At 34.4% G+C, this 144,179-nt stretch overlaps 6 protein-coding genes and 3 long non-coding RNA genes across 26 annotated transcripts; 7 read left to right on the forward strand and 2 right to left on the reverse strand.

Annotated features, from left to right (window-relative positions):
- Window positions 1-334: 334 nt before the first annotated feature.
- LOC138304663 (tripartite motif-containing protein 3-like) lies at window positions 335-5,461 on the forward strand. The gene is made up of 2 exons (XM_069244852.1): window positions 335-450; window positions 4,206-5,461. Exons 1-2 carry the CDS (start codon window positions 438-440, stop codon window positions 5,384-5,386), a joined length of 1,194 nt encoding a protein of 397 aa, XP_069100953.1. The 5' UTR covers window positions 335-437; the 3' UTR covers window positions 5,387-5,461.
- Window positions 5,462-12,582: 7,121 nt separating this feature from the next.
- On the forward strand, window positions 12,583-48,049 carry LOC138304664 (probable imidazolonepropionase). Its single transcript, XM_069244853.1, has 9 exons — window positions 12,583-12,598; window positions 44,152-44,432; window positions 44,786-44,892; window positions 45,088-45,152; window positions 45,858-46,135; window positions 46,366-46,591; window positions 47,037-47,255; window positions 47,402-47,562; window positions 47,835-48,049. Exons 2-9 carry the CDS (start codon window positions 44,284-44,286, stop codon window positions 47,920-47,922), a joined length of 1,293 nt encoding a protein of 430 aa, XP_069100954.1. The 5' UTR covers window positions 12,583-12,598; window positions 44,152-44,283; the 3' UTR covers window positions 47,923-48,049.
- On the forward strand, window positions 13,421-19,809 carry LOC138304665 (tripartite motif-containing protein 2-like). 3 transcript variants are annotated; one of them, XR_011205616.1, is made up of 4 exons: window positions 13,421-13,569; window positions 14,969-15,059; window positions 16,892-18,477; window positions 18,511-19,809. XR_011205616.1 is itself a non-coding variant. In XM_069244855.1 (3 exons), exons 1-3 carry the CDS (start codon window positions 13,522-13,524, stop codon window positions 18,040-18,042), a joined length of 1,290 nt encoding a protein of 429 aa, XP_069100956.1. In that variant the 5' UTR covers window positions 13,421-13,521; the 3' UTR covers window positions 18,043-18,495. The 3 variants fall into 3 exon arrangements, 2 of the variants coding, with proteins under 2 accessions (XP_069100956.1, XP_069100957.1); XM_069244855.1 differs by lacking the exon at window positions 18,511-19,809 and having other exon boundaries at window positions 16,892-18,495; XM_069244856.1 differs by lacking the exons at window positions 13,421-13,569; window positions 18,511-19,809 and adding an exon at window positions 14,338-14,488 and having other exon boundaries at window positions 16,892-18,495.
- Window positions 48,050-53,692: 5,643 nt separating the features above from the next.
- On the forward strand, window positions 53,693-57,145 carry LOC138304668 (uncharacterized). The gene is made up of 3 exons (XR_011205617.1): window positions 53,693-53,879; window positions 54,926-55,288; window positions 55,937-57,145. It is a non-coding gene; the product is annotated as an uncharacterized lncRNA (long non-coding RNA).
- Window positions 57,146-61,609: 4,464 nt separating this feature from the next.
- Window positions 61,610-85,450, reverse strand: LOC138304669 (uncharacterized). The gene is made up of 6 exons (XM_069244859.1): window positions 85,242-85,450; window positions 71,734-71,962; window positions 69,873-70,081; window positions 69,278-69,442; window positions 65,707-65,809; window positions 61,610-65,316 (listed from the first exon to the last, which is right to left on the reverse strand). Exons 1-6 carry the CDS (start codon window positions 85,288-85,290, stop codon window positions 64,611-64,613), a joined length of 1,461 nt encoding a protein of 486 aa, XP_069100960.1. The 5' UTR covers window positions 85,291-85,450; the 3' UTR covers window positions 61,610-64,610.
- A 5,933-nt stretch (window positions 85,451-91,383) lies between these two features.
- LOC138304672 (uncharacterized) lies at window positions 91,384-101,016 on the forward strand. Of its 6 annotated transcripts, none has more exons than XM_069244871.1 (8): window positions 91,406-91,455; window positions 92,469-92,490; window positions 94,533-94,606; window positions 95,016-95,184; window positions 96,373-96,405; window positions 96,851-97,124; window positions 97,755-97,810; window positions 99,387-101,016. In XM_069244871.1, exons 3-8 carry the CDS (start codon window positions 94,535-94,537, stop codon window positions 99,476-99,478), a joined length of 696 nt encoding a protein of 231 aa, XP_069100972.1. In that variant the 5' UTR covers window positions 91,406-91,455; window positions 92,469-92,490; window positions 94,533-94,534; the 3' UTR covers window positions 99,479-101,016. The 6 variants fall into 6 exon arrangements, with proteins under 6 accessions (XP_069100969.1, XP_069100974.1, XP_069100970.1 ...); XM_069244872.1 differs by having other exon boundaries at window positions 91,416-91,451; XM_069244868.1 differs by lacking the exon at window positions 92,469-92,490 and having other exon boundaries at window positions 91,384-91,451.
- Window positions 93,190-119,739, reverse strand: LOC138304674 (uncharacterized). Its single transcript, XR_011205618.1, has 2 exons — window positions 117,550-119,739; window positions 93,190-96,088 (listed from the first exon to the last, which is right to left on the reverse strand). It is a non-coding gene; the product is annotated as an uncharacterized lncRNA (long non-coding RNA).
- Window positions 104,055-116,982, forward strand: LOC138304670 (uncharacterized). 7 transcript variants are annotated; one of them, XM_069244864.1, is made up of 6 exons: window positions 104,055-104,076; window positions 109,120-109,213; window positions 112,703-112,872; window positions 113,182-113,398; window positions 113,765-113,832; window positions 114,161-116,982. In XM_069244864.1, the coding sequence occupies exons 3-6, from the start codon at window positions 112,710-112,712 to the stop codon at window positions 114,319-114,321; spliced, it is 609 nt and encodes a 202-aa protein (XP_069100965.1). In that variant the 5' UTR covers window positions 104,055-104,076; window positions 109,120-109,213; window positions 112,703-112,709; the 3' UTR covers window positions 114,322-116,982. The 7 variants fall into 7 exon arrangements, with proteins under 7 accessions (XP_069100965.1, XP_069100966.1, XP_069100967.1 ...); XM_069244861.1 differs by lacking the exons at window positions 104,055-104,076; window positions 109,120-109,213 and adding an exon at window positions 109,729-109,983 and having other exon boundaries at window positions 114,161-114,337; window positions 115,291-116,982; XM_069244865.1 differs by lacking the exon at window positions 109,120-109,213 and having other exon boundaries at window positions 104,057-104,076.
- A 6,794-nt stretch (window positions 119,740-126,533) lies between the features above and the next one.
- On the forward strand, window positions 126,534-133,858 carry LOC138304675 (uncharacterized). 5 transcript variants are annotated; one of them, XR_011205623.1, is made up of 6 exons: window positions 126,534-126,913; window positions 127,841-127,880; window positions 130,257-130,308; window positions 130,941-131,088; window positions 131,742-131,782; window positions 132,340-133,858. It is a non-coding gene; the product is annotated as an uncharacterized lncRNA (long non-coding RNA). The 5 variants fall into 5 exon arrangements; XR_011205621.1 differs by having other exon boundaries at window positions 126,536-126,913; window positions 127,841-127,876; XR_011205619.1 differs by lacking the exon at window positions 127,841-127,880 and having other exon boundaries at window positions 126,546-126,913.
- The last annotated feature ends 10,321 nt before the right edge of the window (window positions 133,859-144,179 follow it).

The raw sequence follows: 144,179 nt of genomic DNA on the forward strand, positions 1-144,179 counted from the left end.
TTGATGACGTAATTGTCATATCAAAATATCGGTTGTCATTGTCATGAACATTTCTAGTCAGCATTATAACCCCAGCAAATTGGGGTAAAAATCTCGCCACAGATGGCATGGGCCCGCTGAGATCTTTGCCACCCACCCCCATCCTAAAAAAACAAATTATGCAATGGAATGACGTTGTGCCATAACTTAACAGTTTATCGAATATCAAGGTTAACGGAGATAAAAATGAGGTTTGTTTACAACTATACTATATCGACAAGAGCATTCCTATACAGATAATATTCCCAAATATAGCTGTAAATAAAGGTGGCATCAGATAAAGCTTTATATTATCGCCTGTTTTTCATTGTAGATACCACCTGGACGTTACTCAACAGCCACAAACAACGTCCACAACACAATCTTCTAAACGACTTGATGATACTGTCGGCTTCACAATGTCTGTACCAAGTAAGTATGAACAATCAATTTCACCTTTTACTTTTCAATTTGTAAGAGGTCAAAGTCATTTTTGTTTTTTAACTACGGCCATCTTTTTTATATTTTGTGCGAAATTGTATTTTTGTACAATTTAATCAGCCTAAATTAAGTTTTCAAGAGGTGGGGAAATGTTTTAAATTTCCAATTATAATAAAAACAATAATTGAAAATTAGAAAATGACAATCTTGGACTTATCCAGAGGCTTTCAACATAAATAAAGAAAAGACAAAAATTAAAAATTAATGTTTTTATTAGTTTTTTAAATTTTTCTAGCAGAATTCGTGAGAGAAGATGTGGGAAACAAATTTAATACCTAAATATGAAAAGAAGTTTTTCTAATACCTTGACATGAAACTAATTTCCTTTATGCGTTTACTAAGTACTTTCTTTTTGTTGATATTAAGATGGTAAGATACTTTAAACTTATTCTTATCATTTATCACAGTAATGGATTGCTTTCATTTGGCAGGTTTTGGAGTATGAATGCCAAATGAGTGCATGCCATTTTTAATGGAATTTTTAATAACACACAGAAGGTGTCGCGCCTAAACGAATATGCACATCATAATCGTCTATTTAAAAGTGGTATGGCAACTACGGGCGGTCATGCACCGAACTATACGTTGAATAAATGTTAGATAACGCGGTTTCAACGGAAACTTTATTTTCAACCAATATAACAGTTATTTTTGTGGATCAAACTGGTCAAAATTTTCGCGATTCGGACTAAACACTATGACAATACAATATCAGCGAATCAAAACTTCGCGATTTATCTTCAAGGGAAAATATACACGTAATTTTCCTAATGCTTAATATTTAACCGATAAAAAAACACGATCACGTCAGCGAAAATATCGTCCCCGCAAAAATAACAGGCTATACGGTTATTAAAAAGTGATCAAACAATAGGCAAGTCATATGCACGTCTTTTCCAGATAACAGAATGTAACTATGTACAAATGAAGTTAGCATAATAAACGATATTTATCCTCCTGATATTCGGGGATTTCGCTCGAGTTATATTTTTGCATATGTCGCTAGTGTAATTTAACCTGGATCGATTTTCATTGGCTGGATATTCATAAGTGACGTCAGACAGAAACAATAAAATGCCGTCAGGAAAAATGACGTGACGTCAGGATTACGAGAATGGTGGGATAAAATAGCGGGCTCCGCTTGAATTTTTGAATGCATTTTGACGTGAAATTCTTTGTAAAGTAGGTTTTTGTATATATGTGATAAAATGTATCTTACATTTGTGTTCATTTCATATGAGATTTCATGAATCTCATCTCGAAGTTAGAATTTTTGCTCGTAAAATACTCGCAAAAATAGAAAAATAGCAAGATTTTACCCAGCAGCTGTGAATGATTTACTTTCACTTACAGGATACATTTCACCCTGTCAATATATTTATTTTCCCTTTTTGTTTTGCTGTATCGAATTTAATATTCAGTAGAAAATTGAGGAACACATCAATACATGAACATAAAAAAAAAAAATGTTCAGTGCGTTTTTATTTCCAAAAATATTGTTTCTATTTGTTTTTTTTTTCTTCGGTGAAAAATTTTCAAATGTGAGCGTGAGTTTGTTTCTACTAAAGTGTTTTCCAAAAATTAAAAAAATTAAAAACAGAGCTAATCAATAAACGAAATGTGTGCGTTAATCGATGATTTATGGAATACATTGCATTTTTGATTTGTTTTATCATAGCGGAAACCTTATGTTCGCGCTTTTCGCGTTAGAAATGTTGCACAAAAACATGATTATACAACCGTTAAGATGATAACGCAAATTTATCATATTTCTAATCTGTTTCAGATAAAATCTATTTGCATTATAATTTAATTGCACCTTTACATTACATTGACTTTTCATGTTGTTATACTGTGGTACATCATATCGTTAAACCTTGATACCTTCATAGCACGTGTTCATATCATAAATAATACAATCTTTTGAAGGTTACATATCATTGTGGTTTAATCACTCGATTCTAAATGTTTAATGTACTAAATGACAATAAAAACATAAACGAAGTTTTGATTTGTATGCAGGGACGACGAATGGTCCGTGAACTGGATAAGGTTTCAGCAATTTGTTTACAAATAATGAATCGTTCAATAATATTTATTACATAAATAAGTCATTCTATCAAAATAATAGAAATCAATTCGTAGGAATTATGTTTCACTGTATTGAAATTCCGCAGCATGGAAAATTAATATTCTAGCCACAAAAAATATTCATTTACGTATGTGTCTATAATTATAGTCAACAAGCAAATGCACTACATTATATATGTTTGTATCCATACGCTCACACCACCGTTAACGCAAACATAAAAAGTCAATTTTCAGTCCCTATATAAACAGTACACCAAATAATGCATAATTACAAATTAAATTAAAAGCAATATCATACGCTAATTAACTTTAATTAATTCTAAATACGCCAAAACAATTTACGTATATTTTTAAAAGATTAAACATACGATACAAGTTTCCAAAAATATAACCTTATGTATATTTTTGGCGATGGAATTAGGAAAAGACATGCATTTGATGTTAAACCTGTGGGAAATAGAGCATGCAAATCAAAGTGTCAATTCCTAGAGCATTGCTTAATGCCACATTTCACATAAATTAAAGTTAATTAAAATGCAAATTAAGAAAGTAAAACCATTTAATGTACCTGCAAACAACTTGTGTAGCATTACAATTTCTTTGAAGTTTTAAGATTTGACATATGATGGCAAAATTGTCAAAACTAAAACGGGTATAATAATTTCTAATTGAGAATAGTGTGATGACAATCTCTTTTGTCATTAATGCGTGACTTATATAAACCATACCGTGATAAACTTAAATCAGTTGTCGAACTAATTTGTACATAGACAGATGGACTACTATCGATAGCAATTCAAGTCATTTGAATGTCACGGGGGAATTAAGTTATCACTGTTTTCTGATATACATGTATGTGTAAAATGTTATATACTGGTATTTAAATTGTATGTGCTTTAACTGGGCACGTTATTTTTTTCTTCATTAAGGTATTGAAAACCATACGTTTTTATGAATCAAGATTTATAAAACCATTCACGGATCAGCATTATGAAGCTTTGTAAGCAATCAATATGTATTAGATGAACACATATCTAAATAAATCTCATTTTAATTAATGTAAAATTCTTGAGTGAAATTGAAAATCACAAATTGGCTTCTTAGTATGACCTTGTACATGTAATTATGTCACTGCACTATAGACGCCGATGTCATGATTTTTGGCATTGGAGCCGAAATTCATTATGATCTCTTACTTGACTTATCAGAATTAAAACTATCCATTGTAAAAATTGTTCTTCTATAACTATTGGTAACTGTAGATGGGTAGTAACTCCCCACGAGTATGGAATAATAATTAACAACATATTTCTTAAGTCCAACTAATGAAGACTATTGGAACGATTATGGTCGACTTTCTAGTCTATTGCGGGAATATGTATTCCTTTTTTTTTCGAAATATGATTCGTTTTATTGAAATTTTATATACAATTCGATAGAATGAAACATAGCTTCGATAAAGAGCAATATGATTTCCATTAAACTAAATAAAAGAAGTGTGAGGTTCAGTATATTCCACAACTCTTGAAACTTGAATTTTTTTACTGACAATGACATATAACTAATGTGGGTTTTTCACATTTTGCTTGTTTCAGAGAGTTGTTCGATGCCTTCGATAGAATTATTGAGGTCACAAGTTGAGGTAATCAACAACGTTGAAGAGAAATTACCAAAGAAAAGACGATTTTCCGCGGGGCTAGATAGACTGTTCAGAAAGAGATTTCCTATAGGTTCCTCTTCATTAGATATCACGAACGAAGTCCCTCTACAACCCATTGATGATGACGAGTCACTTACTGATAGCTGTGGGTCATACAGTGACTCGGATGGCGAGAAAATGTCATGGACGGGCGAGGAAGGATACACAAATCATCAATTCATTTTCGATGATCCGTGTTATGGACACAGTGTGCAACCGGAAGTCGTTATGACATTTTCTTGTAAACGAAGATTCGGTTACCTTCGTGACGCAAGTGACGTAATGTACCTTGGCGACGGGAGGAGTCTCGTCGTCGATTTGACCAATAATCGTGTCCTACACTACAACAAACGCGGGAAGACATCTATGTCATATAGCGCAGGTCATATGATCGAGCCATGGGCTGTGGCAGTCGGCAAAAATGACGTCATACATGTAGCCTCTAGGAAAACAAGATGTGTTGCTAGATTTTCTGAAAGTGGAGAAATCATGGATCCAATCACAAACCAGAATTTCATGGCTCCTTCCGGTGTTGCGATAGGAAAGAATGGATATGTTTTTGTGTCGGATATAAAATCCAACTTGCTTACTGCCCATGACACAGACGGCTCCTTACTTGCTTACATAGGTGGCAACAACAGCGACACCAATCGGTATCTAGAGCGACCGAGATACGTCATCACAGATCCTAAAAACAACATTATTGTGAGTGATTCAGGTAATCATTCTCTCAAAGTGTTTGATTCAGAAGGAAACTTTGTACAACAAATCGGTGAGCGTGGAAAAGCTAAGGGACAGCTGAAATTCCCCTATGGGGTATGTACGGACCAATCAGGAAACATTATTGTTGCTGACCATTACAACGATCGCGTGTCTTTATTTTCAAAGTCTGGACAATTCATACGTCATCTGGTGATGTCACTGGACGGTTTAAATCATCCTCAGGGCGTAGACTTAACACCCAATCACAGACTTCTGGTGACGCACGGAGGACTGAAGGCGCACGAGGTTCTTGTGTACGATCTGAGAAATGATAAGATAGATACAATGTCTTCAGACAGAGTAATATTCGTCTGACTGCCCTATGACCCTTTCGTTAATGTATATTGTTGTTTCTTCAGATTCTCTTCACATTAAAAGAGTTGTTACGGGTCTTGTTGTTTGCCATTCACTATTGAATTGTTCCTTCTTCGTGGTGCCGTGCACTACAGGATTGCATTATATAAAGCATCATTTCATTTGGAAGGTCCTAGTTGATTTAATTAAGCATTGATTGCATGATAATGTTTTCATCTAACTCTGGAAAAAACGAAACATAAGCTGCGTTTTGCATAAATGTTGTGAGGAAAGTATCACCTGTTTTCCTTCTTGTCTATCACTTTTTCTTTAGTTGAAATGAATGTTCCCGTGAGGGTTACCATTTCATTGGGGAGGGGGGGTGGTATTAAAACTTACCATTGAAAGAATTCCCATTAGGTAGATCACAGACCCTATCAAAACAATCCTCTAGTTTCAGAGTAGCATCTTATGGCAATGATGTTTTTGCAGGTTTTGTTAAATCAATCAATTTTATACATTGTTTTAGTTTTCCTCATTTTCTTAAAACAAACAAGCTCTTATCCCTAACAGAGCGTGTTGGTAGTACAGATTATACAGGTTTAAGTAGAACAACCCACTGTTTGTATTAGTGATGCGTGTCACCAACACCTTGGCGTCGGCAAACAATGCCAGCAAAGACAACAATAACAACTATCGAAATTATTGATTCAATGGCCGTTTGGATTACTATCATTAAGCCTGTTTACCGAAGTGTTTTATGGTATTTTTCACTTTTGATACAAGACTGCTACAAAACATTTTATTCTGTTTTTGATAAAGATACCATTAGTCAGGCAAGGAGACGAGAGTTACATTATGGCACATTGCTTGATAAAATATTTTTTCTCTCCATTATTTGAGTGTTTGAAATATCATTGCTGATTACATATATACTATTTGACGGTGTTTTTTTCACTTTTTACATCAGACAAACATTTTTATTACGTTTCAAGATATTGATCAGGAGAAGGGGCGATGTGATATTGCGGCAAATTGATTAATAAAACAAATAGTTTTTTCCATCTTCCTTTTTTTGTGGTGTTTATTAGATAGTGTATTGTCTTTATTATCTATAAAATGTATATATATACATCATTACCGATCATTTTGATGTGTATGGATTTGTTATAGTCGAATAAATGTTTATTTTGGAACTAAATATTTGTTTATACACAAAACTTGTTTTACTCTTATGATATCACGCACTGTTAACAAAATACATCCTATATTTGGGAAGTCTATTAATAACTCGCTCCTATTATAGCATCACCTGACTTAACTGACCAATGGTCATTTATGCCTAGAGGGGTCAGCCCCTATGCTATCAGTCTCAGCAGTCAGAATGATAGAGCAGTCAGTCGACTGAGGCAGAAGTTCAGCTATTTATTCTTTTCATAGCTTAGACAATCGTATACAACTTCCGAGTTCGATAACCACTTCGTGAGAGACTGTTCTTCACCTTACGTCAAATCCAGGTATCCACGTGTACTCATTCGCACACGTGTGTGTGTTTACTTTCATCAACCAGTGACGCCATTGTGTGACATTTCCTTTGTTTACATTTACGAGCTTCGAAGTTTATCATGGATATGTTGGTGTTGTGTGATAAAAACTGTAACACTTTTCTCGTAATCGGCATGTGACACGTTTTGTTTACCGCAATTACGTTTGGATCGTTATTTGTGTACGGAAACTTTATTTTGTGTTTGTCAACAAAATGGCACCGAAGAGAAAGGGAACAAACAGACCAAGGCCTACTCCGTATAACCCCGAACTTTTGGAAAATTGGACCATAGCTCGTCTCAAGGCCGCTTGTAGAGACAGGGGAATTACCTTTGCAAATAACATTCGTCGTCTTGCTTTGATACGATTGTTAAATAATCAAGGTGACAATCATAATGATCGTTCCATTTCGAACGAGGACGGGGCCATTGATACAGATGAAAGTAGGTCACGACCGCGTCATCTCCGTCATCAAACGGAAGAGAGAAGTGCGCGATCCCATGATGCTACGCAAAACCAAGATGGCGGCCACCTTAGGTCTGACAATATGACAGAAGTGTTGACTTCACTTACACATTCTGTGGCAGTTCTCGCGTCAAAGGTGGACAATTTGGAGAAAAAATTCCAAGAGTCGATCGCTTCATGTTCCGTTGAACGTACCAGTAACAATCTAAATGCTCCTATACGACCGGACAGCAATCAGAATTCAGGAAACGTTCAGGAATTTTCGCTAGAGTCCGCGTATGCGAATTTCAACGGAGGAAATATAAGGATCCATGCCATTTCTTCGTCTGCAGCGGGTAGTCCTAGCCAACGTCCACTCCAAACGACGACAGCTACGAGGACTACGTTTGGATACGCAGCCCACACACTCCCGCTAGTTGAGACTGTTTCGCAGCAGCTCAGGACGACCATTATACAAGGTAGGGATGTTAATTTAGCTGCCCTTCTCATTCCCTACTTTCGTGGCTCGGGAGATAATAACGCCCAAGATATGAAGCCTGACCATCGGTTGAACAAATCACTCACAATTGGTGAATTTATCCAAGCGTTTGGAACTTACAAAAAGTTATGTGCACAGCTTTTCCCCACCGTAGGGTTGAATTAGACCTCTATGAGAGAGACATTGTGGATATGGCTACGCGTTTCCCTGGTAATGGTTTTTATGAATATCATTGCCAGTTTTCCATGCGGTCTGCGGCCTATTTACGTTATAATAACGTGTGTGTAGACTGGTGTGTCAGGGACAACAATTTGTTCAGTAATTTTTTACAAACAGACCGGCTAACTTTTGCAGCCACTGTGGTAGTACGCTACATTCAACAAATTTCTGCCCTTCCTCACCGCCTCAAAAGAGTATGACTGTGTCTACATATTCTACAAATAACACTCATTCAAAGAATTCTACAAAGGACTCTACCGTAGACTCTCATGGCCGCACCAGAGTTTTCTTTGCAAACAGAGAAATTCGTAACAATTTCAACGGCGACAGAGGGTGCTCAGTTCCTGTGTGTAATAAACTTCATGCATGTATCGCTTGCAAGAGCTCGGACCATCCTAAGCTAAACTGCCCTTTAGGGAAGAGTGGGCCTCAAACCAAAAAGAAGTGACAGCGCTTGTCGCGACCACACCTATTCATATAGATCCTTTAGAGTATGAACTACGTTTACATCCTGACAAGCAGTTTGATGATATCCTAATAAACGGTTTAAGGCAAGGTTTTGATACCGGTTTCTCCTATTTACCTGAAGAAACTTTTTTGTGTCGCAATTTGAGATCAGCGCTAAATGTTTCCGATACTGTGTCAAGGCTAATTACACAGGAACTTAATAAAGGTTTTCTAATAGGGCATTTCTCATCAATTCCTTTCAACCATAGTAGGATTAATCCGATTGGGATCGCGGAGCACAAATACTCTAAAAAGAAACGCTTAATAGTGGATATGTCAGCACCACATAATGATCCAGAGAATCCAAGTTTGAAAAGCCTTATCGACAAGGAAAGCCATTCGCTTAAGTACGTTAAAATCGACGATGCAATAAGTTTGATTAAAAATTTAGGAAAAGGAACTTTGCTAATCAAAACTGATATCTCGGATGCTTTCAAACTATTTCCAATCAAGCCATCGTTGTGGCCCCTGCATGGAATTTCTTGGGAAGGAAAGTTTTATTTCTTTGTAAGACTTGTGTTCGGAAGTAGATCTAGTCCTACAATCTGTCTCAAGCGATTTGCTGGATAGCTTAACACATGTATGGTATAGGTAACGTTCTACATTTATTGGATGATTTTCTAGTCTTGGAACCAAGAAACTCTGATGCTTCATCTACAAAGGAAAAGTTCCTCGACATTATGTTAGAACAGAGCTCCATGGCACTGTAAGAATTTTACCCAATTGTAATGGCGTGTGTGCTGTGGAGTCACTTGTGGTCGCGCAAAAGAATTCTTTTCTATTGTGACAATATGGTTACAGTTGAGATCATCACCAAAGGGAGATCAAAAATAAACAGTATCATGAAGTTAATGAGACGGTTGACCTTTCACTCTGCCAAACATAACTTTGTTATTCATGCTAAACATATTATAGGTACAAAAAACTCCATAGCTGATGCTCTTTCTCGTTGGCAGATGAAAAGATTCCGAGAGCTGGCACCTCGCGCGGATCAACATGCCACACCATGCCTTCCTGTCCAAGAGATTCTGATGGAATGAACTTTGACCTTGACAAGTGGTGGAACCTCTCCCTCAGCAAAAGTACTTTGAGTACTTACAAGTCAGCTTTGTCGTGTTTTCTGTCCTTTTTGACTTTACAAACTCTGGTAGCCCCGTGGCTTCCTGGTACTCTACCACATATCTCTGAAGACAATTTACTTACTTATGTAATATTCTGCCAGGAATCTTTACATTTGCGATATGACACTATTAAACTTTACCTGGCAGGTATTCGTTTTCATTACATTAAACATGGCCTCGGTGACCCAGTTACCTCGTCATTACGTCTACCTTATATTATGCGTGCTGTTAAAAAAATCTCAGTGTAATTTGCCTGTTCGCAATAGGCTGCCAATTACTTTTCCAATTTTGCAGTATTTATGTGTTTTTCTAGAAAAGGGTATGTTTATCCCTTTCATAGATCTTATGTTGTTGTGTGCCTTTAAAACTGCCTGTTACGGTTTTTTAAGATGTGGAGAATTTACCTGTAAATCTGTAATGAAAGTTTTGTTACAGTCAAAGATGTTGTAGTTGAAAATGACAATTCTAGGTTTTAATTGTTATTACGGTCATCGAAGACTGACCCTTATGGTTGTGGAGTCACTGTATTTATTTTTGAGAACAATCAGTTAAGTCCAGTCACAACCATGATCAAGTACCTCGATGTTAGATTTCAGCAAGGAGCATTTGCTGACTCCCCACTTTTCATTGAAAATGAAAACAATTTTCAGCCACTTACTAGGACTTAATTTTTGTCTTATTTGAAAGAAGCTTTAAGCAGATTGGGTTATGATGACCAGTCTTTTAATGGCCATTCATTTAGAATCGGAGCTTGTACCTCAGGTGCAGCTGCCGGTGTGGAAAGACATGTCCTCCAGATGTTTGGTAGATGGAAATCTGACTGTTTTACTAGATACATTCGAACACATCCGTCAACCTTTCAAAAGACACAAAATGCTATGAATCTTGAATTTACAATCTAGTATTTCCTTTAATTGCTAGATCTTTCCTATTTGGTAATTCTCTTCCTGTATCACATTCGTTGGGGCTCTCATTCAGTTACCTTTGATAGGTAACTGATTCGATTTGGCTTTTAATTCGGGGAATTTTTGTACCCCCAATCATTTATGTATGTGTTTGTTTATATTTAAGATTTATGCTAAGTATTTAGATTTTCATTTATATGTATGGTATATAGGTAGATATGAGACTTGGGGTGCAAGTCCAGTTGTTCAGATTCTAGTCTTGTGAGTGCCTGTTGGGGGTCGCCCCGTAATTAACGTTCACTTACCTAGATACTCTGATTTGTCCATGTGGGGTCGCCTGCTACCAGCTGCTTACTCCGTGGCTTGAGATCTCAAGTTTTAGGGGATCGCCCCTTTCACTTTCCAAGTCTCTTAGGTTTGGTTTGGGATCGCCCAAACTTGGGGATCGCCCCACTCTAATCTTTGTAGTTGTAGTGTATAGTTTAACCTTCTGCTATTTTTCTTGTTAATTTCTATTAACTTTGTAGTCAGTGATCTATTATGTAAGTTTAGGATGAGCAGCCCCTGAGAATGCTAAACTATATATATATATAGAATGCCTGAACAAGTTGACTTCTCTTTAATAAATTTTAAACTCTCTTATCTGTTTTGTGTTGTGTATAAATTCCACTTTAATATGATAATTTAATTTATACAAGCAAAAGATATATTAGTAAAATGAAAATAAAGGAACAATTTTACTTTCTTCTATGTGGTGTTTTTATATCAAAGCCGACAATGCAAGTTAAAACCATTTGTGTTTAGATAAATACAAATCTTTCAAATAGTTTACAGATGACCCCTAAATATCACTCATCGAACGTTTGTTAGGAAGTCTGTTGGCTATTTTGATAATATAGGGAACAACCAACTAAATGAAAAATAGACCTTCGAAATGGCCCCTGTGTATGGATTAATTATGAAATTCAAAAGTAAAATTGTTTTCTGACAGGTAATTATTCATATATTACAACGAAATGAAGTTGGAAACCAACATTGAAATTTAGGTAAATTGTGATAATGAATGGGTAAAAACATGAGATTTTCAGGATTTGTCAGTGTAAAATGGACCTTATTTCAAAATGGCGACCCTGTTTGGAGTTTTAGCTGAATGATCTAATTTTTCTATCTACTGTGTTACACGAGAAGCTATACTAAAAATATATAACACAATAGCGTACTAATGTTCAGCTGTTTTACTAATACATTACAATACATTACACATTTCTTACACTGTGGTCTATGCAAAAGCATTCAGTTGGTTTGTCTTAACAAGAATAAAAAAGGACATTATTACTGTCTTCTCAGCTGATATATGGTTTTCTTGTATCATATAAGAAACGAATATGTGAACATGTAAATGTAAAATTGAATCGCCGGGTGTCTGTTGGCTAACCCTGTGTTACATAATTAATTTGCGAGTAAAAGTGTTAGCGTATCTATAAATCAACTACCCACCGCAAGATATATATAACATATAGAACAAGTGGACATAAAAAAGATCAGACAGAGCTCAAAATGGAATCTCATCAAGTTAGTTTTCGTTAGTTATCTATATAAAAAAATGAAATATGATAAATAAAAATTAGACATATTTGGTTAATTTTCCATTTGTAGCTGTGAAAATTGTAATATATTACAGATAACTGAACACAGAATTCCATTAGTAATTTAAAAAAAAAGTGAAACGATAAATAAAAAGAGGATAACATGAAGACATATGAATACTTTTCATGGTGAAGACATATATCATTTCCATTGTTTATTAGTTGCTCAGAAAATTAAAATGATAGATCAAGAAAACATGTAAAAGTTAACATGGAGATTAAGACGACAGGGTATCACACGGTTGGTTGCGTTCGGGGTAATTCTACATATATTGCCACTCGATACCTGTGCGAAACAGATCGAGTCCAGGACTGGAGATAGGAAGCTATGGCCATGTCGCGAAATAGTAAGTACACATGTCATTTTTATATTGCCGTCTTTACTTCTTAGATATAACTTTCAAACACTTGGTTTGTAGTTCTTCTGTTTTTGGAAGCTATTTCATCTATGAGCTGGGCAATCTACTGGAAAGCCTTTACTTTAGAGTAGAGCGCAATTTGAGCTTATAGTTTCTTTAGCAAGCTTATCACTGGTGTAAATTAACACAGAAATGCGCCTGCTCCATTATTGTATAGAATTAAAATATAATTCCTAGCTAAGACATGTAAGCATTGTTTAAATCACATTGACATCTTAGAACCATTTTTGTACGCTGTTTCAAATTGGCATTGAAACTTGCTTTAATTCATGATGAATACCCGAACCCCTACCTACTCCTTACATGATGCCAATACTGCCCAATAGTGCATCTTACCTTCGAAACAGAATATAATAAAAATTTAAAAGAAAATCAATCATGAACATAGAAATCATCACACAAACAAATAATTTCTAAACATCATAGCATCTGTTTGTTCAAACTGTTTAAAATCCCAAGTTTAAACTCAATGATATCTTGTTAAGTCGTCGACGTAGCTAGGGTTGAAACTTATTTCCATATTCATAGTCAGTGTATACGTGACTGAACATAATGTTCTAAGAGGATGGTTTAAAAATTGTAGATTTCTTAGTGTGTGTTTTTGTTTTTGTCTTTTTACGTGAATTTGTTACTAAGTATTTTCATAAGTTTCCATTTTGCTTCCTGATAGGCCAATGTAGTTGTCTTATTTTCTATTCTGAGTGAAATTTAGAACTGCTTTTATTTGTTTTAATGCACGCTGTTGAAATCCCCGAAGTCTATCGTGACTAGACTCCATCATTGGGTTTGGATTGGCAATGAATCAGATGTTTACGTAAATTTTTTTCACGTATTATCGTAACGGACACACAATGATAACCTACAAAGAGTGCACTGACATCATGGTGATTTTACGTCAGGTACGTAATAGTATTTGGTGGAGATCAATTCATTTAGTATACAACGTATTTTAGAAGAACATAGAAAGAAAGCGTGACAATGAACCGATGTTTAGGTCAGAATGACCTTGCGATAATTTTTGTTTACTTTAAAAGCGTATGAGTGGATTGTAGTGGACCGCACAACAGATGTGTACATAAATAAACCAGACTTAGATAAATAACTACAAATCCGTGTGCCGAGCTCTCAAATTAACAAGTGTTCAAACAATATAATTTTAGTGGAATTTTTTGCGTCGTAGAAATTTTCGCATTCATTAAATTTCTGCGTAGATTTATACCTCAGCGCTCGAATACATTTATTTTTTTTATATTTATTTATATCAATTAAATATATTACCAAGTTTTTTGTCGATAGGAACCTACATTATATATGCACTCACTTTTCCCCCTAAATTTTGATATGCAGTTAATTATTAAAAGACTATATAGTTACATAGCGCGAATTAACACAACAAAAGTTTGAAAAATGGCGTACGTAGCAAAAGATATCCACGCACGAAAATACCCATGTTAATAATGTGACAAGAAGACAGTAATCATAATAATTTCAATTTAAACAACTTGGTCAAGAACTTTAGGCTGGCCTTATCCCGCCGTCCGTTACCTACGGAATCACGTTAACCAACTTTAAGTCTCATCACGTCCGTCAAATGGCGAATGATAAAACATTATGACGTACTGCAACAATAACATGGATGCAGGGGCTATCGATAGTTTCTTGTTATTTTCTCACACACATCTTCAGTGATATTGTAATTTTACTCAAGCATAATAATTCGATATTAAGATTCAGCTGCACGTCTGAAACGAATTAGAGAAGCAAATCATTTAGCCCTGATCAGACAATGCGAGGCCGCTAGTCTCTGTAGCTCGGAGAGTGAGTATAACGAAAGCATGATTATTTTTCAATGATTATCTATTTTGATTTGAAAACATTGAACTACGAATAAATAGAAATATCTGAATGGGTGCATTGTATTAGTAGCTGTAATTATATTTTCTGAAGAATATTAACTATATGACTATATTTTTTTTATTTCCGTACGCACGATATTGAGCATTTTATGCATTAAAAAGCAAATATTAATTTCAATTTTTGTTTTTTGAAAAGTGATAACGTTGGCAATAATTGTTTTACTTTGCACACCGAATCTGTAGATGATTTTGTTAATGACAATATCGATATTAATTTTGGATCACATGTTTGGTTAAGATAAGTTTTAAAAAGCTTTATAAATTGCTAGAAATCCGACAGACAACAACATATTTTTAATCAATAGAATCTGAATTGCTGTTTCACTCAAGATAGGAATACACTTAATTATAGGTCTAAACTTTAACTTAACCTTTCAAACAGTTTTTGCTCATGGAAGCCGGACTAGGTTGGAATGGCGGGGAGTACATCTATTCGTATGCTTACATCGGCAAGTGGATTCCCGTACGAGCAGGTGGACTATTTTTTCCATCATATAATATATCTACCATCCATTGATTTAGTGATATTTCAATAATTAGTCTTACGCTTCATAAATAAGAGTAGTAAATGGGGTTGGATTACTGTAAACTACCTTATCTCGGTATGATTAAATTTAGCGTTTTTGAAGTAATCGCAGAAATTAAAATTCGCAAAAACGTCTCAAGCATATTAAAATAAATTAATCTAAATTGCGAAATTAAAGCCAACACCATACGTAACTATCATCAATAAGTGATGTTCATTTCGACTCCGACCAAATAGTACAATCACAGAAACTAATCCCAACTTTTTATTCAACGGCCTCATTATGATATATACTGAAATCTAGCCATTAGTCGTGAGGGAACAGTAGTCGTGATTGTGTGCGTATTCTACTGTGTGTCCAGATAACCGAAAGTCTGGAACTTTACGCATACGGATATGTACGTACTGGGTGGGGAGCGCCTATTATTCATAAAATATTCCATATTGTATATTTTGCATCTATTTTAATAGATGTTATATAACATGTTGTAATTCTCCCCTCTTCTGGTCTCCAAATATTAATCAAACGTTCTATAATGAAACAAACTTTAACGTAAACCGTATAATCCTACTCGTTACCAAGGTATCACACAGAACACACTGTGACACGGCAGTCAGGCAATGATCGTGCGTATTCGATTGAGCGGGTAGCCTTCCAGAGATCCTGATATGTGTATTGATAGTTCAAAGAATATTGTGCTTCTAGCATGCAAAATAACGATAGTATGAGTTTATTTTAAATTCAATATTAAAAACACGAAAATTAAAAAAAATAAGACTAATGATCGCTTCCCTTCTAATATGTACATATACGTATACCGCTTATTGTAAATATCCCTATAAACAGCTTTAAACATCTATGATAACCACATATGGTTATCGTATTTACACCTGTGTACGTGATCAGACTATCGCGACCGAGATCCTCCTGTATCCTCTTGTTACTGGTACTCTGATCGTATCAAATTCAATAATGACCTTGGAGCAGAATATAAGAGAAGACATATTCATGGCAACGTTTCAGACTCGTAAATTCAATTTACTTTGTCATACTGTATGACATAAAATATTCGTGCGTACTTCCTTGCGTGGTTTCGAACTATTTCGTGGGTAACAGAAATATTCGTCGTTAGCTGAAGGAGCAATAGTAATAATATAATTACAAAAGTCGATTTTTACGCGTGTGTTCGTGGTCTCATAACAAACTTGATTTCATTGTATATAATATACTGATACATGTTTCATAGATATCGTCCAGGTATTCGCCGCTAAACTACAAACAAATACAGTCTGAAGTGACCCAGTGCATAAAGGTCATGTACAGGGTAAACAGAGATATTTTAGATGGTGCAATTGAAAGGATATGATTTGATAAACTCAATTATTAATATGGATCATGGCCAACCCATTGTTTTTACTGATGGATAGTATTTTGCTGAGTTGTTTGTATGTCGGTAAATAAACGAGCGAAAGTAGATGCAAACCCTCTTGAGAGTTCATTAGGAAATTGTTATGGAAGGTAAATATAAGTATTGAACAGCGTTCAGTTGGCAGTTATGGAATTATGAATGCCAATTGGACAGCGGCAAATTCAACATGAAGCGTTAGCACACTTCGTTTCATCTGCTCGTAATTGCCAAATGAATGCGTTTAAATGCTCAAACGTAGGAAAAAATACAACGTATAAAAACCTTGCTATGACACAATCAATATCTTATTATAATATCTAAACATTATTATGGATATAACAGTCATTCCTTTTCGTTTTGCCTATTTCAGATAGCTCACCGAATATTGCTACAATAGAGGAGGCAACACCAAACAGACGACGGTTTTCATTTACTTTAGATAGCATATTCAAACGAAAATCCCCGTCGGGATCCCGTTCCAATTTAAGCATGGCAATGGTGAATATGCGCGAAGAAAACGCGGAAGAAATGTCTTACTCTGATGACAGTGCTGAATCGAACGGTCCTGTTGATAACGAGGCAATGACTCCATGGACGAGCATGGAAGGTCATACAAATCACCAATTCATATTTGATAACCAGTGCCAACTAGACAATTTGGAACCGGAAGTAGTCTTATCATTCCCGAGAAATAAGAATGGTGGTTGCCTTAGTGATGCTAGCGATGTTCTCTATATTGGTGATGGAAGGAGCCTAGTAGTCGATATGATCAGTAATCGTGTTCTGCATTTCAACAAACGTGGAGTCTCGTCTATTGCGTACAGAACGGATCACATGAACGAACCATGGGCAGTGACTGTTAGCGCTGACGATGTAATACACGTTACTTCTAGGAAATCTAAGTGTGTAACTAGGTTTTTACGAAATGGAGAAATCCAAACGCCGATCAAAAACGTCAACTTCTTAACGCCATCTGGGATTGCTATTGGTAAAAATAACCAAATTTTAGTGTCGGATGTGTCGTCAAATTTGCTAACGGTCCATGAGGGTGATGGAACATTTATCGCGACAATAGGTGACAGTATGTCTCCTATTCAATACCTGGACCGGCCAAGGTACGTCATCACAGATCCAAGCAAAAACATCGTTGTGAGTGACTCGGGAAATCATTGTCTCAAGGTGTTTGATTCAGAAGGAAACTTTGTACAAAAAATCGGTGAGCGCGGAAAAGCTGAAGGACAGCTGAAATTCCCCTATGGGGTATGTACGGACCAATCAGGAAACATTATTGTTGCTGACCATTATAACGATCGTGTGTCTTTATTTTCAAAGTCTGGACAATTCATACGTCATCTGGTGATGTCACTGGACGGTGTGAATCATCCTCAGGGCGTAGACTTAACACCCAATCACAGACTTCTGGTGACGCACGGAGGATTGAAGGCGCACGAGGTTCTGGTGTACGATCTGAGAAACAACAAATCAAAAGTCACGTCAGCAGAAACACCAATACTAGTGTGACGTCACGATATTCGTTCTGTTCATGTATCTTCCCTGGTGTTTTCCCCACTAGGCACAGTCTGACCTGCGTACCACTTATGCTAGGTTTACACTATGTTCCCGGCAGCCACGGCAGCCCCGTTTCAGACCACCGTGGACAAAACGTAGTGACCGCGAGACAACGTGAGACAGCCCAGAAGGACGTGATAGACAAACGTAAGCGGTCTTGAATACCGTGGATGCCGTGCCAGATTTTTAAACTGTCAAAAAATTGCCACGGCTGTCACGTTACAGATGGCAAACGCCACAGTACGTAATAAAACGGGATTGACGTAACAAAACGTAACAGTGCGTACAAGGCCGTAACAAAACTTCCAGGCGGTCCGTGGTGGAACGGGCAGCAAGCACGTTCCCCGGAATCTCACGGTGATTTCAAGTTTTTGGACGTACTGTTGAGTTTTTTTCCACGTTTTTGGACGTACTGTTGAGTTTTTTTCCACGTTTTCCCACGTTTGATGCAGATTGGCTGCACGTTTTGATGGCAAACCAAGGTGGATGATAGCCGTTACGATGTGTTCTGTCAAAGCACATCACGGCTAGTAGCGGTTGAAAGCCCGACGTGATACGGCGTGTTACGTCTTATTTCGGTCTTACGTTGTAAGTAATATATGTTGGAGTATCATTTTCTGGCCTGGTACATATTTGCTACTTCATGGAGTTATTTGTATTAATAAATAGAAATAGTCATTATCAAACACAATTAAACCATCAAATTATACCAAAGCTATATTTGCAAAAGGCATATTAATTGAGAACCATTACAGAAAAAAAAATATTTGCGTAGAAACACTTGGCTATAATTATTATAATTATGTAATTAAAACATGTTTGAAATGACATTTTCGACAATAAATATTGTTTCATTTGCTCCAAAAAAGCCCTGCATCAGACTTTCATCCCTAGTAAGCCTTGGTGGACCGTGAAAAACGTATCAGAGCTTGATTAAAACGTGTAAAACGTAGCAGACCTCATCAGATCGTAACAGGCCTAGAGAAAACGTAGTGGTATCCTTGATAGACCTTGCGAAAGCGGTAGTGTACCTTTAACCTCCGGGAACAACACGGTCCACCACGTAATCCGCAAAAGACCGTGGCAAAACTTCACAAGACCTAGCTCAACTTGAATACAGAGACAAAAATAGCCAAAATTCCACAACGCACCATGTTTTCGGGCAAACGGGGCTACCGTGGTCGCCGGGAACATAGTGTAAATCTGGCATAAGTAGCTGACGCTGTAGTCAATAGCGGTGATATGAACCTAAGCTGTTGACAAAGTTGAACGGGACTCTTTCAATTCCTTGGTGTTGACATATCATCTTACCATATCAGCTACCAGGTATTATATTGATAATAATGTTGTTGAGTTATTTTTATTAATGATTTTTTGGAAATTTGTTTCGGATATGTAGTGTTATGTAAATTTATAGAAAGACTAACATGAATATCATATGAAAAATAATTTTATTCCAAGCATTTAGAAATGTTACAAATATTGTTATTTTACCTATTTTCTAAAAAGTTATGAATGTAATCGCACATACTGTGTCTGTGGCATCCTGAAGGGTTGGTAATTCAAAACTTTACAAATAATTGAGCTAATTTCCTGAGGGCTTGAGGGACAGATTTAATTTAGCAAGATTTCTTCTTTGAACGATAGGAATGGATATTCATGAAAATCATATGTATATCAACTTGATATGCTTTCAAATAAATTGTCTTTTAAATGAGACTGCTTCATGTACATTGAATCCATAAATGCATTATATAACACTGTTGTGTTAGATTCCAGATAGTCTTTGTTATTACTGAAACAGATCAGGGGAGCGATACAGGCCCTCTGTTCCTCTTGTCTCAACAAAATCATTTATCTTCTTTTAGAATCTAGATAGTGTTTGTTATTACTGAAACAAACCAGGGGAGCGATACAGGCTCTCTGTGCCTTTTGTATCAACAATTGCACTTGTTTTTTTTTACACATAAACCAATATAAGGAGATAACGATGGTACGTTATAAAAATTTAGGGGAAAATAGTTCCTAAAGACTTTAAGCTTAAGAAAAACACTTAAAAGAAGTAAACCAAGGAAACATGCCTGGCTTTACAAATTTTCAAATTTCTCTAATATTTTTTTAATTTTTGTTTCTGATTTCAGTCAATTATATTTATGAATTTATAAAAGTATGTTTTAACATCAATGCATGATTCAAAATTATGATATCTTTTGTTTAAATATTTGCATATCTTTTTGTTAAAATAGAAAATCATGTAAACCAGGGATAGGAAGAGAAAAAAAAACCCAAAAAACTAGAAATTGTCACCAGGACAATTTGCCGGGCCTTTCACCGAAAATGTATTCCGGTCAAGGTCTTTAATATTAACAAACTTGGTAGCGCTTTGTGTCGACGACCTATACGTCCAGTTCCAGGGTCTGTGCAATTTCAGAACTTCACAAGAAGTAATTTGAAGATTTTAAGATTGTTAGTGACAGTGACCTTGAATGAAGGTCACGGTCTTTTATATTTACAAACTTGGTAATGAGTCAATGATCAACTGGAAGTTGACATTTTAGAGAAAAATGTACAATTACAAAGTTTCTCAGTATGATATTCTACATAACATATGAAAAAAAATGAAAGGAATTGGATCAGTGGTTAACGAGTTCTGGCTGTCAAGGTTAAACAGGAAGTGATGTCATTGCGGGTATAAACAGGAATTGGTTACGGTGTTAAGTAGAAGATCTTGTATGAGTATGGGCTTGATCGGACAGGTGGAATCAGAGGGGATGTTTAAAATATAATTGTCGAAATTTGCAAAACAATTCTTAGTTAAATACTGATTATGCCATAAAATAATTATTAATGGACCAATTTTAAGTTTGAAGACATCAAAGTCTTCAAAATGGCATACTGCATTGACGTAATAAAAAAAATGACGAAAACTGAATAATGAAAAAAAAAATTAAAAATAGTAACATTAGGTAAACTTTTGACCTCTAGCAAGCTTTTTAACGAGACATATTTTGTATCTAAATGTAACCCAAAAAGGTAGATACGTCCATTTCCTACAATAACATACCTTCAGATTTGAAACAGCTTTCATACTGTTTGAGTTATAGCAGTTTTTGTGTTTTAAGGTTTTCTGTCATGAATGGCGGCCATATTGGATTTTTTGACCTTCTTAATTTTGTTCATGGAACACCTTCAGTTACATGGCTTAAGCTTACTGAAATAGTTTTTATCCTATGTCCTACCGTTTGTCCGATAAAGCGTTCACAAAAACAAGAAGAAGAATAATTAACTTATGTCGCTGTGTTTGAATTCACTGTGTACATAAAATGTATTATACAGGTCTTAAAACTACATGCGCTGTTTATTGTCTGAATTTACATGTCCTTGTGTCATGAAATGTCTTGTACATGTAAATGTGTGTGTATGTAAGTTGTTATGATGACGTATGAGAGGTGAGTGAATGGATTGGTTGAGTGTGTCACATTGACCCTGTCCTTGCACGTGCACGCCCACCGTGGTGGAAGCGTGACCGCACATTACGTGGAAAATAGGCACCGGACAGATACCACCTATAGCTGGAAGCCTGTTTGCTTTACGGCCACAGTGTTGAAAGGTATGCTTATTTAATATATAACTAGAAATAAAGTAATTAACTTATTCTTCATTATGCAATATAATCAATATACTTAATAGTTTTCTGTTATAACGTCTTTAAATGACTTGTCCATAAACCTTAATAATATGTATATTTATAACAAAGGACCGCACGTGGTCCGTTAGTTTAGGGTAATGTATAGGGTAAAGTGATTTTAAACTAAATGTAATAACCATGAAATTAGAATAGAATTTACTATAAATATATAATAAATAAATACCTGTATATTATATTTATTACTTTACAGTATATGCATGGAATATTATAGCTGGTACATTTATGTGTCCCTATGTATTGTCAGGTATTGTTCTTTTTATTTCAGGTTATCTGTCTCCGTTTGTTGTGTATAAATAAACTATAAGCTGTTTATAGTTGTCGTAGCAGTTTTTATACGAAGAGAACATATCCACGTTAATCACTCTCGTGACACTTACATTATATATAATAATAATAATAGAGACCGCAGCGAACTCTTGTGATACAGGTGTCTCGGTAACGTTATTCTATGTAAATCATCCAAATATGTAGAGTTAGAAAACTTTCTCAAAAACCGAAAACAGGAGGTCAACACAAGGTCCAGCATCGCGCAAGACAGTATCCAAAGTCACACTCTCGCGGGATTACAAAATCACACTCTCGTGTGATTACAAACAAGTAACGCTTGGAAATATTCAAAACGAAAACATAAGTGAAAGATAAACCTTCCAATTTATTCTTACCTGAATCTAACAATTACACTTTGCCCTGAATCTTAATTTAAAAGCCGTTTTACGTTAGAAGTTGCTTCGGAATTTTCCGCCTGGCAACGGAGAATGACAATGAGATATAATTTGTAGCCGCAGTCACGTATTTTTGCAGAAAGTGAAAGTAGAAGTATTCTGTGTTCAATATTGTTTTTCTTGTTATAAACTCAATACCAGTAATTCAGCAAAGCTATGATTCTAATAATTAATAATTCTGTAAATGGTTTCTAGCAGTACAGTTATTCAGCGAACCCTATAAGCTATATAGTAAAAACAAAACAGCTGCGCTCTCAGATAGGCTTTGCCTAAAATTATATGAGAAATACTGTAAGAGGTATCTTCATAGAAGCTCTACTAACCATAACACGTGTGTGAGCATTTAGATTCCAATACATTCCAGTACCCCTTGGACTTTGAAATCGTGCCCCGCGGGAAAAGTCTCGCGCCTCCATGCAGGCAGCCATGTTTTAATTCTCGTTATCAGCACAACGAGATTTTAAATTTTCTCTGTAGGCAAAACGCGTACGTATCACCAGGATACACTTTGAAATTACTGTAAGTAGTTTTAGATAACTACACAAGGATAAGAACGACACAATAAATGTACTTGTCAAAATGATATACTGTCTGTGTGTTGTCAAGCGCACGGCACCGTCAGCCGTGACGTCAGGAAGCTTGGTGCTAAATTTAAGATGACGCCACATATTCCCGCGCATTTTTGATACAGGGCATGTTGCCAAGTTTTCCGTTTTGGAGAAAAACAAGATCGGAGAAATGAAATAATCCAGTTGAATATTTCTTTCTGACCTGTGTATGACGACTGCTAGACGCAAATATCGAAGAATAGCATTTACTAAAAATCAATAATTGGACTACAAGTTAAAACAGTTTAAATCTCATTCTCACCGTGTCCAACCGTACTTTGGAGGTTGCGGTTGAGGTAACGCAGAGATTGCGGTTAACTCCGGAAGAATGCAGGAATTTCAGAGGGTAGGTCACAAAATTGTCAAAATACAAATACGGAATTCTGCTGAATTAATCAACAAATGAGGTAGCCACTTGGTGGAACAGACATTGTAGATTTAAAATTTACATTGGACTTTAATTGAAAGTTTTCATACAGTCACTACACTTCGTGAATATTTTGGTCACCGAGGAATTGTTGTAATTAAATCAAATTCAGTAAGTTTCTAGTTGAATTCCTGATTTTAACACTTTCCAATTACATTGCTATATACTAAAAACAAACCAGCCGAATGTCATACATTTCTGTCTTGAAGTTTGCACATAAAAGCAAATTGAAATTTCGGTAAATGAAGTTGCGGTTGCATAAAGTAAAATCTTTAAAGTAAAATCTATCACGGTTGTGGTTTTTGGTCACTCAAAACCTATAATGTTTTGGATAATGGTAAACTTATCTATGAACTTGGGATGTTTTAGCGGTGTTTTCGATCATTTTTGCTAGTGTAAAACATTAAATTAAAACATGGTGTAGTTTCAGACATGTATTAATATGTTTTTGAACACCATCGTCCAGTGGGTATGTGGACGAATATTATGTCAGCTTGGACATTACTTTTGGAATGATAAGATCAGTTTGAATCGGCCAAATATTTATACAGAAGTGACCTAAGGTAAAACACTACAATCCTATTTTTTTTTGTACGTTGAGAAGCAAATGGGTACCTGGCACGGGAACATTTCGTTGAATGAGAAAGCAGGGTACCCCAAATTGCACCATTACTTGTATACTACTGACGTCTCTGGAATGTCATAGTATTTCAAGGGGTTAAAATTACAAGGTCGTGTGAATCTGTACTTGTACGGAGAATAAGACTATTTAATATCAAACTGATCTTTTAACACACATGTATTAAATCAAATAATGTTCGTTAAAATGGAAAGAAAAAAATATAAGTTTTCCTTTTTTAATCCGCGACCTTGTCCGTGACATTTAATATATCTGTGTACAAACTATATACCATGCATTATTTCACATTTGAAAAGTAAAATTTGTAGCATTGTTGTGATATCACCATCGTTAAAATACCTGAGTGAAGTAATGGGAGTACGCATTTATTTCGTGTATTCAAAACTGTCATAAACAATCAAACAAACTTACTTTATCCCAACCGCAACAATACTTTATCCCAACCGCAACAATTGACTGACCTTACTTTTGAGGTTATAATCCTAACTAGATATTCTATATTTACATTTTTTATAAGTAGCTGCACTCTTCTGAGGCATTGCCTAAAATTCATATTAATTCCAATTGTTCTGAAATCAGAACTTTTTTTAAGTGTTCCAGCAAAATTAATGTAGTATAACTTACTTACTTTTGGAGAAAATCGACATTTTGTGTCCCTATTTCCCTGATGCAAATATTTACTGTTGCCATACTTGGAAGGTCTTTATCACTACGGTATTTGTTCCCGTTGAAAACTAGCGCTCTGACGCCCTTCATGGGTTAAGTTCATTTTACGAATTTAAAGTCAACAAAGGAAGCGGAACAATATCAGAAACAATGCATTTTCACTAATATCGACATTAGTCTGGCACAGACCTCGATACTGGACAATAAGAATTTCCTGTAATAGTTGCAATAGGAAAATATTACGATGTCAGTAAATATATGCTTAATTTCTTTCGTTTAATTCAATTTCTTTTAATGACTTGATCCCGAACATTCCATAGACTGTTTCCCTTCCCTTAGTTCTCTACTCTCCGCCAGCCTGCGCTCCGCTCACTAGGGACCGGTAGCGGGTAACCATGATGATTTTTTTGATTGGTCAATCTACATATCCGGTTCGCTGGCATCACTTTTTTTAGGCGTGGGAAACCCCTTTACGCACGAAGCGACGGATCTTAACGTAAAGAATAAATAATTTATTTGAACGATATATAAACAAAAGTAAATAAGATCTTAAGTTTTGAAATCATTTCGTGCTAACAGAGTTTAGAGTGTTCATAGGAACGACGTTAATGACGTTATTTTCTCTTAACGGAAGTAGCCGTCTCCATGATGACATGTCATGCGCGGAAATGATGCGCACTACTCTGGAGTTGGAATTCCCACTCAAGATGGCTACTCGCTACCGGTCCTCAGTGAAGCGTACGCAAGGGAGGTAACTGAGGCGGGAACCAGTCTAGAACATCCCAGTGACGTCACTTTTAGTAGGAGTGAATGAAACGGCAGTCAGTCCCGCCAAACAGTGACGTCACAATTACCGGAATGACGTCGCTTACATATTTCCCACGGTAGTAAAAAGGTTTATCCCGCCTCAGACAAGAATCTTGCATTCCTATTGGTTAAAATGACGTCATATGATATCCAATATATAGTCGTATTAGGTTAGTAGAAAATCGTATCAGGTTTGGACGATAGAGTTATCGTTCTTTGCCCCCGAACGTCATTAGCAACAAGATGGCGGTCAAGTAACGCTTCGCGACGAGATGGAGACAAAATGTTTGAATGATAGCGCTGATGACCACTTTCAAAGCAAACCGAAATCGGCAACACTTGTTTAGGATTATTTAGTAGAAATGGACCATGACAACGCATTCGAGTCTTCAATGAAGTGAAAAATATTTTAAGTTTTGAGTCGTTTTGGTTTCCATACTCAGTACAAAATGCATTTTGCAGTTACTTCGTTACACATTTTGTTAGTGACCTAATTCGCCTCGCTCGATACAACTTTATTTTAGACCCAATTTTCCGTATTAGGTCACTAACAAACTGTGTAACTAATAGAACACTCATTCGGTTTAGTGAATGCATTCTTTTCTTGATCGTCAAAGAAGCGTGTCGCTTTGAGCGAAATCGTGTAAATAACAGGCAATTTGCTTTCGTTTTGAATACCATCTTCTGTATGTATAATGAAAAAGTTGCAGGAAAAACAGAATACACGGTCACTATCTTACAATACAAGTTTTATTTTGGTGTCGACATGGAAAACCGAGATGACCCAGCAAAACCTCCTCATCTCATCTCATCGCACAAACGATAGCAGCATCGATATTAATTATAGCAAAATAAATATGTCCAACGTTGGAAATATTGCAAGTACATTCATTTTTTACATAAACCAGTAATTAGAATAATCGTTTATTTCATCTAGACTAAATAATTTGCAAATACCATACATCGCTTGCAAGGAGGTGTTCTTGGCCTATCGCTACCCACTATCGTGGTCTTATATTATGTAACTTTTCATCGGATATTAAATTTCGATATATCTGTTTTCGACAGTTAAATTTCTATGAACATGTGTAAAACAAGCAGTCTAAACTGCTATTCTGAGACCGTAAAATGCAATCTTGGTCACCTCAGCCAAAACACAAGGGGCACGCAAATTATGACTTTAACATTTTCATGTAAACTGATGCATATGTATGTCATTTAAAGTATTGGAGACCTTGCAGGTGTATATCATGACGTTTCAAGTGGCTGCCTGCATTTTTTTTTGTGAAAAATGAATTATACTGTTACATATATGTTATAAAAATCGATTAGCTTTTTTATTATCATTATTGTTATATACACTGTATGTGATATTTAAACGAAAGCACAGATTTTACCTAAGAAGCCAATGATATATATAATGTAAGTATCGGTTAGCTTGTAAAAAGAATAATAATAAGAATAAGAAACTTAACGAAAACAATAGGTCTTTTCACAAATGGTGAAAAGCCATAAAAACAACTGGCCTTTTCTTATTGCATGTAATTATTCATATTATTATCTGGTTTGCCTAGCTTGCAATTATCGCTTACCTTTCTATTTAATTTGTTTTATTTCATTTTTATTTGCAATATCAACCAAAATTGAGATTTCATTATGCATTTTTATGCATAGGATTAGGATGTTATTTCGAATTATATAATAACAATCGCGTAATTTGCATTTTTGATTTTATTGATTTTCTGTACTCAACAAGTGGCCTAAAGTAATGATGTGTATCTTGAAGCAGTGTAGAACTCAAACACAGGCTGATGTATATTGAGTCCTTGGAGTCGACTGTATACAATGGTTATTGGAGAGTTATTAAACAATACATATGGATAACAAACGTCAATATTTGGGTATGATACCCAATACCTAATGCATTTGATACCAAGGTAGCTACTGTATAACATAGGACAACATTGTTATTCATTAGGACTTATCCGTATAATAATTAACAACATGGCTATGTAATGAGTAGTTATACAATGACGCTAACGTAATTTGGTTTTCAATTAGGCTTTATATGTACGTACAAATGCTATCGTAAATAACATACTGTACACTTTTGCTTGACCTACACAATATAATATACTTGAAAGCCGTATATGTAAATGTAGATAATTATGTATTCGTCCAAATTTTTAAGTCTAAAATTCTTATTATTATGATATCAAAACGCATTAGTTATAAGAGAGTGATGAAGCCAGTTCACGGACAATAACTACATGTACAGGTATTTAAATGTGACTTTGGTGTCGGATTTCCATGCCGTTGAAAATATATAGACCAGTCGATAAAACAACCACATATTCTAGTTTCATTTTTAGTGAATTGAAATGGGTCACCAAATACTACGCATAGTATTTTATAGAACTAACTACGATTTTTTTCTCTTTATTTTATAGTATGTGCAAAATTTTGATTTTAGTCAGTTTTTTACTTAGTTTTATTTTGGAAAATCGGGGCCTGGTGTTATAACAGGTTTTCAGGTCACTAAACTATAATCTTATCTAGGTCAATAGCCCGAGATACTCTGGCCCTGACACCAGACTTAGACATTATGACAGATAGATGTCTGGTTTCCTAAACCAGACATCTATCTGTCATAATGTCTAAGTCTGGTGTCAGGGCCAGATTATCTCGGGCTATACTTTCTATTGTTTTTCTATGGGGATTTTTTTTATATATCAAGTTACTTACTTCTGAAACCATCGATCAAGCACATATGCATGCACAATTCATGCGGCGATTAAAAATACATCCGTACCTTAAAGTTATAAGAGGTCTTAATTTACTTGTGTCACTATTTTTTTCAAACAGATAATGTTAAGTTCAAAGAATTGAGAAAAACGTAGACAGACGGAAATATAAAATAATGTTATTCAACAGCCAGCGTTATGATATTTCACGAAAAACCGAATGACATATATTGATATTGATATCCATAAAATACAAGTCATTATATTTACGTGTCACAGACTACTGTAGAAGGTATACCCGATTATCTACATACATGTAATGTCCAAGTCCTGGTCATTGGCTCCAGGCAAAACTGACTGTGGTATCATCACCTAGCTTAGACCTTATGGTTCTCCAGATCAAAGTGCTTGGCAATTGTGTTGTCTTTTGAAGACACTTTTTAGCTTAGAGGCCGGTTTCATGTTAAAATACCTCTGTCCTTTTATTTCCGCCGACGTCTCCTCACGTCCACATTGGAAGGAATTGGTGTGTCGATACATGTATCAAGTTCACACCTTTTCGTGTCAACAAAATAATCAATCGACGGTCACTGCACGGATCCGTCATGCTAAGTTGTTGGTATGAATTTTTTTTGAAGAAATTTTTTAAAATATTCAGCTAAAAAACATCCTATTTACAAGTTCTCTAGTTAAAAATATTATATCTAAAATAGAAATAATGGACCTTTTTCGGTCCATATTGTGTTATATCACCCTTTGCAGAAAAAACAATTTTAAGGTCTCGGTCAACGTCGGAGACTCACGGGTGATCGCACTACACTACGCTACGTACATTGTATACACTGATCAACAATGAATATGCCTCATTAATTATTCAGGAGTTCGATGAAGGTCTCGGTTGCTCCCAGGGGATATTAACGTTATATTAGTGTCTATACCGCCTGGGTTACCGAGGATAGATCTCGGTGATTATTAATTTTATTTAAAGTGAATAGTCGGGCAAAGAAAACCAGTCTAAATGCGTTCATTGGCCTTCCGAAAGTTCTCACATATTAATACGACGGTCAAGTTCTGCTTAGTTTCCCAGTTCTGACCATTAAAGTAAAGAAAAGTTGAAAAAATTGAAAGCGAGGCTGTGTGGAAATGTAACCAGGACATAGTGAGCCGGGAGGACGTTTTAGAATTCCCATATTTTAAATTAATTTCTTCGTACGCAGACAGATTTTGACGAGAGATTTTATTTTTCCATTTCATAAGAAATTATACTGGATACATTCACACCAGTTTTACCGACTTTAGCCATCCTTGCCCGACTGTTCACTTTAACTCTGGCGATATAACAACATATGGACCCCCAAAAATGTCCATAATAGATAATAAATCCATCCTCGGAAACCACAGTGTCTTTCCTCCACTACGCCCCGTTTCATACATCTTGACAAATCGTCGGTAGCCCACATATAATTAGCCTACTGAACGTAGCGGTATAAACGGAGTGTGATGGAATTTAAACATTGTGGTATCCAGGGGTGTGTTTAAAACCGTAACGTAGCTAGCGTGGGTTACCGACGATGAATAAATTGAACTTGATCATCTATTTACACTAAACAATTACAGTAATATATTTATAGTAGTGTTTAAATGTTACCATTAGTTCATGCATTTGTTAGTTAAATACCCAATATTTTTCCGAATAAAAGATAAAAAGATTAAAGAAAAAAAACTATAATAAGAAATATGATATGAAAATGGACTAAGATAAGGTTACAAAACCTAACGAATGCAAGATTCCCTATGTTACACCGTCTGTGCTAGTCAACTAAAGCGAAGACCATATGGCGGAGAACATAAGACGACCCGCGTTATGGAAATCAACATTTATTTTATCTTAATTAAAAGTAAATTGTTCAGAAAGTGATGGAAGCCGTATTAATTGTACGTTGTCTAATATTTGCGGCTTTATAAGATTATTATTCTCGTTTTATATTCCCATTTTTAAAAATCAAAAGTCGTCTCGGAAAGGTATACCAGGCGGTATGCAGTGGTCTATCACTTTCGCCCTTTTTATCATAGTGAAAACTGTTTAAGTGTTATACATATTTTCTCCGTCTGTTTGAGTTTTAAACTCTCTAATTTTACCACTTTTTATAGTTGCAGCACTTGAAGTGTATTTAATTATAAAAGTAAAAAATCTGTTTAACGTGTACACGTGAAAAATAGGCTCGAAAGAGCATCCTTGCGACAATCTCGAAGTAACACGAGAGTTGTGAATCCAAGAGAAAATGTCAACAATTTTTATAAACAAAACATGTGGTCAACCTCAGCAGACTGGATCTACAAAGAAAATAATGCTCGCACATTACAATATTTGAGACACACAATACTGTGCGGCAATGTGTAATGTTGATGTTTCAAATAGTCATTCTATGGACATATACCAGCATAATTTGCTCATATTAGCCTAGAGGAAAACGTAAATAAACACATGTGCGCTTACGCTAGTTACCTTGCTCACCACATGCAGGTCATGTCGAACTTAAGTCACGTGATACGATTCGGAATCTGACAAAACCCGAAGTCAATGAACATGGCGGTCATTGAAGCCGCTTTATTCAAAACCAATAATATATGATCCATTGCTTTTGGCTCTCTTATAGGCCAACATATGCTTTTGCGTTGCAGTGAAATTAGTAGCAATATAACTTTAAAGAAGACGGCATTTGAAACGGACATACACTGTATCGATAAAACAGTCCATTACGCTTCTTATTGATGATATATACATGTACCATATAAATATACGTCAAATAGTAATATAAAAGTGGGTGTTTTGGCACAGTTCCTCCCCTCTTTGAACCTTACCATCCCCACACCTTCCCAGTGACACCCCCTCAGAAGAAAGGGGTACCACTGACGTCATGTCTCATGATGTAATATTATACATTTATTGCCCTGACGGTAGGGAGACATGACGCTTTGTTTACCCAAGGCATGTCATATTTCCCGAGGGCGTAGCCCGAGGGAAATATGACTTGCCGCGGGTAAACTAAGCGTCATGTCTCCCTACCGTCAGGGCAATAAATTGTTTATTATACCGAACAAATAAAGTTTTTCTCTCGCTTAAATACAAGTCTAACGTAATGGCTAGATTTTAAGTTGTTTGCCCAGAACACTGTTGCCGTGTTGAGCTAACGTTATAGATATAGTTAAATCAGAAGTTAGACCTACCGCATCTTTCAGTCCAAATCAACTCACTTTAGCATGTTACATCATATAAACATAATATGGAGTGTAATTGTGTTATCTGTATCCTTTATCACAAGAATATTAATACATTTCCTCGGACGAAAGCGTCGTCTGCCATCCATTTTATTTGTTATCGGAATACCTCGGAGAGTTCCGTTACACGAACGATAACTCTTGCTAAATGTACGAGGGGCTCCGCATGGGGGAAACATGATTTTTGAACATGACGTTCAGCGGGATACTCGATGTTTTGTCGCCCTCACACGTGACGTCTCTCGACCAATCAGCGACTGTGACTCATCGGTGAGGTATAATAATATAAATAAGCTGCACCCCATCTCCCACCCAAAAGGCACCCCTAGGGGTACCAATCGATGACGTAGCGATGACCATAATATCTTGTTTAGTTTTACGAATCATAACTACAGTATTTGTACAAACAATTTTATTTTCCCCGTCGCGACAGAATGAACGTTGGTCGGAGAGCCATCCCACGCCAATTAACACAAGTAAATGAGAGCCATCTTTCACCCGTGTAATGGTACTTGGATGATCTGTGTATATGTACACCCTTTCTCATCAAACATGGTCCTGATATTGGACCTTTATAGGATAGTTCACTCTCCTACGAATCGGTTAAATCAGACGCGCGTATCCAGGAATCAAATTTCTTTGGCCAATGAAGCCACTTCACGAAGTATTGTCTGTTTTGTCCTTTTCCTCTTGTTTTCAGTATTCCTTCGACTTTCCACATATCTTGATCCCTGACATCCACTTTTTGTAGCACGGACAGATAAGATGTCCCTTTAATCTCGTCATCGCCATGGTCTTTGAGTCTGTATAGTTGGAGACCACTTCGAAGTATCTTTTGTGAAATGGTGAATATTTCGCCCGTCCATCTTTGATCATATTATATCGTAAAAACATTCTTCAAATGAGTCAATCTAACTTAATCTCCGACCTTGAATTAAAATGGTTTACGAGTCTTCTTCGTTTTACTCAAGAAAGCCGGCTTCTTTGGCCAATACATTCTCCATCAGTTGGACGTCTCCTTGTCCTTTGTTACATTAGCCGGAGCCAAAGCGATGGTACGATGATACATATGATTGTAACTATCGGCAAAGGTCTAATGTTTTTTGATGTTTCTCTCGTGTGTGAAATATCTATACAGTCTAGATTTGATGTTCTTGATCACACGCTCTGCAACAGCTGCCTTTGTTTCGTTTTGTGCGTAGAGATGTGTTATACCATATTTTTGTAGGACTGCATTGACCTCTCTTGATCTAAATTCCTGACCTTTGTCGGTTCTGAACGATTAGGCTGTCTCCCTCGGGTTAATCTGTCTTGCAGGGCTCTAGACACAGACGTTCCCTTCTTGTCTTTCACTACGTCAATGACGACGAGCACGTAGGAATAGTCATCCTTCTCACTCCTAAACTTGACCATGTCCATGAGATCGGCAGGCCTCTGGTCATCGATCCCCGTCACGAAAATTTTGTTCCGTCGGGGTGATCTCGTGGAGACTGTAAGGTTCTTGTCGTTGTAACCATTTTCTTATCTTATATTTGCTGATGACATATTTTCCAGCTTTCCTTACATATCTATATAGTTTGTCAGGTCCAGAGAAACTCCCTGCATTGACAGGATTAAAGTAAATGTCTTTTAGATAATTTTAACCAGAAGACATTCTACTTTGTCAAGTGCTACATGTAATACTGACGTAATAAAGATAAATGGCCTATTTATATCAATTTTCACCCTCGTCAGATTTCTCTTCTCTCCCTTCCTCTTCATCATCCTCTCCTTCCTCACCCTCCTCATTATCATTCCACATCTCTTCTAAGACATGACGGTTCTTTTTGAGTGCCATACTAATCGCCTTATGAGCTTCAAATCCGATAAATTCAGTCACATCTTCCATGACGTGTTCGTGAATTTTTCCATTTCGTAATTGAAGAATGGACATGATAATCGATCTATAGTCTTTGATAAATAGGTCCATGTCTTTAGATCTTATTTTTTCTTCTGTTATCACTTTGGCTTCGTTATCAGAAATGCCTTCATTTACATATTTATATTACTTTTTATTCCATTCTTCTTCGTTTGCTGACTTGGCTTTTCCATAATGGCATTAAAAACCTCATGTTCCTCACTTTCCATATCGTCGTCATGTAAACTCTCAAAAGATAACCATTTCTTGACCACTGGTTCGTTTTCATCGTTTGATTGAAGCTTCCTTTTACGTGATTCATTTTAGGGACACCAGTTCTTCACATGTCTCTGTTAATCATGTACATCTTGAAACATGATACCACAGTCGTCGCAAGATGACATATCTTCTGAATCTATTTGTTCCAAATCTTCTCCTTGTTCCTGTTGCTGTTACTGCTGCTGCTGCTGCTGCTGCTGCTGCTGCTTGATATACTTCTGCACGGTCAGAGTATCAGCCTCAAGAAGATCGTCGTTGTTGGTCCTTTTATAGACCGCTCGGAAAATATATCATTGCGCATGCATGATGACTCGGGTGTTGATGGGTTTAGATCGATTAGTAGGTAACCGAAAGTTTTATCAGTAGCCTCTTTAAAATGCCTCATCAAATATTCATGATTCCCATGGTACATCTGTCTTGCAAGAGTCATGGTCTGCTGTTTGTCGATAGGATTGTTGAATAAGACAAAATAATGGCAAATCCTTCTCTGTCTTGAATCCTTATTGTAGTAAAGGTTTTGATTGATAGCCAGAACGGACAAATTTCTGTGATGACTACCCTCCGTAAATAATTTGTTAATACGAGGATCTTTGCTTGCTGTCGACATGAATTCATCCAAGATCACCAACTTTCTAATACTTGGACCAATGAATGAATCCTGGTCTAAATCCAATGGAATCCCTTGGTGGTACTCGAGTGATCTGCGTATATGTTTGGTCACTCTCCTGATATTCTCCAGTGCCAGTAAGCATAACTAGTGATGCCATCGGCAAGCAAATATCGTTTGTTGTCGAATGGCGAACGGACCCTTTTGGTTAAAGATACATTAAAAAGTTGATGTTTGTAACTTCTGATCTGGTTCATTGTAGACATTATGATTTTCTTTTGTAACTTCTGATCTGGTTCTTTGTAGTGCTCGAAACGGGTATGGTTTTCGATGACATATTTTTTAATCCCTTTCGCCTTTTTCGATTCTATGTTTGTTTCTAACATTTTCCCATTTTTTTCGTCTTTACGATTGTAAGTGTTGGCATACATTTTCGCTTTTATTCCTACACAAGTATGAATCGGGTTTCCATAGGTTTCTTCCTTCATTTCCCCCAAATACCTTTTTTATTTTCCATGCTGTAGAGAGGATGGGATGTGCAATATATGAAGTGTCAAATAAATGTTTGTCTTCTGACATATCTTGATAATTGTCCTCTGTCCGGATGACATAGGCCAAACCCTCGGTATCGGTAAAGTGAAGACGTGCTTTACATCCATATTTTCGTTTGAAAGTCATACATCAATGTTTTATCGAGAATACTGAATCCCAAGTAAATAGGTCTGTTCAAATATAGTTTTGATTTTATCATGTGGACACCAACCAAATCCTCCGAAAAGATTCCAAAATCTTAGAAAGTTGGTTACATGTTAATTTCATGGCCTTCTTCTCGCTCTTGACAAGTTTGACATCCATTCTCTTCCTTAATTTTCCATAGTCTTTCCAAAAACGCTATTATTCATCAGCTTATAGAAGTCTTTTTCAAAGCTGTTTCGAGATTGCTTCCTTTTTTGAGTGTTATAATGAATATAAGGCTTCAGCCAAGGTGACTGTTTGAACGCTAATTATCTGTGATCTTTTGTAAGCTTCATGCCAAGAGAAAGATATTGTTTCAGATTTCGATAATGTATGACATACTTCTCCTTGTTTCTAATATTTGGTAAGAGTTTTTCGGATGAATGATAATGATCTAAGCAGTCATGCTGATTGCCATAGTCTCCCAGATCCCGCCATAATGTTTTACTGTGGCAAGACAAATCATCCTTTCCTACAGTTATTCGTTCGCGGGTTTGTCTGGGTCGACTTCACATCTCTCTATAGGCACCTGGAATGACTCGAAATCCACATATATACTATAAGGTACCTTCAATTGTTTTCTCACGTCCTTATAGAACAGCCATGTTTTCTCTTCTGTTGGAAGTTTTATTTTATCAGTAGGATATATGATCTTCTAAAATCCTTTGTTTGGTAAATCATTGCAGACAGTACACACAATGAAAATACTGCGCAAGATGTAAATGTTGATCGCTCAACAGACGATTCGGGTCCTTAAAACAACAAAAATGAGACTTTCTTCCATTTGACATCATCAGTAAATCCACGTGTCGGCCATATCTTTGCTTTGTAGAGGGAAAAGTGATCCTTTTTCGAACCCTAAGACGTTGATGCTGATGTTGTTGAGTTTTTCGAATTTACTAATGTCGGTTATTTTCACCGGAAAGGTATCCATCGAAATGCAAGTCTTGCTGGTGTGAAAGAGATTTAGAAACACGCTGAGAATTTTTCTTGACTGGGGTAATGCAGCAATTACTGACCACATGAAACACTTCTTATCCTTGTTTTGAACGTTGATGATGGCGTGATCGGGAGAGGGATATAGTTAGATCCCTTAAGGGGCTTGTATCTTCCAAAATGTAACTGCAATTGAATCACCTTGTCCAATATCCAGTTACTACCCTGTCGCTGGTAATCTATAAAGGATGTTTGAATTTTTCGTATATTCTCGCATACCCTCATCGATGTCAGGTGAGTTTAAAGTAATCTGGTATTTTCCAAGGAAATGCGGCGTCACTCGTTCTACTGTGTCTCCTTTTGGTTTTGAAAATTTGACTTGGATGGATAAGAACCACTAGACACTACCCCAAACAACAACTTCCTCAATTATTTTCTTTGTGGCGTTGTTTTGTTGCTGAATGAATGTCGTTGTGTGTAATTTGGCTTGAATCTCAGCAGAAATGGTTACAACTTTGACGGTTCCCCCAAACGCCTTCCCCGAACATTGGTCATCGTTAGCATGCCTTAAAGTAGTATCTGGGAGTAATGTCGGACCGCTCTCCTTGTTATCCTGTCCGCCTGTTTGGTTTGTAATATGGCTATCCAAATGTTTACGGTATTTGTCATTTCTCCAAAATGATTTTCCACAACAGGTATGTAGAAGTTAATCGTGCATCATTTTATGTCGTGTAAGCCTATCTTTTCTCCCGAATTCTTTGTCGCACTTGTCACAATTTAATTTTTATCTCCATGCTCGGTCTTATATCTGGTTAGAGTTTTTATGTTCAAATGATCAGTTACAGTTAGTACACATCCATTTTCCTTTCTTAGTCAGAACATTTTCTTTATCCATAGCTTTTCGTGTCTCCAAAGTTTCTACAATAATAGAACAAAATATACCGGTGTGCTCCTTACTAAAGGTCTTCGGTGAAATGAAAGTCTTTAAGCAATAAACAGTTACCAAATTGTAGTATATAGTCAATATGAATACAATTTGGGTGACAGATAAATTGAATGTCGCCACATCAAATTTTATTTTAGCTATAATACCTAAAAATCTACAAACTAACATACACTTTCAAAATATTTAAACATTATATCTCTTGATGTGACAGTTAATATCGCGCAATGTAGATATCCTACAATGGTAGTGATGTGGTTCCGAATCAGCGCTTGGGGAAGGACGCTGCTGAGGTGATTTAGCTGATGATGGAATTCTATTCCGCTAGAGACAAAGTGGACAAAGTGATTTATTTAAAACACATATGTTGACGTAGGATAATGGGATTTTTGTGCCACTATAAAGGTAAGATGCAATTTTATTTAAATCTGACTTTTCTATGATAGTTTTGTAGGATATTGAGTGTGCCTGGTTTCGCTTTTATGAACTCTTTAGGTTTCTATCAGTCTGTCAGATATCTGTCGATATTAATCAAAGAGTTCTTGTGATAAAGCTGGTTCTCATTAGCACTGTCGTCTTTTTTTCGGTCTAGCCTAGCTTCGGCATAATACCATGCCGAGTGCCTCCCCCAAGACATTCGCAGTGATGTAGAGTCTACTGTACTCAGTAAGGGTTATTCCCCTTTAATCATCAAATTCACAACACTACAATTTAATTTCTGTTCTCGGAAGGCACATGTATTACAGTCACTCCGAAATCAGTATTGCTGAGTACATTTTAATGTTGTGTAAAGCTCAAACGATGTGATTGTCTTCAAATTAAGTTGAACATTCCATCAGTTTAAGCTGAGTTTATCTCGAAATTACACGGTGTAATTATACTTCAAACAGTCAAAAGCTTACCAGGTACCTTGAAAAACTCTCAACTCAAGCCCAATGCAGTATTTTTCCTTGTGTTTTCCAATCAAAGAAGGCTAGATTTTAATTTCCTCCGGCGTTCCGGACACAGTAGCAGACGACGTTCTAAGACGCTGGACGATGCTTTTATGACGTTTTAATTAATTTGGTATTTGGAAAGCGTCCAAATATTGATTACTGCAAATTTTAAATGTTTTTATTTTGGTTTTCATTTTAATTTCATTAATGCCAACATTTTGAATTTAAAGTTTAATTATTTCGAATACAAATACTATGTGATGATAGGCTACTAGCTATGTTTATTGTTTACTGGCGGCCATGTTTGTTTACATTGCTTGTATTCCTACACAGAGACCTCATCACTATAAATTGCAGACATACTCTCATATCCTACAATTTGGTATACTAGTGATATATAGGCGAATGCAACATGGAATGTAAATATAAAATTATACACCTGTACTTATACCCATTTCTAACGAATAACGTCATTCCTTTTTGTGATCGGTTAATACAACGTTTGGAAGAATGTTTTAAGTATTTCGTTTAAAATATATCTTGAAGCATGCAGCAGGGTTGGGGTCAATTACATTGCAATGTAATTAATTACAATTACAATTCCTTGTTCAAAACCCAATTACAATTACAATTACTCAGTTTTGTAAATGTAATTAATTACAATTACAATTACTTTCAAAAAGTAATTAATTACAATTACACATTACATTTTCTTAATATGTTTATTTTTAATAACTTATACACATTTGTATAGTCATATAATGAAGCATTTATACATATATATGTCACTATCAGTAAAGTCTGATAGAACACGTGCTTCACATAAACCGCAAGTTACAATTGAGTATTGGTAGGGTGTATTAGTTTTACACATACATTTTTATTGGACCTAGGTCCAATAAAAATAGGTTCAATAAAAATATACATTTAAAACTTTTCATACACTGATGATGATAAAATGCAATTCAAAAATATGAATACCTGGTACCGTACCAGGTATTCATATTTTTGAATTGTATTTTATCATCAGAGACTTAGTTTGAAAATTATCATCAGACAGTCTGTTTCTGTCTGGTCGATATACTTTGCCAGCAACACTAAACAATCTCTCTACTGGAGCTGAAGTGGCTGGTATAGCTACATGTAAGTACTTGCTAGCTATAATAGACAAATTTGGAAATCTGCAAGAATTATCTTTCCAGAACTTTAATGGGTCACAACATTTCTCTGTGCAATATTCACCAATGTACCCGTGTAGATGTCTACTTCATTGGATTTAAGACCTGAGTTGTGTCTCTTTCGTGAGGGTGTAGTGGGAAGAAAACTGAAAAAGTCTTTTGTTTTAATTTTCTTGGCAGGAGGCGGTTGAAGACTAATCTGAGCTATCATCTATATTTTTGCCTTCATTAGATATGCTAATTAGGTGATCAACAGGTGTTATATAAGCAAGACCTTTGTGAGTTGTAATCACAGGCGATGTGTTCACACCTCACACCTGTATATTGCCGGAGGGGTAAACTACAGGTAAAACAGATACAAATGTACTTGTCTACTGTGGTCACTGCCTCACATATGTTACCTGTTTAAATTTCTATCTAGCCAAATACATGTCTTACATCTTAGTATTAGACATTAGTAAATATATATGTATATGTAATTGAAAAGTAATTGAAATGTAATTGTTAATTACACATTTTCAGAATGTAATTAATTACAATTACATGTAATTGAAATATTTCTTAATTACAAATTACTTTCAATTACTTGAAAAAATGTAATTAATTGCAATTAATTACAATTACATTTTTAATTACCCCAACCCTGGCGTGCAGATAAGCTAATAACTTATTAAAGAACTGGTAGTCTGATGGCGTTCGTGCGAAGAACGCAAACTACCGTCAGCAGTAACTGGCATCACCAAAAGGGCCCAGATGAATTATTGGCCGGAAAGAGCTTCCCGGATATTGCGGGGACATGTCACATTAGAGCGCCCTCTTTCCGTTGTGGACTTGTGACATCGGCCTAATCCAGTACACCTAATTCATTCGTGACAAACACCTCAGTCGTTCTTATGTTAGTTCATTGATATCGAATTATTATATTGTGTTTAATTAATTTTAACAATAAATCCTAAATAATTTGTTATTTATTGACTATAATTAAATTACATAAATGTGTAAGTTTGTCTGATTAAAGGACAGGAGTCCTATGGCGTTTGTGCGAAGAACACAAGCTACTGTGTCACCAGTAACTGGTATCAACCAAAGGGTCCACATTATTTTTTTCAGTCGGAAAGAGCTTCCTGGATATCACATTAAACCGCCCTCTTTCCGTTGTGGACTTGTGACATCGCCCTAATCCAGGACACCTATTTCATGCGTGACAAATACCTAACACTTTGTTACTAATTGTGCTGAAACTTACCTTTTCCTTAGCTGTATATATATACCAAATGTTTTGATGCTTCTCGTTCCGGTATCTTCTGTATAATGAAATTTGGTCTAACTGCTCTTTTATTTATACCCTCTCACACACTCAATTAATTTCATGTAATTTGATTGGACAATAGATTTTCTGCAATTTTATTTTTCATTTTTTTTTCAGTCAGTTTTTGTTGCCTTCGTTTTATTGCCTTTTTTAAATTTCGCTGATGTAAAGTTAATATCCTCAATGTTGCTGTATGTTACACCTTTCACACTAGCTGGTAACCATAAAGCTTTTTCATCTGTCACTGTCCGGAATTGCGGATTTTTTCTATTGCCTCAAATGAAAAAAGGATTGAAGCTACAGCCTACATGGGTACAAGTCTGTCCTTAACCGGCCATGCAGTTACAGTGAGCTGCTAAAACTTTCTCATCTGTCTGAACGATAATCCATGGTGTAAGTGCAGTTTTATTCAAACGCTGTGAGTGAAGCACCTACAAAACAAAAATATAATTGTAAGGGAAATGGTATTAATCAAAATCAATGTTTTTCTACATATATAATTACATTAGAGTATCATTTATCTGTCGACGTCAGTCACATGAATAGAAGCATTGTGTTATACATAAAATAAAAAATAAAAAAATAAAAACTAAATTATTCATTTGATATTATATACTCTGGATTCTCCTATCTTAGCATATAAGACAAAAGCAATTTAAAGGGCAAGAGTTCCATTATACATAATTCTACTCTTCGGTGATTATCTATTGCATATGTTTAACTTATGCGGTGTTGGCTCGGGTGTAGCTACAGCGTAAATATTGTACATGTTTAATCGTACATGTATTGCTATACCACTTGGAATGTCGACGGTATCAATACAAATCCATAACAAAGTCGTGTAATTTGTCAATATTTTTTATTATATGATTCATAAGGAATACAGAACAATACATTTATGCCATATTTTGCTTCATGGTTATGTAATAGAATAAGCCTGACTGAAGTGTCCCTTAAACGTTTCGAGATGTTGTGACACACATTTTATACCAAATCTCCATGAAATTTAATTCCTACATTCCATTTGTAGTTCTAAGTTCCTTATTCCATTACTTATATCAATTATCTGTTTACTTATTTGATTCCCAATTACCTATAACATAATAAATCGATTAATTTTATAAATATGCAACATTTCCCCTCATTTAAAACCAAAACCAGTTATGTAGTCTATGAAGTCTATGTAAATCCTTTAATTTGAATGTAATAATTATAATTCAGAACACAATTCAAATGTTTATGTATCATTTATAGACAGCAACTAGCTAAGGCGTTTAACACTGTGTGGCACGCAGGTCTGCTCTACAAAATTCATGAAATGGGGCTTATAGGCAGAGTGTGGATTATCCTCAAGGAAATGTATAACAATGTTAAGAGTTGTCTAACGTATAAAAAATAATGTCCAAAAGTGTTTTAATGGAAAGAGGAATTTTACAAGGGTCGCTCTCTTCCAAAATGTATCTGATTTTCATCAATGAATTATTAAACGAAATCGAAAAATGTGGTAAAAGCACATTGATTGTTGATCTGAAGGTTACCCACTCAAACAGACGATTTGTGTCCTTTAAGTACAAATTATCAAAGTTTGCAAGATATGGTAAACATATGTAAAAATTATAGTCGGAAGTGGCGGTTTACGTTCTAATAAACGCACAAAGTACAATGTATCTATCATTTTACTTTACAATTGCGTTCTACCAGTAGTTAATGAAATCAAACACGTTGGTATATTGTTAAATGACTATAGAAATAAAGTCGAAAGGACTTAAAGGACATGTTGTAAGTTAAAAACTGGTATTATATCACTTCTAAAGTCATGTGCTCATCCTAATGCTCTTAGCCCTGCAACTATTGCCAAACTGGCCAAAATTAAGATCTATCCATCTGCTCTATTCGAATGTGAGTTGTTGCTCCTAATAACGCAGAGATAAATATGCTAAAACGAGCACAGAATTTTATTGTCAGATGTGTTCAAGACTAGGACTGACATGTGTGTATAATTGCTCGGTTGGGTTTATTGCCATGGATGGTGGATTCCTGATTCACAATTTTTTTTCCACCAGATTTTTTACCTATTTTTTGAATGCACGGAAACAACAAGGTTTCATACCAGACATCATAAGTATATTACGAAAATACTCATTGTATCTGGTACTTCTTCTAGTAAAAAACAATAGCAAAAACTTGTTGATAAAATGGTTACTTTGATGAAAGATCACGTCTAGAACGTATGTCAAATGATATATTTTATTAGATTCAAATGCATTCACCCTAAAAATAGGCCGCACTTTCTTTCGGAACTCGCTGTAAAGTTCCAACAGTATAATAATCATGTACATTGTATTTTGAATGTTTGTGTAAACTCACGAATATCAAATTGTATAGAATAATGTCAATATTTTGGAATGCTTTTTAATGATCATGTGACGAGTACTGGTGTTTTTTGGTGAATAATTTTGGATTAGAATTCATGTCATCGCTTCATAATTTAACAGATTTTGATTTATGTCATACATTGTTGGGTAAAGAATTTGCCTATGATTTCTCAAACAGTGCTTTAGAGGAGTTTAGATTAGGAAATGTATTTTTTGTATAGACTCCTGAAAGCAGGCGATCTTTATTGCTATTATTAAATCTAAACTAATTCATCATTATTTGACTTGAACTTGTACATATTTTGTAAAATATCTATATTTTTCCCCCTTTTTCTTTTTTGTTTTAATTGTTTTCATTTTAAATGTCATTCTTTATGTAATCTACAATTTTGGGTGAAATAAAGATACTAATAATCTAAATAATTTTAAATATGAATTTATCACAATTTTAACAATTGATGTGTCATCGTTATAAGTTGCAAAAACTTGTGCCCAATCTTGTTGTAGTTTACATTGCAATGAAATAATACAGTGTACGTTAAACTCAAGGTACGTATTTGTAACGGAAAACGACTACAGATACATACTGTATATTAGAATGGTAGAATATTGAATTAAGTTTTGTGTGTTTTTCGTGGTTAATTTCACAAATTAAAGGTTCACCTGTTTCCATTAATTACATTTGATATATTGATTTATCTCATGACAAAATGTCGTTTTAAGATATCGAGATTTATACACATAGTACTATGAGTAAAAGTGGTGACAGGTCTTACGAGGACCATGGCCTAGATACACAGATAAATATAGCGGTCATTGGTCACCATGACCCACGTCTCTGGTATACAAACAACGCGTATATAAGACTGTCAACCCTAATTAGATTTAACTCGTGAACTTAATTAATACAAATCTTAATTAGTTAAATCTATTAAATTAACAGGAACAGGAGAATTATAAACATTCAAGATTACACATACATTTGTATATCTTTAAGCACAATGAGGTATACCCTTTTAGAAATTTTTAATTAAGTCCTCTAATAGTACATGTAAGAACGACCTATGGACAGCTAAAATGTCCAAGTGTATGGAATCTGTAGCGCATGTATCAATGATAAAACCTAGAGCTGATTATCTAACCAAGAAGCTAGTATTTGATCCATTAATGGCCTCTTGTCAAAAATTGCATATCCGCCCAAACCAAAGTTTTATTTTTTTATGCAAGAAAACTGTTTCAGGTGTGTATATACTTTCTCATTATAGGTTATTCAATATGGACGGATGTATAAAGTTGACACTATCCAGGGATAGTTGTTGTTGTCGTCTACGATTGGACACACGTTATCTGGAGTTTATCTCGACAATAACCTCTTGTTTATAGAGTATCAGAATAAGATGGCGGACGTGAGACTTATTGTTAGGAATGCGCGACAGGTAGTACAGGTGAGGGGGACCCCGACCGTGAAGGTGTGTGGAGAGGGTATGCAGCAGATAGACACACTACAGGAGGAGAATGGGGACGGTATAAGCGTCGTGTCAGACAGGTAGGTCATCTTAGGTCAAAACAAAAAAGTCTCCATATGTAGCTCTCATTGATTTTCTAGATATTGCATTATGATCTATCAGAGTTACTTCCCTTCGTTTCGTACTGGCGGAGTGTAACGAAGGGAAATAACCCTGATATATCATAAGTGAATAATCATTAACTTCCCACCTTTTGGTTCCATGTAAAACAGCTAAAACTATACTAGATATTTATCGTAGTTTTTATGTGGTCTGTGCATTTAATGGAGCCTACAACAAAAACAGTAAAACAAGGAAAATTGTTACAGTGTACATGTATAACAGTATGAATATATGTATTTTTCCATGTTACCCTTTCACGTTCTCCAAACAGTTGCGGCAAGATTGTGTTTATCGGAAAGGAATCGGAACGGAAACGGAAATTCATCGAAAACGAATCAACATGCGTCATTGATGCTTCTGGAAAATGTGTGCTGCCTGGTAAGATAACGACTTCTCGGTATTTTACTTTATAGTGAGAGGTTTAGACAGACAAAGTTAATCTAAAGTGACACAGATAAGTTTGGACTGTATGAAAGACCATTGTATCATATAATAAAAGTATATGTTTGATGTTAACCACTACCGTTGAATCAATGTCTAAATTAAATGATAAATATAACTTTAACATTACAGGATTTGTAGATGCACACACGCACCCAGTGTGGGCTGGAGACCGTGTCCACGAATTCGCAATGAAGGTGAGAAGAGAAGTACAGCTGTCAGTTAGTAGTGGTGAGAAATAAGTCGGCACTGATGAAAAACGACCCATTATATCTAGTGATAATAAATATGAAACAGTCATCAGTTGAAGAAATATGACGAGTACTGGTTTGTATTGTTTAACAGAACTGTCATCTCTGATTGCGATTTGTTTTGGTTTGGTGTGCTTATGTTTTGGGTGTGAGAGCTATGATGTCCTATTCTTTTGTGTTAGGGAAGTCTTTTCCTAAGTTATGCTACCTTACTTCATGCTAAACAGAACACTCTGGCTACCCGGTCAAATAACAAGCTGTACATTTCCTTCAATATACCAAGTTGAAACAGTAACGTTTATGCTTTGGTGTCCATCACAAGTGAATCTCAATTTAAAACCAAACATAAGGCAATGTCAATCCAGAAGAGAAAAAGTAAGAAAACCACCCCTAAGTCCTACATTTAATAATCATTCGATGAGGATACCATATACAATGCAATGGAGAGCTATAATCCTCACTTTAGAATAAATTTCTGGATATCGGGATAGTAAACCCACAGTACTAATATGTGATCTGGGTCACATTATACAGAAAACTGGCATTATTCTTATATCATTCACCATATTGTCTTTGAAATAATAGAAACGAGTTTATATTGATAAGTACAATGCTATGTAACCGTGTGATGCCGTTTTGTGTCCTGATCAGCTTGCTGGTGCTACCTACATGGAAGTTCACAAAGCTGGCGGAGGAATACATTACACCGTAGAACACACCCAAAAAGCTTCCGAGGATGAACTTTATGACAAATTGAAACAAAGACTGAATTCAATGATGAAATCCGGGACTACTTTGGTGGAGTGTAAAAGTGGTTATGGATTAAACAAAGACACGGAAGTAAAGATGCTGAGAGTGATTGACAGGGCGAGGAAGGACCTTCCTATTGGAATCTCCTCAACATTCTGTGGTGCTCACGCAGTACCAAAGTAAGGGGAGCCTTTTGACAAGCTTATACTTGTAAAATTATTACATTTCACTGATCATGACTTTCATCAAAATGTAAATTGATATTCCAATTAAATAAAGTGTGTAATGTATTATAACACTGAAATGATAGGATAAGCTTATGGTTTTATTTGAAATATTCTATCAATTAAATTTTATTGAAATTATTGTGTCATGCGGTCTGTAAAATGTTAAATCATGATGTTCTCAGGGGAGGTAATTCAGAGGACGCCACAAACGACGTCATGTCTGTCCAGTTGCCCTGTATCCGGAATTTGATGGACAGGAAGGAGTTAGCTGTAGATAATATAGATGTGTTTTGTGAACAGGGTGTCTTCGATATCGATCAGTCTCGCCGGATTCTTACTGCTGGCAAAGATATCGGTCTGCAGATAAACTTCCACGGTGACGAATTACATCCCCTAGATGGAGCTAAGGTAGGGTTATCTATTTTGCAGTTACAAAAGTCCTATTATCTTTCATGAACCCTTTTATTTTTGATACATACTAATAGTGATGACTCCTCAAAAGTTATACAAAAAGGTAATGCAAAACAGTTATCAGTGAATCAAATGTCCTGGTAAAGATACGTAGAAATATAATTATCACCTCGATCTTTCATGTCGATTAAGTTTATCTCGATGCTAAACAGTGAGTGAATCGACTCTAACATATATACATGTAGTACCATACTGATGAAGTCTTGATAAATTAAAGAGCGCATATATGTTAATTACATGCGTTTTTTTTTATCCATATCGGTATGATCAAATACATGGTCAATATACTTTTCGAATACGAGTGATAATGAGGATTTTGTTGTCTTCAGGATTGTTCAGTAAAAATGCCTTTAAATATGTGTTTTTTTAAATGATTTCATAGATGGGCGCCGAACTTGGAGCGTTAGCGATAAGTCACTTGGAGGAGATATCGGATGCGGGGATATCTGCCATGGTGGAAGCTGGATCTATCGGAGTAGTCCTCCCAACAACGGCCTACATACTCCGCCTCAAACCACCACCGGTCCGCAAAATGATAGAGGCAGGGATGGCTGTAGCTCTCGGGTCGGATTTCAACCCAAACGCTTTCTGTTCTTCAATGGTAGGTTTGTTGTAAATTGTCTTTATTACAAATACAAAGTGTAGAAACAGGTTCACTTTTGACTTGCATTCGTTTTTCCAAGACAACGTTTTTCATTTTGAATGTTAATTCCGAAAATATTTAACGTTATACTTTTCTTGATCTAGCCTATCGTTATGCATTTGGCTTGTGTCATATTGCGCATGTCCATGCCGGAAGTGCTGATTGCTGCCACTCTAAATGCTGCTGCCGCTCTGGGAAAGGCCGATACCCACGGGTCTTTGGTAGAGGGGAAGCGTGCTAACATGGTCATCATCGACGCTCCTAGGTAAAAACTGAGGAGCTCGTTTCGTTTAGTGCTATTTGGTGGTAAATGGAACTGCGGTATGATAAATACATTTCATGATAGTAACTGCAATGAAGTATGTGATATAATCCATTTCAATTCCTTATATTCGCGAGTGCAAACTTTCTTTTACTTGTATTCACCTCTGTTCGATTTTCAGTAATCATCTTTAGTTCTTATCATTGATAGTTTTTAACACTACCCTTTTGTTATGTTTGTGTAAGCTACATATGTCTCTTTTAATTACTTTTCAGATGGGAGCACATTATATACCAACTTGGTTTCCAAAACGATCTCATTGATTTTGTTGTGTGTGACGGAAATGTCGTGTATGAAAAATGATTTCTAATACCACTCATACAATACTATAATGTATTATTGATTTATTTTGTACAATTGTTTTGATAAAAGTTTTAAAAAAAAAGAACATGAACATGTTTTGATTGTTTAAATAAATTTATATCATCATCACTAATGATAAACATGCAGCTATCGTTCAGACAGCTTGACAAACAAATTGCAGTGATTAGCGCATGCTTTAGGTTATTGTGAGTCTATAATGGGTCAAATACAATTATAATATAATACGGTGCACTCAGCATTTGTTACTAGGTTACCAGCTGTTCTCTGGCATTGTTAGTCTCCGTGAAACAAGGAAACGGAAACAGAATGCTAACAACCTTTATAAGTAAACTATCTAATGTATCTGAATTTCAAAAATCGCAATCCCAAGACTCTTGTAGAAGGTATAAGGATCCTATGTTGTATATCTAGTAGTGGCAACTACATGTTACAGCGTAAATAAATATAACGATCACAACATGTATCACCAGGGAAAGTAGATATTACCACATTTATGTTGTAATATTCCCCACAAGAATGTAGTGCTGTGAATGATTGACCGCTCTAGACGTAAAGGTCAGGAGTACAGAAATGAACAGGCGCCAAACTTTACTTGTGGTACTGAAATAACGCTCTAGAAGTAATGGTCAGGAGTACAGAAATGAACAGGCGCCAAACTTTACTTGTAGTACTGAAATAATGCTCTAGAAGTAATGGTCACGAGTACAGAGTACAGAAATGAAACAGGCGCCAACCTTTACTTGTAGTACTGAAATAAAACTTTAGATGTAATGGTCACGAGTACAGAAATGAATAGGCGCCAAACTTTACTTGTAGTACTGAAATAAAGCTCTAGAAGTAATGGTCACGAGTACAGAAATGAACAGGCGCCAAACTTTACTCGTAGTACTGAAATAAAGCTCTGGAAGTAATGGTCACGAGTACAGAGTACAGAAATGAACAGGCGCCAAACTTTACTTGTAGTACTGAAATAAAGCTCTAGAAGTAAAGGTCAGGAGTACAGAAATGAACAGGCGCCAAACTTTACTTGTGGTACTGAAATAAAGCTCTAGAAGTAATGGTCACGAATACAGAGTACAGAAATGAACAGGCATCAAACTTTACTTGTAGTACTGAAATAAAGCTCTAGAAGTAAAGGTCGGGAGTACAGAAATGAACAGGCGTCAAACTTTACTTGTGGTACTGAAATAACGCTCTAGAAGTAATGGTCAGGAGTACAGAAATGAAAAGGCGCCAAACTTTACTTGTAGTACTGAAATAATGCTCTAGAAGTAATGGTCACGAGTACAGAAATGAAGGCGCCAAACTTTACTTGTAGTACTGAAATAAAGCTCTAGAAGTATTGGTCAGGAGTACAGAAATGAACAGGCGCCAAACTTTACTTGTAGTACTGAAATACCGCTCTAGAAGTTATGGTCAGGAGTACAGAAATGAAAGGCGCCAAACTTTACTTGTAGCACTGAAATAAAGCTCTGAAAGTAATGGTCAGAAGTACAGAAATGAAAGGCACCAAACTTTACTTGTAGTACTGAAATAAAGCTCTGAAAGTAATGGTCAGGAGTACAAAAATACACAGGCGCCAAACTGTACTTGTAGTACTGAAATAAAGTCTTATCTACTTCTCACGAACAACACAATACGAACAAAGGACGATAACTCGGAAAAGAAAAACACCAATGGCTTTCTGTAAGCAACGTATCTAGAGATAGAATTCGACACTTTTGGCAACCATGAATGGTTGTGGACAGACAAAAATACTTTTTAATACTAATTTATATAAATGTGAATTACATGTTATATGGAGAAAAATGGGGTTGAGTTATTTTTAAGAAAAAATGTCAATTTATCTTTTGAGGAGGTGGAGGTGGATTTACATGTGTGCAAAAATAGGTGCAAAGTATGTCCATGGTAACACAGTTATCGAGCAAATTCGTCATGACAGACATCGTCATTGAAACATAAATGATAACTGTTTGTAATACAGCCCTATCTTTTAGCGCCTGGATAATGAGTAATAACAACCCCAACTCACCTGACAGCTGTTTATTGTACGTTATGTCATCAAGTGTAAGATAATCATGAGGAGCTACCTTCCCTAACCGTAGGTGATGTGTACTTACAATGCATTAAACATGTAATCTATTTCACACATGAATTAAACTTTAAAACGAGTAAAGAAACTATGTAATTTACTCTCTTAGACTTTTTTACCTACCTTAGAAATATTATCATTGCATGGATAGACGTTTTAACTCTTAAGCAGAACCAAAATTAGGAAATTATTTAATAAATCGGTTAGACCTTTACAAACCCAACCTTGAAATAAGGTGTCAATGAATAGACATATTTGGTTTACCCTCAAGTAGAACTAACAAAATACCAATCATAGCACGTGTCAATTTTCTACGTACATCTGCTCGATATAACATTGTATATATATATATATCAGATATGCTTTATATATCCAATCCTGGCTCTGTCGGCAGCAATACACATGACATGGTAAATAGATTGATCGAAGAGCATATTCTAGTTCTGGAATCGGTCATTTGTTATTATATGGAAATAATGAACATTTCGAAATTTCACCATTGGATGTTTTTATGTATGCGTTATTAACATCTTCTTGTGATGAGAGAAACAATGATTTGTCCTGTAACATGATGAAGTAGAAACTATCACTATTATATAAAGTCCAGAGATTCTTGAAAAAGTTTTTAATTCATTAATAATATGTTATATGTTATATAATATATTAATTATTAATTAATCTGTCTGTATATATACGTCTGTATATATTACTGCTGTTGGAAAAAAATATAATGTCCACCTGAATCAATCTGACAATACTATATATATAAAAGATAGTTGTTCATGCTTACTAACGGGAACGTCAAGGTCGTATTATCTATGATAGAATCAATCTAACTATTCAGTAACGTATACGGTATGAAGCTATAACTTACCGCTATCCTACAATAACGTAAAATGACGGTTAAAGGTTCATTGATTAAGTCCATATCAAATTTACACAGAACCTGTCACCTTGATAAAGACTACATTATGTAAGGTATCATCTGAATCTATTAAGATCCGCCTTTTTCTATCCACCACACTTATGAGGTAAATAGTCTACAGTGTTCCCTTTATAGTGGTTACAAAAGGCAGAAGTACATTATTATCAACACGTGTGGTAAAGATAATGGGCGATTTAATGAATAAAACATATGTTCGTTCTAGCTAGATATTCTTTAATACCACGTGTAATTTCAAATTTAGTTTTATAGCTGTTTATATTATAGAAATGTTATTGGTCAGTAAAGATGGGTTATATTTTGACACTCTTCTCTTTGAACTTAGAATAACATATTCATATCCATTCAGTAATTATAAGGCTTCCCTCTAAATACGCTAAAAATAATTAATTCAATACCAAAGATTTCATTAGCATTATGATGGAAATAGCGATAGGTCGTATAACCCTTACTTACTAGGTAAACGACTACTGTGTTCAAACATGTAAGCGGTACTAAATACAGATATTAATCCTGTATTATATATTCCCATTTTTTTCAGAAAATTTATTCTTTACTTCACTGCCTAGGTGGTGTCATAAATTACAACGGTTAAAAAGGATAACATTTTCCCATCGAAACATCAAAATACCTTTTTTGTAATTATCCTTACAATCAATTATTTTATTTTTGCAAAGTTCGATATTAAAAAGAACCACTTTTATTGATATATATTTTCAATTTCTTTCATAATCGTATTTTATAACTTCTTTCAATACCATGAGTTTTTTTATCAAGTTCCGATAGAAGGAAGCAAACGCCATATATCGATATTTTGTTTAAGAGTATCACTATCGAGCCCAGTAGGTCGAAATAATTAATAGTCATAATGTTTTCAAATTAACTGCATCATTCCTTCAAATAATGATATCAATTGTAGCATGCATAGGTAGTAGATATGTAGTGGACTGTCGAACATTTCCCAGCATGCATGAAGCTGTACGAACTAGTCTAGTACTACAAATAATGCATAACGTTAAACTATTTTCATTTCGATCATTCAGCAGATTATTTAATTCTACAATATGTTCTTTACAAATGTAGGTGAGTATAATTGCTTCCTCTAATGTTTTAAGACTATTTACAAGATCAATTTTGATTGTAAACTTCCAATCACACCACACGAACCACATTGCTAACTGTCTAATTGTAAGTAGAGGTGGTAAGCAATGTGAAAAAAATGGATTATAAGTTTGTTCGCTGTGTAATCTGCCCAGATGATCATTGTCGTGCATAACATCATTAGTCAATGTGATAGGTATCTTTTGTCGTTACTAACCATCATCACATATATTGATTCTATTTTCTTCATAGAATTTATGCAATGGTCTATATAATGTGGATGGATATATTCCCAGTCTTAAAGACTTAGAGAAAATATCATTAATGTTTATTTGAGATTGATATGTACACAGATACCGTTTAAATTGTTCCATATATAATCGGTTTTCTTCTTTATCATTCTGGTGTCAACATATACCACATAAATGTTTTATCGTGATGTTTTGTTCTAAATGTAACATTGTGTTACGGATGGGCTTGACTATTGTTTTAAGAACACTAGACCCGAATAGAAAAACCTGCCTAACATTGTCACCATTGTCGAATTTCTACAAAATTAATCATCTCCTTCGCGTTTAATGGCCTCTGACTTTGCATATTCAGCAGATTTTTTATCTACATCTCGAAACCCGCATAGTGGGAAATATTACGCCCAACCATAAATGCACATCACAATGTTTGTTTATCGGTTACATCTTTCTGGTTTATGCACAGGATAAGCCATATTCCAAATGGTATGTAATTACATCTCCTTCGCGTTTAATGGCCTCTGACTTTGCATATTCAGCAGATTTTTTATCTACATCTCGAAACCCGCATAGTGGGAAATATTACGCCCAACCATAAATGCACATCACAATGTTTGTTTATCGGTTACATCTTTCTGGTTTATGCACAGGATAAGCCATATTCCAAATGGTATGTAATTATATCCATAGACAGTTACTGTCAAAGGTCATAGAAATATCATATACTAGGTATGTAGATGGTCATAGTTCATAATTCTTCATATCCTTATGAATGGGATTGAAATCCGGGGGAGCCCTATGAATGACAAATGGGTGTTGTTGTAACAAAGATGTCATTTGACTGTTTCTGCATTTAAGTGTAAACTGTTTAGTATCAGATCATTCCTAGGTGAAGATAGCATTGTAATGTCATGTTCCAGCAGGATGCGTTTTTCATTATCTTTTGTCTCATCACAACACATGCTAGATAGCTATCTCTGTTAGTGTATCCGATGTATGCTGTAACGTATCAATCAACATACCATCAGCTTGAATAATGGAAATTCTTTTCCACTTTTTTTATGATTAAGTAAAGGTAATGAAATTATTTTCGCTGACACAATAACGATAATTTGCGATGGTTTCTGCCATTTCAGCAGAGCCTTTGTTTTACAGAAATCATTGAAATGTAACAGGAATGTATGATATGTAGATACAGGTGTTGTGATTATGTAAGCTAACCATACTTATTTGATAAAAAGCAGTAAGCTGTTTTGTATGCTCACTGAAACGTAATGTATATTCTTCCCCTTCGTTCATTACATTATCATACATGAGTAAGCTTGCTGACCTGTCTTGTGACCTACATATCTTGTGGCGTATATAAGAGGGAGGCAATAAACTTCGCCCCACACCACATACATTTCATCTTCCTCACACGTACCTCAAACCTCCACACACACACACACACACAACATGTAACACCTACAATCTGCCATGACAACTCTGATCCACTGTGAACAGTGACAGTTGTGAGCTCCTGGATACAGGAAGATTTCACACACACTCCCATGTAAGTATATTTTTCGTATTTTATTTCTTTTCTTGCATTAGGCTTTTAATCACCACGTGGAATTTCGTTTGTTTCCTGTATGATGTCAAAATATTAATCCGGGAATTTTGTTTAAACTTCCGTCATTTGATATGATCATTTATGGTTTAAGGTTCCATACTAAGATATGGAATTTAAAACTTCCTCGTGTATACAAGATCTGGATTACTCTCTTTGACACATTACTTCCCGTAATTTTCTATTCTATAAGGAAGATTTATTAAATATAAACAGTCAGCGGTATGAAGGTTTGGTCATAATATCTCCATCGGGTTTTAGAAGAACAAGGAAATGAAACTATTCGATATTCAATTTTAATGTAAAGTTTTATTCTGTTAGATGTAAGTATAGACATGTATGTGAAATAGTATGGCGAAACAAGATATTTCATTATTTGCATAACCACGTACTGGTTTAATTTAAAATCACGAAAAGATTGAATGTTTATCGCTACCAAAGCATGTCAGCTGCTTCAGGGCGTGCGATTTATCATCATCTTTCACAGTGACAAATAGAACGAAATTTTAATTGTAAGTAAACAATATTTCAATCGCTACTAGCAATTATCTGTACATAAGTGAACTCGTATTTGTGCTAAGTTATATTGTGTGAAGTTTTATGGATCGCCTTCATCATCATTCATGCGACACGTTCTTTTATTATGTATTTAAAAAAATAAAATCTGTATTTTCAGACATTTTATAAACTTGAAGAATATAGTAGACATACTGAATTCTGATCCAGTTTTTTAAGCATACATGTTAAAACGAATAACTTTAATTTATGACTTTGTGTTATATATTGACGTTACTGCTATTTGTGGTAACACCGTGGGTGGAAGATTCCTATTCTTTCATTTATTTTGTTATTTTTATTCATTATGGTATGAATTTTCGCGATTGACTTTAAAAAGACGTCGCCTGGTTCAAATGATGTTGTCATTTACCGCCAATAAAATTGGTTGAGCTCACGTTGTTTATTTATGACTGATATTTATGTACTTGCAGAGCCTGGGGATGAGGGTACTAACACGAAGAGAAAGGATTGACTGACGAGTAGTCGTTATCAATAACATCTGTTTATAACGATACAACACCTCCTACTTGTTATCGCCAACGTCCATTGGCGGCACAACATGTCTCTCTCGCCAGAATGTCATGTTCAGGGCTTCAATATGAACATCAAGGTTCATACGATGTGGCAGTTGATCAAGAGACATCTGTAGTAGGTTGGTTGTCCCAGACATTCCTACAAGTACAGTGCAACTACAGATGTTTATAATAATTATATTCCCTCAACTACTACTTTTGACTTATGGATTTGTCAGAAGCGGGAATACTTCGCATATCAACTTGCCATTTCAGAACAAGGTAATTGTATTTGATCTGAGAGCATCTTCATCATCAGTATAAAGCAACTGTCTTTTTGTGCCAAAGATGAAATCTTGTTCTACTGAAGGTCGGAGTTTTCCAAGGCACTGCCTTATACATTATACTTGTTAGTATGTTATTATTTATCTCCAGCAATGCACAATGACTGTAGTATGTTTTGGAATATTGTATAAAAGAGTCATTGTAATTGGTTCTGTAGCCATACAAAGAACTGCAATACAGTACAATGTCTTTGGTTGACAGGATAACACTATACAATTGACCATTAGAGCATGGTCGCGTTGTAGTTTAAGTAGGCAGATATGGGTCCTATATGCTTACATGCATAATGAGTATGTTAATTTTAAGTGAAAAACAATAAATTACCCATATACGTCATCGTAGTAACAATATAAGAGTAGGATGTGTATATATTTACTAAATTTCCGACATGTATGGCACTTGTGATTTACAAAACACATATTTTAGTTGAAAACACAAGCCAGAACTTAATAGGTGAACGTGATTATACTACAGAATAGCTTACCATTTGTATAGAGAACGGTGTTTCGACATGCATTTTAAATGTTTTCATTTATATCTCTGGTACTAATCCAATGCCCATGCTAATTGATGGTGAACTCTCAGTTTCAGTAAATACCTTTGGAGAAAGACGACATGCCAGAGAGACGAGACAATGATAAAGCATTTCGTTTAAGATACATCAGGATAAGATGACACATCAAAAGGACCTCAGAACGAATCGACAGGACAGATGTCTGGAAGGATACGACACGCCATATTCGAGACATTATAAGGCGTTCCGCCATATTAGAAATGACGTTAGAATCAAACAAAATACGCCATATTTAAAACGACGTCCAAATGATGCTGCAAGCCTGGAAAGTGGAAGGTCAATAGAGCAAACTCATTCTTCCTATAGTAACATAACAAAGACACTTTTTTAAAGGAAAATAACACATTGAAATAGACATTACCTTTTATGGAAAATAACACATTGAAATAGACACTACTTTTAATGGATAATAACACATTGAAATATACACTACTTTATGGAAAATAACACATTGAAATATACACTACTTTATGGAAAATAACACATTGAAATAGACACTACTTTTAATGGAAAATAATACATTGAAATAGACACTACTTTTAATGGATAGTAACATTGAAACAAACACAATTTTAATGGATGATAACACATTGAAATAGACATTACTTTTCATGGATGAAAACACATTGAAAAAGACACTACTTTTAATCACTAAGCATGCCTGGTTGCACTTATCTGTTTTTGCCTGCATGGGTCTATGTTGATTTTGTCTAGTTGTAGAAGTAGTAGTAGTATTAGCAGTAGCAGATGTAGAAGTAGTAGTAGCAATATGAGCAGTAGTAGTAAAGTAGATGTAGAAGTAGCAGTAGCAATATTAGCAGTAGTAGAAGAGTAGATGTTGAAGTAGCAATATTAGCAGCAGTAGTAGAGTAGATGTAGAAGTAGTAGTAGCAATATTAGCAGTAGTAGTAGAGTAGATGTAGAAGTAGTAGTAGCAATATTAGCAGTAGTAGTAGAGTAGATGTTGAAGTAGCAATATTAGCAGTAGTAGTAGAGTAGATGTAGAAGTAGTATAGTAGCTATATTAGCAGTAGTAGTAGAGTAGATGTAGAAGTAGTAGTAGCTATATTAGCAGTAGTAGCAGAGTAGATGTAGAAGTAGTAGTAGCTATATTAGCAGTAGTAGTAGAGTAGATGTAGAAGTAGTAGTAGCTATATTAGCAGTAGTAGTAGAGTAGATGTAGAAGTAGTAGTAGCTATATTAGCAGTAGTAGTAGAGTAGAGTAAAGTAGTAGTAGCATATTAGCAGAGTAGTAGTAGTAATAGTAGTAGTAGTAGTAGTAGTAGCTATATTAGCAGTAGTAGTAGAGTAGATGTAGAAGTAGTAGTAGCTATATTAGCAGTAGTAGTAGATTAGATGTTGAGTAGTAGTAGCTATATTAGCAGTAGTAGTAGAGTAGATGTAGAAGTAGTAGTAGCTATATTAGCAGTAGTAGTAGAGTAGATGTTGAAGTAGCAATATTAGCAGTAGTAGTAGAGTAGATGTAGAAGTAGTAGTAGCAATATTAGCAGTAGTAGTAGAGTAGATGTAGAAGTAGTAGTAGCAATATTAGCAGTAGTAGTAGAGTAGATGTAGAAGTAGTAGTAGCAATATTAGCAGTAGTAGTAGAGTAGATGTAGAAGTAGTAGTAGCTATATTAGCAGTAGTAGTAGAGTAGATGTAGAAGTAGTAGTAGCTATATTAGCAGTAGTAGTAGAGTAGAGTAGATGTTGAAGTAGCAATATTAGCAGTAGTAGTAGTAGTAGATGTAGAAGTAGTAGTAGCAATATGAGCAGTAGTAGTAGAGTAGATGTAGAAGTAGTAGTAGCTATATTAGCAGTAGTAGTAGAGTAGATGTAGAAGTAGTAGTAGCTATATTAGCAGTAGTAGTAGAGTAGAGTAGAGTAGAAGTAGTAGTAACAATATTAGATAGTAGTAGCAATATTAGCAGTAGTAGTAGAGTAGATGTAGAAGTAGTAGTAGCTATATTAGCAGTAGTAGTAGAGTAGATGTAGAAGTAGTAGTAACAATATTAGCAGTAGTAGTAGAGTAGATGTAGAAGTAGTAGTAGCTATATTAGCAGTAGTAGTACCAAATCGTATGATTAAGTAGGTAGAGACGTAGTTTTAGAGCGTTTGTTGTGGTGGGATTTGTCTTATTAGTACAACAGTAGAAGTAGTAGTAGAAATAGTCGAAGTAGTAGAATAGTGTTAATTGTAATAGCAGTAGTAGTAGTAATAGAATTTATGGCAGATTTTTTGTCTGCTTTTATATACAGTGTATTCAAGGATTTGCATGGTTTGGTGTAGTATCGCTGTAGCTTCCATTAATATAGTATTAAAAGTAGTGTTTATTTCAATTCAGTTTAAGAAATACACCCATGTATACTTACACACCTACAATTCATACAACTATTTCACACATACAATACATTCACCTATGATTAATTTGAATGCATGTTTATCTTCTTGATTCCCGCAACACTATAAAATACCTCGCGGAAATCAAGTTATGTGCATCAATTATACAATTCTATATTTCAACCTCAGGGAGATGTCAAGTTTTATATTTTTGAAAATTTAAGTTAATATCATAGATATACAATATGATACCATCAGAGAAATAGAAACTTCTTTTATAAATCTTCATCCGAAATATAAAAGAAAGTTTACTGTTCCGACTAGGAAAGTACAATGTGTAACCCATAATACATAATTTTGATTAAAGGCGATGATTTGATCTTTTTGACATCAATATTTAATGAAGTAATGTATTTATTCCAAATAAGTACAAAATCAGATTCCCTAACAGTATTTTATATTGAATACCTAGTATTTATGCTAGTAATGATCCCAGTGGGTATTTAGCATGAAATACTCTTTGGGAATCTGATTTTGTGCTTATTTGGAAGTATTTATACCTCATATTGAGGTATTCCGCATTTTTAACATATCACTATGACTACTGTAAACAAACTTCTGCTCTCTATTGATTTTCGCGAATTTCGTGATAAAAGTAAATTCGTAAACGTTTATCTCCGCGAATTGATATTACTGGATAAAAAAAAAAAAAAATAAAAAAAAAAAAAAAAAAAAAACAATCAGCAAAAATAAATCTTTCCGAACTTATCTTGAAATGGAAATCGAGAAATGTTCGCTAAAGACAGTTGGTTTACAGTGAATGTTTTAATGGTTTTTGAATCAATATTGCGTGCGTTTGAATTAAAACAGTTGTTTAGAAGTAATAAGTAGAGTGTGTGACGTAGAATAGTTTACTATCAAAACTTAATACAATTTACTAACAATACATTTTTGACGTGTTTAACTATCCACAGCACTGTATTGACAAAACGGTGACTATTGGAGCCTGGGCCTATACTTACAATACTTGCAATGTATTAGTTTTAGCTTAGTAGTTAGTTTTAGTTTAGTAGTATTGTAGTTTTAGTTAGTAGTAGTTAGTTTTAGTTTAGTAGTAGTTGTAGTTTTAGTTAGTAGTAGTAGTTTTAGTTTAGTGTAGTAGTAGTTTTAGTTTAGTAGTAATTTTAGTAGTAGTAGTAGTAGTAGTTTTAGTTTAGTAGTATTTTAGTAGTAGTAGTAGTAGTTTTAGTTAGTAGTAGTAGTAGTTTTAGTTTAGTAGTAGTTTTAGTATAGTAGTAGTAGTAGTAGTTTTAGTAGTAGTAGTAGTAGTAGTTTTAGTATAGTAGTAGTAGTAGTTTTAGTTTAGTAGTAGTTGTAGTTTTAGTGTGATAGTTTAGTAGTTTAGTTCACTTTACAATTGGGCAGTACAGCGAGTATGTGCTGTATTTTGTATACACGGTGACACATTGTAAATGCAGACAATCTACCGAGAAATGTTATCAATTGATTTAAAAACTTTGTTGTTAAGGGAAAGATAACACTTTATAGCCTATGGTCACATTGGTCCAGTGTGTATGCACCCAGTTGTACAGTGTACTTTATGTGAGTGATGTATGCGTTTTTATATTTATTATACTCGTCACGAGGCGATGTTCTATTGAACTCTAGCCTAAGACAATTCCACAAGGTTATTATTGGTGATGGTTTTAGTGACTATGATACTGGTTATATTTGCGGCTAAGCGCGATGTAAAACGTTTCGGCAAACATAACCATTAACATAGTATGTGTGCTTTTATATTTATTATCTATTTATTAAGCGGTAGTTCTAGTCAATAGTTATTTACCTATGTTAATATGCTCAATTAGTTGTTTTTAATATCTAATATATTTGCTTCTGTAGTTTTTTCATTGTTCTGTTAATTGTAAATCATTGATTTTAGTGTATAGTATCGTAAATTACTCTTGGTCAGTCACCAATCACACCTGGATTTTGTATTTGGAGAAAAGGAAAATTAAGTTGAAATAATTGTTCTTCAAAGCTGAATTATTATTTAAATGAACTTTACCTTGTAAATTGTTTTCTTTATTTTCTTTATATTTTTGTCTTACTTTTATTGTTTTGTTTTTCTATCCAAAAATACACATTGTTTTCCCAACTTCCATTGGTTTAATTCCTTGATCAAAAAATGTATATCGCATTTCCACTACATAACATGAAAAGAATATAAACAAGCAGATGTGATCTGATCTTGGTGCTCTGGATGTAAATTAAGCCCGTTCCCACGTCAGCAGTTATCACTGTTCACATGCCAGAGGAGTTAACGACCAAAGCCATTTGTCAATTAAAGCAGTTACATTTAGTTACCGTAGCTATATATATATGTTGATTTATAGTTCGTAGACCTAATTATGTGTAATGTGTTAAGTATTTACATATCCAAGCTAGTTAGGTGTCATATGTTTAAAATACATATCCAAGTTAGACTATTTAATTATGTTGGTTATTGCTTAGTAGAACAAATAAAAAGCTTTAGGGTCTCTCGTTTTGTTTGTTATATGTCCTATTTGTAAGCTAAGATAGTGCATGAACACTGTTACCAATACAAGAGTTGTAGTTACATGGGAGTTAGGAAATACTGGAGGTGAATGTATAGCACTAAACAGATTTCAACAAGTTTGACATAGGGCGTATTCTGCATTGGAAAATCCCAAAATGTTTGTTATTATCAAAATTTATAGTGGGGCCTTTATATCAATTTCACTTATCAAGAAACACATAGAAATAAGTATCTGTCAGGAAACATTTATAGTTTGAAATTGTATAACTAACCCTAACCACCATCCACCAACTTTCACTAAATATTGGTATCCATGAGATTCCACCAACTCTCACTAAGGTATCAATGAGATTTCACCAACTCTCACTAAATATTGGTATCTATGAGATTCTAACAACTCTCGATAAATATTGGTATCAATGAGAATTTATCAACTCTCACTAAATATTGGTATCCATGAGATGTTGACTTCCTATGCAACTGAAAATATTTAGAACTAAGAATTAAATAAAAGAAATTAAAAAATTCTTTAAGGAATTTAAAGAAATAATTCAAAGAAATCATATTGACCTAAATGATAATAGATAAAGAATTTTACGATAAAGTTAATGCAACTCGCCAAGTAAAATTTTAAATCATTAAACCAGGAAACTAATAAATGGTCATTAAATAGGTCACAATACACGCCGAAATGTATTGTATACATAAGTTGGATACACTAATGATGTTGGAAAAGAGAAAGTTAACTCGGTTTTCTGAAAGTCACAAACAATAGAACAAGCATGGTGATTCCAATGATTTATTGTGTGTGTGTATGTTTAGATGATTCTGATGTAAAGCACCACAAACCTGTATACAAAACGGTCATTAAATATAAAGATGTAGTAACCAATTTTTACTGAGATATTTCAGAATGACAACAGATGCATACATATTTACAAGACAAATGGTGAACTGTTTACACGGCTGTTAAAATCAAATACTACCAGTATATAGGAACAACATTATTTGAAACTGGCGACGGATAAGACATTCACACACCGTAAACACATATGGTAAACATTCAGCATCCATTCCACTCTGAACACACAACGTAAACACCTATGGTAAACATTCAGCATCCATTCTACTCTGAACACACAACGTAAACACCTATGGTAAACATTCAGCATCCATTCCACTCTGAACACACAACGTAAACACCTATGGTAAACATTCAGCATCCATTCTACTCTGAACAGACAACGTAAACACCTATGGTAAACATTCAGCATCCATTCCACTTTGAACACACAACGTAAACACCTATGGTAAACATTCAGCATCCATTCCACTCTGAACACACAACGTAAACACCTATGAAAAAAAATCAGCATCCATTCTACTCTGAACACACAACGTAAACACCTATGGTAAACATTCAGCATCCATTCCACTCTGAACACACAACGTAAACACATATGGTAAACATTCAGCATCCATTCCACTCTGAACACACAACGTAAACACCTATGGTAAACATTCAACATCCATTCCACTCTGAACACACAACGTAAACACCTATGATAAACATTCAGCATCCATTCTACTCTGAACACTCCCACATAATTGTTTATAAATTATAGTCACTTTTTTCTTTAAACGTAACATATGAATTAGCCACAGCAATGAAACAATGTAAATGTACATGTATTAGCACCAGCATCATAACATTGATATAAACCACTGGACGATAAACTGCATGCATCATCGCACTACAAAATGAAAATTAATGTAACTTAGCTACTAAAATAATGTACACATGAACGTATGTATTACAATGAATTGCACCACGGCGGAAACACACTGCCTTCTTTTCGATCGTTCTTCTGATCACAAAGTTCCTTTGAATTAACCGAGAACAAAGTACAAGTAACGGTTTGTTTTTGGTTTTTGTTGAAAGACCTCCCCGTGCATTCTGATTGGTCGTTTGCCTGGAGTCGGCGAAAGTGTCCAACAGCAGCAGAGCCATTTATATACTCTCTATTTTAAAAAAATACACACAAACAAATGTACCTAAATACTACATTGAATTTTCTGCTCTTAAGCATGTTTACTTGTGTATTTTCAGCATTGAAAAAGGTTGTGTACTGTTATGTCAAATAACATATATACGAACACTGACCACATGCTAACTAGACATTCCTGTACATGTACAGTAGTTACATGAACATAGACTCCGATAATCAATATTCCAGGAATGTACCTTTCAAAAAGGGGGAACCAAAACGCTAGGGCATATTATGTCCCTATTGTATTGATTGTGCTGGATACGAGCCTCACTAGCGTTGAGACAAACTTTCATACCGAAATATTACTATATAAATCCATTTTTTGTAATATTTTACACAAAAAATATAGGGATGTACTCTATATGTAATTTTCAATTACCTCCGTAAAATATTGTTTTGGTTGACTTTTTAAAATACTCAGTTAAATGTGCATTGTACGTAACATACATCCCAATCTGCACATAAATGTATTCGGATAATGTCATCATGCAGCATCAGTTATCTCTGTCAAGAATTTATTTACTTTTCTTTATAGTGTATAAAAATCAGAACTCAATTCTTAACCTGATTATGCCATCGACAATCACTAAATATGTGATTTCGCCAATACATCTTTTTGAGTATTATTCAATGAAACGTCGAGCATTACGCCCCTGGGAGTTTTTCCGGTAAAATCTAAACTTTTTGTTTTCAGACACTAGGCTGGGTTTACTTTAGTAAAAGATACAAACATCGCGATTTGCGTTGAAAATATCACGCAATTTTCATATATTGAGAATTCACTTGCAGTCGCGTTTTTTTCAAATTTATTTCAAAATGGCGGAAATTCATAGGAGCAAAATTGCAATGAAACAAACATGTATGAGCCTCGTCAAGCCTCGGGTTTTATATTTTGTGACCCTCGGGTAGAATATCCCTATCCTTCATATGAAAGAGTCTTAAAATTTTAACTTTGCCGAGGAATTAATATATCGAATTGTACTTGTGTACGTATGCAAGCGATTTTGATTTTTAAAATGTTACAATATGCACGTGAGCCTGATGAAATCCAATGTCAATCAAAGGTTCAACAGCATAAGTTTAAAATGTGTCTGACCAATCAAAAGGCGCCATTGATTTGCAATTGTAAGTGGGAGTGGCTTTCAATTCTCGATTGTGAGGGGTCTGTGACCACATCAAAGAATTTTCGGAATGGTGTAACAATCTCCCACCACGCAACTTCATTCGCAACGAACCCTCTCTGTTTCCGCCGTGGTGCAATTCATTGTAGGAGCAATATGCTTGTTCGATGCAAATTTTTCATTGCAAAAACGTTGAACCCCGGACCTGTAAAATGTTTGAGATCGCTTTATGATAACCTCGACTCCTATTTATAAATTGAATTTAAAATTTAAATTTTCCTATTTATATAATGAAATACAAAGCATTATTGGAGTCACCATGGATAAATCACACCTGCTGTTATTAAGAATTATCAAATGATAAATAATGTATTTTCATGTTACCCAATAAAGTGCTGCCACACGTATGCATTTCAGAGTCAAAATAGAACAAAAACACTTTTATACAATAGTTTTGGCATGATATGGTTCGTTCAGTCCTTAATGCTGGCATGTTTTCATTTAGATCAGAATGATTTTTGTGAATGTATTTATCTGACACACTTCGACAAACGTTAAAATCTTTTTGGCTTGATATGGTGTTATGCATTGGTATCCTGACTATATAACATTCGTCACACACCGTTCCCATTTACATCGTCCACTGTGTCTACGTACTCGATATCATCACAGTTCATCAGACATATCCGATTGGAGTAGTCAGGAGTTCTCTCCCCTGATTTTGCGTTATCTAGGCTACCTTTACCGCCTGTGATCTGGAAGTCCGATGTAACAGATATCAAGTCCTCCTCTAGATTGCTACTTCCACTTTCTTGTGAACTTTCCTCTGCATACGTCCCAGAATCCTCCTGACCGGAAGAACTAGACCGAGAACACTCATCGGATTTCGAATCGCTGTCATCTGAGATATGTATCAATGGTTCGTTGTCAGGAGAGAGGTTTTCTTGTTGGCAAGGAATAACATTTTCATTGTCATTTAATCTATCCTGTTCAGGTGCAGCTATACATACCATTTCGGTTTGGCACTCCTCTGGATTTTCTTTATTATCATTATCACAAGGACGTTCGATACACACCACTGTTACCCTGTTCAATGACCTGACAGAATACGGCGACCCTTGGAGGTCTGTCTGGGGGAGAGTGGACACCACATCGTAAGCTGGGGGAGGTTCCTCACTAACCTCCTTCCTTACAACATCCTCATAGGTGGGCGGGGCATACAGTTCAGTAACGCCCAAAGTGTCGATATTGTTTCCCAGTTCCCATTCCCCATTGGCTTTCCGCTTGGCAAACATTTGGACGCTCTGTTGTCGAATATAACTGCAAAAGAAAGAGAAAGCTCAAGCAAAGTAAATTTTACACATTAACGCACACAGTAGCAAAGAGTATAAAATAACATTACTGTCGTCTAAATACCAATATCTTGATCTAGGTTCCACTACATATATTTCAGCATAAATTATTTTGATAACTCGGTTAAAAAAAATATTTTTATGATTTTCCTTTTACATTTTGGAAAATATTACGGACCGTTGCATATCTTATCTAGATCACTATCACAACTAGGTTTCAGAAAACACTTTCAGAACTTTCCTCGCCCAACACTTTCAAAACTTTCCTTGACCAACGATTGATACTTAAACGGGAACAAGCATTTTATGCTATCACACGTTGCTCCTATCAATCAGTGAGTGACCAAAGTCAAACTACCTCCTTCTGTTGTATTTCTTAAGGACACAGAAGACAACGACGATGACAAGTAGGAACACAGTGATGGCCACTCCGGCAGCTACAACAGCTGTGATGGTCGCTTCTGTCAGAGTAGAAAGAAGTACTCTTAGAATAAACACAATATAATCAACGGGGTTCACTAATAATGTTTATAATTCCTTCGGGGAAAAACCAACATGGTTATCTATTACACACAAACTTACATACCATCACATTACATTATTATTTTGAATGTTGCTAACTGAGTATATGTTGCAGAGATATACAATAATAATTGGATTAACTTTGTTTTCTTATAGATTCGTTTTCAAGTCATTATTTTTCTTAGTGTTTACAAAGAAAACAATAAGGTAAACACTAACATATATACTGTAAACTAATTAATTAAATTTTGGAGAGACGATTATTTGTATCGTATTTTCCGGTATATAGAAATCACGAAAAATATCCAAGCGAAAAAGTGTTAGATTTTGATACAGGTTCCGGATTGACAAATGAGTTGAAAAGGTAAACAAATCATAGTAAATATACTATGATGGCAAAATACGAAGTAACGGTTCCCGTTACAATATTGTTCATTACAAATTCATAAATACCTGGTAATTTTATAATTTAAAAATTTTATAGATAGTATTATTGAGACTAACCTGTCCCTTTCCAGTCCGTGTCCACCAATAGGTGACAGGTGTTCTCGTCAGTAAGGTCCCCGTCCCCTTTATTGATAGTATTATTGACACTAACCTGGCCCTTTCTAGTCCGTGTCCACCAATAGGTGACAGGTGTTCTCGTCAGTTAGGTCCCCGTCCCCTTTATTGATAGTATTATTGATACTAACCTTCCCCTTTCCAGTCCGTGTCCACCAATAGGTGACAGGTGTTCTCGTCAGTAAGGTCCCCGTCCCCTTTATTGATAGTATTATTGACACTAACCTTCCCCTTTCCAGTCCGTGTTCACCAATAGATGACATATGTTCTCGTCAGTAAGGTCCCCGTCCCCTTTATTGAAAGTATTATTGACACTCTCCTGTTCCTTTCCAGTCCGTGTTCACCAATAGGTGACAGATGTTCTCGTCAGTAAGGTCCCCGTCCCCTTTATTGATAGTATTATTGACACTAACCTGGCCCTTTCCAGTCCGTGTCCACCAATAGATGACAGATGTTCTTGTCAGTAAGGTCCCCGTCCCCCGTCCCCTTTATTGATAGTATTATTGATACTAACCTTCCCCTTTCCAGTCCGTGTCCACAAGTGTTCTCGTCGTAAGGTCCCCGTCCCCTTTATTGATAGTATTATTGACACTAACCTGGCCCTTTCCAGTCCGTGTCCACCAATAGATGACAGATGTTCTTGTCAGTAAGGTCCCCGTCCCCTTTATTGATAGTATTATTGATACTAACCTTCCCCTTTCCAGTCCGTGTCCACAAGTGTTCTCGTCAGTAAGGTCCCCGTCCTCTTTATTGATAGTATTATTGACACTAACCTGCCCCTTTCCAGTCCGTGTCAACCAATAGATGACAGATGTTCTCGTCAGTAAGGTCTCCGTCCCCTTTATAGATAGTAGTATTGACACTAACCTGCCCCTTTTCAGTCCGTGTCCACCAATAGGTGACAGGTGTTCTCGTCAGTAAGGTCCCCGTCCCCTTTATAGATAGTAGTATTGACACTAACCTGCCCCTTTCCAGTCCGTGTCCACCAATAGGTGACAGGTGTTCTCGTCAGTAAGGTCCCCGACCCCTTTATTGATTGTATTATTGACACTAACCTGCCCCTTTCCAGTCCGTGTCCACCAATAGGTGACAGGTGTTCTCGTCAGTAAGGTTCCAGTCCCCTATATTGATAGTATTATTGACACTAACCTGCCCCTTTCCAGTCCGTGTCCACCAATAGATGACAGATGTTCTCGTCAGTAAGGTTCCAGTCCCCTTTATTGATAGTATTATTGACACTAACCTGACCCTTTTCAGTCCGTGTCCACCAATAGGTGGCAGGTGTCTCGTCAGTAAGTTCCCCGTCCCCTTTATTGATAGTATTATTAACACTAACCTGCCCCTTTCCAGTCAGTGTCCACCAATAGATGACAGATGTTCTTGTCAGTAAGGTCTCCGTCCCCTTTATAGATCGTATTATTGACACTAACCTGGCCCTTTCCAGTCCGTGTCCACCAATAGATGACAGGTGTTCTCGTCAGTAAGGTCCCCGTCCCCTTTATTGATAGTATTATTGACACTAACCTTCCCCTTTCCAGTCCGTGTCCACCAATAGATGACAGGTGTTCTCGTCAGTAAGGTCCCCGTCCCCTTTATTGATAGTATTATTGACACTAACCTGCCCCTTTCCAGTCCGTGTCCACCAATAGATGACATATGTTCTCGTCAGTAAGGTCCCCGTCCCCTTTATTGAAAGTATTATTGACACTAACCTGCCCCTTTCCAGTCCGTGTCCACCAATAGGTGACAGATGTTCTCGTCAGTAAGGTCCCCGTCCCCTTTATTGATAGTATTATTGACACTAACCTGGCCCTTTCCAGTCCGTGTCCACCAATAGATGACAGATGTTCTTGTCAGTAAGGTCCCCGTCCCCTTTATTGATAATATTATTGATACTAACCTTCCCCTTTCCAGTCCGTGTCCACAAGATGTTCTCGTCAGTAAGGTCCCCGTCCTCTTTATTGATAGTATTATTGACACTAACCTGCCCCTTTCCAGTCCGTGTCCACCAATAGATGACAGATGTTCTCGTCAGTAAGGTCTCCGTCCCCGTTATAGATAGTATTATTGACACTAACCTGCCCCTTTCCAGTCCGTGTCCACCAATAGATGACAGGTGTTCTCGTCAGTAAGGTCTCCGTCCCCTTTATTGATAGTATTATTGACACTAACCTGCCCCTTTCCAGTCCGTGTCCACAAATAGGTGACAGATGTTCTCGTCAGTAAGGTCTCCGTCCCCTTTATAGATAGTAGTATTGACACTAACCTGCCCCTTTTCAGTAACCTGCCCCTTTTCAGTCCGTGTCCACCAATAGGTGACAGGTGTTCTCGTCAGTAAGGTCCCCGTCCCCTTTATAGATAGTAGTATTGACACTAACCTGCCCCTTTCCAGTCCGTGTCCACCAATAGGTGACAGGTGTTCTCGTCAGTAAGGTCCCCGTCCCCTTTATTGATTGTATTATTGACACTAACCTGCCCCTTTCCAGTCCGTGTCCACCAATAGGTGACAGGTGTCTCGTCAGTAAGATTCCAGTCCCCTATATTGATAGTATTATTGACACTAACCTGCCCCTTTCCAGTCCGTGTCCACCAATAGATGACAGATGTTCTCGTCAGTAAGGTTCCAGTCCCCTTTATTGATAGTATTATTGACACTAACCTGACCCTTTTCAGTCCGTGTCCACCAATAGGTGACAGGTGTCTCGTCAGTAAGTTCCCCGTCCCCTTTATTGATAGTATTATTGACACTAACCTGCCCCTTTCCAGTCAGTGTCCACCAATAGATGACAGATGTTCTTGTCAGTAAGGTCCCCGTCCCCTTTATTGAAAGTATTACTGATACTAACCTGCCCCTTTCCAGTCCGTGTCAACCAATAGGTGACAGGTGTTCTCGTCAGTAAGGTCTCCATCCCCACAGTTGTACTCGGTATCACACATCACAGACAGTGGTACACAGATCTGGGTCCGGCCACACAGGTGGTGTAGTCGGTCACAGTCCTCGCTATGTACGTCTGCACACAAAGGTAGGCAAAACCACTTTTATTTTCATGTTCAGAAATAGTTGTATTTTGTAGGTAACAATTTGCAATTATCGCATTTGAAATGAGTAAAGTACTAAATATATATATATTTACTGTATGGTTGGTTGACATGAAAACATGTCTATAAAGGCAACCTGCTCATAGTGACCGTTTTTCTGTCTCCCCTTCAGTGAGCGTTATATACAGGTTTGACTGTTTATCATATCAGAATGTAGTTATATATATGACATATGGTATAATATAGTATGCACAGTTTCTTCAAAATTTCCAAACATTCGACTTGGCACTTCCATTTGAATTATATCTATGGATTTAAATGGGATCATAGCTTACTAAACATAAAGCCTTATGTTGTGGATTAAATTTTGAATATAAAACAGTTTAAACAATTGCAATTGACCTTTAAATGAGGTAATGAGTACCCTAAACCCGCTGTAGATCAGGTTAGGCTTGCCCATGTAGTCTAGGCGGAGTTTGTTGAGGGAGGACTTATAGTCCATCACACCCGGACTGGTATCCTTGTAGTAGGAATCGTATACACCAAACAGACCCATCACAGGGCTCACTTGTTTCACCCCGCCACCCGGCCGGAAGTCATAGATGTGCAGTCTGAAATCGATATAGAGTATTAAAATAGAATAAACAGCAGATTTCAATAACATACCAATAGATCGTCTATTCATGGAAAACAAAAGAATAAATTGGAGTACAATTGTGATGTTTTATACGGTTTAGGAAGCAAACTTTTAACTACTAAATAGATAAGGAGGCGACAACATTTAAACCAAGGCGACAACATTTAAACCAAGGCGACACAATTTAAACCAGTCCGACACATTTTAAACTTGCGATAGATTGCGGGGCAAACAATTATAAACTTATAAGATAAGGCAACAAAATCTAAACTAACGAAACAAAAGAATGCGACAAAATCTAAATCAACTATATACTAACGTCAACGATGTGTATCCAGCTTGTTGCACAAAGTAATATCAAACCGTAAGAGTTGTGTCCCTTTAAATGTAAACATTTTATGTTTCTACTGTGGTGGAAGACTAAATAACTGGGATCAATGGGACAATACCAAGGACAAAATCACACAACGAGAACAGTAGAGCGGGACCACAGAGTTACACCAATCTGACACTGCAACGTTGATTAAAGATGCTCCACTGCCGTCAGAGTTTAAACAATATTTATCTTTATATATATATGTCGAAACAACACAAAAATTTGTATAAATATTTTGTTTGGCTTTTATTTTCTGGGCATTCAGTGTCTCACTCCATATTGGGGATATTTAGAAATGCAATTCATTACTTTACACACTTGTACCTTAAAGTAAAATACAAAACTTTTTAATGTTAGTAAAAGTGTTAAGTAATCTTGTTAAAGAGATAAAATTACCATTTTTTGTAAGACCATCTTTATTGTTGGACACCTTTCGCGAGAGTGAACACATATTAGTAACTTGAAAAAAAATGAAGAATAGAACACAAAAATACATGGAATATATATTGCCTAAAGATACGTACTATACTAAAAAGTATATCAGTATGTAACAATCTCTGGTTATACATAGCTGTACATGTTTTCCTACATAAGTTATCGTGTGGTATGTAGATTTGAATAGTTTTTATAATTACACATAAAAACTCGGATTGACTAGGTTTCCATAGTCAGATACTGAACTCAGTGAGGTTCCTTCCACTCAAATGAAGTTTTAATAATAACATATCTTAAATTATATGTGACGTAGTTTTCAAACACACTGATAAAGAAGAGCTTTTAATATATTTTTGCCACGAAATTTTACCAACATTTTGAGAATTACAATACTTATAATGCATGTTTTAGTTTTCCAAGTACAGATAAGAGCTAGAAATGATTTTTGACAGTAATACCCAAATATATTATGCAGACCAATGAAGCCATGTTGTGGTCCGATATTTCATTTATTATTTTAAAGTGTTATTAGTAATTATAAAGTATTCTTCTCACGTACATACAATCAAGAATTTTATAGTCCATCAATTTAGTCCATCAATTCTGTGTTGTAACTAATGTTTATAAGACAACATCGATTACCTGTTCATATGAATGATTTTCACAGCCTTAATTCATCAAACCTGGTGGGTTTTAAATATATTATTATTGGGAAAATAACATGTCAAAATTGTTACCCAGTTATGGCACATATAACCTTTTATGAATACACTGTGGTTATTTTTTACAGAATGCTTATTCAGCGTTTCCATTACCTATCCGGGGTAAGATTGTCCTTGGAGATATCGATAGACAGGAAGTGGAGGAGAAGACGCCGGGAGGGGTCTGTGACGATGTCTACAGCACAATGTAGGAACTTATCTGACCGCTCCTCCAGTATCTCCTCTGTCAACTCCACAATCACACTGTCGTTAACATAGATCGGCAGGTTGACGCGGGATAGTGCTGTCATTGACTTGATGCTTGTCATACATAGGACGCTTCCTAGGAACCAAACATAACAGATATTAATATAACAAAAGTAAGTCACATCACTGTAATGTTTCCTAATATAAACATAATGTAATCATGTGCAAAATACCTTTTTCTTTGACACATCACAATTGAAAAAATACTACACGATTCACTCTTACCCGAGAAACAAATATGTAGAGAAATACAATTATTTCTAATACTAGTAGGTAATATTATCGTAAAAGTTGTTTGTTGACATGAAATTTGGATTTTCGAAAAAATGAATAGACATTGGGACTATCTTTAATGTTAAATCAGGTTTATATTCCTACTCATTATGATATCTTAAACTAAAATACAAAATGATGAGTTATCTGTCATTTCGAGTTTGCACATGAGTGTGGCGTTTTGTGAGCCTTGATAGAAAACGACGTTATTTTGCTCACTAAATAATGTCGTGACAATGAATACCAACCTACAAGGGAGGTAGCTCTGTAATATGCAAAGACGGAATTAGGAGGTAGGTGTAATCCATCAATGTTCTCATACCAAGATTAATAGCGTTAGATCTTCAAAAGATTGTCTATTCTTGATTAAAGAAAAAACATTTTGCGAACCTTTGTTGATAGAATGACTTTCATTGATTGGTTTATATTCATAGGTTTTAAAGTAAATCCAAACAGATAGTGAAATTGAATATCGGAGAAAATAATGTAAATATTCCAATAAAGAAAGTCAAGATGAGTCAATTACATACAGTGTAAAATCAAACGTTTCCATGACATTACCGGCTCTATTGGGCTCTCGTAATTGATCCTTTTAAACGGATTTGATTTCATTTTACATATGTATTGATACGTCGACAATGGGAGTACATCCTCATAAAAGTCAAGCGGACAATGAAACTGATCAGACGAAAGATAACACGATTTAGATGAGGTATCGGTCTATCATTACATAAACACTACATACTTAATACGACTGGGGCTTCTAGGTGGATATATAAGGACAACGTATGGTTAGGTTGATTTAAGTTTACTAATATTAAAAATGGAAATTTGAAACGAGGCATATTTAGTTTGTGTAATGACTAGTTGTGGAAAGTCAAAAATAAAGTTTGGTAAGATGTAGTTTGTGAAAATGCAATGGCCAGTAGCGGAAGTCAAAGTATGGTTAGTTTGATACAGTGCAATGGTCATTTAGAAAAGTCCGAGATAAAGTAGAGGTTGTGTTGTCGAATCAAAATGATCCATAGCAGAAAGTTCGGGATAACAATGATAATAATAATATCAGTATTGAAAGACAAAATAAACCAGAGGAGGAAAGATCAGGGCAAATTGTTGTTCGTTGGAAAGCAAAGCATAGCATGGTAGTCTACCTAATACAAGCATTGTAGAGTTGTTATACTAAGTTTACATTTTCGTATTTGTACTTAAAGGGCAATTGCATTAGCCAGGGAAATATATTATTTCTATGATTGTGCTTGAACATTGTCACGTTTAGCTAATTACTGCAGATTAGAGTTAAAATTGACAAACATATTGTTTGTGTCCTCTAAGATCTCCATGGCAGTTTTCACCAAGTCAATTCGGATGTTTGAATGTCAGGACTACCAGACTAGTATATGTCTGGTATATAATGATTATGTACGACAGTTCCTATGAGGACAGTAAGTTATTCAGTCTAAATAAAACCTAATGAGAAGCCTTGGCTTTTACTGCGATCCAATTACCTTTTAATTGCGTGCTAGTCCAAAATAAACTCCTTAGAAAAATCTATTAGAGATTGACCTGATCGTGGTGAAGGTCACGTGATCATGGTTAATTTCTCATTATCTAATCTTAATCTTTATCTTTACTATTGACTGCTTATTATGTAAATTAATTTCTATTGATGTAGTACAGATTTATTATAAATTATGAATCTAATCTTATCAGTAAAATATCCTTGATGTAATGAAAGTTCTCAAGTATTAAAGTATTTAAATTTATTGGTACAGGTTGTTTATTCATATGCGACACCAGACATTTAGTAAACTTAAAAAATGAAAATATATTAAATATTTTCGTGTCATAATTTGGTTGTAAATTAATTTTCCAGATATATCAATACATATGATAATAATTACAGCTGATCACATGCACATCTGCGTTTGCCTGACGCAAAAACAGCTTATTACACTTGGGGTTATTTAGATGAGATTCCTCAACATATATTGATGAGTAAGAATGTATATATATATATGTGTATATAGATAGGGTCATCATACCTGGTTGCACACTATCTCAATTTTCAAAATGAAGTTTTATCCGCCGATGTAAATGTACACCATGGAGTTAGTGAGGCTTGAAGGAGCGCCCAGTACTTTTAAATGAAATGTGATTTCCTAAAGAATATTTCAATTTCCAAACCATGAACTAAACCAGTGTTGATGACAGTCAAATGACTTGTAATATAGAATTTATTTCATTACAACAATACGTGTAAGGGCATGTACCAGCTAATGTTTCAGGATGTGAGAAGTTGTATTAGAGTTTCGTGGTATCTGGATACTTTTACAAACATATAAACGAACAACCTGTGTCGTATGCTTGTATAGAACCAGTCAACACTCAACAGCAAATCGATCAAATAACATTTCTTATCATACAGAATATATGGTATAGCAATATTTGGAAGAATATCAGCTGTTCCATTCTCTATTTCATCTTAGACGATCTTAAATCTTTAGTATCACCATGTGTATGATTATTTCTTTGTCCCTTTTTTTACCATTAGAAGTATCTTATATTCAAAAGACAAACGTAAGGGCCCCGTGGTACCCGAAACATTGTTGATATTATTTCTCTGACCCATAGTAATGTTAAGGTAATTTATCGTGTAAACAAACGTCAAACAAAATAAAAGTCTGATCAACACGACAGCATAAAAGGACCTGTCAATATATGTATCATTTCATATCTGACACGTATAACATATTGCTAGATTATGTTTATTGTAAGTACCCATCCGCATGAAGTTCAAACGAGCAGTGGCACGTTTACACAATCTAAGAAATGGTTAAATAGGTTCGGGAGTTAAAGCGATGGAACAGATTACAAATATTATAACACATTAACAAAATTTACCTTTCATAAAGACGTCCCGTAATCATTTTCTTTCTATTAATGAATGCACACAGGTTTTTATCAATTTTATATACCAGGGGCCCAATGCCTGAGAAAGCGCAGTAGATTAACTAATCAAAAATTGACACCGTACGATAAACAAATTAACAGTTAGATATGTACACAATGATGTCTACAATCCTTCAAATTCCACCGGTATTGACAGTTGTATCGATACTAAATAAATTATCTCGAGCTTGGTATAACTTATAATAGTAGATTTACTTAAATGTCTATGGTAAACAAAAGTGTTTGTTACATGTTACGTGGGAGTGTGTGTCGCTCTACCAGGATTACTGATACGATTCTCTAGTCAAATCAAACCTAAATATCGACAGAGGTCAAGTTTATTGCTCGGTCGTAAAAGAAAGAGTTATTCAGGATGTCGATGGCGATGTAATGTTCGATGAAGATCATCAAACGTAAGCTGCGTCTCAGAATTAAAAGGTCTCAGTATCTTACATCCGATTCTGTAGCCGCGTGGAATCAGTCGTCATGGTGATCGATTCAACTATTAAGCATTGTTTTGAACACCGGAAGTACGCTAATCGACATTTTATTTTCTAAACGGAAGCTCACTCCATTTCCGGCTGTTAAGACCACACAATTTACTTTAAATAGCAGACAGTTAACTCCGTTCTGATTGGTCATTATACGGGGAAATTGTGACTCGACCCTATTTATCCTGCTCGCTCCGCAGCTGATTAATGCGTTGACAAGTAAAATGTAAGATTTTTTTATACCTCTTTGCTAACAAGCGTAGTTATTTTGTTTCAGCTAAACGCAATTTCATCAACTTAATAATCTTTGTTTGCAATCAGTTTTATTCCGAAAGGTAAAAAGGCAAAAACTTTCAGAATTTTTCCCCTCGATGTATATTCGTAAGAGCTTGTCATTCGTGAGTTTCTTTGTGATTCACTTGAAAAACACAAGCAATGCTGTACACATTTATAACTATAATTCTCTAGAACAAACCAGAAGCTTATATACTCGTTGACCGTAACACTATTGACTGATGGACCATTTAATACTTAGTCAGAATATAAGCGGTAGGATGCGAATTGCTCGAGGACGAAAAAACTCCAGGAGCTGAAAGCGTCTCATTCATCGACAAAAATAATTATATGAAATATAGACCATATTAGAGTTAAGATATCAAAAAAACTAATAGGACATACATGGGTTATAATAAAGCATGACGTTGTTATGTTTAAACATGTTATCTGGGACACCTACTAATTCAAGCTTTTCTTACATTTCTAGATAATTATAGACTCCGGTTTAAAGTTCTAATCCTATAAATACTCTCTGCTTTCCTTTTCTTGGAGTTGTTTACGTTTAATATACCTGACAATAGAAGCTTGACCAACAGAATATAGAGATGATTGTACAGTAAAAGACAAAGCATTATTAGCTTTGAGTCATATATAATATGTAGGTGTACATAAAGTATTTCAACCTGAACAAAAATACAATATTCCGACCTGGCGGATTCATTGAACACATATTTTGCTAAACAACCACCTGCTTTCACCAGCCGAAAAAGACATTATTTTATTAAACTAGATTCCAGTATACTCAACTAACACACATTTAGGACAACTCAAAAAATCGTAATAGGATCTAATATATAATCAATCAAATAAAATCACATAATTCGATTTAACGTCTTCCGTTCAATAATGAATTGTGGAACATTTAGCTAATGAAATTGTAAATACATACCGTGAATGAAAAACATGCAATAATATGCCTTAATCAAAGTGATCTCGATGAAATAACGTGGTGTTATACTTCCAGACAAGTGTCACCTTTAATTACATATTTAATATTTATTTTTTAACATTCTTTGCTATTCCTACTGTATGTATAGCTTTAATGTAAGGGTAATTATTTCCGAGACAGGATTGCTCCACGCAATACATATAGCCATTTTAACACGCACGAGGGCCAGCTCAGATTCAAAACCAATACAATCAATAGCGATCCCGGCTACTTTATATATGATGTGTAATCATGATTTAGTCAGGCGTCTGTCAGCTTTTGACTGCTCTTTTACATAAGAAAACAAGAGGCCCCGAGGGCCTGTATCGCTCACCTGGTATATACATATAAATACCCAAGTAATGTTTGTTTGTTTGTTTGTTTGTTTGTTTGTTTGATTAATTAACGTCCTTTTAACAGCTATGGTCACGTAAGGACGGCCTCCCATGTATGCGGTGTGTTGCGTGTATGTTGTGTGAGGTGCGTGTTTTGGGAGACTGCGGTATATCCATGTTGTGTCTTCTTGTATAGTGGAACTATTACCCTTTTTATAGTGCTATATCACTGAAGCATGCCACCGAAGACACCAAGCAACACACCCCACCCGGTCACACTATACTGACAACGGGCGAACCAGTCGTCCCACTCCCCGTTTGTTGAGCGCTAAGCAGGAGTAGAAACTACCACTTTTATAGACTTTGGTGTGTCTCGGCCGGGGACAGAACCCAGAGCCTTCCTCACAGAGGCGAACGCTCAACGCAAGGCCAAAAGTGAGGCGGTGTCAAGGAAGGCATTAGGAAAGATAAAGTCAGTTAAGAAGAAAAGAAAACATAATATCCTAAATTAAGTCGCCTTTTACGATCATGCAATAGGGGCAGCAGGTACAATTCTAATGCCCTACCTGCAGGGCATACCAAGTAATGTTATATTACATAAGACAAAAAGGCCAGTTAAGGTTGTAACAGAGGAGTTCCTCTATGACAATGACCCCATGTATTCTTTAACATCTAAATGATAACGTTTTAAAATACTGTGGAAAAAACCCAGACATAACGTACAAACAAATTCATGTAAGGTTACCGTATCAAATAAAAGAAGAATATAAAAGAAAAGACCTTCATCTCTAAAATAACTTACATTTACTGCAATTTCATTTAAAACTAGATGTTAAGAATCTATAACACGCGACACCAACTAGATGGTCAAATGTTTGATCACGACACAGGGCTAGTTTACTTATTACTTCCCCATTTTATTTCGTACACGTTTTCTCATTTCACAACGGGTTAGTTGATATTAATAAAATATTCACTTTTCTCAACTTAGATTAGTATGTAAAGCGAAACTACTGTTGTTGAAAGAGATTTAAAAGAGTTGGCTAACGTTTAACTAAGAATCTTATCGAGTTCACATCCAGAAGACACAGTGCTATGTTGCGTGTTATATTTCCATGATTTTGGTATAAAATACAAATAAAAATATGTAAGATGCCTTTTATGGTATAAGCTGATGTCGAACGGACCAGATAGCTGGTGTAAATATGTCTGGCTGGGATCCATTTATGTCAGATGATGGTACCATTATAGTAACTATATACTGAGGAGGTCTGGCTAGACGTAACTGAAATGATCTACAGACAATCTGACTGCGAGACTTGATAATGGAGGTGTGAGGTGGCGAATACATTCAAACGAAACATAGCAAAAGCTGATCTATACTTATAGAAATGTCATTGACTTCATTTTAAGTAACCATAGCGATGTAATAGCAGACCATTACTTCACACACAAAATATGTGACACAAGGACAACTTAGAACACAACAGAAAAGTGTACAAAGAATCGTTAACAATTGTTTTTAAAAAAAATGAGAGCTATTTTCTTCATCAGCGACAGACGATGTACAAGTGGCAGCCAACTGTAACAAATGGGAGATGATGGGAACACCCTACACTTGTTAAAACTTACCATCAATTAGACAAAAATAAGAAATATAATATCTCTTTGGGACCTTGATCAGACTTATTCATAACTTTCGAATGTGCGCGCTTGGAGACACCTTATAAATCTGAAGTCGCGAAAACCAGCAGTATTTCTGCAATATTACGTTGGAATGGAATTCTCTTAGATTTTAAGTCCACTGGGGAGGAGTGATCCACTACGATATCTAGTTCTCTTTAAATACTCTAAGACCTCTTCAGATATGTTTACAATTGTTAATATCATTCGTTCTCGATAGGTGGCGATACCAGTCGTGAATTGTTGCGTCAATACTCAACTGATTAAATCCTCTTAAGGAAGAAACCAGACACTGTTTACACAATATTAGGGTACCCGACTTTTAACTTCACTACAATACCGAGGGGACTAGGTCTCTCTAATCTTTTGACATGTGAAAATATTGACAGAAAATCTTAAACGACAGGACCCAGTGTTATTACGGATGTTAAAGTTGTGTATGGACAATATGGTAATAGTGTGGTATCCGCATACACAAATTAATTCTCAGACAGGGTTCAACCCAATCCAAGCCACTATTGTGTGTTTACGTTAAAGGGGCGTAGAGACATCTTCAAAATGATTAAAGCCCTCAGAATATGAAGGGCATGAATATTCATACATCGTGAACGATTCAATGAATTGATTGATGAATAATTGGTAAATTTTCGGTTTGAGTGTATGTATATAGAATGATTTTTTATGCTCAATGCATATCCGAGATTTGTATATGTAAACACTACACAATGTGAACGTATTTTAAGTGTTTGCATGCTAGTCCAAATATTGACAATCACAGCAAGTAATAATGCAATAAAAAGGAATATTAATTGAAACATTTGTATCAAAGTTGGAAACTTGTTGCTATTCAAAATAAATGTATTTCATTTCATAAAATATCTATTCAGCAAGTACATTTGATTTTGTTAAATACCAATTCGTGCTTATCACATGGTTTCTTTTCAATAGTTTAAAATCTTTTCAAATACTTGTCGTAATGCTAATATATTTCTGCAATGAAATAAGTCGCTACATGTCATTCACTTTAATATGTTCAGTATAAGATCACCGAGTAAACACCAGTCTTAAGAGTAGTCGAAACGTTATGCATACTCTGTCTATATAGGAGAAACATGCAAGTGTTATCACAGAGAAATGCACACTCTGATTATGACATCATCACTCGTTATGTACGTCATGTATGAAAAGTGAAGACATAATCGTCAGCTGAAAATACCCATGAAAAGACAAAAGGAGCAGTTGATCCAAGTTAATTTTATTATTTGAAGTTAGATATTAGAATGACTTGGTTTCTGTACAAACAGGCAAGGTGTGTGAACGTTATATAAAAACATAATACAGATTTTTGAGCGTTTATATTGATGAAATATAGAAATATAAAGATCTGTGATGAAGGCTGAAGTGCGAAACGCAATGCTCAAATAATTTTCAGTAGATCATGGTTCCAGGAGGGAGGCGAGGTGTATAACCATAACCGCTGAAATGTCAATGGTTGGAGAAGTATGATTTGGCGTTAGTCTTTAGTGGTATGATAGGTAACGATCAGGAACTAGATTGGACCTAAATCGCTACTTCATAACATCATCTGGGTCTCTCATTCAGTTCGAGCGTATGAATCATATATTTGGGTAAATTACATACAGTAATCCTCTGTATAACAAAAGACCTGCTGGATTAACCAAATCTGCGCGAAGTCATGGAGGTATGTGGATTAGGATGTTACAAGTCGTAGGGGTGTTGTTACGTCACACTGAATAGATTTCAGGAGGTCGGGACAGAGGTGAGGTGCCGCTGTTGTATATTTCTAATTCTTAACGATATACGATGGAGTTAGCTACCAACGCACTACAGCAATGCCTCTATATACATAGGCAATGTCAATACTTACTCTAACAATACACACGATTAGATTATCCGTTTATAGGGGTTGTTAATCACGATAATCCAGCCACGACAGTGTACCTCGACGGTTCCCGTGGCTTATCGGACACTTTAAACCACTGTCCCTAGGTTCGTCTGATATCGTATAAACATTGTTTACAAACATAAACTAAAACCAACATTCAAATAGCTTTAGAAATCTCACAAAAACTGAGTTTAAGGGATGATATCGATTCCATAATATAGGCATTATTTGATGAGTATGTGGTACTTTCATGTAGAGAGTTTCTAATTGTTATTTTTATTTTCACACCTCTTTGATTCTTCTTTTGTCACTCCATGCCTATATCCGGTCTGCTGCCACGTCAGGCTCCCTTTCATTCTCCGGGTACGACCGTCCGTATCGACCAGCGATATTTACAAGCGCTATTAGCTGCTGTTGTCGCCTTTTACATCGTTAAGTACGTGAACGGGTTTTGATGTAACAAGTTTATGGATTACTAATAATCTTTCTCACACCCGTCTTAATTGTATGTACATTGTTAGACACACTCGGTCGACTGTATCCATTAATCTTTTCATTATCATTCCATTGACAATGATGTTGATTTTCTTGTAACATCCTGGATAGTGGAAGGGGGCCAGAAATGTTATAGACGGGAGCCAATTGCAATCGATTCTCATAAGCGACATTGCTTTTTGAAGATTTTAGAAACAACAATGCTTTTTTTAGGAACTTTGGAACTTTGGTTTTTCGAGAAAATTTACGGAGCGACAATGCTTTATGTTGTGAAAATTGACGGAGTGGAAATGGTTTTTCAAACACTCTAGGAAGTGTCACTTCCTTTTCATGACGTAGAGGAGAAGCAAGTGTCAAGGTGGCAGTGATTTTAGAAAACTGCAGTGCCCTTTGGAGACTTTTGAAAGTGGAACCTTGTAAGCGACCAGTGGTGGCTCATTAGGGAGCATGTAAGCCAGTAGCTTGGGAAGTTGTAATACTTTCTTTGAAATTCAAATCAGTGATTTCCGAAGAATGTTGAATACTAGTTTCCATGTTACCTGTACTACTATTTGTTTCGATTATGCTTACCACTATCGAATGACATCTGACGGCACTTTGGCTTGTTATCCCAACTTATTGATGTCGCCAAACCTACCTACACTTGTCATGCAATAATTGATGACTTTCGAGCATTTCCTGATTTACAAACAAACCTTTACAGATTTCCAATCCAAACGTGATCTCTCTAGCCGAGAGGTATCTTTTGGCTGGTATGGACCGAGATTAAAAAAAATCTGTAGACAGGGCTTTAGATTTGTACCTGCTGTCCCTATTGCATAATCGTAAAATGCGTCTAAATTTAGGATATTTTCTTTTCCCGTTTTCCTAAATACCTTTCTTCTTCCTAACGTATCCCTTGACATCGCCTCACCTTTGGCCTTTAGTTGAGCGCTCGCCCCTTGGTGATAGACTGCGGGTTCTGTCCCCTGGCCGAGACACCTCAAAGTCTTTAAAAGTTGTACATGTAGTTTCTCCTCCTGCTTAGCGCTCAGCATACAAGAGTCAGTATAATATGACCGAGTGGAGTATGTTGCTTGCTGTCTTCGGCGGCATGCTTCAGTGATATACATTTGTAGTACTATATAAAGGCCAAGAGTTCCACTATGAGGACACAACACGCACCTTATTCGCACTAAACACACACTACACACACCGTATACACGGGAGGCTATCCTTACATGACCATGCCTGTAATAGGACGTTAACGTATTAAACAAACAAACAATACATACTTCCCCACCGCAACAGAACTCATCTTCGAGTTAAATTTCTGGAAACGATGATTGTGGAGCATGGCTGAGCAGTGTTCCAATTGGCGCCAATATAAGATGGCATCGTCCGCTAAGGATCGTATTCAAGACCTCTTGCTTACTAGCTATATAGTCTTAAACTTAACTGATAGTTTTCTCTAGCCGAAAGACCTATATTGCGGATAATATTCAATATGATTGCATTACCCTCATACTTTTATTGAACACCCGTTGCAACTTTATATCTATATAAGGAACAACTCATCTGATTCATTACTCGCATTAAACCTCTTATACACACTTTCTCCATTAATACCTCCCTCAAAGCGTTTCCGTGACGTGTTCTCCAGCACAACATGGAGTCATTGCAATAATATTTAATGACAAAACGAAATAGTCAATGTCTGAAGTCATTTGATTCACATTTAAAATCATACGAAGATATTACAATGTAAATTAACGAGTACATACATCCCCGAGTGCAATGCATCTTTTATTCACAATTTATATTGCTGTAATTTATGCTTAGTATTTTAGCTGTGCGTTATTTCCTCGTAAAACTATGTTTGGTGTTATTGTCTTTTCATGTATATTTTGGTTTATTTATTTTATTAATAGATTTTAAGAAAAAAAGATTTAAATCAAACCTTTTACACCGTTAGGTACAGCTGTAGCGATCCATCTAATTATCAAACCTCGCGATGTACCAGAGTGGTATTTTTATTAATTTTCATTATTATTACATTTATCTACCTTTAATTTCCTCAGATCAATTATCATTTGTATGAAATTAAGGTTCTTGTGGAAAGAATTTTCTGACGTGTCCATACCCACGCTCATAAAACACCATGATACGTGTACCTGTGTGTACGGCTGTTAAATCATTACAGGTTAACAAGCCTAACATCGAATTTGCACGTTTGTAAAACATGTAATAAATTTTGCGGTACTTCTTGGTTTACAGGCAACCTTATCTGGTGTGTGTGATTTTATTTTTTATTCTTAGGTTTTTTTTTAACTCCAAATGAAATATATTCCATGGATAAAACAGTCGTGATTAGGTTCCGTTTTACTGGTACATACGGAACGCATGTCTTGATTCTGAGATACAGAATAAGCATAACATTACTAGCTAGAAAAAAAAACAAAGGGTCAAAATTAACTGGTTCGAGAAGAGAACATTATCCATATCGGTATAATCTGGATATCGGTAAACCTCTAAATGTACTTTGGTTTGCATTCATTTTGAAGAAATTCAAATCATACCTTTACAATCCGCCTCTAATGTAATATATATTTTAAACATTAATAATGATCATATTACAAGTGATATCTATTCTATAGGCTGGGTACGTCACCACAACTCTACTTTGATATATAATATACAACTAAATTTTCTATGTAAATTACCGTAACAATTAGATACATATTCAAATCAAACTATAATTAGGACCAAAGATTGTTCTAAAACACATTGTATAACTATCTCAAAAACATTTTTGATGGAACAAAAGCATGAATGTTGTGTCACCATATTGATGTGTAGTACATAAAGATTTTGTCATTATCTAGACCTAGACCATTTAAAACCAAAATTGGTCACATACCACTGCCGTCATTTAATGTTGTCTTTCGTCAAGTCCTTCAGAAACACATCTCCTCTGACCCGCCACTTTATAAATTATGAATAATTAATCGGTATCCACGACCCCATTGTCGGGAATAATTTGGTGTAGACAATATCCGAGCATACATTACAATACCCCATTGTTTTGTACTCAACAAATCCTAAACACAGATTATATCACGTGCTAAACGTCTGACCCGGTCTATTGTTTTACTATTATACCTAAAATCTAGGTTTCATAAAACTGATTTAAAATGATGCTTTGAAGCCTGTAGCGTTTATTTATCACATTGGCAGACTAATTACTGTTTAAAATATTATTTTGGATTACAACACAATACTACTTGTTAAGTGAAAATTCAGTATATCACACCATGTGCTCCAGGTGTAATTTGTAACGTCCTCGGATGAAACAAAAGTATATATATATATTGTACTGTTATGCTTAAGGGTATAGTATTAGTGATCCCTCCTGTCTGTTTAGCTGGATTATATAATCTTTATTTTCTCTTACCACGCCGTTCGTATAGGGGGTATTTTTTTCTTTCTTTTTGCTTTTTTGGGAGGGGGGAGGCTATATAACTCACTGTATAACTCACAGGTACAAATTAAATTTTTAGCACGATTATTTTCATCATCCGACATGTGTCTGTTTAAAACTACAGATAAGGTACCTATAGCTTATATTTCTCTCTCAGTACATTAATAGGTACACAGCGAAATCGTATTCTCCGGCACGAAACCAGAATTTCACTGTATAAAAACTTTATCCCAAATTATGACACAAAACTGAACAGGATTTGTTCTTGGTATCGTAAACATTGTTTGATAACTTTTAACAATCAAAGTTATTGTTAATGAAAATTACGGATATCATTGCAACTATAGCACATATATCTTATTCTCAGACACGACTATTCAATAAATTACCCAGTATGGTACGTTTGTAGGACTTTACACCTGAAACATGTACTATTAAAGTATACACTTCAGATAATAACAGAAACATAACAACACAAACAAGGATTATATCTACTCACCTATGGACGAAAAAAGTAGCGCAAATACTAATGTAACGCTTGATAACATCCTTGTCTGTAAAAGTTGAAATCACAATTTGTTTTTTCATTCATCAATCATTAATATCCTACAAAGTTATCACTTCCATGTTTACTGTACGGCACTCCAGGTTCGAACTGAGCCAACTTTATAGGGAATCAATGCAAATCACGACAGCCGCATTGTGAAATGTGTCGACTGCTTTGATTGGCTGGGAGATATTGTCAAAAGAGATAATGAGCACGCGATTTCAGAATCACACTGTGTCGATTTCAACAGTACTTATATGGCCCGTAAATGAACTATGGTGGACATATAATGGTATTTTCTTTTTGGATTTAAATATTCTAATTCATGAAGCCAAACGAAGGTTCATATAAAAGGCCGCTAGTAGTAATGTTTCTCTGTGCTAATCTATTTAACGGTTATGGATAATCACAGAATGGCGAACTATTCATCAGTATAGTCACTTTTCAGCATTACAAAGTCATACAAATTTTATATTGGATTATCAATGTAATTCCATTAAAGACTATACATATTTTTTTATCTTACCATTGTTCCATGAAAAAGACAGAATGTGATTTTAAAAGATAAAATCTTTTGATTTAAGCGGATTATTTGATTGGTTAAGCTGATCAGCCTTTGGGTAGATGGCACACTTAAGTACTTTAAATGTGATTCGTACCCGAGTATATATACAGGTAAAGTTTCCTTTACACCTACAGAACTTAACGTCAGTTTAAATGGAATTTTAATTCCGGTCTAATAATTAATTTCTTTTATAGTTAAGATAAATAACAAGACAATTACGTATTATAGAATGTACCGTTAAAGATGCTCCACCGCCGACAGAGCATAAATGGTATTCATCATTTGAACAATAATTGGTGTTTAATCATGTATATATATGTATAATTAACACAAAAATAATATAAAATAATTTATTCCGCCATTGGTGCATGCGCAACTAGTACTTCATTCCATATAGGATATAGTAACACGGAATTTTTTCGGGATGCAATTAATTATTTTTCATATCTTTAACTTAAAGTAAAATTAGAAGCCCAAACTTTTCAATGGTGGTAATGGTGTAAAGCAAGTAGCTTTTGCCACTGAAGAAAAATACTAAATTGTCTGCTCCTGTTTTGATAGCGAAAAAATACCATTTGTCAGCGGTGGAGCATCTTTAAATAGCTTTAAGTCTTTTAAATACGATTGTGAAAAACTTTGCTAAATCATAAAGCTCTATTTATTTCATTTCCTCTTCTTTTGTTTGCTTTTTCTTTATTTCTCCTTCTTATTCTTTGAAAAGAATTGCTTCTTACAGACAATCGATACCCCAATGGTTGCTATTGCTGTCGTAATAAAATTGAAGGCAACAGAAGACACATGTAATTTGGTCCTCTGACTTAGGTCAAAAGACTGTAGTTGACTGTATGACTTTGAAGTTTGGAGTGGCTCTCTCTGCAATATTTAAAAGAAGTCTCTGTGGTCCATTGATTGGTCAGAAGTTGTACTATGAAATAGTCCAGGAGTGGGTGGATATAACATCAATGATAGTAGCCCCTGGGGCATCGATGATGCCTTTTTGCATTCTCATGTTTCATTTTTTATATTGTAGTGAAAAAACACATAATTGCATGATCGTAGTCGAATGTCGACTTGTTATACTTTATGTATGCTTTGTTTAATACTTGATCAAATATGTGTCAAATTCACCCTCGTCCCTGTTTAGAATAATACAAATGTGCCTTCTACATCTATATCGTGCCTAGATGGTTCTTCTACCTTTTGTACCTTTTCTTAATTAGTTTTACTTTTTGTAGCCAAACACACGGTTCTGTTGTGCAAGGGAATCCTTGTTCGATCTGAGACAGGAACACTTTATTCACTGGCTCTCTGATATCGCAAAAGCTTGATGTGTTACAGAAGATGGACTGAGAACTTTCTTATCTCCTATAAACATTTGTTTTTTTGTTTGTTATTATTTTGTTTTATCCTTAAAGTTTATTTGACATTTGAAGAGGATGTAGTTGTTGCAAATGTTCTATCAATATATTCCTGTGCATTTTATTTCAATAACTCCTTAATATTTGGCATGAGCACTTGAATGTCCTTTCATGCAATGTTCGTAGTTTCTGTTTACAGGTGAACAGTATCATTGCTGTAGAAATGTTCAATAATTTATGCTCTAAGGGAGATTACTGGGACCTCTACTATGTCCTTTCTATGTTAATGATATGTCAGCTAATACTAATTCGGAATGCAAGCTTTTTATATGCCGATGATAATGCAATATTATTTTAGCACAGATATCCCCTAGTTAAATCTCCAATATTACCTAAAACATTAGAATCTTGTCAGGATTGACTCGTAGACAATAAATTATCCCTTCACCTTGGAAAAACCGAGAGTAACCTTTTGGACTTAAAGGGAAAATTAGAAGCCTCCCCGACAACTCCCTTTGCTTTTTAGATGAATATTTATCTGGTGAACAAACTGTGAATAACATTATCCGGAAAGTAATCCAGCGTCTGAAAGTTTTGTATATGAACAACAGATGTCTTTCACTCAAAGCCAGAAAAACTCTCTACTCAGCACTCATTCAATATCACTTTGACTATGCATGTACATCCTGGTGTGAATGACTTACAGAAGGTATCAAACACAAACTACAAATTATTCAAAGCAAAGTTGTTAGATTCATATCTAAGCTTGAACCTAGTACGCGAATTACCCATTTAGAACTTGAACAACTTATTATGCTTTGTGTAACATTAAAAACTCATGTTTTAATATTGTACAAAATAAATGTCCTTTTTATCTAAAAAAGAATTCTTTACATCGATAGGCAAAGAATATAACACAAGATTAAGTTCTATGAAATTTAATATATTAAAAACGTCAAAGGACCAGAATCCCTCACTTTCTTTTATAGTGCTGCAGAAGACTGGAATAATCTCCCTGACAATATAAAACGAGGAAATAACAAACATCGTTTTAAAGGTCTTGTCAAAAAACATTTTTATGATGTTTCTTAAGATCAATCTCGGAGAGAAGATGTGTAATTTTAATTTATCTAATGTACTATAGAGAAGTGTAAAGACAAAGCATTTTTTTTCGAATTGTTCAATGTCATAAAAACATATTATGGACTATGTTATAAATGTGTTTTAAGTTCCTTTTATATTTATACAAAAACTTATTATATGGGTACCCCTTTGGAAAAAGCCTTAGTGGCTTTGATGGGTTATCCTAGGTAAGATTTACATGTATAATGTTTGTTTATTTGTAACTTCTAAATGAACTATCTAAATGTACATTTGTGCTGTATCTACGTATTGATAGATTTATGTCCAACCAAACCGCCACATGTATGTATATTAATTGATACTTTACATGAATAGATACAATTATTAATATGCTAATAAGTTAAAACATGCTGTAAGGCAACGTGTGATGCAATAATAATAAAAATCCTAAAAAACTGGTAGTAGTATATTTTTGCAATAAGAGAGACATTGATGTTGTTTAATAGTAGTGACTTTGATATTCATTCCTTTATTGTCTGCTAGAAATATATATTTAGCTACAACTGCAAATAAGGCAAATAAGATTAAAACTGCGAAATTGAGATATCGCATGTCTTCTAAATATCAACATGATATATAAATGGAATTGGTGATTCATCATAATATAATGACTAAAAATTGTTATTCATTTATCAAGCTTACTTTTCGTCTGCTATATAAATATCCAACCTGCTAAATTGTATGTAAAAATGTATATAATTTTCAATCCCGTTACAGACATTTGGTATTGATTTAAGACAATTTGTTCAATATTATGGTTAAATAAATCAAATTCAAAATATGTGTCATAGATTAAAAAATCTTTTAAAAACACTAAAAGTGAGATATTTCTGTAGAATGTCTCATATAATCGATTTTATGTAGTGGGAACTTGCGTTTAAAAATGAATGGATCAATATTAAAATTTAGATATGCGTGTAATATTTTGTAATATAATACATGTATATAAATACATTGCATATACATACATTTACATAAGGTAGAAGTCGATATAGCATAGATCATGCGACTCATTATATAATTTATAATCCATTCAGAGACCAGGAATTGTCCCCCTTTGTGCACTATATATTATTACATCATTTCTATTCTTGGAAAGCGGACTGCGGATGTAATGAACGGAGTCGTATGTTTATTGATAGGCTGGCTTGATCTTTTAAAAAATAATATCTTCTCTGCCTAATACTGTAAAAAAGATATTATGGTGCAAAATATTTCATCTACAATTTTTAATCAATTATACTTATTTATAGTATACTAACATTGCAAGTTATGTCCATTACAATGGTTTAAGGGAAACAACTCTAATATAATATTGTACATATAGGGCCTCAGCCTGTATGTAATGTGGTATTAAATATGTCTAAATTCTGACCAAAATAGTTCATTTTTTTCATTTCAATACAGAACAAAGTGTATTTCATCTTCAACAAAGCGTTTACATTAACAATAACAACGATTTTTAGAAGAAAGTAGATTACCTACTACATGCACAAACATGTAGTTTTAAAACAAAATGGGTTGACAATATTGCTAATAAATTCTTATTCCTAATCAGATAAAATGTATATGTATATTTTCCATTTTAATTCTTGGTAGCCTTTCTAAGAAAAGTGTTATCCTTAGAAATACAGACTTAAGAAACGACTGATGAAATACACTGTCAATTTATAAAAGTAAAATATGGGCATTTTAATTTCAATAACATATTAGAAAGGGAGTTTTGTACTTCAGTAATCTAATCTAATTTCTTCCAATATCATCCTATTAATCTAACATATCCCCTTCATCTAATCAATTGACATACTTGGGAAAAGTTAACTCAGTAAAGACATTTTAGCAAAAGGTATCTTTACAGCATCGAGAGATTATTATATTGATGTACAAGCAAGGGGAAAGGGATGATATTAGGAACTGGAGAACAATGACATTAATGAACACGGACTATAAAATTATAAATACAATTAAACCTATTTTACCAAAAATATTTTAAGTGATCAAAGAGGTAGAGATATCGAACAGTCCATTAGACTGTCAGACATAGAATATTCCAATATAGTCCCGTTTTCAACAAAACCGAAAAAAATGGAATAATGATGAGAATGATTTTATTTCATGAGGACAATCATTGGAAAAGATAAACACTTAAAATAACTGGATATCAGTTTAATTGTTAAATAACATTCTAATTCTAAGTGAAATTTCGACAATATTTCAAAAAGGTTAGGAAATAAAGTCCATTCAGAGATGTAATGGTTTTATTATTATTAAAGTTGAATGTAATCTGGCTCTCTTTGAATTATAGAAAAGTCGACAGGAAAATTAAGGATTTTCAATAAGGAAGTTGGCATAAAATATTAACCACTGAACATAAACTTAAATTAATGCAAAAACCAAACAATATATGCAATCCATGTTACAACAAATAAGATATAGATACACATCTTTAGCAACTGTATTTCTAAGCAAATAATTTGGAGCAAAATAGAATAATTAATGAGCGATTTGTAACAAGCAATATCATTGAACACAATTTTACTAATCTGTATATAACAAAAGAAAGACAAATGAAATTTCGGAAAAATCTAAGTATGAGAATAAGGTGATTAAAAAACTTTGTAATTTAATAATATCCTAGACTAAATGGCAAATTTTGTAAGACATTTTATTTTTTTGAATTCATTAAAATGTTTCTATAAAACAGTCATTATTTAATTATGTGATTAATAATTCATTCTTAAATCAATTTTATTCGTCATTCATTTACATAAATCCATTCCGTCGTCATTTCTTTCTGGAATTTGAATTATTCTGTTATCATTCATTAACTTACCCGGGCCCCTTTTGTTGTTACTCCTATTTAACATGTACAATGTATTTATTTATCAAACACTATCAGTATACGCCTGAAATTTAAAAGCATTCTGTGTAATCAGTGTAATAGCGTCTACTAACACGCTTAGGAGACACTGGTTTATCCCAGCCTTACATTCACACATAAACGGAGTAGGATATGCATTAATATAAATCCGTGTTCCGTTCTATATAACACATTGCAGCGTGGTTCTCGGAGGAGAAGGGGTGACTCTGTAGTTAGTAGGTATATATTCATTTGTCTCTTAATCATATATATATATATATATATATATATTTGTCTCAGTGTAAAGCAAATAGATACAATTTTTAGATAGAGACATTGTTGATCAGCTGATTGCCCGCCGGCTGTCGATGACCTAGCTACATGTACATGTACATCTCGCACTTCTTTGTTCATGTTGAGTCTGCGGTGAAATTGCAAGCATGGTTTAATTGGATATGTTTTAAGTATTGAATTTTAGGATTGAATGTAGATTAATTATTGCTAAATCATAATTTGAAAATAACTGAGCAGTTCGCTTTACCACAGTCTATATATAGATCTAGGGTATTCCCATTCACATATATAAATGCACTTGGAAATACCCCATTTCTATAAAAAGATTTAAGGTGTGTCATTCTTATTCAATTTTATTATTTTTTTTTATCTAAATAAAACCAATCTTTTTGTGGTTATTGTTATAACTTTTTCGGAATATTTAGTAACTATTTGCAGAGTATGATTAGTACCCAAGATCTAATTGATATAGATATTTTTTTTCATATTGTGATAGGCTAAATAACTGGCCCAAGTCTCAAAGGTTTAATATTGGGACTGTTAGATTTTACTATTACTTTCCTTCTCTAGTATATCAATATTGCAAAACAGTATAATACATTGATTATATACAAGGTAGTAAAGTCATGTAATGAAAATGCATTTGTATTGAAGTACAGGGATAAAGGTCACCAGAACATGACCCCGTATGGGATGTTGTAAGATCCTCTATAGTATAAAGGTCACCAGAACATGACCCCGTATGGGATGTTGTAAGATCCACTGTGTGAAAAGTGATAATAAGAATCTGTATCTTTAGATTGTGTGGAGTCTAAATTCACAAAACCATTGCAATTCGATAGTTGCAACAATGACATTAGTATCATATCATATTTCCCTATAATATAAATTCCTATACATACGATATGGAACCTGATTGAGTAATAAAGCAAATTTTGTAAAATGTTACTTGTTTTCAGACTCTAGCAAAAGATGAACATTGTACGTATTCCTCTCTTTAGGTTTGGTTTAATTTGATCTATTTATGTAAACTATTTCCGTTTATCACCAGGGTTTGTTTCATGAGATAATCTCTATCCATTTGTATTGCCCTATGCATGTCTATTGTGACACATTTCTGACATGATGGTTTATGTGATAATTGTTTCCAAAAACTAGAACAATAAAAAACAAATTCAGGGAGCTATAACATAAAATTTAGTATATTTCTATTGTGGTTTAGTTTATAACTAATCACCACTAGACATATAATGGCAAATAATATTGTGCATCCTCTTGTCCTTGTTGATGATGATGATTACAGTAATACTACAAGTAAAAGTGATATTTTTTACGTTCATCATCGTAACATTTTATATATGTATTGCTTCTCTTGTATGATATAATATTGCTTATGTTTATCTATGTAAATGACACGCTGAAGACAATATTTTATATAATAAACAATTTTCGGCTTATTTCGGCTTATATCCTACTTCAACACAGCCTCTTTCATGTTAATATTGGACAGTTCACACTCCTTTTGTCAATTTGTGTTAAAATTGAACAGAAACAGTGTCCATTCAGTACATTTGTATGTGCAATAATCGACTATGAAGTCAATTGAAAGGACAGACTAAGGTTTTGAATGTAGCTCACCTTGCATGCCTTTTTTATGTTTGCATGTCCTAGAGGTGTGTAAAATCATGGATGAGGTCATTCTAGTTTCATTTGCCAAATATCATCGGAGGGTAAGAATGATTTCCAGCACAGTCTACAGCAGTAATGTAATAGTTTCCACGTCAAAATGGATTAAATGTGCTTAATATATTGGAAAAAGTAAATCATACAATCAAAAGTGGACCTATTTCAGTACTTAGTATATAGATACAATGATGTGCAATATGCGGAAAGGATTATTATTAAAATCTGCTAAGGATTCACAAAGTTCTTCAAGTGCGGAAATAATGTTATTCAGGAAGAATTATTGCTAAAATTATATCGATCCAATGATATTTTTTTTACTTTAATGTGTCTGTTATAGTACAGCTCTTGGATATATGTTTTGGATCTGTCATCATTATGGATTTAATGATGTATGCAGATACTTTGGTCATTGGAATTACATTATAATATCATTATTTATTGTTTATTTGAATCACTAGTCTACTAAAACCTTCACCTAGCTGGTGATGTCCAATATGTTACCTTTGACATGTAGCTGTCTAATAAGTTCAAACGTATTCGACAGCTTCAGGTGAGGTTTCATAATTGTGGTTTTTTTTTATAGAATACTACTTCTTCATTTTAATTTTATTTCGAGAAATCCCGGAAGTTTGTTTTAAGACTCTGAATACAAATTCATATTTAGCAATGCAGATGTTTTATATTGTAGATATATATACATTGTACACAATATAACTTTTGTAGGGTATTGAAGTCATGATCTTTGTCATCCTCGATACTCCAGGGGTTACTTTAACTGACGTTGTATCCACCCCTGGACTATCTCATAGTAAAACTGGAGGCAGCTCAGGAGAAAACTCTGAACCAATTATAGGCCTGCACAGATTTCCTTTGACGACTACGGAGAGATCAACGCTCAACTTAAAAGCCACACAGTCAACCGCACAATATCGGTATACGGCTCTTTTGATGTACATCAAAGGACTAAATCACCTGTTCTGTTGCTTCCAGTTTACTATGAGATAGTCCAGGGATGGATATAACGCCAGTTATAGTAACCCCTTGAGTATCGTTAATGGATCTTTGATAGATTACGTATGGTCCTTAGGTATATTTGATAGAATAGAGCAAATATATTAGCGTGACTATAAGGGTCATCGACTGTTTTGTTTATCATTTATTGTATTATATTTTAGTAACATTTAATATAGGTATCGACATGCCTAACCTGTCTATATTGATATTATCTTAGGAATACACGAACTAAGTAAGTGCGTATCTATTTTTAGGCCAGGGAATTTCCGACATGTGTTCTTAGTTTTGTGTTCCTCATTTAGTACGTATTCGATTTCTTACAGGAATGGAGTTACAACAGAAGATGGCTTTGTGTCTATGGTTACTACTAGGTATTGTTACAGGACTGAAAGGACAGGTATGATAACTTAAAACAATTACAAATAATACAATAACAAAATACTTCTCCAATGTACAACGATTCTAGATACGCGATGTATACCATGATCTGCCGTATGCGCCCTCTTCACATTTCATGTCTAGTGTAGTGGACTTATCCATATTTTTTCTATGGCCAGGGTTATCAATGAACCAGAAAACTCTGATAGGTTTGGTACAGCAATGTAGTAATAACATATTTTAAAAGCTTTATTCCAGGGTAGTGTTGCAATCGTTGTTTAGTTCATTCTACTCTGAAATACTATATTTTCCATTTGTTTTGTTTCTATTGAAATTTGTCTTTTGAAAATAGAAACATACATATACTTACTAATAATGAAAGAGAGATAAATAAGATATTTGAAAATTAATCTTCCCTGCTTTTTTAGGAAAACGGAACTGGTGTGGACTATTTTCGTGTTGAATGTGGTAGTTACGAAATCGACCCCTTCAAATATCGTTGTCATGAAGGCATCGGGAAGAAGTGTGATGAGAGTGTGTGCAGGCTAAGTAAAGAGGAGACCGCCAGGAAACGATGTGCCCTGTTCTGTGGCCAAGGTAAGACTGTTTCATCTACCCACACAGATGTACATTGGCACTTTTTGTTTGCTATAATATATATTAATGACAACAAAACCAAGCTCGTAACTGCTAAAGTGCTTTTAAATGATTTTTTAGTTTAGATATGTTTAAAACTTTAAAAATTATTAATATATTTAATAATTATATGTTAATATCTGCTCAAATAAAAATACGTAACTCTATATCACAATACTTCACTTGTTTTCTTAAAAATGATCACTTATTCACTATAAATGAGCATTTCACTTGTTCTCCATACCAAATCACTTGTTCTCAATAAAAAACACTTGTTTTCCATAAAAGATAACTTGTTCTCTATAAACGATTACTTGTTCTCTATAAATGATCACTCACATTTTTCCTCAAGGTAATGGTCGTGTTTGAAATAAAATTCTGACTGTAGCACTGGAGTTATTTCTTGTTATAAATTTTGAGGATGGAAGCAGTGATGTTCCTTTCTGTAAACTATCATCCACATACTTTAGTTGATGATGTAGTGATGGTATTTACGTTGAATTTGCGATCATGCATAAACCACTTATCACATTCATCCTCCAATAATGCTCTGACAGTATCCCCAATTATAATGGATCCTGAAGGTGTGGTTACTCTCAATACACTCACAGATTTAAGTTTCCTGGGTGATGTTCTCTGCGAAAGGAGGTTGTTGTGTTATGGTGCCATGTATTCCCTCAAACCAATTGGATGTTTGGTTCTGAAAACAGTTGTGGTATTGAGTTGTGTTGTTTCTTTATAACTCACTTAAGTGGTTTGTCCTGGAGAAAGCCCCGGCGGTGTTTCTTACATATAACGTCATGTTAGTCTTGAGGAAAACGGTGTCGCTGTGTCTCTCAACAGACGACATTGTATTTCCAGACATCTAAAATATAAAAACAAAAAACATAACTCATTCATATATCGCTAAATGTTAATAATATTTAAGGTAGATTGTTTTTATACAAAGTTCTTCACTGATATAAATATTTATGAAAATGTATTTGTAGAATATACAAGTAAGCACTCATGATATACATGTACCTATTGACAGCTTTACGAAACAAATCAGAAATATTTGTAATGATTGTCCATTACATTAGACAACAAATCGTGTTTATTATTGTTATTGGCACATTACTGCATGAATCTTTGTACTTTTTCTTTCAGTCAAGCACAGGTTAATCCAATTACCAAAGAGAGGTTGGTATCAATTTATCAAATTTCACTCATCTGATTCATAAGTCTTTCAGTGTAACCGATCACATCATTGTAATACATTGCAATATATCAATCAGAATTCACTTTCTTCCCTTTGCCCCATTTGAATATGTTCCATTAGATATTTAAAACGCAATAGCTCGCATGCTGTTATCGTTGATTGGCAGCTATAACGCATTCTTCTTTAGGTACACATTGTATATTTATATGTTTACATTAATCAATCCGTAAAATATCGACAAACTACTTTTTATTATTTATCTGATTAGTGTAATTGTATTTTCGCTTCACAGTTAGATAGAGGTATAGTATGTACCTAGGTTTAGATTAGGACTTAGAAGAACCGGAACTATACTAAACTGTATTCTGTATAATAATTTAGTTTGACCGTTATCAATGAACTTTTTCATATCTATGATTTCAACAGTTGCTGAGTTGGAAAATGCACATGAAGAATTAATCACGGATAATTCAAAATTAAAAAAAGTTCTTGCCACCAAAAACCATTCAATTTCGGAGGAAAGAAGACAAACTGAGGATCTGAGGACACAGCTACAGAATTATATGATCTTGACGATTGTATTTGTCATTGTAGTTGTTGCATTATTTATAGCCGTGATAGTGCTGGTGGTAAAGGTGGTAAAGATGCATGGCAGAGGTCAGAGGTCAAGGATGTCAGATGATAATGAGTCTTTCATACCGTAAGTTTTAATTATAGATATAATTATCCTATTTAATATCGATTCCATGTGTGGATGTGTTAATTTTCTCTTTGTTTCTGGCTTTCTGATTGGCCTATTGATTTTTTTTCATTCCACGATGAAAAAAAATCCGAGAATGGCGCGGAAACCCGACGTTATCGTGACGTCACAATAGCAACATTGACGTTGCGTATTGATTTGGAAAAAATAATCCCTTGGAAAAAATCAATGGAATCGTACGTGTAAACGTATTTCATTTTATAAAGTAGTCTGGAAAATTAATTATAAGCATTGAAGTCACTATTTTCTAATTTCATTGGGTTATGAAAGGACTTTTGTTTGCAAACTTTTCTGAGAATCCGCTACGCGAATTCACACAGTTTGAAAATAAAATTTCTTTCATACCCCGATGAAATTAAAAACATTAGTGACTCCAATGCTTAAATACCGTTGGCACAACAACTATACATTGTATTTGAACCAAAAACATTATATTATATTTAACACTTATATATTATTGCAGTTGAAATACCAAAGCATTTTGTGTAAAAGCATGTAGTAGGCGTTTGTAAATGAGAATTTACAAATGCCTGCTTCAGTTACCATAATTGTATATTGTTTGTTTTTCAGTAACACCACTATCGGAATCGAAGAGGATAGCGCCATTGAGTCAGATTTACACAGATGTAAGATTTACTAAAATAACCAACTGAAACGACATTTGATAACAAGAATTGAAAATAAGCGATATGATTATTAGAACACCATCATCAAACGGTGGGCTATTCAAATCGCATTTCGTCTGCGGTCTGTGTCCATCGGTTAACAATTCTTGTTACCGCTATATCCTAGAAAGTACTAAAATGATTTTTTTTTTTCAAATTTATTTTGTGAGTTCCCCTAGTACCCTTGTTGGGCATAGTGCATTTTGGGACCGATCGGTTAACAAAATGGCCGCCAGGTAATCATCTTGGATTTTGGTAGTTAAAGTTTGTTACAGCTATTTCTTACAAAGCACTGAAGGGATCTGTCTCAAATTTCATATGTAAGTTTCCCTAGAATCTTAGTTTTTTTGGGACGAATCGGGCAACAGGATGGCCGACCGGCCGCCTTCTTGGATATTGGAAGTTGAAGATTTTTACCGCTATTTCTCACAAAACACAGAAGGGATATCAATCTGCCTCAAATTTCATATGTAGGTTCCCCTTGAACACAGTTGTGTATAATGCATATCGGGACCAATCGGTCAACAAAATCGCTGATCGGCCGCCATCTTTTATTTTGATACTTAAAGTTTGTTACCGCTATTTCTCACAAAGTACTAAAGGGATCTGTCTCAAATTTACTTTGTAGGTCCCCCTAGGCGTCTAGTTGTGCCTATTGCATTTAAGGACCGATCGGTCAATAAGATGGCCGACAGACTGGCATCTTGGATTTTGATAGTTGAAGTGTGTCGCTACTTTTTCTCGGAAAGAACTGAAAAAAAACTGCCTCATATATTTCATATGTAGGTTCCCCCGGGGTCGTTGTGCATATTGCATTTTGGGACCTATCGGGCAACAAGATGGCCGATCGGTCTCCATCTTGGATTTTGATAGTTGAAAGCTGTTACCGCTATTTCTCAGGAAGTACTGATGGTCTCATTCTCAAATTTCATATGTAGGGCATAGGGTCAACATAAGCTCAAGATATGTTTTTATAGTTAAAGTTTGCGATCAGAATTGTATTTCACTGCATGTACATCAAACTGGTCATTATGGATATAAACTATAGACACTATTTTCTGTGATGAGATAGAATTCAAAAGACAGTTTTGGGCATTGCCTAAGTAGAAGGAACCTTACTGTTGTAATGTAGAGTTGATAAGTGTTTATTGTCTACACATGTATGAAATGTGTACTAATTTTGGGGGCCGCGGTGGCCGAGTGGTAAAGATGTCTCGACATTACCACAGGCTCTCCACCTCTGGGTCGGTAGTTCGAATCCCATGTGGGGCAGTTGCCAGGTACTGGCCGCTAGTCGGTGGTTTTTCTCCGGGTTCTGCGGCTTTCCTCCACCAACAAACCTGGCACGTCCTTACATGACACTGGCTGTTAATAGACGTTAAACTAATAAAATACAACTAACTTTTCTTCTATATTGAGTCCCTAATTTAGTTGTTCATATCTTTAGTTATCTGTTAAAATAATATTACAATTGAAAGCATATTCAAATGTCATATAAACATAGTTTATGATGATATTGATTTTGTTTGAATTGCAGGCGAAGAGAAAGTCAAACCAACAGACGATGACCAGAGTGCCCCTCTCGCTGTAAACGAATTACAGCCATTACCTTCGAAAATTAACGGATAACAATAGTGATACAGTGTATTCTGTTAATGCGTCCATACCAGTTGTACCGGTGATTTAAAGCATCATTGAATTGAATCTAATGAAGGTTACATGATGGCAAAATGTTTCCACAATATCGGTAATTTATTATTTTTATGAGATGTAGAACAGTGAACAGTATCATAAATTGATATGCAAAGATGTATGACTTTTCTTTTCGCCTGAACTGAAATATGTACTTGAAATGTAAAAGTCTTTCATTTTCTCTTGGTGCTATTACCTTTGTGGCCGATAGAGCGTGGCAGCAAATATAGGGGAATACACCAGATGTAGTGAGAATGAGTGATTTTATGTTATTGTACGTTTGTTATTTTTTTTTATTAATGTAATGGTATATGAACGGTAAACAATCAGTCTGCTATTATCTCTAAAATGAATCAAAACTATGATGAAATAAAATAAAAAAAAGGTATCTGATAGCAATACGTACAGTACCAATACCATATGCATGATACGAGATCATAAGATATGACAAATAATTATTTACAAATGGTATATTATACACATTCCATAAAATACCATCAAATGGTAAAGTATACACCTTCCATCATCAAATTCCATCAAATGCTAAAGTATACACCTTCCATCATCAAATTCCATCAAATGCTAAAGTATACACCTTCCATCATAAAATACCATCAAAGGGTAAAGTATACAGCTTCCATCATAAAATTCCATAAAATGCTATCATATACACTATACTTCAATTCCATCAAATGGTATATTATACACATTTCATAAAAAACCATCAAATGGTAAAGTATACACCTTCCATCATAAAATTCCATCAAATGCTAAAGTATACACCTCCCATCATAAAATACCATCAAAGGGTAAAGTATACAGCTTCCATCATAAAATTCCATAAAATGCTATCATATACATCATACTTCAATTCCATCAAATGGTATATTATACACATTCCATGATCAAATTACATCAAAATGTGAAATATATAGTTTCTATTAAATTCTATTAAATATTATGTTCTATACTTTTTCATTGAATTCCATTACATTTTATATTATACACCATACATATAATCCCATTCAATTGTATCTACCTGGTACAATTACACTTTCCCGATAACATTTATTTGTATATACCTGCTTGTTGTTGGACGTAACTGTCTTGTTACTAATCTTTTAGAGATAGATCCCGAATCTGTCATTCAAATTGGCATGAAACGAGAATTTTGGATTATTCTGTATACACATAATTCAGCTACGGATGATGGTGAGGGTGACGTTTAATGTGTGAATAAATGTACATCTATCGGTAGTTTAGACATGTTTCGTTTTATATCTGTATATACATGATACATAATGTATTGTATATATCACCATCTCGTTTAAGGTCGCTATAGCTGTGATACTAAATGAAGAGTGCTGAATTTAAAGTAGAACTGCTTAGATAGATAGATAATGTGATGATTGTTGAATTGTGTTTTTGTTTTAAAGATATTAATTGTAGTAAATGAGATTAAAAATGGGATTTTGGATGGAGTTTTGCTATGCTTATTGAATGTTATGTAAGATTTTTGCATGTGGGTGTTTTTTTTTTAATTTTTGGTGTTTAGTATATGATAGCTTTTTTCAATGATAGGTTATGATTATCCATAGGTTGAGTCTTTCCAATGCACTATGCTCCTCACGAAACCTGAAGCCAGTATCGCTTTAGATGTGATAGTAATTTAGATCAACACCAACGTTATCGTTAATGAAGCTGATAGTTTAGTAATACCATAAGGTGTTACCTTAAATTTGCATTTAGAATTATTTAGCTGTACTATATCGATTGTTTGTAATTTTCTACAATGTATGTAGATACTATTTAAAAGTTTGATAATGTGGTCATATCATTTGTTGAAATTTCAATCATGTTTATGAAGGAATCAGCATCACAATTTTCATTATTGTTCATCTGTTTAAATGCAATTGCTGTCTTGTCAAAGAAACATGGGTGGTAGATGTTAGGAACCATAGCGATAGTGCTATTGCTCATTGATTGTCTGTGTGTGAGGGCTTAACCAGGATAGTAGGCCTGGGACGGATATGTGTATGATAATATGTTTTGTCTTGGATGACATTATGTGCTGGGGTTTTTTTACTGAAAAAAAAAATCAATATTTTTGTAGTACTTTCATGTTAACTATGGTTCATCTCACCGAAGGGCCGGTGGGCTTTTGACCTGGCTTGGCGTCTGTCGTCCGTCCGTACGCGTCCGTCCGTGCAAATTGCTACTAGTCGTAAAGTTTGCATGGATTGTTACCTTTTTTTGGCAAGAAACATCTCTGGGGAATACGAACATTTGTTGTTGTATAAATCCTGTTACAACCCTCCTGGAATATGAGGGCGGTGTCTAATAGCGATAAACAGTTGTAAATATTCAAATCGCTGCTTGTCATATAGTTATTCATGGTTTAGAATAAAATTTTGCCTGAAACATCCTTGATGGAAGTGGAACAGAGTGTGTATATGTGTATATATCTTGGATGTGACCGCCCAAGGAGGCATGAGGAATTTGGCCCAATACGATTTAAACGGCGGTAAATACGTTAAATCACTACCAGTCATACAATTGTACATGTATTGTAATCAAATTTGTCTTGAAACATACTTCGGTAAAGAGGAACAGAGTTTGTATAAATCTTGAAAGTGACCCCATTGGGCAGGAGGGGAGGGAGGGTCCAATAAGGATAGACTGTTGTAAATCCTTTAAATCGCTATTAGTCACATGTGTACATCCTTGATATTGCTTAATGATTTGCATAAAGTGTAACCAAATTTGGCCAGATAGGTACTTCTGCAAAGGGAACAGAGTTTTTATAAGTCTTTTTGAAGTCTTTGAAATCGCTACTAGTCATATACTTCTGCATGGATTGTACCCAAAGGGCTGAAATATCATTGGGGAAAGGAAAGTACATTTGTATGTATAAAAATATTGACTGTGACTCCCTGGGACAGGAGAGATGGGGTCCAATATTGAAATAATTCTAATATAATTCAGAAATGAAACAATGAACCTGTATTCAAAATAATACTTGGCATAACAATCTAGGTGAGCCATACAAGCACTTCTAGGCCTCTTTATGTTAATGTAGCATTGTGCATTGAACAAGTAATCTTTCTTTAAAATAAAATGGTTTTTCACCAATATTTTTGTTGCTGTACAGCTTCTTTTTTGATACAACACGCAGAACATGTCAATAGCTCGTTATGCATTTTTATCTTCGTGGATTCGTATTATTATTTATTATTGTTGTTTTGATTTTGGTTTTAACTGTTAATTAATGTAGCAACATTAAGACGAAGACAAAGGATTATTGTGTCTCTAATTAAATATAAGTCAATTGACAGCACTAATCGTTATGCAGCTAATTTAATAGAATTTAAATAAATTAGCCATATGTGTCACATCACGCTGATAACAATGGCCACATTTGTCAATAATAATGGACCAATCAAATATCATAACAGACACATTTGTTGCTAATTACAGTGGATAACCAAGGGCACATATGTCACTGATTTTGATGATAACAAGAGCACATGTGCCACTAAAATAGTGATAGCGAAGGACATATGTGTTGCTAATATCGTTGATAACAAAGATCCAATTTGTTGCTAATTACAGTGGATAACAAAAGTCACATATGTCGTTAATTACAGTGGATAACAGAGGGCACATATGTCGTAAATTACAACGGAGAAAAAAGGGCACTTGTGTCGCTAATTCGGGTTATGACAAATATCATGATAAATAATAATGTGTTGCTAATTACAGTGGATAACAAATGTGTCGCTAATTACAGTGGGTATCAAAGAGCAGAACACATGTGTCCTTAATTACCGTGGATACCGAAAAAACACATGTGTCGCTAAATACAGTGGATGACAAATGACATATATGTCGCTTATTCCGGTGATGACAAAGATTACATGTGTCGCTAATTACAGCGATTAAAACGCACGTGTCGCTAATTACAGTGATGAAAAAACCAAGTGTCGCTAATTACATTGATAACAAAGATGTCACATAGGTTGATAACAAAAGTGATTACGAGGTCATGTATTGCTAATTAACAGTGATAAGGGGATTTTATGAAGTAAGACCTATATCTAAATTACTAAAGTAATCGATATTTTTTCAACTTTTAAAGAAAGCGTCAACTGTATTAAACACAAGCTAATGTTCAATACAAGAATGACAAAAGCTGTTATAATTCGGTGGAATAGCATTTTCCTCAAATGATCCCCTGATTATCTGTTTATTTGCAAGTCAACTGAAATATGATAACGTAAACATTACTTTTATTGGTAAGGTGAAGTTCATCTCCAAACTGTATATTGTAAAAACTGAATAAAATGATTCATTTTCTGTGACGATTTGTCTGAGTCATATTTTACATTTCGTAAATATCTGCGTAGGCACGGACCACACGGGAAAGCATCTATTGGATAATGAAATCTATTTTTAGCATACCGATAGATATAAAAAGAACAATTTTACTCTGAGTAGGTAGCATTATCCCAAGCACCAAGGGAAGGTTTGTTTAGGTATTTCATTGAGTATTTTTTATTGACAGTATTTAGGATTGTAGCAGAAACTTCATCATTTTCTAATCTTATTATAAATTAAGTATTACCTTTAACATGCTAGTTATATGAGAGTCGTCTAGTATAAGTAATTTTTATGAATCAACGTTATAGCTTACAGTTGTTAAAATATATCTAAAAAACACGTGCTGTCGATATCTATGAAATTACGACACGTTTTTAAAGTTAGAAATGATTCCTATAAATATAACTGCGCTTTATAGATATAATCAAAAAAATAAAAATAAAATAAAATACATTTAAGAAAAACTGGAATTCCTATATATTTTAAATTTATTGAATATATGGGTTAAGTATTAGAGAACGAACACAATTAATTATTAATTAAAATAATAAAAATAATACAATATGTAAGATATAGATGCATATACTCTATTCTTTACCTTATTGATTTTTTAATTGTAAATAGCTGAAACACACCTGGTCAACTCAATCTATCGGAATTGGCATTGATAACAACGGTTCTTATAACCATACGGGTAAAGAACTGATATACAAAAAGTGTAGCTACGTGACTATTACTAATTTAACTCACAGATAGCTTCGTTATTCCGCCAAATCTTTAAATGTTCTCGAATCTAAAATGTTAAGAATATACATATTTTTGTAAATTTTTGCTTTTAATGAGACGTGTAATCTTTTAGATATTGTTTCGTTATCGGATTACTGTAGAATAAACTCAGTCCGGGTAAAAAAATATGAAAAAGATTATGGGGGTCAAACTGATTTATAACGTGTTTTTAATGATTTTATTCTTCTGCTTCTTTCATTCACCATCAGAAGTTGTAATATACTTTTTATATTCCTTTTTCGCCAAGTTCGATTGAGGGTCCACACATTTAAATAAATATTTTGGTGTTTCTGGTATAGTTAATATAAAATCCGTGTCAATTTCCCCGAAATGAGAAAATAAGGAATTTCTGGTTTTAAAATATTACTTGTAAATCGTCTGAATTGGACATGAAAGTTGTTTAGTCAATATATAAGGGGTAGTCTATCTGAAAATAAAATGAACTGAATTTGACAAAATTAGAAAGATAATGGTCTTTTACCCCAGAGTGATCACACATTAGTATATGCTGTATCTGACAACAGTACATATTAGATAAATACTTCATATGTGATCACAACTGGAACAGTTATGGTTATTGAAACAGTTATTCCATTACGATATAAACATGTGGAAAGGTCCATTATGCTTACCTTATAATCCTATCTCATTCTCAAATTTGTGTTGGTCATATTGGTATATTAAATTATGTGTATATTTTAGTTTCAAAAAATAACATCATCATATTGCCACAAAACATTTACTTCACCTTATATCTAACTTAATTATGATACATGTAAACAGCCATAGGAGAGAATCAAACAAGAAAACTATTCGGTATGTCAACAATGTGAGGACGACAATATGATTATCTGCGTATTAAAAGTCTTGGTTATAACTTTCAGTTATGAAAAATTTCATCGAGAAATATTATTTTGAGAGAGAAAATTATATAACAAGTAATGGTTTTTTATTAAAAGATATGGGTAACCAAAATTGCTTATTATGTGTGGAGAGATGTAACCAGTATATTGTTCATTATGAGGAGACAGAGGTAACTTATAATTGTTTATTATGGGTTAGATAGATATAACCAATATATATGTATTTGAAGCTTAAGTTTGTTCGAGAATGCGGGGTCAGTAGGACCTGTTTAATTGAAAACAGATGTTATCAAGAATTTTAGTAGTAATATGGGTATTTATAGCAATTTAGGGCCGCAGTGGCCGAGAGTTAAGATGTCCCGACATGTCACCACAAGCCCTCCACTTCTAGGTCGTGATTTCGAATCCCATGTGGAGCAGTTGTCAGGTGCTGACCGCTAGTCGGTGGATTTTCGCTGGGTTCTCCGGCTTTCTTACACCGGTAAACCTGGCACGTCCTTAAATGACCCTGGCGGATTAAACAGTTAAACTAATAAAACCCCATTTATAGCAAAATTTGCTCTTGATATGTATCAAATATCAATTTCTTGCTCAATCAACAAATATACCTGTATAATGTGAACTATACTCTAATTATCTATGCTTGTTTTCTACGACAATAGAAATAGTGTCATTAGATCATGGGTATGGCTATTTGTATGCAGACATATGCTTTGTCAATGGGTATGAATAGTCCCAACAACATGCATGCTTGTAGCCTGTGTACATCATCAATGTAACGACTCACCTTTTGTTACAAGTATAGTACAGAGAAAGGATCCCAATTACTTATTAAGTCATTCAGCCCTGAAAGTTCGTAATGAACTATTCCAGCCTTGGAATTAGCAAAATTTAAATTTGTCTGTAGTGTTGAATGAGTTGAACTCACGAAAACAAGTCGATGATCAATTTCTCATCAATGTGAAAATCATTCTTTTCGTGTTAATATATTGATAATATCATAGTGTTTAGCGTTAATATGTACATGTAATTAAAACGTATCAACTATGATTAATGCTGAACAGACACTTTTAACACAAAATAAATAGAACAATATGGAATGATCCAGAATGCTTAGAATAGTACGGAACGATCTAGAATATTGTGGACTGTATAAACCATATCTTGGGTTTCCCAGTAACTTCTATGCTTGATTAATACTCACATGACGTGCGTGTATTGCGCAAATGCGTAGGATATGGCCCGCCCAACGCTCATTACTATTGGATAAGAGATGTGGTAATGTAACCTTATTATTCGGTATATAAACAACACAAAGTGATCACTGTAGTATCCTCATCCCCTAGGGAAAGGTTTGTTTACTGATAAGTCACTTTTCATTTGTAGTATTTTTGTGGAAGTATTTAATATTTACAAATATTTAATATCACTTACAATATAACTTATGATATAATATTGTCACTGATTACAAAAATAATAATATATTAATGATAATAATAATTACAAACAATTTGATAATCAATTAGTAATATTAATAATTACAAACAATTTGAAATCAATTACTGATATTAATAATTACAAACAATTTGATAATCAAGCAACGTTTCGAGACCCTATAAATACATGTGATGTTTTGGGGAATTGCTTAATTGAAAGAAACAATTTTCTAAAGGCACTAACTTGATTAAGTCGTGTTTTTGTCTTGAACATGATGTAGGTTTACATTTATGTCATCTTATATCTATATGTATGATGCATGCAGGTGGTTAATATATAGAATGCTTACACATATCTACATGTACATCCTGTACGGTGCTATATCAGGCCCTATATCAGGCCCTGACACCAGACTTAGACATTATGGCAGATAGATGTCTGTTCATAATGTCTGGTGACAGCTGGCCTAGAATATTTCGGGTTATATGCTATTGGTACGTTTCTAACTATACCTAATGCATCAACTTATTTATTTTTAAAAAGATTTTTTAGAATAACACATTGATTCAAATTTGATATAATCATACTTTTTTCAATTTTATTTTCAAAATATATCAACTCTGATAATGGTGAAGTGTACATTGTATATGTTCCACTTTTATAAAAAAAATAATAGACATTTGAAAATGAATGTATTAATTACATAAAGATGATATGCATTTACATGTACTTAAAAGCATATAAAATTTAGTAACATATCATAAAATGTCACTAAGAGTAGTGTCCCTTTATACGTTTTTCTAAATGTCTCCACACCTTAAAACCAAGCCACTAAATTTGTTGTATATGACCATTATATTAAACAGGACAGTAAGGTTGGGTTGTGTGCTGACTTTTAAGTGGGATAAATTCCGAAACCTGTCCATTATTAGAGACATTAGACTGTATCTCGCCCTGCGGGCTCGGTACTATCCAATCTGTCTAATAATGGGCAGGATTCGAAAAGTATCCATTACATAATAGATTATATTTAATTAAATCCTAGTTAGCCACTTATTAACTACAAGTTAGCAAAATATGAACTACTATTTAGCCAAATGTTAACTACTACTTAACAAAAAAATTAACTACTACTTAGCCAACTATTGATTACTAGTAAGCCGAATATTGATTACTAGTTAGCCAGATATTAATTACTAGTCAACATATAAATGCATTCAATTAACATTCAATGTACCTGTAATCCATACTACAAGATGAAATATCAAGACGGTTTCATCTGTTTAACTCTTTATCTATATCTTTAAAGATACAATGCACCCGGAAGAAGAATGTTGTATTTTTTTGAAGTCATAATATAAATAAAAAAAAATAGAAATGAGAGAAATTGGGCGAATAGTTATGCAATATAAATGTATAAATATGTCTAAAATTAATGTCGTTTGTGCCATGGGGGAGTAGTACCGTTTCTATTTACTGTTTATTCAGTAAATTCCCACTTGTCATTGATGGTAGAGTATTAATATGGCAATCATTATTCTAACACATTCTGTTTATGAAAAACTCCATGTACTGAAGCCAGTACATAACACTATCTGCACCATACCAAAGTCGCTATGTAGTCAATTCGACATTTTTATCATCTTTTTATTTGTTTATATAAGCTGTACAAATTCTTTGTTATACAATTCTACTGAAGAACATATTGATATATTTATGATATCAACAATCTTATCACTTTTTATTTTATTAATTATAGTAATAATATAATTATGCTTGAAATAATTACTTGAAATAATGTTAATATACATGCCCGCTGTACCCACTTTACAAACCTATAATTAAAAAAAACCATACACATAAACATAATAATAGTATTATGGTATTATGTATACCATTATAGTCTATATGATCCTATCTATGACTTATAGACAATAGATATCGAACTTACTTATAACATGTACGGCAATAATGAGTAACACGATAAAGTGTTGACAGTTGACAGGAATCGATTTGGATGGGAAGTTTTATTTTTCTATTCCATAAGAAATTACACTGGATATATCAACACAATTTTTACCGAGTTTAGCCTTCCTCTGTCCGACTTTTCAGTTTAAGGAGCAATGCATTCTGGGACGTACAGTTTCATCAGAGTTATATTTATACATTATCTTCCCGCCAAAGCCGCCTAGCTAATAAACACACAGTAAGTAAACTTCTACTCTCAATCTATCCTTACAATTTTGTTGCTGAAGTTAATTATTTGACAATGGTTTAAAAGCAATATGAACGTGTACCAACCAAGGGGAACATAAAACAAACACGTGTAATAATACAGACGAATGCACCGATACAGTCATTGTAATAGCCGGTGGCCTGAAGCTACACGTGTGTAACATTATAAGTGATACAGGATAATTTGTCATTGTATAAGGTTAGTACTGAGACAAAACGATTTCTAATTTTATTATTTCTGTATACTATTGCTGGATTTGATGATGTTATTATTAATATATTATTTTGCTATTTTTTTATTTACTTTTACATAATCCATAAAGAGTGTTATCAAATTTAATTATCCTTTTACTTTACCTGATAGTGAATCTTGCATACCTACAAAAAATAATATCTTATCATAAAACATTTCGATTTCTCGCTTGTGGATACAATCTAAATCATAGGGAAGCCCCTCATCTATATAAAGCTGAAATCCCCAATTTTATATTTCTATAAATAAAATGCAAGCATCTAAATGAGTGTGATCTATTCTATACGAGAAGATTAAGAATCTAACATGTCCAACTAATATTCCTATCCTAGAGTTTTCTTATATTTATTTTGAAAAATCCTCAATTGATATGGCTATATTTAGAACAAGCGTTGAAAGGGAGTGTAAATGGCATATGGGACAGGCACGTCAGATCTATTAATAGTAACTGTTAAATTTCGATCGCTTCGAATGTCGGTAAACACAACGTAAGTAGATCTGCTGCTTTTTTACATGATATATATCAAATGAATATACAAAGCTGCGATTTATTATAAGTTAGGAGTGAATTAACCACCTGTATTCATTGCATATATCTTCTCATTTGAATCAATATATACACATGAATTAACTCGCACATGGCTAGTGTGCCGGCCGGTATATATACATGACGACATATTGATCGAGCACATCTACCTATCTCGGAAATGGTATAATTACGTCTCTTTTGAACTTTTATTTTCCATTAGATTGTTTCTTTCACATTGCTGCAAGTAACTTTGCGGGTGAAGGCGATGTAATACTTATAAAACACGGATTTTAATAAAACTACGTAGATAATTTGCTTATTTTCAGACTGGAATTCCATTGTCTATTTTTAGATACAGCGTTAATGTCTAAAGCAGTCACTTTGCCTTTGGTTTATATTATACCTAAAACTAATATAGCTGATTGGATTCCATGATTCTAATGTAATAAACTAATTACATGGTGTTTTTTTTTTTGGATTTCAAATATATGTGTTTGGTAATTAACACGTAATATTATCAATATTTATATTTTTTCATGTTTTGTATATATTTAAAGTACAATAATGTAATATATGGAACAAAACAAAATACACTATCTATGGTTTGCAGGTACATACACTCATTACACACATACACATTCACACACACGATGTAACATATAAACATTTATGTATATTGTAATATGATAGTTACAAAACATTATATGTATCCAACTCATTAAATTATATTCTCTATCACTTAATATTTAGTGGTATCACTACCCAAGAATATATCACAATACATTATTTATATCACCAATCTTTCAGTGATACATTTGAATGTGTGAATGAATTAGGTATCAGTAATTCTAAATATTAAAAGTCTCAATAAATTTACTCAGTTTTATTAATAATTCGAATTTGTGGATTTGTAACTAATACATAAATATTTGCTCAATAATAATTTTTTTTTAAATTTAACTTATTCCATCTAATTCCATGAAATTAATGATATAATTAAATTCTATAAGTGATATATATAATAATTTATGATATATTCTTATATATTTAAGCCCAATAAATATAAAATGCGAAGTAATATTTAATTGAAAAAGGCTTAACCTTATTCAAAAATTAAAGATTAAGACATAAAATGCATAATAGGAAAAATGTCACAAATGTTTCAAATGAAAAAAGACGAAGTCTTCTAATAGGAATTTTACATTAATAAGGATTGGTTAAAGACTGGTAAAGGAGGTAATATACAGGTATTCTAAATATATTTGCTACGTCTTATAAATGTACGAGTTATGTTATGTAGTGCTATCACTGAACTGTAGTTTTCTACAAACAGGTAGAGATTTGAAAGACAATGTCAATATCAGGAATGATCTTCATAGCTACTAAAGAAATACATGCAACTTATCACATAATCCATGATAGAAGATTGTATGAGAGTGGGTTTGTTGACATGTATAAACAGCTGTACTTATAATTATTAACGGACAGGTATGGGTGATAGACAAGTGATTCTGTATTCCAGGTGTATAATTTCTACAAACATCTACGACATGTCACCATAACGAAAAATAGATATAAAATGTATTTCAGGTGCAGCATATCTACTAAGATCTGATAAAATATACATTTGTATGTCACCATGGTGACGAATACAACATATATATCAGGTTTATCTCTTTCAACATTTTATTGATCCTTTTCATCGTCCTATCATCATATAATGTTTGGTCTTTTATTCACCAATTTTCTTCAAATACTGCAAAATAGTTTGTCATATAAGTAAAGTTATATTTGATTGGAAACAATGAAACCTAAATATTAGTAACTATTAACTGTATCTTTGATACATTGGCTTGAATGGCTTACAATGACAGTAGTTACATACATGTGCGAGTTGTTAAGCATTGGCAAGTAATTCATATGACATGAACTGTTCAGAAAACTTAAAATTGGTCCACCCAATTATATCTATTTTATTGTACAGCTATGAAGATAATTCATCTATAAAATAATTATACTGATCTAAGATGGCCACGATTAATATGGTTCGTTACTTGAGGAAGATCAGTATTTTTAAAGTATGGATATTAATGACTTACTCCACTCTCTAATATTTTGTTATTTTGTTAAGTTTATAGTTTTTTGTTTATTTTGTTTTACAATATTGAAGCTGTAATTAATTTAGAGGTATGCTAACTGATAAGATGTTCTACAATGCATTGCTGTTGATATATAGCAGTACTACAGTCAGAACTGTGGACTTGTTTTGTTACATGTCCCATTAACAGGTTAAGCTAATGTAATTTGATAATAACATTGGCCAGAAGCTAAGAGCACTTTTAAACACAACGGTCAGATGGAAATAAAATGCAATAAGAAACAACTATTATAACTTATCTTTATCTTTAGGATTGATAACATTGATAAGCGAGAACATATGACTTGACACAAAACAGAGTAGGGGTATCTCCAAATCCGATTGGTACAAAAATCTTTCACGAATGTGTTTTCTTTTTTTTAAATTGATGTGCTTTTAATGAGAAATTACAACGATTTTGCAACAATGTTCAGGGTATATCAAGTGTTGTGAAATTTGCATTATCTTTTTATTTTATAGAGTTTAGATACAAAGGAAATACTAAAAAATGTCCAATGAACCCTATTGTTGTCTATTTCAGCACCAGTATGCCTACGTTTCCCTGTGGCCCTCGTCAGCTTCAATACAATCCATTCAAGCAGTTCTGTAGGCCAGATGGGAGAGTGCGTGCGTGTGACCCTTCAAGTTGTTTGATGGAGCTCCTCGAATGGGAGCGACAAGCATGCAGCCTCTTTTGCAAGGATGACAATGGTAAAAATTGACATATTACAAATTGTATTCAATGAAGGATTAATTTAGGTAGATCTTTTATGTCAAGATAAAAAAGAGACCAATCAATCAGGAAGTGGGGAACATATGATATTCTAAATTTAGTCGCCTTTTACAATCCTACAGTTGAGGTATCAGGCACAATATTGTAACGCCCTACCAGCAGGGCAGAACATCTTATTTATGTCATTATACCGCCAACATTTATCCCATCACATGCCATATCTTAGAAGAATGAATCTGCTACTTGTGTAAATGTTATGGTCATAATTTCATCATTATCATTTGCAGGGGTGGGTGTGCCAATTGCAGAGGACGGAACCATGGTGTATTGGAGAACAGCTACCTATTTCCTGATAGCCATAGTAGTAGTCCTGGTGGTTGTGTTGGTAGGGGTTTGTTACAGGTACTACCAGAGGAGTACTTCTCTCAGCCACCGACCTAAACCTACTGCCCCTCCTCCGGAGGATGACCCTGACGAAACAAAGGTTTTGATGGAAAAAGAAAGGTAATCCTTCCGTTGAATATTCACTAACACATAGATTTTGTTGATAAAAAAAGAATTTTATCAATATTCTACAATGGTTTCAGATGAAGGGTAATATTAACAATTTAGTTTTGGTTTTTTATATCTTAAGTTTAGTGGGATTATAGAAATTTATATAAAATAGAAATATGAATTATAATGGCTTTTTAGTTTAACGTTCAGAAAGCAATAAGCAAATCTTCGGTTACGTTAGCAGGTTAAAGATCCCGATTATCCTAGCAATGAAATTACAATTGCTTTGATTAATTTGTCTTATCATTAATGCATAAATAATCGGACATCAAATCTAAATATCACTATAAGTTTCTGATGAATTTTATTTTTCAGTAGTGTTAGATCTTCGCTCGACAGCGGCGCCGTAACTCTAGATCTGTCTGACACATCACGATCAACAGGTACGAGTTTAAGTTTGTATACATGACAAATAATTATATATTTGTATTATGCGTGAGTGGGCTATTTCTCTACACTATCTAAATACCATAGTTTTGATATTCAGTTTCATTATTGTTCTTTTTAAATCCTAATTATAGAAAATGTTTGAGAAAATTACTTAACTCATTTAAACATTGGTGACCAAGTTGTTACACTGGTATTTAATACCTTAATTTTGCGCACGTATAAAATACACAAATATATTCAATCCCAATATCATGTTTAACAAAATATTAAAAAGGAATACACATCATGAAGTGACCGTACAATACCATTTTATTCTTTTAGATAAATACTCCATGGTTCCTCCTCAGAATAATCACGAGGACCCCCACCCTTCGAGGGAGGGAAGAGCCGCTGTGGCTATCAGCACAAAAAACGAAGAGGTCAGAAGGCCTGACAGTGAGCAAGACCCGGAACACAGTGTCACAAATACCAAAGAATGTTAACGAACTGCAAACATAGGTAGTGTGACAGACTATCCTCATGGTATAGATGTTGTGATCATTTCAATCATTATAACTGTAAATAGGGATCAATTTAAAGATGGATTCCGTGAATTTACGCTCAATTGACGTTATCCTCAAACGTATAATTATGTATTGTCCTGGTTGTATATGTTAGGTCGTTTGCATGAAATGCCATTTTTAATTTATCAAGTCACTCACTGTAACTTATTGAAAGAATGTGGTATATATCTCAAAATTATTTCAATCCACAGCAAATCTTAATAGTTAGACTGGCCACCATACCCTAAGTTGTTCATAAGACTTTCTCAGTAGAGTTCTTTACTAGATTATCTCCCCTTACTTTGAAACGTAGGCCAGAATATCAAGCTAAATTTTAGTGATTTCATTTCAATATTTAAGAGACTGGTGACCAGTCTACATAATAGTTAACATGTTATTTGTCTATAATACAAGTTACTTTACAAAGTTGTTATCAATACAAAGGGAATGACTTAAACAAACGAGGACAGATGTAATATAAATATATGATGTCTGAAGGAGACGAAATTTGAGCGTAAATACGCAGCGACTCATTCATACATTTTATTGATATGAAGTGACGATATTTGTTCTTTAATGATGTACAGTTAATACTATAACACAACATCGAAATGCAATTCTCATAGTATATCCATTTTGTGGGTTTATAATTAGGTTTGAAATTATTGTTTAATTAACTGAGTAATTAGTTATCATATCATGATACACTTACATCTTTAGTTTGCTACTTTGTTGGTGCTATATGTGTGCGCCTTCCTTATAAGTAGAAGTAACGTTATTCTTGAACAGCGTGTAGCAATGATACCTAAGAATGAAATACTATATAAATACTGGGATTACCTTTAAAGTGACTCGTAACAAGATACTGACTGATATGGTTCTTTATATCATAGCTTCTTATATTTTCAGATATTGTATAGCATGATATTTTCGTCGTGTATACATTTTCGTGCTTTTCATGGAATCCGAATATGAGAACAACAATCATGTCGTATGTAATGTTATTATCGTTGGTTTCTTTGGCAAACCACGACTATTTCTACCCACGGAATGATTTGAAAGCTTCAATCAACGAATATATCATGTTAACAGTATATGTTATCATCGGTTATTTATTTGTAAATATCCATGATTCGTTGAATTCCTATTTATCAGGTTAAGACTAACCTAATGTTGGTAACACGTACATACAGTAGGGTGCGGCCACTTTCATGTTGTCATTCAAGCTTTAAGATGTCTTTAGACATAAGTTCTTGGCTAAGGTAGCCAACTGGATTTCTATTATATTCATTGTGTTTTGTATATTTTATGAATTTACTTGATAAAGGTAATCCTGAAGGAGTATTCTTAGGGAGCATCATCTCTATGTTAAGTTACATAGGTGGCTTGTTTAGGTATAAAGGGGAAATTACATTGTACAGATGTATGATAGCGTTCACAAGTGTACACGTCTCATTCTTTTTCTTTCTTTATTTTGTTTTTATTTGAAGAGTTGATGTAGCGATTTTAAACACCACTTTTGAATGTAAGAATGAAGGTATTCATACGTCTTCATTTGTTTTATTTCTTTTATATTTAAATTATTCCAGTTTTATTTAAGGATGTATTAAAGAGATTTTAAACTTTTGGCGGCTCAGACCAAATGGTAGTGTATTTCTATCTAATTCAGAACAATACGCGTTTCTACAAGAAGATGTATTATCGATAATGAACATGCGTAGGAATGCACGTATAGGAAGGAAAACCATTGATTTTATAGATTTAATATTAATTATGTGGCTGTATTGCTAAAGATTAGCTAATTTATCAGTTAGGATAATTGATGTGACTTCATTTTAAACGCTTCAGTGTACAGTATGTCAAGCAAATTTGCTGAAATGCATTCATAGTTTTGTTTTGTACTCGGCATGATTGATCAAAACTGGTTGATTCAAATCTATTTTAAATGTAAAAGATAACCTTGTGTTGAATTATGCATTATTGTGTGTATTTCTACTTAATTATTGTAAGAACAAAGATCATGTCTGCTTATTTTATCATTTTATAGTTTTCCTTGTATTGGATGTTTTAATTTTAATACATTATGTACAGTATATTGATGGTAGATGGGGTGAGTAAAACTATTTACTAGATTACATAACCCATATTGATAATTCATTTAATTAAACCAGTATGTTTGTACGTATAGCGATGAAGTGTAATATATTACCATGCGAGATACTTATATAGTTGTGGTTTTCATCAGAATGCTAGTTGAACGATAAAGAAATGCGGATGAAATAGAACTTTATGCATGTCTTTAATTGTTTTGATAATGGGTTAAATGTGTTTAAACGTGATAAAAGATTCAGTCGAAGGTCAAAAGTACGAACATTTACCGAAATTATGTCTGATATCCTTTATAAATATTGTCATCAGACCTCCCTGTATATTAGTAAATAAATAACAACCCAGTTATGTTATACGATATAAATGTTATATGTGTACTTCATTGTATGTCTGAAAGTCAGCAAGATTTACAAATTAAAGGAAAATATATTAATAAAATATTTGAATAACTCTTTGAAGATAAGATTCTTTAATTAAAATTATATACTTGTATTTATTTACTTTTTATTATGTCTGTGATCACATTCAACAGAATATATAAGACTCAATGAATTATGTCCCTTTATACATATATGTAGGGGTTGAACACGCATTCCTACATATGTGTACACCCATACACTAACTACCTACAGAATAAGGTCAGGTCAAGCTGTAACAAATTCATAAAAAAGCTCACTTACTTCCTTGCTAAACAAGGTCATGTGCATTATCATTATATACACTCAAACATAATAAATGCAGGGAACATTTATAGTTATAGAATTAAACATCGAATGGAATAAAGATATACAATGTAGTCTGTATACATGTATGCTGTAAATATATGTTATCTGTTACCTGTCCTCGAGTTCGTTTCAATTAATCTAAAAGTAGCATTTACCTGAACACCTACATGCACCGATATATCTACGCTTTGAGGATATAGTACATCTACATGTAACAAATGCAATATTTGTAAAATGAAATTAATATTTCTGATAAAAATGATATGTGTCACTCTATTATCTATTCTAATCTTTTTGTCAATCAGACGTTCAATTCACTCTAGAGGATAGTTACCTTCCTTGTTATAAAACCACGACAAATCATCCAACACCACGGCGTGATCCAGAACTAGAATAGTAATCCAGAGCATCTACAACTATATACACCATATGCATCCTAAAACACAAATACATGTATGGCACTGGATAAAAATGGCTCCACGCTTATTTAAACATCCGGCGTGGGTTGGTTTTTTTCTATGGAAGCACAGAATTACAATTTCCGCGAATAGCTAGTACGTGGGTTTCTATGGCGCTGGAGAAAGTGGAAGTAAGCTTTTCGAGGCTATGAAATTAATGAATTTAAAAAAATTAAAGTCATTTTAGACCACATTTAGTACTATTTAGTTAATGTATATAGAACATTTGAATAATCAAGTACATATCGCCTTTAGCACTACTATACTTTTGGGGCTTTAGTAAGGCTTATTATAATGTTTACTTTCAATATGTATGCACGAATTTTCTGAAAGTCTTAATCATTACTACAGCTCAGTAATAACAAGTACTATCAATTTTAAATTTTCAAAGTAATTGCTAGATTCAAAAAAATAAACGAAAACCAGAACAATATCTTTAGGAAAACTCTAACTCACTCCCTTCAGTTCATTATTAATCCGCATGCTGGACCACTCCTGCGTTCGCCTACATATGTTCATAATAATTAAAAGAACGTTATGAAAAACGTCAACTATTACCACGAGGTTGTAGTGATAACGACACAAACTTAGATGACTTCTGACCATATAGCTGTCTGGACATTGTCTTTGTTATAACAGATTACAAGTATTTTATGAAATTACTCCCTCAATACAATCGCCCTCACTAAAATGTAAAACTAAGAATAACTATCACAAATACGTAAACAGTATAACTTACGTGTACAGCACTGTTGTCCGTCGTAGAATTCACTTCCATACACAAGTTCAGATTGAAGACAATGTCTTGTATAATTATTTCCATAGTTAGTGTACATCTTTAAATTCAATCTTTTTATATGTGTGATATCATGAAATAACATGTTAGATCACCTCTAACAACTAACCATTATCACTGATGACACCACTGGCTGTAATTAGACATGATTGTTGTGTATTTTCAGCGTTAACGTCACTAATGTTAAAGCACTATGTACATGTAAGTAGACCAGTTGGAGAGAAGTCAATATTCCTTCACTGTACAATAAAAGTGTTATAATGGTACAGGGTTCACATGTAGTGATATCTATATTTTGTTAAAACAGGGTTTGTAATGTACATTATTACAGAATACCTTCTATATTCATTATAATACATACATAATACTTTTTATTTTTATTTTTATGACATCGGTAAGTATATCTTACTTTAGTATACAGTCACTATAGGATGTGTAGTATCAGTTTTACTACTTTTTATATAGCAATGATTTCAATTACCTCTTGGAGTCACACGATCTATCATTAATATCCAATTGAAACTTTAAAGTACAAACAAGTTCAGACCAAATTTCATGAAGTAAAAAAAAAACAGTTAAGTTTTAAGTTTCAAGTTTTTATGCACCGAATGCAATAGAGCATACAGTATAGGTTGTATATAAGTTCATAAATACAAGAGTAACATTTTATAGTAACTCATACAAGATGGCGGAGGATAATTCCCCATTAAATCAAAATGTAGTTTTCTCCTTAGATAATTTTATGTAAACTAAACAGTTTGACTTAAGTCTCTTACTTAAGTTTGTTTCGAATTACATCAAGAAAAAAGTTTTTTATTAAAGTCGTCACTTTTGTTTGGAGAAATTGGAGCCTGACATTTCAAAACGTATTCACAGAATTATTATAAACGCCAAAATCACCATGAAAATGAGTAGAAAACGTTTGAAACAATGAGATCTAGATACACACCATTACGTTTGGTTTCGTTTGAATCCATGTGTCCTATAATTAAAGTAATTGACAGGTAAGACAAAAGCGCGCAAGGTTTTGCTGATGGAAAACACTGAGGGAAAACTACGGTGATGAACTTGTGATTTTTTGGAAACATATTCACTACTACCGCCTAATGACCAAGCACAGGTTCCTGTAAGAAAGACTATTAAACAGCTAGACTACAGTTTCTGATTAAAAAGTTAAATTGATGACTAATTATATACATAACCTACATTTCTTGTTCATTTTTTGTTCCATCATTCTGGCTGCACCAACACATGACTAATACACGGAGATGTATACATACCACAAAGGTTTGGCTTGGAATTGTATTTTACCCGATAACTAATTTTACTTCAACATCCTTCGGGTCAGCACTTCTCAATAAACTACGTCGTTAAGATCCAGGAACAATGTCTTGTGTTGTACTGCATCTAATATACCAGTACCCGATCGATATGTGCTGCAGGCAGAAAATGGTCTGGGTTACATTATCATTCCAGGAAACACTGGGTCTGTTCCTGAATATTTAAATATAGAATGGTGAAATAGTGATGTGTTGTAATAGACGTTATCAGGTATACGTAGTGTATAACTGTTACTTCTAAACTATATATTACTCTTTTTGAATCTGTATAAAGTTTATCAACGACTATAAGATCCATAATGACTGGGATTTAAAAAAAATATTGATTCTTTAATATAACCTCGTAGCAATTCGTAATAACGATTTTTCATTAGGAAAAAAACAATATTTTGTTGTGATATCTTCCATGTATTGGTTTCACCATAGTTTACGAGTTCTGCAGGATATAACCAACGAGGCACGGAGTGCCGAGAGCCGAGTAGGTTATACCTGAAGAACTAGTAAACTGTGTGTTAAGTTAATCTTGTAAATATACTTGAACATAATCATTATAATATCAATGTTTGCCAGATTAGTCAAATTAATGGAAACATGTAGCAGTTCGTGTCAACTCATCAAACCAAAACGGTACGTGTTTACTCATCCTTTTACAAAACCAAAGAATTAACAATGAACATGTTTTCTACCAGAAAGGTTAGATGTGCAATTGAATGTAGACTGTAACATCTTGACAATATCACATATACAGCGAATGACCCCGTCTAAACACAGAAAACATACGAAAAGTGTATGCAAAACTTTGGTCCGAATGTTACAGAAAGAAAACATACGAAAAGTGTATGCAAAACTTTGGTCCGAATGTTACAGAAAAGTATAGAGCGCTGCAACACAACTAAAGTATCTGTTTGTCTAGAATTAGGTATGGCCTATGTTCGTCACTATAAAATGCCGATACAAAGAGTATTTTCAGTGATTTACCTCCTTTTCTGGCAAAACTGCTGGCGGCTGCCAATTTGATTGGTGTAACACACCAACTACCGACCACATGATTCCCCATCGTGATATAGGCGTACAAAATATCACTAGTTTGAATAGTGCCTAAAAGTTTAAAGTCCTATTATGTATATCATAATAATACGTTTACATGTTGGTAGACACTCCAAAAAGATAATGTTTTCAAATAATATATACTTTGTTGAAGCTTTCTTGAGGAGTAGGACTCAAAAGGCAGCGCAGTTTTATTTTCAGAGTCCCATCATCTTATTGCCATTGACCAGTCATATTTTTACAAATGTATCAATGTTGTTCACATCACATTTTTTTATTGATGAGGAGTAGTGGTTTGATAATAGTTTACACATCCCGCACAAATCGCCAACATTTTCTTTAAATTGCTACTAATCAAAATGTATTGAGTAGATGAAAACCAAATTTAGCCAGAAAAATCCTTTTATGAATAGAATCAAATTTAGTTTATATGGTGACTTTATTTGCATCAACGATGACTCGGACTATGAGGCTGGTCTGGCGTATGTACATTAAAATCGCTGTTAGCCATAAAAAATGAATTTCCATCAAATTTGATCTAAAAGTTCAAAATGGATTTTCTCCAGAATCGTCAGAAATATCCTTCGTCATTCTGATCTTACTTGGGCTTGAAGGTCGGAACCAAATGAGGAAAACGAAGACGCGAACTCAATCAAATCGCAACTAGTCATAACGTTTGTAATGAATTTTCAGCAAATTTAGTCAGACATATCCTCGAGAGAAGGTAAACATATTTCGTATCGATACTATCTTCATCCCTTGTTTTGTTCCCTTTAGTAGGGAAACAATCCAAATTCTTTGAAATTCCTCTTGTCTTTGTAAATAATTCAATTTTGCTTGTCACGAGCATTTTCATTGGCTTAAAAATTTACTTTATCAGCCCATAAAGGAAAAAATGGCGTCGCCGTTTGTAACGTTGTTTCTGATTGGCTGAGATGACGGCGTAATGATTTCATAGACAAAAGAGTCCCAAAATGAATTTTGAATATTGAAGGGATTATCTTTAGTAAATTGAGTTATAAGGATTGATTTGAATAGATTTTTAAGTTTATCCTTAAATAGTATTTTACATTATTTATTGAAGTTCCATCTCCAATTTTCTCAAAACACTCACTGACTTAAGTCAAAACTTAAGTTTTGTTTATTATTGTCACAAGAGTGAATTGATATGGGTTTGGGTAGTAGAATCAAATACTCATAGATAGAAAAGTCTCAAGGCCCTCTACAAAAATTGTGAATTATATGACTCTGGGATCTCAGGTTACCCCTGGAAAGGGGGTTAAGTTTACCATAGTTTATATAAGGAAAACACATTTTGAGCACTATTTGGTCATTTGTGTTAGGAATTTAGTCCAATGTTGTCAGAGGTATCTCTATGAGATGACCATTGAATCCTGTTAAGAAATTTCCATGACTGGCCCAAGGGGCCTTAGGGGCGAGACCAAAATGGGTCAAATAGGCTAAAATTTCAGAAATCTTCTTCAGAAGTTCTGGAACTGTTATAATCAATTCCTCTTTATAGATGGAAAGGTCTTAAGGTCCTTTACAAAAAGTGTGAATTATATGACCCTGGGGTCTCAAATTTCCACATTTATGGACATTATTTGCTTAGTTTACATAGGAAGTTGGTCAAACTAGGTTATGATTATTAGCCTGAGAAAGCATTTTAACACCATATCCATATTGGTCCTGGCCGACCCCCAGGGACCACAGGGGCAAGTATTTCTTCTGAATTCACAGATTTGATGGAACCAGATATTCTTCATAGATTGGAAGGTCTTAAGGCCCTTTACAAAATGTGTGAATTCCATGGCCCTGGGATCTCAGACTTTCCCGTGGGGATGGAGTCAAATTTACTTTAGTTTACATAGGAAAAACACATTTATCAACATTATTTGCTTAACATTTTAACAGGAAATGAGTCAAATTAATTTAATAATTTAGAATCATTAGTCTGAAATATAGCATTTTAAAACCATTTCTATATTTGTCCTGACCGACCTCCAAGGGCCAAAGGGGCGGGCCAAAACGGGTCAAAATGGCTAATATTTCAAAACTTCTCCTGAATTAAAAAAATTGATGGAACCAAATAATCTTCATAGATTAAAAAGTCAAATTTATAAAATCACTGACTAACTTCAAGCGCCTGATGAGCCGATAGATAGGGTTTATATGTCTTTGCTTCATTCTTTATCTAAACTCAGGTGACCGTTAAGGCCCATATTTTTTATTTTTTTATCACCGTAGGATCACGGTTAATGTACTATTGTATATTTCTCCATACCCATTTATCGGTATTCGAGCAAATATTTCGTCTGGAAGCTTTCCGAATGTTTACTTGACGTATGCTAACATAAAAGTGTAGTAGTAACAAATATAGTATAATCCGTGAAGAAGATCCGCGAATGAAATAAAATCAAAGAATTACAACGGTCGCTAAAGAATGACATAAAATACACATGGATTCACCAGGATCAAAAATGAAAAGAAAACTTCGCAGTGGATTTCAAAAATCATATCATTATTAATTTTAAATATCGTTATCGCAATATCAAAAATTGCAACTACAATACTCTTTTCGTTTAGGGCCTTTTCGGCTTCCGTAGCGTTAGCATGAACACTAGTTACTGCAATTGATAACAATGATCTTGAGCATGTGTTAGCTTATAATTACCGTACACTGTATGGTGTAGAAAGCAGGTGCCTGATCCTACTGTCTTCAGATCCTACATTTCTTCCTACGGATTATCCTACTCTATCGATGTGACCACTATCGTCCAATACCCTGTCCATCTATTGAGTTGTTGCCGCGGTATTCTATTATTAATTATTGTTCTAAAAATAGATCCTTGGCAATATTTCTAAAACGTTTATAAATGATGCATGTATGTGTATTTTAGAATGCTCTGTAATGAATCACCCTTTACACATCAGTATGTACTTCGTGTACAAAGTCTTTGTTGTCTTTATTTTACCCAGAGTGAAACGTTTCCAGATAACCGAGCTATGACGTTACGTCACCCAATGGTTATTATTGTAATACGATACAAATAGTATAGAATGGAAATTTCATTCATTTTATCACGTGATATCTGACTCATAGAAAATTAGTTTCTTTGTCAAACATTCATCAAAAGAGACTCAATAAGTCGATGGTATGACTTCATGTTTTAAAAGTTCTCTTGTCAAATGTTATCCTGTATAGAAATGTCAACATCACGTTGTTGTCAAATATTATCCGGTATAGAAATGTCAACATCACGTTGTTGTCAAATATTATCCGTTATAGAAATGTCAACGTTGCGTTCTGTTGTCAAATGTTATCCTATAAAGAAATGTTAACATCACGTTCTGTTGTCAAATATTATCCGGTATAGAAATGTCAACATCACGTTCTGTTATCAAATGTTATCTAGTATATTTCTCAACATCACGTTCTGTTATCAAATGTTATCTAGTATAATTCTCAACATCACGTTCTGTTGTCAAATTTCATCCGGTATAGAAATGTCAACATCACGTTCTGTTGTCAAATGTTATCTAGTATATATAGAAATGTCAACACTACGTTCTGTTTATCAAATGTTATCTAGTATATATATTGTCAACATACGTTCTTTTATCAAATGTTATCGTAGTATAGAAATTGTCAACATCACGTTCTGTTATCAAATGTTATCGTATATAATATGTCAACATCAGTTCTGTTGTCAAATGTTATCCGGTATAGAAATGTCAACATCACCACACGTCAGTACAACACAACTCAATTCAGACTAAAACAATAAATGTAGTTTAGAGTGGGGACGCCTAAAATAGGACCAGGTATTTCTGAGGAGTGAGCGTTCTCTTCCACATCTACGATACTCGCTATACATATTTTATTAACGTTTGGATCAAGTTACAATATATATATATATATATTATATATACGAGAGTTGGCTGTCGTGGGTATATGTCGCTGTACAAAAAAGCAGGAGTTTAAATGGGGTCTTAAACCTTACGAATAAGTATTCAGTTGATCGTTGTGTCTTCAGCTCGCTAGGAGACTGGACGCATGACTCGAATCCAGAATACCTCTAAATTCGTCACGATGGGTATAATACAAATTATCATCATATCGCCCGAACTCTTATTACTTATTTATTTAAAATGAATGTATTTATGTATTTTTATTCAGTAATGTTTATTAAGTCTACACAGTATACCTGATAATAGGCTGCCTAATACCTTCCTCATTATGTCGCTTACACACCACTATCCGCTGATATTCAGAAACTGTGATATTAAAATTAATTCAAACTTGGATCCATGTCAAAAGTCTGATGATAATTAATTTTAGAACTAATGTAAAATGCATAACGTGGTACAAATCAAGTTAACAATGTGTATGTTATATTTGGATTGTGTTGTTATTGACTGGACAAAGTCCATGATGATTTCTTAAGATTTATTTTAGAACCACCGTAATTACTGATCATATCTAATTGGTTCAATACAAAGTGCTATTTGTAAAAAAAAACACACATTCTGGGTAAATGTATCTGACAATTGTACTGTACTTATCAATAACTTGAAACTTTCAGTTTGACAAAAATATTACCACACAAATCAAGAATTTAAAAATAAATACAGGTCAGAAATGTATCAGTGAGAGAACCAAGATAGGTTTTGCCTGATGTCCAATGTTATTGACATATTAACATATTTTTGTAAATACATGTATGATATTTTGAATCGATAATTGTACCATGGAATAGAATATCGAAGCAAACCTCTTAATTTTAGAATCAAATGCCATTGTAGGAACTCATAACATTAACTGTTCAGTTGAGATCATAACGGTCCAATTGGCAATTTTAAAATGGTTATTTGAAATAATTTCAATAGCAATAATTTGCACTCGTTACATAAATGTACTTCAAGCACACCGCCTTGACTCTGTTCCATTCGAACTCAATCATGATAATAATCCAATTCATTTTTATTTGCATTTTTTACATTCACAAGCAAGGATCGATAGCAAATTACAATTACATTACATGTATAACACAATAATGATAAAACAAGAATGGCTTGGACAGTTTATACCTAGGGCGAAAAAAAATGCTAAAATTAAAAAATCATATAACTTTTTTAAAATATTTTTTGTCAAAAACTGCATTTTTGTCATAGCTCCTACATCCATATGCTATGCTCGCCTGTTCGATTCTCATGTGGGATAGTTACCATGTACTGACCGCTGATCGGTGATTTTTCTGTGGGTTCTCCGACTTTCCTCCACCATCTAAACCTGGCAGTTTTTAGATGACCCAAACAAGTCATATCCTCGATATATCAAGAGTTATTATCACTGTCTGAATATAACATGACAGTGATGGTAACCCCTGCAGTATAGAGGATGACCAAATAACAAATTACAGGATATTGAGAACAAATAAACATTCTTAAAGTCCTTTACTATTATACCTGTGATAAACAAAGTAAAATACTCAATATCTCTATTTGCTTTCACTCTGGAACCGCCAAATACAATTATATTCTGTATATATTTTTCCGTGTTTTTTTAATCATTACGTCAGTAATATTTACTTAAATAGTTCTGGATTCCCTTAGTTGGATTGCTACTTTCGCTTTCTGACTAGATGTGTACAGCTGTATTTATAAACGATATAACATTGTTAGCATGTCACAGAATTGTCCGCTTTAAATCCGTAACTTTGATAACTATAATTAAATGTGATAATGGTGCATTTTACAAGTGTACAAACTCTGTAACAAAACGCTAACTACTATTGATGACCCTAAATCGTGCGGCGTTATAAATGTTGCTGGGTCTATATAACCATTACGTTTAATTGCGGAGACGTCTCAGTACCAGGAAAATAAATGTTTATGTTGGTTCTATATATAAAGTTATTAAATCCTATTTATTTCCGGTGACACCTCATGAACAGCATGATCATCTACTAATTAGTGGACTTTGTCCTGGAAATCATATTAAAGGGTTGATAGTTGATTGGGATTATTTACTCGAGGGATAGAAAGGTACATTAGGTAAGTACGTAATACTCTTTACATTGTATGTTTTTGATAGTCATTATGCGCACATTGTGTGTGTGTGTATGTAAGTAATAAATAACTGGATTAGCACAAAGATATCTGTAATTTTTATAAAGAATTTTAAATGCCAATGTTTACTAAACAATTCAAAAGAAAACTTCTCTGTCCGCAGTAGGCAGGAGGTTAATTTTTTCTGAAGGCCCACTACCTTTCCGGAGTAAAACATAAAGGTTTCTCAAAAACATGAGTAACATATTGATTTCCTAAGATGAGGTTACAACACCATTTTCTGCGTAATATATCATAACATTGGAGAGTCATTTTGCTGTTTTGCCGTCTGGCTCATTGATATTCAACTACCGCGCGGTATTTAGGACGATGGCGGGAAACATAAGACGACCCTCGTTATGAAAACTAACATTTTACCTATTTTAATCAATTTATCGCACTCGTTTTACATTTCCATTTAAGTCGTTTCGGAAAGGTAGTGGGCCTTTAATTGCATTTGAATTTAAACTCTTTAAAAAAACAGTTCTTCTGTACATGCTTAATTTATCAGATTTTCTGACAATATATTTATCTACATTCTGTGGTAAGATATTGCACATTCAACATGCTTGATAACTAAACAGCGAATTCGAAAGAGCATATAGTCTACATTTTGAAAATGTGTCTTTCTTCGCTTTGAGTAGAGCTAATTTTTTATCATCTTACTGTTATTATTATTGTAACAACAGGAAACCATGATTAAAAGTTACATGTATACGTAGTGTACATCACGTGACAGAATATGACTTTTGATTGGTTACACACTTCGCATCCTTAGGCACTATTGTGAACGTAAATTATTGTGACGTCACTATTTTATGATGCGTTATACTAACGTTGCACTTTACAAAGACGATGAACATGATCTTACAGACAAAGGAACAAGTCGTTTTTTTTCCACATAAGACAGTAAGTAAGTTCTGCATGTTTTTAATATTTATTGAATTGGATCGCATTGAAGAAAATTTGAAAGGGCGACATTTGACGCGTTGTTGGCTGTTGTAGAGAAATCGGACTAGGTCGATCAACGGTGGCTAGCTATATATAGCTGTAGTTACCTGTATGGCACACTGGTAAATGTTTCAGCTAGGGCTCTCACATTAAAGCTGGGCACTCGGTTTTTTTTGTTTTTTTTTTAAATTCCGGCTGTACACAAAAACATGAAAGAAATGTCCCTTATCGAAAGATATATACTTTTGTTGAATAACAAATTGTTTATTACGGATTGTCGAAGGTATTAGGGCATAGATTATATTTGTGTCCATAAATATCGAGTAGCCTAGACGTCCAATTGCATGAAAATGCTATAGAACTAAAAACATTGTCTCTGTTGGACGTCTAATCAATATTCATGGACACAGGTATAAGCTTATCCCTTTATACCTACATTGTAATTCTACCACACTCCGTTCGAGCATGTTTGAATTCAGCAAAAGTATAAATATTCCAATAACATTCGGTGCCATTTTTGTGCACAGCCGGAAATGTGTAAAACGATCGCCCTGTTGCGAGAGACCGAACTAAAACATTTACTATATTCTTGTAGACTATATCTACAGTACCTTGGCAAAAGTACTTGGACACTTCACGTTTTTACTATGTATTTCATGTATTTTTCTGTTATTCTTTGAACTTTCCTGATCTCATCTATTGACGGATTTCAACCAGAATGAGTGTACTTAAAGAGATTTGTTTTCACTTTCAGCTCATAATATTTACATAATATTACTTTATGTATCTTTTTTTTTTATTTATTTTTTTTTTTTTTAGAAAACTTTGTTTTATCAGCAAGCAACACTTTATCGTTGCCATTTTAGTAAGAATGATGAAAGAAATGACGTCAAAAGTTGAAGCGATGCAAAAAAAATAGTGATACTATAGAGAAGAATTCGGAAAATCATGGACATCTTATTACCTGTTACCTGTTACCTTTCCTGGAGGTCTTCATATTATATGCCGGTGACCTCTCTGACCCATCATATGTAAATCAGCAGCTTGGGTTGAATTTTAGTTCATGGTATTTCCAGAAGTTGTTCATTCTGCTCTTAAAAGTGTTGATGTTTGCAGCATCGGCTATATTGTCTGGTAATGTGCTCCATGTGTTAATGACGCTCTGGGAAAGTTGTATTTTCTAGTAGCCGATCAACAATTACTCTTTAGTAACTTAGATTTCTTTCCACGAGTCACAGATCTTTAGCTGAAGTTAAACAGGTTGTCGTGGTCACAATGATCTATTTCGTGGACTATTCTAAACACCTAAATCATGTCACCACGGAGTCGCCTGTATTCTAATAAAGGAATACCTAAATCTAATAACCGTTCAGGATATGTTTTGTGAACTATAGTTTTCACTAGCTGAAAGTGTAAATAATTTTTTAGTATGCCAATTTTGGTCAAAATCTATCTTTAGATGAAATAAAAAAGGCACAATAAAATACACGGAATATATAGTAAAAATATGAGGTGCCCAAGTACTCTTTTCCAAGTACTGTAGGTCCTCAGCCAGTAATCATTCGGGTTGTGTTCTGGGTTCCCAGGTTCGAATTCCAGTCTGGCCATTACATTTTATCCTCCCCTTTTACAAACTTGCTAACCCTTGTTTCAAGTAATTTGATTATTTTGTCTTTGGGGATGAAGACTTGGAGAATGGAGGGAAAAGTGAGGCGGAAAATTCCATTCTTATCGACATTGGCAATAATGTCCTCTAAACCAGGCCTTAATTTATAAATTGAATAAATTTAACCATGTAAGATTTGGTTTATTGCATAACACAAGTATATGTACGTGTATTACCATAAACTAACTGAGGACAACGTTTTTCTGAACTTCAGCACACTGCCCGAATTCCCTAACTTGATCTAGATTTTAACCCTTAGTTCTTGCTCTTTCCGGTATGTCATATGTTTTGGATATTAATTTTTTATTCATTTCAGTTTAACAATTCTAATTGTTACTGGTGTCGCTTTCGTTATTAAGTTGTGTTTACTCACTCACAAAGAGGTCAGTGCACACTAACTATAGGCATACGGAGATGACTTACAGCGCTTATAAAACTAACGACCGTCATGTGGTCGATCTCTGACTTTGCCAAGAAATTTGAATAGTTTATATTTTAAACTGCATTGTAACTTTGAAATGGCCATATTTATATCATGTTAAAAATAGAGGAAATGTAATTTATCTCTTGTTTTTCTATGATATATGGTGAAGTAATGTATCATAATTAACAACAATTGTCAGCATTATACCTATAGCTATCGTAAGTAAAGGACATTTGTCTCCGTTGCAGGGGTGAACCGTTGTAAGTAGACCATTGCTATACAAACGGTTACTGAACATGGGTATGTATTGGTTTTATTTATCTACTACACTAATAGATTATCACAACTTTGTATTGTGATGGTGTACAATAATCTGCAATGTTAAGAAATAGAATTACTCGTTTTAATAACCAAAGTTGACTAGGAAAGATTTCATATCTATATCTAGTTTTACTTTAAAAGTTAAATTTTGATATACAATAGTTATATTACATTAGTAAACTTTAAAACGTTAAACGCTAACGCTGAATTTATGAATTCAAGAAAATGACATTTATTGGATTTTCAATTATACACATACTTATCATGTTCAGTCGATTTTCGTTGAAAGTTATTGTGAGTTCTACATGTATATCCGATCACTGTGCACACTATAATAATGCATGTATGTATATATAGATCAATTTTGCTTTAACGAGCATTTCCATTGGCTTAAGAGACTTTACAAAATGGCTTCACTGTTTGTAACGTCCCTTCTGATAGGCTGAGATAACGGCGTAATCATAGACAAAAGAGTCCAAAAAATGAATTTACATAATTGAACTCTCATCGCAATTTTCTTAAAGTACATGCACTCAAAAGTTTTGTGTTGTATCTCCATAACATAAAAATCTACAAGATAATCCTAAATGTACTCTATATGTCTATTTCAGATGCACTTGACTGTTGGCGCCTTGCTACTTTTATCTCCGTCTTCCTTCTCTTGGCTGTGATCATCGCCTGGTTGTGTTTCTGGACTCAAAATAAAAACAGGAAAAGGAAGTTAGCGAATCTAGAGCTGTCGGACCAAAAACTTCCTCTGTAAGTACGTCGACCTTCCCACTGTGTTTGCCTTGGTAATACACATCCTCGACATTCTAGGGGTTACTATCACTGTCTTATATCTACCAAAAAAAAAAAAAAAAATTGATTGAAGGCATCTCAGGCGAAAAATAATGTCTTCCTTTGAAGATACTAGTACATAAGTATTGTTATTCGATTCTTACACATATTAAAAGAACCAACTGGAAATACCCGTTCCTCTGTTGTCGCAAACCTAGCCTTCAGTTTATAACGACAATTGGGAATTAGACAAGTCTTGGACAACCAGAACCTTGTTATATTGTATATATTGGTGTTTGGTGTAATTTTAACTATTGCATACCAGTCTTTGTTTTGAAGTATATTTACGATCAGTTTTCCTTTTGGTGATGATTAAGGCTATTTTGTCCATGTCAATGCCAACCGTGATATGTATCATTACAGTTTCATTTTTTGTCATGCTGCTTGTTTTCTTTTGAAAAAAGAAATTGTTTTTAATCTGTTTCATACTGGTGTTTTTTTCCATTGAAGTTTTTGTATGCAGGTATCTGATTTTAGTATACATGATACCTCATGGATGTGTTTCTCATCGCGATGGTGCTGAATGTTTTTCGAATTAAATCCATCGTTAACAATGTCTATTGTTATTTCAGCCAGAAGACTCTAGCCCCAGACATTATCATTTCACATTAAAGTAAGTAAATCCATTGTATTATTTTGTTAGCTTCCGATTTGTTCCCATGGTAACATTGTGAATGTTTTCTGAGGCTATCGGCAATACGTATCAAACAAACTGTAGAAACAAACTGTTAGACTGTGGGTTGTTTGTTGAGAATAACGATCGCCTAATAAAAACGGTACATAGCTGGCTCTACTGAGATGTTAGTGGTATCACTAGGTACGGCTGGTGTTACTCTCTCTAACTATACAACTAAATACAGAATGAAGGTTAACCAGAAGACGTTAGAAACCAAAGACAAAGAAGAATAGTTAAATCTTCTTTGGGGGATGTTAATGATAACAAATGTAGAATAAATCACTAAAAACCAGAATTTCACGTGAATTTGACATAGTCCTGGTCCCAGGATCATGGAACAATCTTAAGTCCAAAACTGGCTTAAGTTTAGACTAAGTCAATCGAAGAGGACGCTACAAAATGTTACATAATTAATGATTGGCTAAGTCTAAAAAGAAGTCTAAGATTGTTTCGTGAACCTGCAGCCTGATATTATCTGACTTTACTGTTTTCAGATTTTCTCTGACCAAACAAGCTTCAGATTAACGAACCAGATGATATCCAGAAGTGGTACAAAGGGGCTAATCGTCATTTTGTAGGATGTTTTGTGTTAAAATTGTCATAAAAAAAAAACAAAAACAAAAAAACATTCTGGTATCAGACTACCGTGGAACAGTCTACCTAGGTGGCTGTATCATTTGGATATTTTCTGGTAATGTACATGATTGAAACAGACTTGACATGCCATTGATTCACGCATGTGCTTGTATTTTGAAATCCGTGCAGTTGTTTCGTTTTAGTATTGTTTATCATTGTATGAGTCAGTGATATAAATCTGCAATGTGATGTTAATTTATACTGTGTTCACGTGAACCTCGAGTGATACCTGACAACGAGGAACGACAACAAACTTATTTACATTTCTCACGTAAATTATATTGCTGTACAAACGCTTCACGTGAATGAATCGTGTGAAAAATGTGTTTACTGAAACAAATCTTCTTTTCAATAAGTCAAATTTTAATTAAGTTAGCCTAATTATATCTGTTTTTCGATGTAACAGTAAACAACAGATTATGTCATTGATAACAATTAGTTCCTCGTACTTAACAATTCAGACGAACAATGAAGCTCGAGATAATGTAACGTTTAAAAACGTTTTAGTCATTTATAACTTGTTATGGATATACAAATTATAAGGCTACTAGAGAAAGTGACAACACGAGAAATATCTTTAAATTATTCTCATCAATGTCTACAATGTCATAGTCCTGTGTTAAAGCTTTTAACAGATGTCTAACATGCATATTGGCTTGGGATTAAGTTCATTAATGGGACTAATTAATATATTACATATGTGTGAAGTGTAGGGCATGATAGTACACATGTATATTCATGTAACATATGTGTGTAAGTGTGAAATGTGGGGTATAATAGTACACATGTTTATTCATGAGACATGTGTGTGAGTGTGAGGTAATGACGAGTGATATCACACCTGTATATTCATGTTACATATGTGTGTGTTGGAGAGTTATGTCTAGCGATATAACGCCTGTATATTCATGTTACATATGTGTGTGTGTTGGAGAGTTATGGCTAGCGATAACACACCTGTATATTCATGTTACATATGTGTGTGAGTGAGATATGGCTAGCGATACCACACCTGTATATTCATGTTACATATGTGTGTGTGAGTGAGTTAACTTATAAGGCCAAGTGATATCACACCTGTATATTCATGTTACATATGTGTGTGTGAGTGAGTTATGCCCAAGTGATATCACACTTGTATATTCATGTTACATGAGTGTGAGGTATGGCGATCGATGTCACACCTGTACATTCATGTCACATATATGTATGAGTTGTGAGGTAGGACTTGCGATGTAGCACATTTTATTACATGTCGATAATAATATAGCCCCTTGGTAAAGTTTAGTTGTTATGTAAGGGAATTAACTCCAATAAAGAATTGGGTTCATGTACGTGTAGGATGTATATTCGGAAATACCACCTATTAGAATTGAATTTTGTTTATAGTTTTCTCTCATACAATATTCGTAAAAAGAATATGTTGATAACGTTTAAAAATATAACATATTGTAGTACCATGCGTTGTGTATTTTTCGAAATGACATAATGATGCATATTGCAAGGGACGCAACTCCATAACAGTTTAAAACAGCTAACCAGTATTAAAGGCCCACTACCTTTCCGAAACGTTTTTTAATTTTCAAAATTGGAATGCAAAACGAGATTGATAATTGTGTAGATTCGCAAAAATTGTTAGCTACTATTTACTAGCTGTCATCACCCTCTGCACATTAAAAATAATGTAAATTAAATGTTATTTTCAAACGCGGGTCGTATTATATTTCCCGCCGTCGTCCTAACTACCGAGCGTTAGTTGACTATCGCTGAACCAGACGGTAAAACAGCGAAAAGAATCTTCACTGTAAATTAGTTTACGCCGGAAATCTTGCATTTGTTTGGTATTATAACGTCATCTTAGGCCATTTGTATATGTTTCCTTATGTTATTAATTTTTTTAAGAATCTCTATTTTTTTGTTTCGGAAAGGTAGTGGGCCTTTAAAGATTAAATTTCTCTCATAGTACAGTATAGATCGATATGAAAGTCGATTATATTAAGTATTTTTATACCCCTATAAAATAGTTTCTAAATAAACTCTATTGACAAAATTGCCAATAAATGAACTGTTCCGTCGAGCGGTCCAACGAACTGTCAAATCGACTGTTAAAATGACTTATAATGAGTTATAGTTCTTTTATTTACAAACAGGCACATCAATTACCAAACAAAGTTAACAGGTTTTATAAAATTCTTGACTTGAATTTGATTTACACGTAGTGATAATGTATCATGTCCTTTAAAGTGTTTAGGGACAATAATAATGTATACATCTCATCATCATCATCATCATCTATCATCATCTATCATCATCATCATCACAATCATCATCATCATCACCATCATCATCATCATCATCATCATCATCATCATCATCATCATCATCATCATCATCATCATCATCATCATCATCATCATATCATCATCATCATCATCACCATCTTCTATCATCATCATCTATCATCATCATCATCATCATCATCATCATCATCATCATCATCATCATCATCATCATCACAATCATCATCATCATCACCATCATCATCATCATCATCATCATCATCATCATTATCATCATCATCATCATCATATCATCATCATCATCATATCATCATCATCATCATCACCATCTTCTATCATCATCACCATCATCATCATCATCGTCATCGTCGTCATCTTTCATTATTGTTTTAAAATGTATCAAAACGACATTAATGCGATATTAACAAGGAAATACAGTGATTTGAAGGGAAATAACTCTTCCAGCTTTCTAAACTTTCTGAACGAGTTGTTGACTGATTTGAGGGCCTCAGAGGAATTCGTTCTCTTCACGTGATGTGGGTCTTTATTACTCTGTCTAATAATTTGATTGCACCCGCTTATAATTCGCTGTAATTACTGTTCCCCTGGCAATACACGAGGCCTCCCGAACGCGCATATCACACACAACACGTGTAAAACGCTTTAAAACCCACATTCACTTGATTTGCCTTTTTATAGTGTAATGAAAGTTTAAGTGCTGCGGAATCAAATAACGTTATGTTAGCACAGGATAATCAAAGAAGAGCCCGTCTGGTCATTGTCGCTGGTTTATTGTCACGAGTAATGCTGATTTAATCCCGGCCCCCATGCCTGACGATTACCAATTACATTGAGATCCCCTCCCCCGGGACACCCTATGATAAAGTGGTGTGGGGTCCTTTATTGGGCCCCCTTAACATTTTTATGTTGTTGGACACAAATAACGGTTTTATCCTGTACCATTACTTTAAATACACAAATAACTTTGTGCACAGTTTAGGATTATTCTCTACAGACACATTTCTGGATTAACTTGATCTTTAATGTAATTGATATAACACAAAAATCTGAGTGTAATCTAGAAGTGGTTTATTATGAGAGTACATTCAAATTTTGTGATATCTCCATTACATAAAAATATTTTCAAATTAGTCCTTAAAATTCACGTAACTAAAGATAATCTCCTCAAATTTCTAAATTCGTTTTGGGACTCTTTTTTCTATGAAGTTATTACGCCGTTATCTCAGCCAATTGTAAGCGACGTTACAAACGGCCATTTTTACCTTTATCGACTGATAGGCCTTAAGTACATTTTTAAGCCAATGAAAATGCCCCATACAAGCAAATTTGAAAGTTGTCGTCTGTATATTTTGTATATATGTTTATGTGGTTGCCGTCAAAATATTTTGTAGATCTACAATGTAATTGTCGTCTGTATATTTTGTATATCTAGTTGTCGTCTGTATATTTTGTATATGTGGTTGTCTTCTGTATATTTTGTAGGTTGTCTGTATATTTTGTACATGTATTTGTCGTCTGTATATTTTGTATATACATATATGTGAATGTAGTTGTCGACTGTATATTTTGTATATACATATATGTGAATGTGGTTGTCGTCTGTATATTTTGTATATACATATATGTGAATGTAGTTGTCGACTGTATATTTTGTATATACATATATGTGAATGTGGTTGTCGTCTGTATATTTTACATATGTTCAATATAGTTATCGTCTTGATGTTTTGTACATATGTATTATGTAGTTGTTGTCTGACATATCAAAGAAACACAATTTAACAAAGGATGACAATTTATTGACTCGTGCCCTATCCGGGCCTCGAGCTCACGATCTACGACACCCAATCGCCTCGCCAAACATACCTGCGCCTTCTACCACCGCACCACATCCACATTACCATAAAAAGGACGTTTCTATGACGAAGTGATTGTAGTTGTCGTCTGTATATTTAGATCATGTAGTTGTCCTCTGTATTTGAGTGCATATGTATATATATTTACAGTTTTCACTTACATGGACACAATAACCATGCTTTCTAGTATTATCATTATCAGTGTATAATGATAGTACAACACGTGTGGCGATTCTTTTGTTACGGGATTAGTCGCTGGCGTAGAAACGTGGGGTCATGACCCCACTTTTGATGGGAACATATGAATGACACTTTTCCGATCAGCTGTACAATTGAATATGTTGACGATGACGGGTGAGAAAAAATTTGGGTATTTTAATAAAAAATATGCAACTGCCGCGAGAATAAATAATATCATTTTGCGTGAATATATTTGGATTTTATTGATGTTATGAGAGTATAATGATAATGGAGCCCTCGTAAATTTTATGTAACCCGGCGAAGCCGGGGTTACATTATTTACACATGCTCCATTATCATTATACCCTCATAACCTCAGTTTGTATTCATATAGTCTATGAACCACAGCCGCTTATTATGACGTCACAACCGTCGTACCAATGCCTGTTCCATCCTTGACGATAAGAAAGATTTATTCATTATAGATGCAAAATCCTTTGGGATTTCATCATAAAATTGTAACCAATATATAAATATAAACATTGCACTCTTTCAGTTGGCATTCATAGCCAAAATGAATGCCAACTTAATAGAGGTATATATTATTTTGTTTATTGTGCTGTCTGTATATTATTTTGTTGATGGAGATGTTGTCTGTATATTATTTTGTATAAAGTATACCAGGCGCGTAGAAAGCGTTGCCCCCCCCCCTCCCCTTGTTCCCCAGGACGGGGGAGGGGCTGCAAACATGGCTATTTGCCCCCTCCCCATTTTCGCCGACTGAATGTTCTAAAAACCTAAAAATGCACCTTTGAAAAAAAAAGATCCTCCTGGACATATTCGTACTTCATTTTAGACATTTTCCACTGTGCGGCGTATTTCCTAAAAGATTCAAGCACGCAATGTTCAAACCTTAAATAACAAAAATATTCAAATTTTAAATAACAAAAATTTTTAAACCTTAAACATGAACTTGATTAAAAAAGTCAATCAAAGGAATTCTAAAAATTGTCTATTAATTTAAAGATTGATATGTTTATATATCTTAGCAAGACAATACATTATTAATTTGAGTTATACAATAGTGTGCCGATGGTGGGAAGCCAGTATGCTCAGATCGAACAGGGTTTCATAATGATTTAACGACATTCACAATTATCATTTCTAAATACAGGTAGTCAAAAAATTACTATATTAAGAACGATTTAAAATCATCAAAATACATCGTAAAACTCATCTCAGCCTTTTCAAATCGTAATAGACCCCCGTAGGAGACCCTGGACCCCCAAACACAAAAATCTCGCGCCTTCGGCGCACACAAAATCATCAAAATGCATCGTAAATCTCATCGCAGCCATTCTAAATCGTATTATTTTACCCCGGGAGACTCCAGGACCTTCAAACAACGCTTGTACTCCAATTTGACTAATATTCGTTAATTTCCTGTTAGCGACGCCATTGTCTATATATATTTATGGATTTTATGTACTGATATATGAAAAAGTATATAAAGTATATATGGTTGTGTGTTGAATATCCTTCTGTGTATTGAGGACCTTTGTCCCCACCCATTACTTTTGATCTTCCTACGCCACTGCATACAAAGGTGTTGTCTGGATATAATTTTGTATATGGAGGTGTTGTCTGTATATTATTTTGTATATGGAGGTGTTGTCTATATTATTTTGTATATGGAGGTGTTGTCTGTATATTATTTTGTATATTGAGGTGTTGTCTGTATATTATTTTGTATATGGAGGTGTTGTCTGTATATTATTTTGTATATGGAGGTGTTGTCTGTATATTATTTTGTATATGGAGGTGTTGTCTGTATATTATTTTGTATATGGAGGTGTTGTCTGTATATTATTTTGTATATGGAGGTGTTGTCTGTATATTATTTTGTATATGGAGGTGTTGTCTGTATATTATTTTGTATATTGATGTGTTGTCTGTATATTATTTTGTATATGGAGGTGTTGTCTGTATATTTATTTTGTATATGGAGGTGTTGTCTGTATATTATTTTGTATATGGAGTGTTGTCTGTTGTCTGTATATTGATGTGTTGTCTGTATATTATTTGGTATATGGAGGTGTTGTCTGTATATTATATATTGAGGTGTTGTCTGTATATTATTTTGTATATGGAGGTGTTGTCTGTATATATTTTGTTATGGAGGTGTTGTCTGTATATTATTTTGTTTATGGAGGTGTTGTCTGTATATTATTTGTATATGGAGGTGTTGTCTGTATATTATTTTGTATATGGAGGTGTTGTCTGTATATTATTTTGTATATGGAGGTGTTGTCTGTATATTATTTTGTATATTGAGGTGTTGTCTGTATATTATTTTGTATATGGAGGTGTTGTCTGTATATTATTTTGTATATGGAGGTGTTGTCTGTATATTATTTTGTATATGGAGGTGTTGTCTGTATAATATGTTGTTTATGGAGGTGTTTGTATACGAATCAAAAGCATGTGCTTAGTATTTACCGTTTAATCTTTCTTTTTCTGTGCTTAGTATTTACCGTTTAATCTTTCTTTTTCTGTATGTACTTTAGTATATTATCTTTCTTTTCTTTTTTTAAATTTAAATTGATGTCATTATTTACAAATAATAATCAGATAGTCCGCGAACGATGCACCCGTTTAAACACACTAATGCTTTATTGATGCACATACCAAAGAAAATATGATTCTGGTGTACGATCTTCCCTAGTGCTTCTATTTACTTCGGTTACATATACCTACGCTTCATTAGGTTATATCAGAATCTTATAGTGAAGACCTAAAGGCTGATGCATGTTGTCCTCCAGTTAATGAATAGTTCTTGAAATGAAATGATATTGAAAAGCGTCCTTTAAAAAACCTAATACCTTACATAAAGCTTCAAATAAAAATATTAGTATTCACGCCACGTATCAAACTATTCTTTTTTTTTTTTGATTGATGCAATATTTTCACAAAGAAGATATAAATACAGATTGACGATTTGCAAAATGAAGATCGATATTACAAGCTGGCCTTTCCGTTATTGGTGGCGATATTGACAGTAAATCTTGATAAGGAGAGTTCTCCCTGTACCGACACATCACACATAGATTGGTGCACGTGGTTACATAACTGGCTTCAAATCAGCGGAAGTTATTACATTCCCGGAAGTTTAATAAAACCGATCCCGCTAGGTGGCGTACAAAGGTGACCAGACACCGCGGTACTAAATTCCTTTCTTTATCTGTCGGTGCACTAGTGGGGGAAATTTGAAATATTAAAAAGCTCGTTAAAAATATATCATCCATTTTAAGATTTGAGAAGTTATGATCGGCCTCCTGGGGCTGTATCCAAGATCGGGAGGGCTAACTGTCTCTCTCTGCTGCTGGGCTGACGTCACTCAGAAACAGCACACATTTCTCATAGTTTGAGATCGGGACGTGACATCCGTATTTTATAAATATAGCTCCCAACATTCCCAATTTAATGCTACCAGGAGCACCAAACATACATACCTGAATATATCTAAAACACACACTCAATCATACTCTAACGCAATGCATATTCAAATATACTCAACATAACGCACGTCCAAACTTAACACACACTTAAAATACATTAAAACATACCCAAACTTAACACACACCCCAAACATACTCCAACGTGACGCACACGCAAACATACTCTAACGTAACATACACTCAAACATACTCTACATAACACACACTCCAACATGCTGCGACATATTACACACTCAAACATACTCTAACGTAATACACCTCAAACATCCAACGTAACTCACGCTTAAACATACTCTAACGTAAACACACATTCAAACATACTACAACGTAACGCATTTAATCAAACATACTACAAAGTAACACACACTCAAACATACTACAAGTAACACACACTCAAACATATTTCAAGTACAACGTAACACACACTCAAACATACTACAACGTAACGCACACTCAAACATACTACAACGTAACACACACTCAAACATACTACAACGTACACACACTCACACATCTACACGTAACACACACTCAACATACTACAAAGTAACACACACTCAAACATTCTACAACGTAACACACACTCAAACATACTACAACGTAACACACACTCAAACATACTACAACGTAACACACACACACTCAAACATATCAAGTCTACTACAAGTAACACACACTCAAACATACTACAACGTAACACACACTCAAACATACTACAACGTAACACACACTCAAACATACTACAACGTAACACACACTCAAACATACTACAACGTAACACACTCACTCAACAAACATACTACAACTAACGTAACACACACTCAAACATACTACAACGTAACACACACTCAAACATACTACAACGTAACACACACTCAAACATACTACAACGTAACACACACTCAAACATACTAACACAACGTAACACACACTCAAACATACTACAAAGTTACACACACTCAAACATACTACAACGTAACGCACACTCAAACATACTACTACAACGTAAACACACAAACATACTCAAACCACACTCAAACATACTACAACGTAACACACACTCAAACATACTACAACGTAACACACACTCAAACATACTACAACGTAACACACACTCAAACATACTAAACATTACAACGTAACCAACTCAAACATACTAACAACGTAACACACACTCAAACAAACTACAACTAACACACACTCAAACATACTACAACGTAACACACTCAAACATACTACAACGTAACACACACTCAAACATACTACAACGTAACACACTCACTACAACGTCAAACATACTACAACGTAACACACACTCAAACATAATACACTATACAAAGTAACACACACTCAAACATACTACAACGTAACACACACTCAAACATACTACAACGTAACACACACTCAAACATACTACAACGTAACACACACTCAAACATACTACAACGTAACACACACTCAAACATACTACAACGTAACACACACTCAAACATACTACAACGTACACACACTCAAACACACACTCACAACATACTACAACGTAAACACACACTCAAACACAACTACAACGTAACACACACTCAAACATACTACAACGTAACACACACTCAAACATACTACAACGTAACACACACTCAAACTTACTACAAACGTAACACACACTCAAACATACTACAACGTAACACACACTCAAACATACTACAACGTAACACACACTCAAACATACTACAACGTAACACACACTCAAACATACTACAACGTAACACACACTCAAACATACTACAACGTAACACACACACTCAAACATACTACAACGTAACACACACTCAAACATACTACAACGTAACACACACTCAAACATACTACAACGTAACACACACTCAAACATACTACAACGTAACGCACACTCAAACATACTACAACGTAACACACACTCAAACATACTACAACGTAACACACACTCAAACATACTACAACGTAACACACACTCAAACATACTACAACGTAACACACACTCAAACATACTACAAAGTAACACACACTCAAACATACTACAACGTAACACACACTCAAACATACTACAACGTAACACACACTCAAACATACTACAACGTAACACACACTCAAACATACTACAACGTAACACACACTCAAACAACTACAACGTAAACACACACTCAAACATACTACAACGTAACACACACTCAAACATACTACAACGTAACACACACTCAAACATACTACAACGTAACACACACTCAAACATACTACAAAGTTACACACACTCAAACATACTACAACTACAACGTCAAACACACACTCAAACACTCAACATACCTACAACGTAACACACACTCAAACATACTACAACGTAACACACACTCAAACATACTACAACGTAACACACACTCAAACATACTACAACGTAACACACACTCAAACATACTACAACGTAACACACACTCAAACATACTACAACGTAACACACACTCAAACATATACTACAACGTAACACACACTCAAACATACTACAACGTAACACACACTCAAACATACTACAACGTAACACACACTCAAACATACTACAACGTAACACACACTCAAACATACTACAACGTAACACACACTCAAACAATAACTACAACGTAACACACACTCAAACATACTACAACGTAACACACACTCAAACATACTACAACGTAACACACACTCAAACATACTACAACGTAACGCACACTCAAACAAACTACAACGTAACACACACTCAAACATACTACAACGTAAACACACACTCAAACATACTACAACGTAACACACACTCAAACATACTACAACGTAACACACACACTCAAACATACTACAACGTAACACACACTCAAACATACTACAACGTAACACACACTCAAACAAACTACAACGTAACACACACTCAAACATACTACAACGTAACACACACTCAAACATACTACAACAACGTAATACTACAACGTAACACACACTCAAACATACTACAACGTAACACACACTCAAACATACTACAACGTAACACACACTCAAACATACTACAACGTAACACACACTCAAACATACTACAACGTAACACACACTCAAACATACTACAACGTAACACACACTCAAACATACTACAACGTAACACACACTCAAACATACTACAACGTAACACACACTCAAACATACTACAACGTAACACACACTCACATACTAAACGTAACACACACTCAAACATACTACAACGTAACACACACTCAAACATACTACAACGTAACACACACTCAAACATACTACAACGTAACACACACTCAAACATACTACAACGTAACACACACTCAAACATACTACAACGTAACACACACTCAAAACACTACAAACGTAACACACACTCAAACATACTACAACGTAACACACACTCAAACATACTACAACGTAACACACACTCAAACATACTACAACGTAACACACACTCAAACATACTACAACGTAACACACACTCAAACATACTACAACGTAACACACACTCAAACATACTACAACGTAACACACACTCAAACATACTACAACGTAACACACACACTCAAACATACTACAACGTAACACACACTCAAACATACTACAACGTAACACACACTCAAACATACTACAACGTAACACACACTCAAACATACTACAACGTAACACACACTCAAACATACTACAACGTAACACACACTCAAACATACTACAACGTAACACACACTCAAACATACTACAACGTAACACACACTCAAACATACTACAACGTAACACACACTCAAACATACTACAA

The sequence above is a fragment of the Argopecten irradians genome, chromosome 12 (assembly GCF_041381155.1).
Source record: "Argopecten irradians isolate NY chromosome 12, Ai_NY, whole genome shotgun sequence".
Classification (NCBI taxonomy): Eukaryota; Metazoa; Mollusca; class Bivalvia; order Pectinida; family Pectinidae; genus Argopecten; species Argopecten irradians.

What these genes read in the sequence shown, in the direction of transcription:
- LOC138304665 (XM_069244855.1), top strand. Translation starts at nt 13,522, where the DNA reads ATGATAACCTACAAAGAGTGCACTGACATCATGGTGATTTTACGTCAG. An exon ending in TCATGGTGATTTTACGTCAG is followed by an intron (nt 13,570 to 14,968) that starts GTACGTAATAGT and finishes CCTTTCAAACAG; the next exon opens with TTTTTGCTCATGGAAGCCGG. An exon ending in GTGGATTCCCGTACGAGCAG is followed by an intron (nt 15,060 to 16,891) that starts GTGGACTATTTT and finishes TGCCTATTTCAG; the next exon opens with ATAGCTCACCGAATATTGCT.
- LOC138304664 (XM_069244853.1), top strand. Translation starts at nt 44,284, where the DNA reads ATGGCGGACGTGAGACTTATTGTTAGGAATGCGCGACAGGTAGTACAG. An exon ending in ATCCCCTAGATGGAGCTAAG is followed by an intron (nt 46,592 to 47,036) that starts GTAGGGTTATCT and finishes ATGATTTCATAG; the next exon opens with ATGGGCGCCGAACTTGGAGC. An exon ending in ACGCTTTCTGTTCTTCAATG is followed by an intron (nt 47,256 to 47,401) that starts GTAGGTTTGTTG and finishes TTCTTGATCTAG; the next exon opens with CCTATCGTTATGCATTTGGC.
- LOC138304669 (XM_069244859.1), bottom strand. Translation starts at nt 85,290, where the DNA reads ATGTTATCAAGCGTTACATTAGTATTTGCGCTACTTTTTTCGTCCATA. An exon ending in ACTCATTACCTCATTTAAAG is followed by an intron (nt 69,443 to 69,872) that starts GTCAATTGCAAT and finishes CTTTGTGTGCAG; the next exon opens with ACGTACATAGCGAGGACTGT. An exon ending in CACGGACTGGAAAGGGGCAG is followed by an intron (nt 65,810 to 69,277) that starts GTTAGTATCAGT and finishes CTACTCTGACAG; the next exon opens with AAGCGACCATCACAGCTGTT.
- LOC138304672 (XM_069244868.1), top strand. Translation starts at nt 94,535, where the DNA reads ATGGAGTTACAACAGAAGATGGCTTTGTGTCTATGGTTACTACTAGGT. An exon ending in TTACAGGACTGAAAGGACAG is followed by an intron (nt 94,607 to 95,015) that starts GTATGATAACTT and finishes CTGCTTTTTTAG; the next exon opens with GAAAACGGAACTGGTGTGGA. An exon ending in TGAGTCAGATTTACACAGAT is followed by an intron (nt 97,811 to 99,386) that starts GTAAGATTTACT and finishes TTTGAATTGCAG; the next exon opens with GCGAAGAGAAAGTCAAACCA.
- LOC138304670 (XM_069244861.1), top strand. Translation starts at nt 109,904, where the DNA reads ATGGCATATGGGACAGGCACGTCAGATCTATTAATAGTAACTGTTAAA. An exon ending in CTTTTGCAAGGATGACAATG is followed by an intron (nt 112,873 to 113,181) that starts GTAAAAATTGAC and finishes TATCATTTGCAG; the next exon opens with GGGTGGGTGTGCCAATTGCA. An exon ending in TGACACATCACGATCAACAG is followed by an intron (nt 113,833 to 114,160) that starts GTACGAGTTTAA and finishes TTATTCTTTTAG; the next exon opens with ATAAATACTCCATGGTTCCT.